At 45.5% G+C, this 143,169-nt stretch overlaps 3 protein-coding genes and 2 non-coding genes across 9 annotated transcripts; 3 read left to right on the top strand and 2 right to left on the bottom strand.

Annotated features, from left to right (window-relative positions):
* Window positions 1-42,446: 42,446 nt before the first annotated feature.
* LOC128065734 (small nucleolar RNA SNORA3/SNORA45 family) lies at window positions 42,447-42,572 on the bottom strand. Its single transcript, XR_008201111.1, has one exon. It is a non-coding gene; the product is annotated as a small nucleolar RNA SNORA3/SNORA45 family (small nucleolar RNA).
* Window positions 42,573-46,087: 3,515 nt separating this feature from the next.
* B4GALNT2 (beta-1,4-N-acetyl-galactosaminyltransferase 2) lies at window positions 46,088-95,373 on the top strand. The gene is made up of 12 exons (XM_052658618.1): window positions 46,088-46,094; window positions 46,813-46,864; window positions 56,673-56,873; window positions 58,222-58,359; window positions 76,931-77,037; window positions 78,187-78,224; window positions 82,444-82,624; window positions 83,595-83,681; window positions 91,567-91,754; window positions 92,505-92,645; window positions 94,406-94,625; window positions 95,168-95,373. Exons 1-12 carry the CDS (start codon window positions 46,088-46,090, stop codon window positions 95,371-95,373), a joined length of 1,566 nt encoding a protein of 521 aa, XP_052514578.1.
* A 14,645-nt stretch (window positions 95,374-110,018) lies between these two features.
* Window positions 110,019-110,090, top strand: TRNAQ-UUG (transfer RNA glutamine (anticodon UUG)). The gene has a single exon. It is a non-coding gene; the product is annotated as a tRNA-Gln (tRNA).
* Window positions 110,091-126,177: 16,087 nt separating this feature from the next.
* On the top strand, window positions 126,178-135,497 carry ABI3 (ABI family member 3). Its single transcript, XM_052658394.1, has 8 exons — window positions 126,178-126,494; window positions 130,580-130,747; window positions 131,824-132,000; window positions 133,439-133,524; window positions 133,713-133,808; window positions 133,967-134,094; window positions 134,625-134,762; window positions 135,047-135,497. Exons 1-8 carry the CDS (start codon window positions 126,378-126,380, stop codon window positions 135,208-135,210), a joined length of 1,074 nt encoding a protein of 357 aa, XP_052514354.1. The 5' UTR covers window positions 126,178-126,377; the 3' UTR covers window positions 135,211-135,497.
* A 357-nt stretch (window positions 135,498-135,854) lies between these two features.
* PHOSPHO1 (phosphoethanolamine/phosphocholine phosphatase 1) lies at window positions 135,855-142,594 on the bottom strand. 5 transcript variants are annotated; one of them, XM_052658141.1, is made up of 5 exons: window positions 142,298-142,594; window positions 141,103-141,190; window positions 139,240-139,350; window positions 138,315-138,436; window positions 135,855-137,610 (listed from the first exon to the last, which is right to left on the bottom strand). In XM_052658141.1, exons 3-5 carry the CDS (start codon window positions 139,282-139,284, stop codon window positions 136,731-136,733), a joined length of 1,047 nt encoding a protein of 348 aa, XP_052514101.1. In that variant the 5' UTR covers window positions 139,285-139,350; window positions 141,103-141,190; window positions 142,298-142,594; the 3' UTR covers window positions 135,855-136,730. The 5 variants fall into 5 exon arrangements, with proteins under 5 accessions (XP_052514101.1, XP_052514102.1, XP_052514100.1 ...); XM_052658142.1 differs by having other exon boundaries at window positions 142,410-142,594; XM_052658140.1 differs by having other exon boundaries at window positions 142,277-142,592.
* Window positions 142,595-143,169: the final 575 nt, after the last annotated feature.

Below are 143,169 nucleotides of genomic sequence, written 5' to 3'. Positions count from 1 at the left end.
ATTGATGCACTTGGCTGCATTGGGTCTTAGTTGCAGCACTTGAGATCTTTAGTTATGGCTTGCAGGATCTTTTAGTTGCAGTGTGCGAATTCTTAGTTGTGGCATGTGGAATCTAGTTCCCTGACTAGGGATCAAACCCAAGCCCCTTGCATTGGGAGTGCAGAGTCTTAGTCACTGGACCACCATGGAGTCCCTAGCTGCAGGTTATTTACTTATTTCCTTCTCATGTCCAGTAATTTTTTATTATGTAGTATAACATATGGTTTTGGCAAGCAGTTAAATTACCAATAGGTAACCTTAATAGGGCTTCTCTGGTAGCTCAACTGGTAAAGAATCTGCCTGCAATGTAGGAGACCCGGTTTGATTCCTGAGTTGGGAAGATCCCCTGGAGAAGAGAACAGCTACCCACTCCAGTATTCTGGCCTGGAGAATCCCATGGACAGAGGAGCCTGGTAGGCTACGGTCCATGGGGTCTCAAAAGGGTCTGACATGACTGAGCAACTTTCACTTTTACCCCTGTCTGGTTGATGTTTGGTTTTAGGCTTTATTAGAGTGAGTTTGGGCTTGCCGGGTGGCGCTAGTGGTAAAGAACCCACTTGCAAATGCAGGAGATACAAAAGACATGGGTTCGATCCCTGGGTGGGATGATCCCCTGGAGGAGGGCAAGGCAACCCAATCCAGTATTATTGCCTAGAGAATCCCATGGACATGAATAGGACAAAGGGGCCTGGTGGTCTACCATCTATATTGTTTCAAAGAGTCGGACACAACTGAAGCGACTTAGCATGCATGCAGAGTGAGTTTATTTTTTTACTTTATCCCTAGAATGTGTGTAGGTTTACTTCTAGGACATGGTTTGTCTCAAATTGTTCTCAGAACAGCTAAGATTGTTTGGCAAGCTTTTTTCATTCTGGATGGGGAAATTTTGGCTGACCACAAGAAACCATATCTAAGAAGCATAAGGTTAAAATTAGATTTTATGGGAAATTTTACTGCCTTCAACTGGCCCTTCTAGAGAGAAATTTTATTTTCCAATTATATATTTCACTTATCATTTCTCAGGATTGGGTTTTCTTCCTCAAACTTTGGGCAAGAATAGAAACAGCAGACAGAGCAGGCAGAGTTTGGGAGTTTAGTGTGTTAAAATTTCTGGAAGAAAGTGGGCCAGGACGTAGTCTTCAGTAGAAGTTTTGAACTGTTTATATTTGAAAAAGCAGATGTTAGGAGAATGGAGGAAGAAATGAAATAAGTAGAATTTGATAGGACAACAAAAGCTGTTTTCCCCTTTACTTCCTTTTTAATAAGAAAATTGGATTAGTTGGTAAATTGTTCTAGGTATAAAGCATGTGCATCAGGTGTCCTGAGATCTATTCTCACTGCCTGGCTCTCATTAGGGACATTTATTTCAGCCAAGTCTCTGAAGTATTTATGTTATTAGGGAAGGCCTATACATAATAAGAGTTTTAAACCTTTATCCTAAGCAATATCTTTATCTGCTTCCTCTTTCTTTTAAATTTTTTATCAGAAACACTTGCATGTAAGGAATACTGTGATTTGCAAAATCATGATTTGGAAGTCTCACTCATCCTCCTCCTGTTTTGTGATGCAGATGCTGTGAGAAAGCAGTGGACTGGTTAATCCGTGAGCAGAGAGCCTCACACTCTTGAATCCCTGGGAACCAGCTGCGTGCCTCACTCTCAGGGAGTTCCATCTAGTCTCTCTGGGGGCTTTAAAAAGGCCATCAAAGGGCCTTGGCAGAGTGCTTGTCAGTGCTGGGGATCCTGGAAGCCACCGTTCTCCCTCCTGGGGAGGTGGTCAGCTGAGCAGACACCTTCTGGGGCCCATGGCTGCTTCCTACCTGAGGACAGTGATGAACAGGAGCACTTGGGCAGCTGAGGATTCTGGGCTGTAAACTCAGTTTGGACACAGATGAGGTGGAAGGGTGTTCTGGCCTTGCCTTGTCTCTAGCTGCTAGAGCCATCCCTGGCCTCTTCCTCCAGTCGCCATGGGGGCTCTGCAGCAGCGCTGTGGAAGCAATTACAATGCCTCATCTCACTCTCACTCTCTCCATTTAGAGGCATCTGACCTTCGGGAAGTTCACAGAAGTGGTGGAAGCCAAATAGGGGGCTCAGAAGGAAGAACATGCAGCAATTACGCACAATCAGATGATTAAAAGGCTCATGAGACTTAGCAAAATATACTTGAAACAACAAAGGGTACAATACTGTAGAAGAAAGAGAACCCAAGCAAACATCAAAGAGGTCGAAGACACAGCTCTTTTTGCAGTCACCTAGGACAGGCTTTCGGAGAAGGCAATGGCACGCCACTCCAGCACTCTTGCCTGGAAAATCCCATGGATGGAGGAGCCTGGTGGGCTGCAGTCCATGGGGTCGCTAAAGAGTTGGACGCAACTGAACGACTTCAGTTTTACTTTTCACTTTCATGCATTGGAGAAGGAAATGGCAACCCACTCCAGTGTTCTTGCCTGGAGAATCCCAGGGACAGGGGAGCCTGGTGGGCTGCTGTCTATGGGGTCGCACAGAGTCGGACACGACTGAAGCGACTTAGCAGCAGCAGCAGGACAAGCTTTAGGGGGGATTCACAAACAAAAAAAATAAGATAACAGAAAAACTGCAGTGCTATGAACTGCTTCAATATCCTTGCCTCGAGAACCCCATGAATAGTATGAAAAGGCAAAATGGCATGACACAGGAAGATGAGCCCCCCAGGTTGGCAGGTATCCAATATACTACTGGGGAAGAGTGGAAAAATAGCTCCAGAGAGAATGAAGTGGCTGGGCCAAAGAAGAAACGACACTCAGTTGTGCATGTGGCTTTTGGTGAAAGTAAAGTTCTGAATATTCATTGGAAGGACTACTGCTGAAGATGAAGCTCCAATCTTGTTGGTCACCTGATGTGAAGAGCTGACTCATTGGAAAGGACCCTGATGCTGGGAAAGATTGAAGGCAGCAGGAGAAGCGAGCGACACAGGATGAGATGGTTAGATGGCATCACTGACTCAGTGGACATGAGTTAGAGCAAACTCTGGGAGATAGTGAATGACAGGGAAGCCTGAGTCAAAGAAACTTAGTGGCTGAACAATAAGAACAATGGAAGAATTGTGTCCTCTCAAAATTCATGCACTGAACCCATAGTGTAATGGTATTAGAGATGAGTCCTTTGGGAGGTAATTAGATGAGTTCATGAGGATGGGGACCCTAAAGAATGAATTAGTGCTCTTACAAGAAGATACACAAGACTCCCCTGGCAGTCCAGGGAAATGGTTAAGAATCGGAGCTTCCACTGCAGAAGAGATGGGTTCTATCCCTGGTTGGGAAACTAGGATCACACATCACATGCCATGGGATGAGTCAAAAAAAAAAAAAAGATACATAAGAGAACTTCTAGTCTCTCTCTCCTCCATATGAGCACATAGCAAGGATGTGGCAGTCTTCAGGCCAGGCAGAGAGCTCTCACCAGAGCCTGACCATGCTGGTACCCTGATCCCAGACTTCCAGCCTCTGGAACTATGAGAAAAGAACTTCCTTTTGGTTAAGCCACCCATTTTATGGTATTTTGTCACAGTGGCCCCAGCTGACTAACATATACAATCAAGTTGTTCCAGAACCAGGAAATGCAGGGCAAACTAGCTCAGCCTTCAGCTGAGTGAGAATAGCTCATCTAATTTCATTCCAAAACCTTTCACTATGTATCTCTCCATGTGGTTGGTCCTGATTTATATCCTTTATAATAAAACTGTATAGTAAGTATAAAGTTTCCTGAGTTCTATGAGTCATTCCAGCAAATTATTGAATGTGAGGGGGATGACACCCCTAAACTTGGCATGTGAAGTAAGGGCAGTTGGGGGAGATTGTGCCCTTAAACCTGTAATGTCTGTGCTAACTCTGAGTAGTTAGTGTCAGAACTGGATTGCAGTATTGTAGCGAGTCTGGATTTAAGAAAATGATAGATATACAGATTTAATGGTCATTGGCATGGGGTTGGTATCTAATGTCAGGGTCTGAGTGAAATTTCTTAGGGATTTTGTATAGTTGGAGAAAGGACTCTCAGAAACGACCTTGGATTACTCCAACATTTTGAGTTTGAGCAGAGAGAGAGCCAGTACAAGAGACTGGAAAGCAGCTGTCAGGATGTAGGAGGGAAACCTGAAAGATGTAGTAGGGTGGAAACCAAAAAAAGAATGGGTACCCAGAAAGAGGGAGTGGCCAACTGTGCTCACAGTTCCCAAGAAGACAAATAGTGTGAGTGTAGAGATGGGACCATCATGGCACCATGACATTCTCAGCAGGGTGTTTACCACCTTAGCAACCTTCCTGTTAAGATCTACCTCAGTATTCACAAGATCCTTCCTTTCTGATTCTCCTCCTTGGTCACTTTGGAAGCAGGCATTAAATATATGCCCTCTGTGTTGGTGGAGAAGATTTGTTAGCCTTCTTCTTGTCCGCAGTGTCAACTAAAATAATAACAATAATGCAGGAGCTGCAAATGAGCAAAGAATTTATTTATTTATTTGGGATCTTAAGAATTGCAACTGGAGAGGCACAGATTTGAGTAACTCCAAAAGAAAGTTCCAAGCCCCTGGGTTGTTAAAAGTTACCTGGCAAGAATTGTGGTGGACTCTGATGCAAATATTTGATGAAAATACTTGTCCTCAAGGAATCAGAAGTTATTTCAGGGTAAGGGTCTGATAATTATCTTGAGCTTCTGGCACATGTTCAGCATGACTTCATCAGGTCAAAAGGCTAGATTCCATCCAGGCTGAGATGTGCACGTCACACTTCCCTAGTGGCTTCCTGGCTCAGTTGTGGAGAGTGCTCTCAGTAGTACACGGTACATTTTGATTTTCCTTTCACAGTAGAAACGTGGGGGCATCAGAATCCTTTTACATCTCCTGTCTCTTTCAGTCCAAGTTGGGGGCACCTTGCCAACAATTCTACCACAAATGAATGTTTCCTATGTATTTTATTTCCAACAACTTTATGGGCTAAAAGCCATGCAAACATTTCTTTTATGCTCTGTCTTATTATCAAATATTTAAGAACAGACATATCAGGCTTCTGTTGGTTTGTAGTTAATCATTCCAGGAACACTTTTGTCTAGCTGAAAGAATTTGTAGGCACTGCCTTTATCCCCTCAAAGTTCTTTTAAAAAGGGTGTGATAGCCACACCCTTGATTTTTCTTTGTCCTAAAGCCCTGTGGTAGATTGCAATTGTGGCCACAAATTGCCATATTCACACCCCTTTCATTGTGACTGCCAATCTTTCCATGAAAAAACAAATCCTGTGTTTCACCCTTTAATCTAGGTTGGGCCAGGTGGTTTGCTTTGTGCAATGGTACATTAGCAAAAGTGACGAAACCAGAGGCTTGGGAAGGGTCTGCCCTCTCACTGAACATCCAGATGATAAAGAATAGCTTGGGTGGATGGTCTGGAAGGAGAAAAATTGAAAGACTAGAGAGAGGAGGTCTAGAGATATGTGTGAACGGATATGGGAGTGGGCATCTGTGTGCATATATTTATGTTTTCCATCAGTAACCTTAAAAGGGCATCCATTTCAGAGGTGCTCAACAGCCAGCTGGATATGCTAACTCATTCAGTGGATATCAGCCAGCCTCTCCTTCCCCACCCTCCAGCCCTGCCCAGTGCATGCCAATATGCCCATGAGCAGTATAGCTATAACAGCAGAGGTGCAGCTAAGCATGGCCCTGTGCATGGGCTCCCAACTTTAAGGCTCATCTACTTTTTGCTGCTGTCTTTGAGTGTCTGACTGGTCAGCAGCAGAAACAATGGCTAAGCTGTCTCCCATTTCTAGGAGACCAACTTGCCACTCAGAGGCAGGTTGATTACAGCAGACCCTTTCTGCTCTGGAAGGTCCTAACTAGGATCAATGTAAATAGCCGGCATGAGGTTGTTTTCCCTGCCTAGCCACCTTAGTGCTTGCTCAGTGGGCCCAGGTACAAAGCAGCCATAATGGAGACATATTCCTCCCTTCCCAAGGGTGAATTGGCTTCTGCCACTGCTGAGTGCCCAACCTGCCAAAGCAGACTATACTAACCTCCCCAAATTCCCTGGGAATCAGCTGGCTACCTAGAGGCAAGGTGGATGGACTTCACTCAACCCTTCCCCATAATGGAGGGCAGTGCTTTGTCCACATGGGGGTAAGATACTTTTGGGTACAAATTTGCCTGCCTGCCTGCCCTCAGCACTCCTGCCAGAACCCCCTGCATAGAATGCATCATCCATTACCATGATGCCTCTCATAAAATGTGGAATGGCAATCAGGGGACACTTTTTGTGGTGAAGTAAGTATGACTATATGTGTGTGTGTGTGTATATATATATATATATATATATATATATATATATATTTTTTTTTTTTTTTTTTTTTTTTTTTTGGTGGGATCCACATTCTCCGGTTGATGGTTATTCAGCAGTGAGTTGCAATGTTGGAGTTCTTGCAGGAGAAGATGAGTGCACGTCCTTCTACTCCGTCATCTTGTATGTCAGGAAATTGGGAAAGGAGTACGTCAAGGCTGTATATTATCACCCTGCTTATTTCACTTATATGCAGAGTAAATCAAGAGAAATGCCAGGCTGGATGAAGCACAACCTGGAATCAAGACTGCTGGGAGAAATAGCAATAAACTCAGATACACAGATAACACCATCCTTATAGCAGAAAGTGAAGAGAACTGAAGAGCCTCTTGATGAAAGTGAAAGAGGAGAGTAAAAAAGTTGGCTTAAAACTCAACATTCAGAAAATTCAGATCGTAGCATCTAGTCCCATCACTTCATGGTGGATAGGTGGGGAAACAATGGAAACAGTGACAGAGTTTATTTTTCTGGGCTCCAAAATCACTGCAGATGGTGATTGCAGCCATGAAATTAAAAGATGCTTGCTCCTTGGAAGAAAAGCTATGACCAAACTACACAGCATATTAAAAAGCAAAGACATTATTTTGCCAACAAAGGTCTGTCTAGTCAAAGCTATGGTTTTTCCATAGTCATGTATGGATATGAGAGTTGGACTATAAAGAAAGCTGAATGCCGAAGGATTGATGCTTTTGAACTGTGGTGTTGGAGAAGACTCTTCAGAGTCCCTTGGAGTGCAAGGAGATCCTACCAGTCCATCCTAAAGGAGCTCAGTCCTGGATTTTCATTGATAGGACTGATGTTGAAGCTGCAACTCTAATACTTTGGCCACCTGATGCGAAGAGTTGACTCATTGGAAAAGACCCTGATGCTGGGAAAGACTGAAGGCAGGAGGAGAAAGGGACAACAGAGGATGAGATGGTTGGATGGCATCACTGACTCAATGGACATGAGTTCGAGTAAGCTCTGGGAGTTGGTGATGGACAGGGAAGCCTGGTGTGCTGCAGTCCATGGGGTCACAAAGAGTTGGACATGACTGAGCGACTGAATTGACTGACTAGGTATGACAATGAGCTCATGCTCACAGAATTCCTGGTCATAACAAGTGGCCCTGTCACAGAAGCAATGGCTTAACAGAACAGTAGGAAGGTTTGCTGAAGACACAGTCACACACTAGCTGTGAGACAACACCTGTGCCTTTGGGGTTCTGTCTCGCACACAGTACATGGGCCCAATTGTGAGGCTGAGGCAAGAATATAAGTAGAGGCAGATGTATTTTAAGTTACAAATGAGGTTAATAGTCAAATATAATATGTTCTGCCTCCCTACCTTAACAAACACACCTTCATAATGAATTAGAAACTCAATTTTTTAGTGCATTGATTCTCTTTTCTCTATTTAGTACTATTTTTATTGAAATATGGTTAACATATAGCATTATATTAGCTTAAGGTGTATAACATGGCAACTTAATATAAAGTTATTGGAAAGTATCGACTATATTGCTTGTGCTGTACATTACGACACTAATATACTGTTGGTGGGAATGTAAACTGGTACAGCTACTATGGGAAAACAGTATAGAAGTTCCTCAAAAAGGTTAAAAATAAGACAATCATGATACAACAGTTTCACATCTGGGAAGTGGAAGAAGAAAGTGAAAGCATCTCCGCTCAAAGAAAGCAGAAACATTAATTCAAAAAGATATATGCATCCATATGTTAATTGCAGCATTATTTACAGCAGCCTAAAGATGAAAGCAACCTAAGTACCTATCAACAGATGAATAGATAAAGAAGATTTGTTATATACATACAGTGGAATTGTTGTTCAGTTGCTAAGTCCTGTCTGACTCTTTGGGTCCCCATGGACTGTAGCACACAAGGCTCCTCTGTCCTCCACTGTCTCATGGAGTTTGTTCAAATCATGTCTTTTGAGTCCATGATGCTATCCAATCATCTCATCCTCTGCCACTCCCTTCTCCTCCTCCTTTTGCCTTCATCTTTCCCATCTTTCCAAGGAGCGGTGGCTCCTCCTGGCTGCCGCCCCTGAGGCGAAAAACAAAGGAGAAAAGGAAAGATATAAGCATCTGAATGCAGAGTTTCAAAGAATAGCAAGAAGCGATAAGAAAGCCTTCCTCAGCGATCAGTGCAAAGAAATAGAGGAAAAGAACAGAATGGGAAAGACTAGAGATCTCTTCAAGAAAATTAGAGACATCAAGGGAACATTTCATGGAAAGATGGGCTCGATAAAGGACAGACATGGTATGGACCTAACAGAAGCAGAAGATATTAAGAAGAGATGGCAAGAATACACAGAAGAACTATACAAAAAATATCTTAATGACCCAGATAACCACAATGGTGTGATCGCTCACCTAGAGCCAGACATCTTGAGAGTGTAAAGTCAAGTGGGCCTTAGGAAGCATCACTATAAACAAAGCTAGTGGAGGTGATGGAATTCCAGTTGAGCTATTTCAAATCCTGAAAGATGATGCTGTGAAAGTGCTGCACTCAATATGCCAGCAAATTTGGAAAACTCAGCAGTGTCCACAGGACTGGAAAAGGTCCGTTTTCATTCCAATCCCAAAGAAAGGCAATGCCAAAGAATGCTCAAACTACCGCACAATTGCACTCATCTCACACGCTAGTAAAGTAATGCTCAAAATTCTCCAAGCCAGGCTTCAGCATTATGTGAACCGTGAACTTCCAGATGTTCAAGCTGGTTTTAGAAAAGGCAGAGGAACCAGAAATCAAATTGCCAGTATCCACTGGATCATGGAAAAAGCAAGACAGTTCCAGAAAAACATCTACTTCTGCTTTATTGACTATGCCAAAGCCTTTGACTGTGTGGATCACAATAAACTGTGTAAAATTCTGAAAGAGATGGAAATACCAGACCACCTGACCTGCCTCTTGAGAAATCTGTATGCAGGTCAGGAAGCAACAGTTAGAACTGGACATGGAACAACAGACTGGTTCCAAATAGGAAAAGGAGTACGTCAAGGCTGTATATTGTCACCCTGCTTATTTAACTTCTATGCAGAGTACATCATGAGAGACGCTGGACTGGAAGAAACACAAGCTGGAATCAAGATTGCTGGGAGAAATATCAATAACCTCAGATATGCAGATGACACCACCCTTATGGCAGAAAGTGAAGAGGAGCTAAAAAGCCTCTTGATGAAAGTGAAAGAGGAGAGTGAAAAAGTTGGCTTAAAGCTCAACATTCAGAAAACGAAGATCATGGCATCCGGTCCCATCACTTCATGGGAAATAGATGGAGAAACAGTGGAAACAGTGTCAGACTTTATTTTGGGGGGCTCCAAAATCACTGCAGATGGTGATTGCAGCCATGAAATTAAAAGACACTTACTCCTTGGAAGAAAAGTTATGACCAACCTAGATAGCATATTCAAAAGCAGAGACATTACTTTGCCGACTAAGGTCCATCTAGTCAAGGCTATGGTTTTTCCAGTGGTCATGTATGGATGTGAGAGGTGGACTGTGAAGAAGGCTGAGGGCTGAAGAATTGATGCTTTTGAACTGTGGTGTTGGAGAGGACTCTTGAGAGTCCCTTGGACTGCAAGGAGATCCAACCAATCCATTCTGAAGGAGATCAGCCCTGGGATTTCTTGGGAAGGAATGATGCTAAAGCTGAAACTCCAGTACTTTGGCCACCTCATGCGAAGAGTTGACTCATTGGAAAAGACTCTGATGCAAGGGATTAGGGTCAGGAGGAGAAGGGGACGACAGAGGATGAGATGGCTGGATGGCCTCACTGACTCGATGAATGTGAGTCTGAGTGAACTCCGGGAGTTGGTGATGGACAGGGAGGCCTGGCGTGCTGCGATTCATGGGATCACAAAGAGTCAAACAGGACTGAGTGACTGAAATGAACTGAACTGAATAAGAAATCCAGAGAAAGGTAATCCAGAACTGGAATAATGGCTTTACATCACCAGGAACCCAGATTCCTCTGGTGCCCAGTCTGCTATTCCTAGGGTGAGTTTTCATCCTTCTGCTCACATAATGGCTGCTAAGGTTGGAGCCATCAATTCCACATTCCTGGGATTGGGGAAGGAAGGACCAAGTATACAAAGAGGAAACTACCAGTGGAGTTTGCCCCCCTTAATAAGCCAGAGTCTTCCACTGACATCTTATTGGCCAAAATTGTGTCACATGACCACCCCAACTTTAAGATAGGCTGGAAAATGTGGAGGTTTTTTTTCAGCCGAACTTATTGACATCCTGAATACAACTGAGGTTCTACTATGAAGAAAAAAGGGGTGGAATGGATATTGGAAAGCACCCCGCAGTTCCTATCACACCCAGAGAAGGCTGCCATTTGAACTTGGATATGCATGCAACACCCAAGAGGAACCTACCCTAATTCCCCTAATGGAAGATGTCTATTTTTAGTTCAAGGCAGGGCTTGAATTTGAGCCATTTATTGAACCTCATCCTTTTTCTATAAAGCCAACTAAGTAAATTTATTTGATTAATAGCTGTCACTGACTGTTTGTACTGCTTACCTGTGGAAACTCCCAGGTGACAAATTAATGTAAACCTGATTCAGAACAAGTGTTTGTTTCTCTATTTTTACTGGAGTATAGTTGATTTACAATGTTGTGTTAGTTTCTGCTGAACATCAAAGTAGATCAGTTATGTTGTTGTTCAGTTGCTAAGTCGTGTCTGACTCTTTGGATCCACATGGACTGTAGCACACAAGGCTCCTCTGTCCTCCACTGTCTCATGGAGTTTGTTCAGATCATGTCCTTTGAGTCCATGATGCTATCCAATCATCTCATCCTCTGCCACTCCCTTCTCCTCCTCCTTTTGCCTTCATCTTTCCCAGCATCAGAGTGTTTTCCAGTGAGTCGGCTCTTCACATCAGGTGGTCAAAGTATTGGAGCTTCAGCTGCAGCAACAGTCCTTCCAAGGAATATTCAGGACTGATTTCCTTTAGGATTGACTGGTTGGATCTCCTTGCAGTCCAAGGACTCTCATGAGTTTTCTCCAGCACCACAACTCAAAAGCATCAATTTTTCAGCACTCAGCCTTCTTTATGGTCCAACTCTTACATCCATACATGACTACTGGAAAAACCATAGCTCTGACTATACAGTCCTTCGTCAACAAAGTGATGTCTCTGCTTTTAATATGCTGTCTAGGTTTGTCATAGCTTTCCTTCCAAGGAACAAGCATCTTTTAATTTCATGGCTGCAGTCACCACCTGCAGTGATTTTGGAGCCCAGGAAAATAAAATCTGTCACTGCTTCCACTTTTCCCCTTCTATTTGCCATAGAGTGATGGGATGAGATGCCATGATCTTAGTTTTCTGAATGTTGAGTTTTAAGCCAGCTTTTCACCCTCCTTTTTCACCCTCATCAAGAGGCTCTTTAGGTCCTCTTCAGGTCCTCTTCACTTTCTGCCATTAGGGTGTTATCATCTGCATATCTGAGGTTGTTGATATTTCTCCTGGCAGTCTTGATTCCAGCTTCTGATTCATCCAGTCTATCATTTCACATGATGTACTCTGCATATAAGTTAAATAAGCAGGGTGACAATATACAGCCTTGTCATACTCTTTTCCCAATTTTGAACCAGTCAGTTGTTCCATGTATGCTTATGTATATGGACATATATGCACATACACATATACTTATATAACCAAAAGGTAGAGATTACACGTTCTTTTTTTTTAATGTCACACACACACACACACACACACTTACAAAATGGATGCTTTATTGTGCCTTCAAAAATCTCCAAAATGTCAGTATCTTATAGACCACATTCTCTAATCACAGTTAGAATTACACACACACATACACAGGCCAGGAAACCTTATTAATTTGGAAACTGACACATACTTCTAAATAGTGTGTGCCTTAAAGAGGAAATCTCAATGGGAATCTCTAAATATTTAGACATGAACTATGGTGCGGTTCTGGTTTTTACCAATAAGCTGAACTAAATGTGGAGGGAAAATACCATAAAATGGAAAGATTGTGAAAGAATCTAGGGGTTGGGGAGTGGGTGGAAGGTATAAGATAGTAGTTTAGCTCAAGGCTCGCTACTGTGGGTGTATAAACTCACACCTATGGTGACTCAGAGCTTGTCCAGATTTCCTCAGGATAAAATCAGGGCAGCATAGGCACATGAAAGGCTCAGGAAAACAGGTCAACCAACCCGGATAGTCACTTCTCTCCCTAAGCCTCCAGGAGACTGGTTCAGCTTGTAATTCAGTGAAGTCATGACGGTGCATTTCAGTGTCAGCATTCCTCCTTGTTCACTAGGACCTTCACATACCAAACCCAAGGTCATGGGGGATGGGAAAAAGATCATTCAAGCAAATTATTATGTGTAATAGTAAGAGGGCTGCTTCATCCATGAAGCATGCTTCTCCAATCCACGCTTCCAGGCTGAGGGGAAGAAAGGTTGGCCACAGGTTTAAAGCATATGCTCATTTAGTTCAGTTCAGTTCAGTCGCTCAGTTGTGTCCAACTCTTTGCGACCCCATGAATTGCAGCATGCCAGGCCTCGCTGTCCATCACCAACTCTTGGAGTTCACTCAGACTCATGTCCATCGAGTTGGTGATGCCATCCAGCCATCTCATCCTCTGTCATCCCCTTCTTGTTAGATAGAGGCAAAAAGAGCCCTGACTTGAGCCAAGCATTGCAGAAGCCCTGCTCTGTGTCTGCTGTGAGGGGTGTGGGGTCCTCATGATAGGAGGAGTCTGGGCCAAGGGGATGTATCAACCCAGAGCCCACACATACCCAAGCCACTCTCTAGGTGCCTGGGACCCTGGAATTCCATGCCCACTTCCTGAATCTGCACAGGCCTCTCCTCCAGCCCTGTGTCACCACCGTCAGCATATACATCCCTAGGCTTACGAAGTGGCCAAGGGTTAGCTCCTTGCAGAATGAGCAGATAGCACGTGAGATATGAAGGCTTGGTTCATGCAGATTTATGAAAATCTATGGAAAGATGAAGGAAGTGGTTGGAAGGGGAAGGGGCTAGACCCTGGGATGCAAGACCATGCTAGACCACGGGAGTTGGCTTGCCTTGCAATACAGAGATCGCAAAACTCTTAAGTTCAAAGTTGAGTTTCCTCTGCTAGTTTGTACCCCTTAATCCTCTTTACCTATTTTCCCCCTCCCTCACCCCTCTCCCTGTAGTAACCACTAATTTGTCTCAGTATCTGTGTCTGTTTTTCTTATATTAATATTTGTTTGTTTTGCTTTTTAGATTCAACATATAAGTGAAAACATACAGTATTTCTCTTGCTCTGTCTGACTTAGTTCATAATACCCACCAGGTCCATCCATGTTGTTGCAAATGGAAAGATTTCATTCATTTTTATCATTAGTATTTCAGTGTATTAACCATACAACTGGGCTCATTTCACATGCTAGTAAGGTTATACTCCAAATTCTTCAAGCTAGGCTTTAGCAATATGTGAACTGAGAACGTCCAGATGTACAACCTGGGTTTAGAAAAGGCATAGGAACCAGAGATCAAATTGTCAACATTTGTTAGATCATGGAGAAAGCAAGGGAATTCCAGAAAAATATCTACTTCTGCTTCATTGATTATGCTAAATCCGTTGACTGCATGGATCACAACAAACTGTGGAAAATTCATAAAGAGATGGGAATACCAGACCACCTTACCTGTCTCCTGAGAAACCTGTATGTAGGTCAAGAAGCAACAGTTAGCACCAGAAATGGAACAACTGACTGGTTCAAATAGGGAAAGGAGTACAACAAGGCTGTATATTGTCACCCTGCTTATTTAACTTATATGCAGAGTACATCATGTGAAATGATAGACTGGATGAATCAGAAGCTGGAATCAAGACTGCCAGGAGAAATATCAACAACCTCAGATATGCAGATGATAACACCCTAATGGCAGAAAGTGAAGAGGACCTGAAGAAGACCTAAAGAGCCTCTTGATGAGGGTGAAAAAGGAGGGTGAAAAGCTGGCTTAAAACTCAACATTCAGAAAACTAAGATCATGGCATCTCATCCCATCACTCTATGGCAAATAGAAGGGGAAAAGTGGAAGCAGTGACAGATTTTATTTTCCTGGGCTCCAAAATCACTGCAGGTGGTGACTGCAGCCATGAAATTAAAAGATGCTTGTTCCTTGGAAGGAAAGCTATGACAAACCTAGACAGCATATTAAAAGCAGAGACATCACTTTGTTGACGAAGGACTGTATAGTCAGAGCTATGGTTTTTCCAGTAGTCATGTATGGATGTAAGAGTTGGACCATAAAGAAGGCTGAGTGCTGAAAAATTGATGCTTTTGAGTTGTGGTGCTGGAGAAAACTCATGAGAGTCCTTGGACTGCAAGGAGATCCAACCAGTCAATCCTAAAGGAAATCAGTCCTGAATATTCCTTGGAAGGACTGTTGCTGCAGCTGAAGCTCCAATACTTTGACCACCTGATGTGAAGAGCCGACTCACTGGAAAACACTCTGATGCTGGGAAAGATGAAGGCAAAAGGAGGAGGAGAAGGGAGTGGCAGAGGATGAGATGATTGGATAGCATCATGGACTCAAAGGACATGATCTGAACAAACTCCATGAGACAGTGGAGGACAGAGGAGCCTTGTGTGCTACAGTCCATGTGGATCCAAAGAGTCAGACACGACTTAGCAACTGAACAACAACATAACTGATCTACTTTGATGTTCAGCAGAAACTAACACAACATTGTAAATCAACTATACTCCAGTAAAAATAGAGAAACAAACACTTGTTCTGAATCAGGTTTACATTAATTTGTCACCTGGGAGTTTCCACAGGTAAGCAGTACAAACAGTCAGTGACAGCTATTAATCAAATAAATTTACTTAGTTGGCTTTATAGAAAAAGGATGAGGTTCAATAAATGGCTCAAATTCAAGCCCTGCCTTGAACTAAAAATAGACATCTTCCATTAGGGGAATTAGGGTAGGTTCCTCTTGGGTGTTGCATGCATATCCAAGTTCAAATGGCAGCCTTCTCTGGGTGTGATAGGAACTGCGGGGTGCTTTCCAATATCCATTCCACCCCTTTTTTCTTCATAGTAGAACCTCAGTTGTATTCAGGATGTCAATAAGTTCGGCTGAAAAAAAACCTCCACATTTTCCAGCCTATCTTAAAGTTGGGGTGGTCATGTGACACAATTTTGGCCAATAAGATGTCAGTGGAAGACTCTGGCTTATTAAGCTATTTGTAAGGCTTCCCCAGACAGCCATTTTGCTTTTTTGCATTTCTTTTCCATGGGGATGGTCTTGATCCCTGTCTCCTGTACAATGTCACGAACCTCATTCCATAGATCATCAGGCACTCTATCTATCAGATCTAGGCCCTTAAATCTATTTCTCACTTCCACTGTATAATCGTAAGGGATTTGATTTAAGTCATACCTGAATGGTCTAGCGGTTTTCCCTACTTTCTTCAATTTAAGTCTGAATTTGGCAATAAGGAGTTCATGATCTGAGCCACAGTCAGCTCCTGGTCTTGTTTTTGTTGACTGTATAGAGCTTCTCCATCTTTGGCTGCACAGAACATAATCAATCTGATTTCAGTGTTGACCATCTGGTGATGTCCATGTGTAGAGTCTTCTGTTTTGTTGTTGGAAGAGGGTATTTTCTATGACCAGTGCATTTTCTTGGCAAAACTCTATTAGTCTTTGCCCTGCTTCATTCCATATTCCAAGGCCAAATTTGCCTGCTACTCCAGGTGTGTCTTGACTTCATACTTTTGCATTCCAGTCCCAGCCTTGTCTCACTCAATGAAACTAAGCCATGCCCGCGGGGCAACCCAAGACAGGTGGGTCATGGTCTGACAGAATGTGGTCCACTGGAGAAGGGAATGGCAAACCACTTCAGTATTCTTGCCTTGAGAACCCCATGAACAGTATGAAAAGGCAAAATGATAGGATACTGAAAGAGGAACTCCCCAGGTCAGTAGGTGCCCAACACGCTATTGGCGATCAGTGGAGAAATAACTCCAGAAAGAATGAAGGGATGGAGACAAAGCAAAAACATTACCCAGCTGTGGATGTAACTGCTGATAGAAGCAAGGTCCGATGCTGTAAAGAGCAATATTGCATAGGAACCTGGAATGTCAGGTCCATGAATCAAGGCAAATAGGAAGTGGTCAAACAAGAGATGGCAAGCGTGAACGTCGACCTTCTAGGAACCAGTGAACTAAAATGGACTGGAATGGGTGAATTTAACTCAGATGACCATTATATCTACTACTGCGGGCAGGAATCCCTCAGAAGAAATGGAGTAGCCATCATGGTCAACAAAAGAGTCTGAAATGCAGTACTTGGATGCAATCTCAAAAACGACAGAATGATCTCTGTTCATTTCCAAGGCCAACCATTCAATATCACAGTAATCCAAGTCTATGCCCCAACCAGTAATGCTGAAGAAGCTGAAGTTGAACGGTTCTATGAAGACCTATAAGACCTTTTAGAATTAACCCAAAAAAGATGTCCTTTTCATTATAGGAGACTGGAATGCAAAAGTAGGAAGCCAAGAAACACCTGGAGTAACAGGCAAATTCGGCCTTGGAATGCGGAATGAAGCAGAGTAAAGACTAATAGAGTTTTGCCAAGAAAATGCACTGATCATAGCAAACACCCTCTTCCAACAACACAAGAGAAGACTCTACACATGGACATCACCAGGTGGTCAACACCGAAATCAGATTGATTATGTTCTCTGCAGCCAAAGATGGAGAAGCTCTATACAGTCAACAAAAACAAGACCAGGAGCTGACTGTGGCTCAGATCATGAACTCCTTATTGCCAAATTCAGACTTAAATTGAAGAAAGTAGGGAAAACCACTAGACCATTCAGGTATGACCTAAATCAAATCCCTTATGATTATACAGTGGAAGTGAGAAATAGATTTAAGGGCCTAGATCTGATAGATAGAGTGCCTGATGATCTATGGAATGAGGTTTGTGACATTGTACAGGAGACAGGGATCAAGACCATCCCCATGGAAAAGAAATGCAAAAAAGCAAAATGGCTGTCTGAGGAGGCCTTACAAATAGCTGTGAAAAGAAGTGAGGTGAAAAACAAAGGAGAAAAAGATTTCTTATTATATAAGGTAAATAAAACTTTTATTTTGTTCAAGCCACACTTTTGAGAGTCTCTATTTCTTGCAGAAGATTTCAATTCCGAACAGATTCAATGTATTTCCTGCCTGCTGCCTGGTATATGGACAGATTGACTGGGGCTCCAGCAGTTTTCTTGTAAGTGACTGAATGCCAGAAGGGGCTTAAGATCTGGAGGATATGTGTGTAAGCTAAGAGAAAGTATATAAAATACTGAATAATTGGATAGCTGAGCCCTGGTTTGGTAATCACTTACAGATAAAGGGGTATGGTCAGAAGTGCCCAGAACTCTTCCTATGCTTAGATTGGAAGACTAAGGCAAATCTCCCCCCTGGCTTACTACCCCTGTTTGGTATTTCCACTGCTCCCTTAAAGAATCTGCCTGCAATGCGGGAGACCTGGGTTCAATCCCTGGGTTAGGAAGATCCCCTGGAAAAGGGCTTGGCAACCCACTCCAGTGTTCTTGCCTGGAGAATCCCATGAACAGAGGTGCCTGGCAGGCTACAGTCCATGGGGTTGTGAAGAGTTGGACATGACTGAGCAACTAAGCACACACACACACACACACACACACACACACACACACACACACACTGCTCCCAGGCCTGGGACTGCCTCAAGGTACCCAACTAAACTCTATGGTAACCTGAGGCTTACATGATGCCATCTGGTTGAGTGAGGCAACTTTGTAAAGTGCTCATAAAAAACTGCAAACAATCTCCACCCACTCCTCACCTGGCCATTTGGGTCTCCGAGGGCCTTCTGAGTTGACTCAGGATGATGCAAATAAGCAGCTTTCCCCAGGGTTACAGGTGGAAAATGTCATCAGTTGTCTTTTGGAGTGGGAAATCATCCTGCTCGCACAACTCTGGACAAGTTGAGAGCCTGTGGGGATACACAGAGCAATGAGTGCATGGTTCCAACCACGAACAAGAGCCTCCTATGAAGCTTTGGTGGTAACTGTGACTGGTTCACCTCGTGCCATGTTCTCTGTATTTGCTCTAGAAAGAGAATGCTGGTTCCAGGTGATACAAAGCAGTATGCCTAAAATATCTCTGCCCTTGCTTTCTGTCCGAGCTTGTGCACAGGGCAGAACAGAGAACCTAAGTGAATCTCAGCTCTAAGAAACCAAGATATTTCCTTAACGTGTGTGGGTGATACAAGCAGAACCTGGAGTCATTGATATGTGGAGAGTTAAGGATTTATGAATAATGTGGGTATTTAATGGACTTTCCAAATCTAGGCAATGGCCTGGAATTTGTGGGCATGATGGCATAAAGACTCTGTGGTCCCGTAATACACCTGGAGGTGGGAGGGAGCTGTGGGCACTTGCTGAAGCATCAGTTACAGTGGGTAATAGAGCCAAACAGAAGAGTTCACGGGGGTAACCCCATCATAAAATGTGCGCAGCTTCTTACTACAGCTGGGACATTATTATTGAGTTGTGTGTCAGGAAGAAGAGGAAAACACTGATATTGATGTGCACTCATGATCTCTGACACAAGGATTATAACCCAGGTTGGTTTTTAAATTCATCCAGCCCCCTTCAGAGCTGGACACTTCAAGTTCATGCCTAGAAAGAGTACCTATTAATATTTGTGGAGCCAACTCAATTCTCCTTCACGGTTTTTCATGGATGTGCCACAGAGATTAGAGAAAGATCATTAAGAAACTACACTAGCTTGGCATTACAAATATAGAATAATATAGAAATAACAAATTATAGATGACTTAGCTATGAAATATGACCAAAACTACTGCTGCTGATGTACCTTTAGGGACAGTGTCAAAGAGATACATAACTCAGAAAATAATAGAAATTGTTGGAAGGCATTTTAGAATTTAATAAAGAGCATTTTACTGTTTTTGGAGGTATAGGAAACTCTGTTAATATTTACGGCCATAAGCATTGAACATTAGGAATCTAAAATCATAAATAGAAACCAAAAAAATAAATGGATACCCATTCATACAATGGCACCCCACTCCAGTACTCTTGCCTGGAAAATCCCATGGACAGAGGAGCCTGGAAGGCTGCAGCCCATGGGGTCGCTGAGGGTTGGACATGACTAAGCGACTTCACTTTCACTTTTCCCTTTCATGCATTGGAGAGGGAAATGGCAACCCACTCCAGTGTTCTTGCCTGGAGAATCCCAGGGATGGGGGAGCCTGGTGGGCTGCTGTCTAGGGTCACACAGAGTCGGACACGACTGAAGTGACTTAGCAGCAGCATTCATACAAAATTGAAACAAAATTTTGTTATTTTAAGTTCCACATAGCAGTTCCTAGACCAAATTCCTTTGATAATATTTGAAGAGCTCCCACAAGGTCCAAACTAACAGATCCCATTCCAAATTCTGACATGGAAATATGAGATCCTCATAAAAATTCCAAGAGCTGACATGTCTTCTTCCTAGAACCTTTCATTCTTCTTTCACTTCAAAGAAAGAAGAGAAATGGAAGAAGAGTCTTAAGACAGACTCTGGTGAACAGCTTTGATTTCTAGATTGACCAATTTTGAGGCCCATGACTTTTTTGTGGGGAAGGCACAGCATTATTAAGCTGCAACTGCTACAGCAGTGCTGTGTAACAAACAGTCCCAAACCCAGTGGCATGCAGTTCAGTTCAGTCACTCAGTCGTGTCCGACTCTTTGCGACCCCATGAATCACAGCACGCCAGGCCTCCTTGTCCATCACCAAATCCTGGACTTCACTCAGACTCACGTCCATCGAGTCAGTGAGGCCATCCAGCCATCTCATCCTCTGTCATCCCCTTCTCCTCCTGCCCCCAATCCCTCCCAGCATCAGAGTCTTTTCCAATGAGTCAACTCTTTGCATGAGGTGGCCAGAGTACTGGAGTTTCAGCTTTAGCATCATTCCCTCCAAAGAAATCCCAGGGCTGATCTCCTTCAGAATGGATCTCCTTGCAGTAAAGGGACTCTCAAGAGTCTTCTCCAACACCACAGTTCAAAAGCATCAATTCTTTGGTGCTCAGCTTTCTTCACAGTCCAACTCTCACATCCATACATGACCACTGGAAAAACCATAGCCTTGACTAGATGGACCTTTGTTGGCAAAGTAATGTCTCTGCTTTTGAATATGCTATCTAGGTTGGTCATAACTTTTCTTCCAAGGAGTAAGCGTCTTTTAATTTCATGGCTGCAATCACCATCTGCAGTGATTCTGGAGCCCCAAAAAATTAAAGTCTGACACTGTTTCCACTGTTTCCCCATCTATTTCCCATGAAGTGATGGGACCGGATGCCATGATCTTCGTTTTCTGAATGTTGAGCTTTAAGCCAACTTTTTCACTCTCCTCTTTCACTTTCATCAAGAGGCTTTTTAGTTCCTCTTCACTTTCTGCCATAAGGGTGGTGTCATCTGCATATCTGAGGTTATTGATATTTCTCCCAGCAATCTTGATTCCAGCTTGTGTTTCTTCCAGCCCAGTGTTTCTCAAGATGTACTCTGCATATAAGTTAAATAAGCAGGGTGACAATATACAGCCTTGACGTACTCCTTTTCCTATTTGGAACCAGTCTGTTGTTCCATGTCCAGTTCTAACTGTTGCTTCCTGACCTGCATATAGGTTTCTCAAGAGGCAGGTCAGGTGGTCTGGTATTCCCATCTCTTTCAGAATTTTCCACAGTTTTTTGTGATCCACACAGTCAAAGGCTTTGGCATAGTCAGTAAAGCAGAAATAGGTGTTTTTCTGGAACTCTCTTGCTTTTTCCATGATCCAGCGGATGTTGGCAATTTGATCTCTGGTTCCTCTGCCTTTTCTAAAACCAGCTTGAACATCTGGAAGTTCATGGTTCACGTGTTGCTGAAGCTTGGCTTGGAGAATTTTGAGCATTACTTTACTAGCGTGTGAGATGAGTGCAATTGTGCGGTAGTTTGAGCATTCTTTGGCATTGCCTTTCTTTGGGATTGGAATGAAAACGGACCTTTTCCAGTCCTGTGGTCACTGCTGAGTTGTCCAAATTTGCTGGCATATGGAGTGCACCACTTTCACAGCATCATTTTTCAGGATTTGAAATAGCTCAACTGGAATTCCATCACCTCCGCTAGCTTTGTTCGTAGTGATGCTTTCTAAGGCCCACTTGACTTCACATTCCAGGATGTCTGGCTCTAGGTGAGTGATCACACCATTGTGATTATCTGGGTCATGAAGCTCTTTTTTGTATAGTTCTTCTGTGTATTCTTGCCATCTCTTCTTAATATCTTCTGCTTCTGTTAGGTCCATGCCATGTCTGTCCTTTATCAAGCCCATCTTTGCATGAAATTTTCCCTTGATGTCTCTAATTTTCTTGAAGAGATCTCTAGTCTTTCCCATTCTGTTCTTTTCCTCTATTTCTTTGCATTGATCGCTGAAGAAGGCTTTCTTATCTCTTCTTGCTATTCTTTGGAACTCTGCATTCAGATGCTTGTATCTTTCCTTTTCTCCTTGGCTTTTCGCTTCTCTTCTTTTCACAGCTATTTGTAAGGCCTCCCCAGACAGCCATTTTGCTTTTCTGCATTTTTTTCCATGGGGATGGTCTTGATCTCTGTCTCCTGTACAATGTCACGAACCTCATTCCATAGATCATCAGGCACTCTATCAGATCTAGTCCCTTAAATCTATTTCTCACTTCCACTGTATAATCATAAGGGATTTGGTTTAGGTCATACCTGAATGGTCTAGTGGTTTTCCCTACTTTCTTCAATTTAAGTCTGAATTTGGCAATAAGGAGTTCATGATCTGAGCCACAGTCAGCTCCTGGTCTTGTTTTTGTTGACTGTATAGAGCTTCTCCATCTTTGGCTGCAGAGAACATAATCAATCTGATTTTGGTGTTGACCATCTGGTGATGTGCATGTGTAGAGTCTTCTCTTGTGTTGTTGGAAGAGGGTGTTTATTATGATCAGTGCATTTTCTTGGCAAAACTCTATTAGTCTTTGCTCTGCTTCATTCTGCATTCCAAGGCCGAATTTGCTTGCTACTCCAGGTGTTTCTTGACTTCCTACTTTTGCATTCCAGTCCCCTATAATGAAAAGGACATCTTTTTGGGGTGTTAATTCTAAAAGGTCTTGTAGGTCTTCATAGAACCATTCAACTTCAGCTTCTTCAGCATTACTGGTTGGGGCCTAGACTTGGATTACTGTGATATTGAATGGTTTGCCTTGGAAACGAACAGAGATCATGCTGTCGTTTTTGAGATTGCATCCAGTGGCACGCAGCAGTGCATATTAGCCATCACACTCATGCTTATGGGTCGGTGGGTCATCTGGAAATGCTCTTCTCATGTATGTTTCATTTTTCTGGAACCAGGGCATTTTTTCTCCCATAGTGATGGCAGCGGCACAGAGGAAATGCAAAGTCACAATACAAAAGGCATAAGGAAGGGTGAACAATTGAGAACAATAATGCATCTACTATATATGGTATATTCATCAGCAGTTGAAAAAAGGAGGTGTAAATAACCCAATTCTCTAGACTTAGAATTGTGAGGACACTGCTGGGAGATCAAGAAAGATGAAACATGAAAAGCATACATTAGGCTTAGCAATGTGAAGGCCACTGGTGATATTAACAAAAGCTAATTTTGTGATATTGTGGAGTGGAATCCACAACGGGGAGATTGAGGCATGTGTGGCAGGTGGAAGAATGGTGGTAGTGAGTATATACAACATTTCAGAGATCTAGCTGAGAAGGGAGGAAGGAGACTAGTAGCTGAAGACCAGTCTGAGGAGGATTCTTCTTTTTTAATGAAAGAGGCACACATATGTTAAATGTTGCCTATAAGGGTCCAGTAGAGAGGGAGAAGTTGGAGATATAAGAGGTAGAGGAGGTGACCGATAGGGCAAGGCCTGGAAAAGCGGGCATGGAGGGACCCAGGAAACAGGGGAGACTTGCATTATAGGGAGGAGGAGGGACACCACCAGGTCCCACTCTTGACTCATAATAAACTTAGAGAAGAAACTGACTCCCCCATCTTTTCCACAGCAGGTGTAGTATGCTCCTCTGAGTTCCTTTTCCTGCCATGGAGCATCAGTATTTTGGATCTGTGTGCCCCTTGGATATTTAGTCCCACACATTTCACCAGAATCAACTCAGTCGTCACTAGATTCCCTCAACATTGTTGCTGTGAAAGCAAGTACCACCAGTTCTAGTCTTCGATCAGAAGGTCCGGAATTGTTTAGAGACTGTACTGGTTGACTTTTTTGCATCAGCATGACTAAGCCATGGGTTGCCCAGATATTTGGTTAAAGTATTATTTTGCATGTGTCTGTGGAGGTGTTTCTGTACAAGATTAACATCTGAATCAGTAGGTAAAAAAAACAGATTGCCCTCCCCAATGTATGTGGGGCCCCATCTGATCTGTTCAAATCCAGAATAGAACAAAAAGGCTGAGTGAGAGATAATTCTCTCTCTGACTGTCTTCACACTTGGGAAATCCTTCTTCTTGGTCTTTCAGACTCAGTCACTGACCTGAACTATTCCATCAGCCCTCTTGAATCTCCAGCTTTCTGATTACAGATCTTGGGACATCTTAGTCTCCATAATCACATGAGCCAATCCCTCATAATAAATCTGTCTATTTAGATAAAGATATGTAGATACCCTAGGGGTCTTTTTGTTTTGTTTCTCTGGAGAACTCTGACTAATACAAAATCCTTGGAACATCCCCTCTTAGGAAAAAGGCTTGGCATGGGGCTGGGAAGAAGCTTACGGGGAGGACGCTGGGGCCTCTGGTGTGAGAGTAATGTAAGTGGGGGGCACCTGCTCCACTCTCCCCATTAGAGGAGCTGCTGCTTTAGTCTTTACACCATGAAGACAGTACTCGTAGGAACAGTGGAGGAGCATGCGTTTGGGACTTCTGTGACATTGGTGAGTCACTGAAAATTCTGAGAAGCAGGCTCTCCTGGCTTCTGGCAAAGAGATGACCAATGGCCTTGCTTCTTAAGCCCTTTTAGCCAGGTGTTACCTGAGGCTGAAAAAAAAGTCACAATCTTAATCTTGATAGGACCCTGGAGTTTGCCCAGCTATTAGATTCACACCCATAGGTGACACACTGGATGTGGAATAAGGGACAAAGAGGCACTTATAAGACTCCACAGTGATCACTGGGGCTATCAGCATCAGCAGCGTGGAGGTGACAGAAACCTAATCCAAGATGCAAGAGATCCAGTTCTGACTAAAGCTCCCTGTGTGTCCTTGAGAAGGTCAGGTCACCTTTCTGGGTCTTAATTTCTTTTGCCCCATCTTGTCCCTGTGATATGCAGAGACTCTTAAATTCTCCACCTTCTTCTACCAATAGCCAGAATCAGGCTCAGGGAAGAATATTATTTTACAGGTGATTCAAAGAAAAGTGTGTTCAGTCACTCAGTTGTGTCAGACTCTTTGCTACCTCATGGACTGTAGCCCGCCAGGCTCCTCTGTCTAGGGGGATTCTCCAGGGAAGAATACTGAAGTGGGTTGCCATGCCCTCCTCCAGGGGATCTTCCCAACCCAGGGGTTGAACGCAGGTCTCCCACACTGCAGGTGGATTCTTTACCAACTGAGCCACCAGGGAAGCCCTCAGAGATGACAGTGTAACTCATATGTTGGTGGTGGTGGTGGTGGTGGTGGTGGTTGTGGTGGTGGTGTAGCTGGTCTACCAGATGACAGGCCCAGTTCACCACTTCGTTTGGTGCGTATGCTGCTCCCATGCCTGGGTTTGCTATCAGGTACCCAATAAACCCTGTGATATTACAGGTAACCAGAGGCTTATGCAGTTTCACCTGGTTGAGTGAAGCACCTTTGTAAAGTGTTCATAAAAAACTGCAAACAAGCTCTACCCACTCTGGCCTGGCCATTTGGGTCTCCATGGGGGCCTCTGAGTTAACTACAGGACTGATACAAATAAGCAGTTTTTCCAGGGGAGTCCAATTACAGGTGGACAATGCCATCAGATATCCTTTGGAGTGGGAGGTACTTCAGATATCCCTATTCCCACCTCGTGCCCTTCAGCCTAAGATGGTAACAACTTCTCGCTGCTGCTAACTGCCCAAGGGTTTTACCATCTCATTTTGATTTCTTAACACTACCCACATCTCTGTAAATAATTCTCCAGTGAAACCCTTTGGACTGAGTCAACAGTGAAGCTGACATGGATCGATGCATATGATTGTTTAAGGAAGTTTAAATAATTTTTATTTATTTATTTTTGACTGAGGAGCAGATTCCCCTGGCTTCTGGCAAAGAGATGACCAATGGCCTTACTTCTTCTGGTCTTACTGCTGCACGGGTGGGGTGGGGTGGCTTTCTCTAATTGTGGCAAGCAAGGGCTACTCTCTAGTTGCACTGCATGCGCTTCTCGTTGTGGTGGCTTTTCTTGTTGCAGAGTACAGGATCTAGAGCATGCAAGCTTCCGTAGCTGAGGCACCTGGGCTCTGGAGCGTGGGCTCGTGGTTGCTGCCCACGGGCTTAGTTGTCCCTCAGCATAAGGAGTTTAAATATTAATCAGAGTTTCTCTTAAAGCTTAGGATTCAAATATACTGGATTTATTAATAAAAAATATGTCTTAGTTGACTTTTGTTGCAATACTGCTGTGTAAAAGCCATCCCAGCAATGCTTACAAGCATTTATTCTCATGCTTGTGGGTCCAAAGATAAACTAGATTTCAGCAGACCTAGACTGGGCTCAGCAAGCTTTAGACTGCTTGTCAGCCATGGGTTCAGTTTGAATCCCCTTCCTGGAGTTTCTTCTGGAGTCAAGGCTGAAAGGCCATCTGCTACCTGGGGCATGTTCTTCTAAGGAGAGTTTGCTGGAACTAGGGAGAAAAAGGCAATCCATGCATATTTCAGCTTCTGTTAATATCCCCCAGGGTAAAGCGAATGTTTTGGCTGAACCCAAGTTTCAGCTTGGCTCACCTGTGGCCATGGCAAGCATGTGATGTAAAACTCTAGTACAGGGGAGTAAAGTATTGGAACTCATAATTCATTCCACCCCCCAAAAATAAGATTTGTTCCTTGAATATGGAGCTTGCACTTGTGAGTCCACTAAATTCAATATTTACTTGGTCAGAAAGAGAAAGGCAAATACCATATGATATCACTTACCTGTGGAAGCTAAAATATGACACAAATGAATATATCTATGAAACAGAAATAGAATCAGAGAATAGACAGGTAGTTGCCAAGGGGGAAGAGGGTGGGAGAGGGTTGGATTGGGAGTCTGAGATTAGCAGATGCAAACTGGTATATATGGATATGTCAAGTTGCCTTCCCCTATGACTCAAAAACAATTGTGAGCTTTCCTGGGGCTAACCAGGTTTGTAGAATCTGGGTACCCAACTACGGCCTAATCACCCAGCCATTACATGAAAGCTTTAAGAGATGGGATGATTCAATCCCACTGATGTGAGGATCTCCTCAAAAGGAGACAGAGACTACACTAAAACAATCCTTAACCCAAGCACTTGCCTTAAGGTTGCCAGACCCAGAAAACGCATTCCAACTATATGTCCATGAAAAGGAAGGAATAGTCTTGGGAGTGTTAACTCAAAGGTTGAGACCTGTGCCCCAGTCAGTAGGTTACTTACCCAAGAAGCTTGATCCAACCGCCCAAGGCTAGCCTCCCTGCCTTCGAAAAGTTGCAGCTGTTGCAGTCCTGATAGAAGATGCTTTACGACTTTCTCTTGAGGACAGACTATTTTTACCAGTCACCAAGCGAAACAACTCCTGAATGGGAGAGGCCATTTATGGATGTCTGATCAAAGAAGCCTCAGATATCAAGTCTGATCAAAGAATCCTCAAAAAAATCCAGGCTTGACTGTATCCCCTTGTGAGCTTCTTAACCCAGCTACCCTCCTGCCTACCCCAGAGGGCTCTCTCTTCTTCATTCTTGCTTAGAAACTTTGGACCATTGGACAAAACCCCAAGAGGGATTGTCAGAAGATCCTCTGACCAATCCTGAGGAAATCTGGTACACTGATGGGAGCAGCTTTGTCTTAGATGGAAAAAGGAGAGCAGAAGATGCAGTAGTCTCTAATTTCAAGACCATAGAGGCTAAACCTTTACCACCAGGTACTTCAGCCCAATTAGCTGAGCTCATAGCCCTGACTCGAGCTTTAGAGCTGGGAAAAGGAAAAAGAGTAGCCATTTATACTGACTCCAAGTCTGCCTTTCTGGTGCTACATGGCACATGCTGCTATTTGGAAAGAAAGAGGCCACTTGACCACCTGAGAGTTCCCAATTAAGTATGGTGATCAAATCCTTAGGCTCTTGGAGGCAGTCCATTTGCCTGCTGAGGTTTCAGTCTCCCACTGTAAAGGACAGCAAGAAGGGAGCACAGAAGTGGCATGAGGGAACCAGACAACCGATCAGGCAACTAAGAGGGCAACATTACAGAACAATGACCTAATAGGGGTTACCACCCTAGTTCTGCAGACTAATTTCCCAGAAACTCCGTCATGTACTGAAGGTGAGACTCTTAAAGCTAAGAGTGAGGGCTTCAAGAAGATCATATGGGGAGGTTCCAAAAGGAGGGAGTCCTTTTTCTGCCTGGGAACCTCCAATGGAAGTTGGTTAACTCCTTATATGCCACCACTCATTTGGGTGACAAGGACCTCCAAAGATTACTAGAAAGGTCCTTCAGAGGAACAGGCCTCCCAATGACTATAAGGCAAGTGGTCTCCTCTTCTCTCACTTGCCAATTAAACAACCCCAAGGAGCTTGGAGACCCCAGCTGGCCCAGCCCATCCAATCGAATGGGACCTATCCAGGAGAGGACTGGCAGATGGACTTCACCCAGATGCCAGTTTCTCAAGGGTATAAATACCTACCAGTCATGATAGATACCTTCACAGGATGGACTGAAGGTTTTCCCACCAGGACTGAGAAAGGTCAAGGAGGTGGTAAAAACACTGCTCCATGAAATCATTCCAAGATTCGGCCTGCCCAGGTCACTACAAAGTGATAATGGGACATCATTTACTTCTAAAGTCCCCCGCAGGGTCTCTAAAGCGTTGGGCATTACTTATTAGCTCCATTGTGCCTGGAGGCCTCAGTCTTCAGAAAAAGTAGAAAGAACCAACCAAATCTTAAAATCAGAGATAAAAAAGATAATCAAGGAGATCTCCCTCTGGTGCAAGGAAGCTTCAACAATAGCTCTCCTCCACACCCGTAGTGCCCCTAAGGAACAGGTCAGTCTTAGCCATTATGAGATGCTATATGGGAGACCTTTTGTTTATATCAATGACCTCTTCCTAGATCCAGAGGCTCAGAACCTCCAATCTTACACCATGGCCATTGGGCAATTCCAAGAAGAAATATGCTTATGGGGTGTCAACAAGGATCCAAAAGAGTCTAAAGGGCCACCACTATATGCTCCAGGGACTCAAGTCCTAATTAAGGTCTGGAAAGATGGGTCCCCAAAGGCTCAACTCCAGCCCACATGGAAGCGCCTCTACTCTGTAATACTTTCTACCCCCACAGCCGTCAAGGTACCAGGGCCTGACTCCTGGATTCCCTACTAATGAGTCAAGTTGTGAAAGAAAGCAGATGAGGACACTCAACATACCTGTGAGCCCCTGGGAGATCTCAGATACCTACTCAGGACTACAGATAACTACATACACCATATGATCTCACTAATATCTAGAATCTAAAAAATAAAACAAACAGGCAAGGAAAACAAAAACAGTCCTAGATACAGAGAACAAATGGGTGATTGCCAGAGGGGAGGATTTCAGGGGTGTGTGTGAAATAGGTGAACAGAGAATCTCCAGTTATAAATAAATAAGCCAGGGAATGTAATATACAGTAAAAGGAATGTGGCCAATAACACTGTAATATCCTTGTATGCGGGACAGATAATTTCTACACTTACTGCGGTGAGCATTTCATAATGTATGCAGATATCAAATCACTCTGAAGTGGTGCATCTGAAACTAACATAATACTGTACATCAACTATATTTCAACTGGGAAAAAGAAATCATTTGACTTCTCCCCTGAGCACCCCTCCTCTTGGCTGACTCACTGGACCAGGATGCAGAGTTGGTTTAATCAACCTTCCAAGAACACTTTTCAGGAGGCTTGGATATGGCACCAGGATCTTCTGGATGCATCTCAGACCCAAACAGATAAGAGCTCAATTGTCAAAGAGAAAGAGTTTGTGTATATAACTGTGCCAATTTTCTGTACAACAGTGATTATCACAAGATTATAAATCACCCACATTTCACTAAAAAAAGAAAAAAAAAAAAGTTTGGCTTTTGGCCCAGTGTCACCAGTGATGGTGGTGCATAGATTGGGCACTGGAAGTGGCTGGAATAACCAAGCACAGAGGAGGTCCAAATGACTTAAGAACTTGCTAATTTATCAAGGTGACTGCCAGAAATGGGCCTACAGATATGGAGAAGTGGAGGTCTTGTCATGGTGGTAAAATAGCAACCCCTGCCACCATGAGAAAGCCTCATGTCATCCTGGGAGAGGCTACTCTCAGGCTAGCCCAGACAGCGTGGAGTAAAATGTGCTCAGACCTGGTCACCTGTCAGGGCTCCAGGTAGACTGGAGGAGCTCTTTCTTCACCTCTCAGGGAAGCAGCAAACACTGCTTGGCTCTGGGTCTAGACACCCAAGGGACCACAGCCAGACTTTGCCATGGGGAACTGGTGTTTAAGCCTCTGGCTAAATTAAGCTGAAAAAGACCAAACATCCTTACTTAGGTAACTTTCCCTTCCTGCCAACCACAGAGAATGTACGCTGGAACCAAAATCACAGGTCGCAATGTTACTGAACAGAAGTTCTTGTGTCCAATGCACAATGAGGCCAAACTGAGACTTTGGAGTTTGGAGAAAAGAAACATTTATTTCAGGGCCAAGCAAGGAGAAAGAGCAGCTCGTGCTCAAAAACCCTGAACTTCCCAAAGGCGTTCAGGGAAAAATATTTTTAGGCAAAATTTGGAGTGAAGGCTGCAGAGTTTGTGACTTACTTCTGATTGGCTGGTGGTGAAGGAACAGGTTGGTGTTATAGGAATTGAGAGGCTGGGACTTGGGACCTGGGACCCTTTGCTGCAGGGCTTACACCTGGGCAAATGTCTCAAGCAACAAAATACAAAGAAACTAAATTATAAGAGAATAAAACTAACAGCATGCATGCTTGGGGGAGGTTATGGACAACACATAAAAAGACAAAAAAAAAAAAAAAAAGCAAACCAAAACACCCAACTGCCACTTCTGAAGAACTGGAAGCAAAAGTAGGGTAAAGTGCATGCCTTGCACTCAACATTGCCAAAGAAGTGGGCAAACCACCTCCGCCATCCCTCAGGCTTGCGCCTACACACACCCCTACCCTCACCCCAAATAAGGAACCAGGTCGTTCCTTATGTGGAGGGAACAAGGTAATTTGTTATTTGTTTTCGATTCTCCCCTACTGCAGCAGGGACCCCAATAAAGCCTTGCCTGAATTTCTTGTCTGATCTTTTATCAATTTCTATTGATAGGAGAAGGTCAAGAACCCTGGAGGACATCAGAATCTTGGGTTCACTCTGAAGTTACCACCTTCACTGATCAGTTCAGTTCAGTTCAGTCACAGTCGTGTCCGACTCTTTGCGACCCCATGGGCTGCAGCACGCCAGGCTTCCCTGTCCATCACCAACTCCCGGAGTTTACTCAAACTCATGTCCATTGAGTCAGTGGTGCCATCCAACCATCTCATCCTCTGTCATCCCCTTCTCCTCCTGCCTTCAATCTTTCCCAGCATCAGGGTCTTTTCCAATGAGTCAGTTCTTTGCATCAGGTGGCCAAAGTACTGGAGTTTCAGCTTCAGCATCAGTCCTTCCAATGAACATTCAGAACTAATCTCCTTGAGGAAGGACTGGTTGGATTTCCTTGCAGTTCAAGGGACTCTCAAGAGTCTTCTCCAACACCACAGTTCAAAAGCGTCGACTCTTCGGTGCTCAGCTTTCTTTACAGTCCAACTCTCACATCCATACATAACCACAGGAAAAATCATAGCCTTGACTAGATGGACTTTTGTTGGCAAAGTAATGTCTCTGCTGTTTAATATGCCCTCTAGGTTGGTCAGAACTTCTCTTCCAAGGAGTAAGCGTCTTTTTATTTCACGGCTGCAGTCACCATTTGCACCTTCACTTGGGTGGGGCCTTAGTTCCGGAGGAACTGAAAGGTGATTGTTGAGTATATTCCCTGAGGAGGAACCAGGACCTTGCTCATCAGCACTATAGTTTCCTGATTGTTCCTCCTTTGTTTTTGCATTCACTATTTCCTTGTTGAATGTGTCTTTTGGCACTGAGGGAAGATCAAGAGGCTGAAGACTTTATCCTGCAAATCAGAAAAAAGGGACCTGATGAACTATACTCCAATAAAATAAAATAATTACAAATTAAAAAGAAAAGTCAGAAATGGGGGACCCAAAAAGGCTTTTGTGCCCAGGAGGATTCCACAGGGTCCTGCTCAGTTTCCATAATATTTCTGTGAGGCAAGAGTCATGGCTAAATAAACCTGGTCCAATCTCCAAGTCGGGCTTCCCTGGTGGCTTAGGTGGTAAAGAATCTGCCTGCAATGCAGGAGACCTGGATTCGATCCCTAGGTTAGGAAGATCCCCTGGAGAAGGAAATGGCAACCCACTCCAGTATTCTTGCCTGGATAATTTTATGGACAGAGGAGCCCGGCAGACTACAGTCCATGGGCTCGCAAAAAGTCGGACATGACTGAGCAACTAACACTTTCACTTTCATGTCTAAGTCAGAAGAGCTCCCCTCTTAGACACAACCAGGGGGCAGGTGCGGTACGGTGCACTGACCTTAGAGATACAACGCCAGGGTGCAAGTCTTCACTCAGATGCTGGCAACGAAAGTTTGAACAAGTCGTGATATCTCTCCCAGGCTGGGTCTTCACAACCGCAAAGCGGTACATTATGAGAGTTGAGTAGAATTAAGGAGTACAATGCATGTGAAAGCCCTTGGTAAACAATGGGGTGTTTTTACTTCATGTACCTGCGAGTGCTACGATGTCTTGCTGATTACTCTTGTCTCCGGTTTACAGCTATTTCTTCTAACTGAAGCAAACTGACTGAAACCGCCCACCAAGGCCGGGCACCATAGTAACAATATGCATGAGGTATTTTAAGATAGGAGGTTCTAGAAAGGAACGAGGAACTAATAAGCCACCACCAACCAGAAGAGTTCCACAAAGGTAAAAGGAGACACTATGTGCCCTACCACCTCCCAGAAGCCTTCTTTCTGGCACCCATCTTGGCTGAGCAATGCCTGAGCCAATAGGAACGATTCTGAGTCAGAATGATTGGCCAAAGACAACCCGGAAACTAACCCCCTTACCAAAAACCAAGACTGCAAGCTGAGCGACTGCGAGTTGAGCTGCCAGGCAGAGCAGTTCTTCTGTGTTCCCTTACCCTACTGCTCTCCGCCTGGGCGCCCCTTCCCAATAAAGTCGCTTGCTTTGTCAGTATGTACTGTCTCCTCTGACAATTCACTTCCAAGTGTTAGACAAGAGCCCATTTTCCGGCCCTGGAAGGAGCCCCCTTCCTGCAACGCTGGTGGGAAAGTTATCTGCAAGAGCCATTCCAGAACTCCCTCCAGCAGGGTTTCTCTTTTTTGCTGGCTGCTGAGAAGCTTTGAGCTGACTTTGGGACTCAGCTACACCAAGGCTGTAGACCTCTCTGGTTGTAGATCTCTTCCCAGACTTTTTGGGTTTCACTGATTGTCTGTGTGTGTTTGATTTTATGTCTGTCTTAAATTCCTTTTGGGAACTTACATGGACAGAAAATCGATCATTTTGCAATGGCATTATTAATGCCATTGTTTTGTCTAGTTTAAAACAAGGTTACGTTCGTGATTTAAATACTGGATCATACTAAAAGACAATCACACATGAGGTGAACTACAAGGAGCCGCCCAGCACCGCACCTGTCTGAAAAGGGATGGGCAAATGCTAATTTCACCTGAAATCCACCAGACTCTTCCAGACACAGGCATTACGTGGCTGTACAAGAGTGTTAAAGGGACTTGACCAACTGCAGTTTTCCTCCCGCGACCTTTCTCCAGAACAGTTCAGGTGGGGCGGGGGTGTGGAGTGCGGAGCGCGGTGGAGGCGGGGCAAGACGGATCTCCGCGAACTCAAATGTGAGCTGCACGGGAGGTTGTGAGGCTCGCGGACGAGTGGATGGATACCGTTTCAACAAGGCGGAAAGTGAGAGGCCGCGGTCGTAGGGAGGCTAGAGGTGGGCGCGGGGATTTTATTCTTTCTGGTGGAGACGGAGCTCCGTTTACCCAACGAGAAGTGTCACAGAGATCGGGAGTGAGAGATTGGGAGGGACGCGGTGCAAGGACGGGCTCCGACAGCCCGGAGCAGGTGACCTTGGCAGGAGAAGGGAAGTGCGGGTGCCACGGGCAAAAATCGTTGAGTCCACGCGGTTCTCCATGGAGAGCCCCCCACCCCCCCGCTTTTTTTTTTTTTATCAACTCGGGCCAACAAGATGAAGTCTGGCCGGCTTGGGGGCTCCGCGTCCAAGGGACAGAAACTGCACCACTCGTCAGGGGCTTCCGAGTCACCCAGACTCCGTTCAAATCCCAGCTCTTCCATTCAACTGATCGCCCTACTTCGCCCCAGCTTCCCCGTCCTAAAAGTGGGGCTAATAACTGCACTGGTCTCTTAGGGCTGTTGTGACGAATAAATGGTACCACGTAAATAAAGTGTTTGTGCCTAATATCTATCATAGGCAGGGACTATGTCATTACTGTCACCTCGGAAATTCCTTGGTGGTCCAGTGGTTAGGCAGAGAAGGCAATGGCATCCACTCCAGTACTCTTTTGCCTGGAAAATCGCATGGACAGAGCAGCCTGGTAGGCTTCAGTCCACGGGGTCGCTAAGAGTTGGACACGACTGAGCGACTTCACTTTCACTTCTCACTTTCGTGCATTGGAGAAGGAAATGGCAGCCCACTCCAGTGTTCTTGCCTGGAGAATCCCCAGGGATGGGGGAGCCTGGTGGGCAGCGGTCTAGGGGGTCGCACAGAGTCGGACACGACTGAAGCGACTTAGCAGCAGCAGCACAGCAGCCAGTGTTTGGGACTTTGGAGCTTGCTTTGTAAGGGACATTGAGTTCCATCCCTGATCAGGGATCTAAGATCCTAAAAGGTTCAGTTGTCCCCCAAAGACCACAAAGATGCTGGCGCCAAGCTGTGCTCAGGACAAGACCTAGGAGATGGGCGGGGGTTGGTGGTGAAGTGGGCGGGTTCGACCCAAGCTCTTGCGGCTTTCTCTACCCCGGGTTGGTGCCTAGGGCTGGACAATCGGCTGGGAGGCTGCCCGGCTCCACCAGCCCAGGGCGTCCGAGGCGGCGGGATTCGTGATGACTTCGTTCGGGTGAGTGTCTCCGGAGCAGAGGTCAGTCTTGGCCAGCCAGACGCGCCTTCGGAGAGCGGCCAAGTGCTGGATCCGCGGATGCCAGGGTCAAGGGAGGGGGCAGCCGGTCTCTAAATTAAGTCCAGTCCGCCCCCTACCTAGGCGGGACAGCTAGGAGACAGTGCCTGGGGACGCTGATGAGAACCCTTGCTTGTTCTCGACCGCTGCGCTCTGGGGAACACTGGTTTTAGAGGTGGAAATGGAAAATTTGACGTGGAGGTTGCTACTCGAGCCTGGAGTGCGTAGCGCGGCGTTGGCCAGCATGCGGGAGCGGCCTGGAACCCGAAGACTCTGATCAGGGCTTGAAGGTGTGGGTCCCAGGCGCGGAAAGCGCCAGCCCTGTGCTGTCGGAAACTGCAGCTGCGTCCCTTACGCAGCTTCAGAAAACAGCCTGGGGTTTAGGAGTCAGAGATTTTGAAAAGTCGGTTCTCAGATCCAGGCGACAGTCTCGAGGCAGAGTGTTTGTTTTGTGGCTCCGGGTGCTAAATCCTCTAAGGAATAGCCTAATAATTAACAGGGGAAAAAATAGACTTGGAGGGCTCCTTTAGTTTTTATAAACCAGGAAGAAGGATCAGAAATACAATTTGTGCCTTTTTATCCCCGAAGTTTACTTTCTTTGTATATTTCAAAACGAAAACGATCATTTAATGCTAACAAGGAAGGCGTCTCCCGGCAATGCAAAAACGTGTTGGTGGGATGATGTTCTACGGGCATTAACATGAAGCACAGTTTGTAAGGGTTTCCCTGGTGGCTCAGATGGTAAAGTATCCGCTTTCAATGCTGGAGACCCAGGTTCGATCTCTGGGTCAGGAAAACCCCCTGGAGAAAGGAATATCTACCCACTCCGATATTCTTGCCTGGGGAATCCCACGGACAGAGGAGCCTCGTCCATGGGGGTCGCAAGAAATCGGACACAACTGAATGACTAACAATTTTACGTTCACTTTTGTGGCTGACCGAGGGGAGGAGGTAGCCCTTTCATCGCAGAAAGACCTCTCCCCTTCCTTAGCCAGAGGCTTCCCTCATCCCACATTCCTTGATGAGTGAGAAGGAGCCCTGGCACCAGGCTCCCAACTGGTGCCAAGGAATTTAAAGCTGGCAAGTCCTCAACAAACTTGACTTTCCCTTCACATATGGACCGCTGGAATTGTGAACAAAAGGTCTGGGTTTTGCCTGATATTTTTGCTATGTTTATATCTCTGTAATCGTAAGGCTGCTGACTCGTGTGGCCTTGGGGAACTAAGTTTCTTCCTCAGAAGAAACTTTCTTTTAACCTTTTCTTTGCCTTTTTTTCTTTTTTACTTAAAAAAGACCTGATTCTGAAATAGATATTTCTGATTTTTGTCCCTCTGTGATAGGATAGTTCACTCCAACACACCCTACCTACCCAAGAAACAATTGCTATAGCAGCATGCGGTAAAACTCAGGAAATGTGGGTCGGTAAATTCCTTTCATCCACTGTGGAGCACTTATTTGTTATCAATAGGCCCTGTTCTAGATTGTACCACTAGCGTTCACCTCAGCTCTCTTTGAAGTGTCATGTCCAAACTACAGTTGTGGAAATGGAGACTAAAGGTTGTCCAAGGGCTACATTGAAAGGAGCAGGTTGGACTCTAACTCTGAGGATAGTCAGTACTTTTTTGATTTATTCATAGCATTTCATTCCACAAAAGTTTGATAATCTTACCATGTGAGAGGCATTATACCAGGTACGGGGAATACAACTGTCCTGACCTCTTGGAGAAGTTATGACTCTAGCATATTTGACATCATCAGTTGATCATTTTTTAATACCCTTCTCTACAGAATTATCTTCAGTAATAATATATAATACCAATGATAATTACTATTGTCTTGCTTTCTTTTCATTTGCAGACAATTAAAAACAAACAACAATTTTTTAAGATATTCAAATTGAGTAAAATAATTTATATATGAATTAATTCAGTTCAGTTCAGTCGCTCAGTCCTGTCCGACTCTGTGACCCCATGAATTGCAGCACACCAGGCCTCCCTGTCCATCACCAACTCCCGGAGTTCACCCAAACTCATGTCCATCGAGTCGGTGATGCCATCCAGCCATCTCATCCTCTGTCGTCCCCTTCTCCTCCTGCCCCCAATCCCTCCCAGCATCAGAGTCTTTTCCAATGAGTCAACTCTTTGCATGAGGTGGCCAAAGTACTGGAGTTTCAGCTTTAGCACCCAAAAAACACCCAGGACTGATCTCCTTCAGAATGGACTGGTTGGATCTCCTTGCAGTCCAAGGGACTCTCAAGAGTCTTCTCCAACACCACAGTTCAAAAGCATCAATTCTTCGGCACTCAGCTTTCTTCACAGTCCAACTCTCACATCCATACATGACCACAGGAAAAACCATAGCCTTGACTAGATGGACCTTGGTTGGCAAAGTAATGTCTCTGCTTTTTGGTATGCTACTTAGGTTGGTCATAATTTTCCTTCCAAGGAGTAAGCATCTTTTAATTTCATGGCTGCAATCACCATCTGCAGTGATTTTGGAGCCCCCAAAATAAAATCTGACACTGTTGCCACTGTTTCCCCATCTATTTCCTATGAAGTGATGGGACTGGATGCCATGATCTTAGTTTTGGTAAATTCATACCAAACAAGATATACTTGGCAGTTTGCACTGTTTTTGCTATTTCAAATTTTAAACAGAAATGAAAAACTCAAGTGGTCACCACTAAAGATAGAAGTAACCAGACGCTTGGCTGTGTCTTTAAAATCATTGTGCTATTAGTGTCTATTTTACGTCTGTTGCTTAAATGAAGAAATGGGCTTGAGCAATTCTGAATACTTATTCTGATTGCACGTTTACTCCTGTGAATCTATGTAGCTGAGCCAGGTATGTGTTGGAAACCAGCTGTGCCTGTGCCTGTGAGTTCTTCAGATTAACTTGCACATAGAACATAACTTTTATTAAGGGATAAGTAATGTGCTAATTTGAAGCTCATCTGTATTATTATTGTCTTACTAAAATTTTTATTGAGGTATAGTTGATGTACAGTAAGTTTCAAGTGTGCAACATTTTGTTGTTCAGTTCCTCAGTGGTGTCTGACTCTTTCGCACCCCAGGGACTGAAGCATGGCAGGCTTTCCTGTCCTTCACTACCTCCCAGAGCTTGCTGGACTCATGTCCATTGAGTTGGTGATGCCACCCAACCATCTTGTCCTTTGTCATCCGCTTCTCCAATCTTTCCCAGCATCAGGGGTCTTTTCTATAGTGACTGACGAATTTTAAAGATTATATTCCATTTATATTTATTATAAAATATTGGCTATATTCCCTGTATTGTATTATAAGTCCTTGTAAAAGCTCATCTATATTATCAAGAACCATAGTAATTGCTTAGAACTTAGATCAGCAGTTCTTGATCTTTTTGGTCTCAGGACCCTTTCAATGCTTAGAAATTATTGAGGACCCCAGAGAACTTTTGTTTAGGTGGGTTGTATCTATTCCTATCATCATATTAAAAATTAAAGCTGTGAAAAATCTAAAAATACGTAAAGCCAGTAAAAATAATAATCATAAACCTATCCAATGGAAACATAACAGATTTTAATGAAATAACTATGATGAGTTGAAGACTCTACTGGGGCTGATGGCTGGATCTACTTCCTAGCTCACTCAAGTGCCTGTTGGCTGGGGACTTTAGTTCCTCTCCACGTGGTTCTGCATGGGCAACTCACAGCATAGCAGTGGGCTTTTCCAGAGCAGATCCTCTGAGAATGTGTCACCAAGGTGATAGTCAAATTAGCAGTCTCAGAAGTGATCTATGTTGTTTTCATATTGGCCACCCAGACTCGTGTGAGAAGGGGCTTCTTCCACTCTGTGCTGTTACTGGCCAGGGTGGAAAGGGCTACACAAAGGTGTGACTGCTTGGAAGCTGAGACCATCCAAAGGCCACCCAGGAGACTGGCTACCAGGGGACTTTGGTGTTTATTTTCATGAATGAGACTGGCTGTGATTTTTTTCTTTAAAAATTGTTTTAAATATTTGTTTTTATTTATTTGGCTGCTCTGGGCCTTAGTTGTGACATTAGAGCTGTTAGTTGTGGCGTGTGGAATCTCATTCCCCCACCAGGGGTCAAACTTGGGTCTCCTGCATCGGGAGCTTAAAGTCTTAGCCACAGGACCACCAGGAAAGTCCCTCTTTCTTTCTTATACCTTTGTAAGGTTTTGGTGAAATGTTTATGCTGTTTCCTAAGTTGTAGTTTTTTCCCTAGTCTTTGGAAGAATAGGAAGTCAACTGAAAATGAAAATTTGGCTGATAGAATTATTCAGAATTTTCTATTTTTCCCTGTGTCGGTTTTTAAAAGCTGTATTCTTCTCTAAGAACTTGCTTATTTTCTCTAAATTTTCAAGTTTAGTGTCATAAAATTACTCATTTATATTCTTATTACTTCCTTAGTAGTCTTAAGTTTCAAGTGATGCTCCCGACATTCCTGACTTTGGTGATTTGCGCCTGCTCTTGTTTTTATCTCAATTCCTTCCAATGAGCTTATTATTCCTTTTATAAGGGCTTCCCTGGTGGCTAGATGGTAAAGAATCCACCTGCAATGTAGGAGACCCAGGTTCGATCCAGGGGAGATCCCCTGGAGAAGGGAATGGCAACCCACTCCAGTATTCCTGCCTGGAGAATCCCATGGACAGAGGAGTCTGGTGGGCTACAGTCCATGGGGGTCACAAAGAGTCAAACTAACACTTTAACTTTTAAAGTAAAACAGCTTTTGGCTTCACTGATACTTTAAAGTATATATTCCCTATTACATTATTTTCTGCTCTCATATTTATTATTTTCTTCTTCCTACTTTATTTAGAGCCTAATTTACTGATATTTTTCTAATTTTAAGCCTAATTTAACTGATTTTTTTCTAATTTCTGAGGTAGATGCTTGACTTCCTGACTCTCAGATTTTCTTCTTTTCTAATAGAGATATTCAAAGGCATAAATTTCTTTGTGAGTATTGCTTTTTAGCTGCTTTCCAGTGGTGTTGATTTGTGGTATTTTCACTGTCATGTAATTCAAATGAAAGTTAATTTCCATCGTGATGTTTTCTTTGATCCATGGTTATTTAGAAGGGCATTTCTGAATTTTTAAAAGCAAGGATTTTCTAGTTATCTTTTTATTGTTCACTGCCAACTTAATTGCACCAGGGTTAGAAAATATACTCTACATTACTGAAATTCTTTGAAATTTTGGACACTTGTTTTATGACCCAGCATATGTTCAGTTTTTGTAAATGTTCTGTGTATGTTTGGAAGAAATTCATATTCTGCAGTCATTATATGTAGGGTTTTATATAGTCCATTTATATCAAGTTTGCTGATTGTCTGCTTCAAATCATCTAAATGCTTATTAATTTTTTGATTGCTTTGTTGATCAGGTTAAAATCTCTCTCACCATGATTGTGAATATGTCTGTTTCTCCTTGTAATTCTTTTAGTATTTTGCCTTAAATATTTTAAGGGTATGTTATTAGAATAAAGAATTGTTATCTCTTTCTGTGAGCTGAGTATTTTATAACTTGAGGTATTCCTCTATCTGTGGTTTTGCTTTATATCTCTATATTAATGTCACATGAAGTAGGCTTCACTTGATATTAATAAGTCAACTTCCTTTAATATTATTAATATAGAGAGCAACTTTATCTTGGTTACACTTAGTGTATTTATCTTCCTTTTTACTCTCAACATTTCTATATTGTTTCGATGTATCTCTTGCAAATCACATATATTTGGATTTCTTTTTTCCATCTAGTTTGATTACCTTAGGTTTTAATTGGAGCATTTAATCAATTTATGTAATTATTGGATGAGATGGCTGGATAGCATCACTGACTCAATGAACATGAATTTGAGCAAACTTGGGGAGTAGTGGAGGACAGAGAAACCTGGCGTGCTGCAGTCCATGGGGGTCACAAAGAGTTGGACACGACTTAGTGACTGAATAGCAACAATTATTGATATAGTTGGTTTAAATCTAACATCTCGGTGAGTGCTTTCTGTTTGTTCTGCCTGGTCTATATTCTTTCCTCTCTTCTTGCACTTCTGGAATTTTTTTTTTATTATCCCATTTTCCTGTCTATTAGCTTTATAATTTGTATTTTATTTCTGCAATAGTTACACTATAGATTATAAGATTCTTGACCTATCAAAGTCTAAAATGTTGTTTTTAAAAATTATTTAATTCTTATTTTATTTATTTTCATTTTTCGGCTGTGGTGTCTGGCATGTGGGATATTAGTTCCCCAACCAGTGATCAAACTTATGCTGCCTACATTTTAAGAGCAGAGTCTTAACCGCTGGACCACCAGGGAAGTCCTCACTTGGTTTTTTTAATCTTCTTCCCAGGGAAATGTAAAGACCTTGGAACACTTTTAGTCTGCTTACTCCTTTCCTGACTTACGTGTCATTACTTTACCCTTTTTTGGTTCTGTTGTGTTTTATTATTTTCTTATTGTTTTGTACTAAACAAAACAGTATTATTTTATATAGTCAGTAGCATCTAGACTTACCCACTTTTCAGTTTTATTTCTCTTCCTTATGTCTTTATGATCTTCCTTCTGGAGAAATCTACCTTTAGTAGTTATTTTAGTACAAGTATGCTGGTGATCAGTTCCCTCAAATGTTGCTTGTCTAGAAACACCTTTATGGGCACCTTCATTTTTGAATAGTCCTGGTGATATCAAAGATATTTCATATCTCTGGCTTCCCATATATTCTGTTGGAAAATTAACTAGCAACTTCTTTTATAGGTAATCTTTTATGGCTGCTTTTAAGATTATCTTCTTGTATTTTATTTGTTTTTTGAAAAGCACTTGTTTAACTTTATGCCTCTCCCACCATATGGCTTCAAGCTACCAGGACAAAAGCCCCACCCACATCTTAAATCTCCTCGGCTCTCCTGCTAAAGAATTTGGCCGTCATGACAAGCTGCTTTGGGAACTTCCCCTTCCCCAGAAGGGGGAAGTAGCCCAGTTGCACCGCATCCATGCTAGGACTCACCCCAGTCTTGTTCTTGGCAGCATTTACCTGTGTCTGCTCACTGACTGAGATCCACGTTTTATCAAGGTTGACAGTTGGGCAGAAGCTCTGGTTCCTCTTTAAGTAATAATGCCTCACCAATTTTGCGTGACTGGGGAGAGAAGGCAACCATTGTCATTACTTCACTACGATTAAAAAGCTATGTTAATCATCTTCACAGCCCATCTCCCCCATTACAGTGCAAGTTGCTCACTCATGCAAAAGAGTGACATAGCAATTACTCCACTTTTCAAATAAAACAAATCTCTAAAAAGCCACCGAAGCTATCGAGTGGAAAAGACTAGTTTTTTCATGGAACCAGAGTAAGTCACTGAGAAGGTCAGAGGCAGTGCCAAGACTAGAAATCAGGTCCCTTGATAGCTTCTACAGCTGTTACTCTGTAACAGAGGTCTCCTAAACCTCCCCCCAGTTTGCAGACATGCATGGATCTAATAGTTGTGTAGGTCAGTCTGATGCACGTCACTAACCTGGTGACTGTGTCATGAGGGCCACAGCCAGTGACTAAGGTCAGCAGTTACTTTTGGAGGACTCCACTGCACTCAGGCAGTAACTGACACCCAAGCGTGACTCTAGCCCTGATTCTCCTTGTGTTTTAATTTTTACTATAATGCTTTTTGATGTGTATTTATGTTTAATTTTCTTCCTTGTGGCTTAAATAGAACTTCACAAAAGCTCCTTCATTAATTCTGAAAATTTTCAGTCATCTTTCTTCAAGTATTCCTCTGTCCCGGTCTCTCTTCTCCAGTACTCGAATACTTACTGTTTCCTCTGTGTCTTTGATTCTTTTAGTAATTTGAGATCTTTTGTTCCTATATTATCCATTTTGGCAGTTATTTTATTTTATTTTTTTATTGAAGTATAGTTGATTTACAATGTTTCAGGTATACAGCAAAATGGACATTACTTTGCTGACTAAGGTCCATCTAGTCAAGGCTATGGTTTTTCCTGTGGTCATGTATGGATGTGAGAGTTGGACCGTGAAGAAGGCTGAGCACTGAAGAATTGATGCTTTTGAACTGTGGTGTTGGAGAAGACTCTTGAGAGTCCCTTGGACTGCAAGGAGATCCAACCAGTCCATTCTGAAGGAGATCAGCCCTGGGATTTCTTTGGAAGAAATGATGCTAAAGCTGAAACTCCATTACTTTGGCCACCTCATGCAAAGAGTTGACTCATGGGAAAAGACTCTGATGCTGGGAGGGATTGGGGGCAGGAGGAGAAGGGGACGACGGAGGATGAGATGGCTGGATGGCACCACGGACTCGATGGACGTGAGTCTGAGTCAACTCTGGGAGTTGGTGATGGACAGGGAGGCCTGGCGTGCTGCAATTCATGGGGTCGCAAAGAGTCGGACACGACTGTGCGACTGAACTGAACTGAATACATATACATACATAAAAAAGTAGAGCTGGAAAACCAATAAGGTAGATAAGTGGAGTGAAGTGAAAGTCACTCAGTCATGACCGACTCTTTGCAACCCCATGGACTATACAGTTCATGGAATTCTCCAGGTCAGAATACTGGAGTTGGGTAGCCTTTCCTTTCTCCAGGGGATCTTTCCAACCCAGAGATTGAACCCAGGTCTCCTGTTTTACAGGCAGATTCTTTACAGGCTGAGCCACAAGGGAAGCCCAAGAATATTGGAGTGGGCAGCCTATCCCTTTTCCAGCAGATCTTCCTGACCCAGAAATCAAACTGGGATCTCCTGCACTGCAGGCAGATTCTTTACCAACTGAGCTATCAGAGAAATCCCAAGGTAGATAAACTGGTATCCTAAGAATGTCATAGCAAGCTCTGTGAGAATGTTTGGAGGTAGTAGATGCAGATTAGCTTAGAAAATGGTAGCTTGGATATTAGGTTATGAAGGGCCTGTAATGGGCCTCCCAGTTGACCCTAGTGGTAAAGAACCCAGCTGCTAATGCAGAAGACACAGGAGATGCAGTTCAATCCCTGGGTTGGGAAGATCCCCTGGAGTAAGAAATGACAATCACTCCAGTATTCTTGCCTGGAGAATCCCATGGACAGAGGAGCCTGGCGGGCTATAGTCCATGGGGCTGCAAAGAGTCAGACAGGACTGAAGCAGCTTAGTACTAGCACTAGCATGCATATGTATCTATTCTTTTGCAGATTCTTTTCCACTATAGGCTATTACAAGATACTGAATATAGTTCCTTGTGCTATACAGTAAATCCTTGCTGTTTACCTATTTTATATATAACAGTGTTTATCTATTAATCCCAGTTCCTAATTTATCTGTCCCCTTCCTTGGTAGTTATAGTCTGACCTATCTTCCAGTCTTGTCAAATTCTCTGTTAAATTCATCTACTTAAGTTTTCAGTACTGTTATTTTTTTATTTCTAAACTTTCTGTCTCTTTTTATATTCTCCAATTTTTTGTTTGGGAAGCAAAAGGCAAAGGAGAAAGGGAAGGATATACCCAAGTGAATGCAGAGTTCCAGAGAATAGCAAAGAGATAAGAAAACCTTCTTAAGTGAACAGTGCAAAGAAATAGAGGAAAACAATAGAATGGAAAAGACTGGAGATCTCTTTGAGAAAACTGGGAGATAACAAGGGAATATTTCATGCAAAGATGGGCACAATAAAGGACAGAAACAACAAGGACCTAACAGAAGCAGAAGCGATTAAGAGGAGGAGGTAAGGATACACAGAAGAACTATACAAAAAGGTCTTAATGACCTGGATAATCATGATGGTCTGGTCACTCCCTAGAGCCAGACATCCTGGAGTGTGAAGTCAAGTGGGCCTTAGAGAGCATTACTATAAACAAAGCTAGTGGAGGTGATGGAATTCCAGCTGAGCTCTTTCAAATCCTAAAAGATGATGCTGTGAAAGTGCTGTACTCAATATGTCAGAAAATTTGGAAAACTCAGCAATGGCCACAGGACTGGAAAAGGTCAGTTTTAATTCCAATCTCAAAGAAAGGCAATACCAAAGAATGTTCAGACTACCACACAGTTGCACTCATTTTACATGCTAGCAAGGTAATGCTCAAAATCCTTCAAGCTAGGCTTTAGCAGTACGTGAACTGAGAACTTCCAGATGTACAAGCTGGGGTTAGAAAAGGCAAAGGAGGGACTTCCCTGGTGGTCCAGTGGCTAAGACTCTGTGCTCCCAATGCAGGAGGTCAGGGTTCAATCCCATGTCAGGGAACTTGATCCCACATGCTGCAGCTAAGGCTGGAACAGCCAAATAAATAAAATAAATAAATATTGAAAAAAAAGAAAAGGCAAAGGAACCAGAGACCAAATTGAGAACATCTGTTGGATCATAGAAAAAAAAGGAATTCCAAAAAAAAATACTTCCGCTTTATTGACTACCCTAAATCCCTTTGACTGTGTGAATCACAACAAACTGTGAAAAGTTCTTAAAGAGATGGGAATACCAGGCCACATTACCTGCCTCCTGAGAAACCTGTATGCTGGTCAAGGAAGTAACAGTTAGAACCGTCCATGGAACAGCAGACTGGTTCAAAATTAGGAAAGCTCTCAGTAACTTTGGGGATCTTAGGGCATGAGCCACTCATCTCCTTCTACGAATCTGTAATAAACCTTTCTCTATTCCAAACTCTAATGTTGGATGTTGATGGGCCTCAAGACTGTATATTGTCACTCTGCTTATTTAACTTATATGTAGAAGTACATCATGCAAAATGCTGGGCTGGGTGAAGCACAAGCTGGAATCAAGATTCCTGGGGGAAATATCAAAATGTCAGCTATGCAGATGATACCACTCTAACGGCAGAAAGTGAAGAGGAACTAAAGAGCCCCTTATGAGGGTGAAAGAGAAAAGTGAAAAAGTTGGCTTAAAATTCAACATTCAGAAAACTAATATGGCATCTGGTCCCATCACTTCATGCAAATAGATGAGGGGGAAAAGTGGAAGCAGTGACAGATTTTATTTTCTTGGGCTCCAGAATCACTTCGGACTGTGACTGCAGTCATGAATCTAAAAGACACTTACTCATTGGAAGAAAAGCTGTTTCCAACCTAGATAGCGTTTTAAAAAGAGACATCACTTTACCGACCAAGGTCCATATAGTCAAAGCTATTGTTACTGAAATTGCAAGTCCATATGCCCGATGCGCAGTGAGGCCCATCAATATCCAACATTAGAGTTTGGAATAGAGAAAGGTTTATTACAGATTCGTAGGAGATGAGTGGCTCATGCCCTAAGATCCTCAAAGTTACTGAAAGCTTTCAGCAAGTCCCTTTAAAAGCAAAAGGTGAGGGATGGGCGTGGTTAGTTGTTGCAGACTTCTCCTTGTCAGATCCTTTGTTCTTGAGGTCCGGTCATGGTCAGATAACTATGTTCCTGTAAATCTCTACCAGATAAATGTTATTGTCTGTCCTGACAAGAAAGGACAAAGTCCCAAGGCACAACTTTCACCCCAAAGCCCCAGTCCCTGCTAAGAGGAGGGCAGATCTCAGTTGGCAGCTCTTTCAGGGCCAGGTTCCCACATCCTGCCCAGCTGTCACCCCTGAGGGAGCCAGGCATCCAACCCAACTGGCCCTCAGTTTGCTCAGGCCACCCAAATGGGGAGACCAGGTCTCTCAGACTGCAACTCACACAGATGGCCACTGCTATTAGGTTGCAGAGACAGAGATGGGGGAGAGGTTCACTGCTGCCTCAAGGGCTGAGCCAAGGCTAGTGGAAGGGGCCTTAGTGAGAGCTCTGGAGCCCTATAGGACATAGTCCCCAGTCTGTTCCCTGGACTGTCCAACTCACCTTCTGGCCCAAGTCTGGGTAAGCTGGAGGGCCTCCAGGAGAAGGCCTGAATCTGCCTCTTATGTCACTCTCCACCAGACGACCACCACACCATCGCTGTTGACCCAGTCACCTCCACAGTGATTGACAGGTACCAGTGGGCGGGGCACACTGCAGCCCTGACCAATAGCTGAGCAAGATAACTAATGGTCACTCACTGATGGTTGGTTGCTGTGGGCAGGGCCCCCCGAGGCACAGAGCAATGGCTGAGCAAGACCTGATGCCTAGTAACGGGGGGGGGGGGGGGGGGGGGGGGGGGGGGGGGGGGGGGGGGGGGGGGGGCAGAGTAATAAGGCACAGCAATGGCTACCTGCTAAGGGCTGTGCTCTTCCTGCTCTGTTACAGGAACCATCAAGAGCTTCTAAAATCAGGGAGAGAACCCTGACATCCCTGTAGAAGAAAAGGCTAGAGCAGGGCTTCTTCAGTTGTGGGGCCAGAGACTCTTGAGGGCCCCAATGACCTCCTCAGGGAGTCTGTAAGGTCAGGACTGTTTCATGATAGTATTAAGATGCTAGTTGCCTTTTTCACTATGCTGACTTGGACACTGATGATGCAGGGGCAATGATGGAAAACTGCTGCTGGTACCTTCGCTTGAACTGTTGGGAGTTGCATTCTTCCCACCACACCCAGGGGAAACTTCAGAATATCCTTGATGAAATGGTTAAATCAATTGATTTTTTTTAAAAATACCAATTTGGACTTACCTGGCAGTCCAGTGGTTAAGGCTTTGTAGTTCCATTGCAGGGGGTGAGGGTTCAATCCCTGGTGGGGGAATGAAGATCCTGCATGCGGCATGAAGAAAAAACAAACAATTTAAGATATATTTTTTGATGAACAGTAAAACATTCCTACTACAGACTGAAGTGCAGTTGTTGCCTCAAGAAAAAGTGCTTGTGCAATTTGAGCAGGGAGCTGAACTAACTGCCTTTTTTTTTATAACCGTTTTTTAAAATTTTATTTTTTAACTGAAGGATAATTTCTTTACAGAATTTTGTTGTTTTCTGCCACATATCAATATGAATCAGCCACAGGTATACGTATGTCCCCTCTCTGTTGAGCCTCCCTCCCCACCCCGCCCTCTAAGTTGTTACAGAGCCCCTGTTTGAGTTCTGAGTCATATAGCAAATTCCCATTGCTTATCCATTTTGCATATGGTAATGTAAGTTTCCATGTTACCCTCTCTATATATCTCACCCACTCCCTCCTCCCCATCCCCGCCATGTCCATAAGTCTGTTCTCTCTGTCCTGTTCCTCGATTGCTGCCCTTCTAATAAATTCATCAGTACTATTTTTCTAGATTCCACATATATGTGTTAGTATACAATATTTATCTTTCTTTCTGATGTACTTCACTTTGTATAAATAGGCTGTAGGTTCATCCACCTCATTAGAACTGACTAATGCATTCCTTTTTATGGCTGAGGAATATTCCATTGCATATATGTACCACAGCTTCTTTATCTATTCATTTGTTGATGGACATCTAGGTTGTTTCCATGTTCTAGCTATTGTAAATAACGTTGCAATGAACACTGGGGTACATTGTCTTTTTCAGTTTTGGTGTCCTCAGGGTATATGTCTAGTGGTGGGATTGCTGGGTCAAATGGTGGTTTTAGTCCTAGATTTTTAAAGTAATCTCCATACCGTCTTCCATAGTGGCTGTATCAGTTTATATTCCCACCAACAGTGCAAGAGAATTCCCTTTTCTCCACACCCTCTCCCTCATTTATTGTTTGTAGACTTTTTGATTATAACAGTTCTGACTGGTGTGAGGTGCTATCTCATTGTAGTTTTGATTTGCATTTCTCTAATAATGAGCAGCGTTTGAACATCTTTGCATGTGTTTGTGAGCCATCTGTATGTCTTTGGAGAAATGTCTGTTTGATCTTTTTCCCACTTTTTGATTGGGTTGTTTGTTTTTCTGGTATTGACTTACATGGGCTGCTTGTATATTTTGGAAATTAATCCTTTGTCAGTTGTTTCATTTGCTGTTATTTTCTCCTATTCTGAGAGTTGTCTTCACCTTGTTTATAGTTTCCTTTGCTGTTCAAAAGCTTTTAAGTTTAATTAGGTCCCACTTGTTTATTTTTGTATTTACTTCCATTACTCTAGGAGGTGGATCATAGAGGATCTTGCTTTGATTTATGCCATCAAGTTGAACTAGCTGCTTTTTAATTGAAATATTTTTTGTTTAAAGAATGAATGAAAATGAAGAATAAGCTGGTTATTCAGACTTCTGTTTTTGGTAGGTATCTTTTAAAAAAATGAACCAAGTGATCTTGTCCATTTGAAGAAAACAACTGGTAGTATTTGTTACCAATCATAAAATTCAAGCTTTCCAAAAAATTAGAACTTTGTAAAACTTATTTCTACTGCAATGAGTTTGAAAGTCGTATTATTTAGAGACCTTTCTGATGAGACTGGTGTCGATATTAATGAATGAATTCTCTGTATTGCATTAAAAATGCATTTGGGGGCTCAGCATAGCTCAATGAACCAATATTTTCCATATGAATGATGCATGGTGTTATAAAATCAAGTGTAGGTAAAAGACCCATTCAAAGTCCAAATCATACCAATGAAAAAAGTTCATTGATATGGTTTCAGATTCCACGTTGCTGATAACCTTTAAACTGCTACTATTTGGTTTTTTGCATGGTATCAAAGATGAATATACACAATTATCTTTGTTCCACTTGTATATCTGTGTGGGGCTGTATTTTCCTCATATGTTTCAACCAAACAGCGTAACAGATTGAACACAGAAACGATATAAGAATTCATTTTATCTATTAAGCTAAATATTACAGAGATAGGCAAAAATGTAAAATGAAGCCATTTTCCTCACTACTTTTTGTTTGGAAAAATGTAATTATTTTTCATAAAAATATGTTATTTGTGTTAGCTTTTAATGGGCTTATTATGTTATTTCTAAATTAATACATACTTTTAAAAACTTCTCAAATTCAATTTCCAAAATGGTAAACATTGACAGATATAACCCACAAAAACAAAAGCTCTTTGGGAGTCCTCAGTAATTTTTAAGATTATGAAGAGGTCCAGGGACTTCCCTGATGGTCCAGTGGTTAAGATTTCGCCTTTCTGTGCAGGGCGTGTGATCCCTGGTGGAGGCTTTAAGATCCCACATGCTTCATGGCTTTAAAAACCCAAAACATAAAGCAGAAGAAATATTGTAACAAATTAAATAAAAACTTTAAAAATGGTCTACATCAAAAACAATTTTTTTTAAAGAATACAGATCCTGAGCCCCAGAATACTCAGAACCAGTGATCTGGGCAGTCATCAAATGCCTACTAATATTCCGCAAAAGAAATGCTGTGCCTAGCCTCTCTGATGGAGGGGCGCACACCATCACCTATGAAGGGATTTTCTCAGAAATCAAACCTGGATCTGATCAAGCCTCTTGATCTAACTACAGATTTATCGATATTTCAGGGAACAAAGGAACATGGCTCGGGGGGTGGGGGGGTGGGGGGGTGGGGGGTGGGGGGTGGGGTGTGGCGGGGGCTGAAATCAGCCCAGTCCAGATGTGGAAAATCCAAATTATGTAGGATAAACAACGTGGTTTCTTAAACAAGTATGTTGCTAGGAAGAGATACAGAGGAATGTATGTATTAAAAGGTACTGATGAAACATATCAACCATTGTGTGGCTCTTATTTAGATTCTGCTTTGATTCTATTTTTAAGTGGAGTATAATTGATTTACAATGTTTTGTCAGTTTCTGTGTACAGCCACGTGAATCAGCTCTATGTATATATATATATCCCCTCCTTCTTCAGCCTGCCTCCCACCCCACCACACCCACTCCACCCCTCTAGGTTGTCACAGAGCACCAGGCTGAACTCTCTGTGCTATACAGCAGCTTCCCACTAGCTATTTATTTTATGCATGGTTCTCTATATATGCCAAATGCTACTCTCTCAGTTTGTCCCATCCTCTTCTTCCACTCTGTGTCCGCAAGTCTGTTTTCTATGTCTGAGTCTCTTCCTCTCCTGCAAATAAGTTCATCAGTATCATTTTTCTAGGTTCCATATATATGCCTTAATATACGGTATTTGTTTTTCTCCTTCCGACTTATTTCAGTCTGTACAAAAATAAAAAATAAAAAAAGACAGAAGGGAACTCTGTGCACATTTGATGGTAATAAAGACTGATTGTTAAATTTTTAGCTAATAATGGTATTGGGTCTCTCTGTGTGTGTAAGAACCTTTATCTGAATCCCCCAAGCTTTAAGCAAAGAAGCAGAACTTCAATGAGGATTGCACAATAAGAAATTTATTATAGGAATTAACACAGTCTGGGGATGAATTCCAAAAAAAAAAAAAATTAGAGAAAAGTCACCAGTCAGGTGACTCATCATAGGTGAATGAGCTGGAACTGGGAAGAATTCAGAAACATCTGTTTTCTGGAGTACAGCCACAAAGAGAGTTGCTGGGGAAGTCTATGAAAGGTTGTTTGTTCCTCATGGTTACCACGACTGTGAGTTCTCAGAGAAAGTTCTTATAGTGAACCTGAGGTAGTTGGTCAGCAGGGCCAGTTGTTGGGAAGGAGGGCTGGACACAGGATTTAGGGAAAGAGGACCAGGTGGCTAGAACTTGCCAGCGTCTGCACTGCCTCTGAATCTCATGCAAATTTCTCTGTGGCCATCCCTAACCTGGCATTACACAGGGAAGGGAATCAGCTTGGTTCCTCTGAGTACAAAACTGCCACATTACCCTTCAAAGATAGAATATTTACTGATGAAATGATAAGATGTCAAGATTTTCTTCAAAATGATGTGAGAAGTGAGGGAATAGGTGAAGAAACAGATAAATCCATTTTGTCCAGGAGTAGAAGATAGGTAATGGGTATAATAAAATTCATTTTATTGTTCTTTTTATTTTTTGTATGTACTTTGGATTTTTCTCTATAATTAAAAAGTTTTTTTTAAGTACCCTGATCACCCCTTGCATTTTTCCCTTGGAGTATCATTAACTTTATGGGTTTTATTTTATTTAATATGTTATAATTATAGTCATTGTTCTTGTTGATGTATCAACTATCTCAAATATGACTGGTAGAAGACCCTTTAAACTGGCTCCTCTTTCATGGATATAACTGTGGTCTTCTTAGATAGCCCCCTTCCCTTCTGGCATCACAGGATATTCTAGACTTGCTTTGAATTTTCCTTACCCAAAGCCAGAATCAGTCATTTCAGCAAGGGGCTCTGATTTTCTTTAGAGGGGAATGCTGTATGTAAACCAAGAACCAGATGTTAGATGTGGCTCATAATTATTAGTGTGATATCATTTCTTCCAGGTTCTTCCCTTTTAAAAAAAATTTGTTGGAGCATGGTTGATTTACTGTGTGTCAGTTTCTGCTGTGCAGCAACGTGATTCAGTTATACATATTTATATATATATACTTTTCCCTATTTTTTCCATTATGGTTTGTCACAAGATATGGAATATAGTTCCCAGTGCTATAGGGTAGGACCTTGTTGTTTATCCATTCTAATGGTGTATGTCTGCTAATCCCAAACTCCCAGTTCTTCCCTCTCTCACCCTCCCTCCCTTGGCAACCATGTTTATTCTCTGTGCCTTTTTCTGTTTTGTAGATATGTTCATTTGTTGTATTTTAGATTATACATATAAGTGATATAATACAGTATTTGTCTTTCTCTTTTTGACTTTGCTTAGTATAATCATTTCTGCTGCTGCTGCTGCTGCTGCTGCTGCTGCTAAGTCGCTTCAGTCGTGTCCGACTCTGTGCGACCCCATAGACAGCAGCCCACCAGGCTCCCCTGTCCCTGGGATTCTCCAGGCAGGAACACTGGAATGGGTTGCCATTTCCTTCTCCAATGCATGAAAGTGAAAAGTGAAAGTGAAGTCGCTCAGTCTTATCTGACTCTTAGCAACCCCATGGACTGTAGCCCACCAGGCTCCTCCGTCCATGGGATTTTCCAGGCAAGAGTACTGGAGTGGGTTGCCATTGCCTTATCCAATGATAATTTCTAGGTCCATCCAATTTGCTGCAAAAGGCATTATTTTCTTTTCATGGCTGAGTAATATTCCACTGTATAAAGGTGTACCAGACCTTTTTCCATTCATGGACAGTTAGGTTGCTTCCATGTCTTGGGTATTGTAAACAATGCTACTGTGAACATGGTGCATATATATTTTTGAATTATAGTTTTGTGTGGATAAATGCCCAGGAGTGGGACTGCTGGATCGTATGGTAGCTATATTTCTAGTTTCTTTTTCTTTTTTTTCTTTTGACTGTGCTGGGCCTTTGTTGCAGCGTGTGGGCTTTCTCTAGTTGTGTCTTGCAGGCTCAGTAGTTGTGGTGCATGGGCTTAGTTGCCCAGCACTATGTGTGATCTTAATTCCCCGACCAGGGATCAAACTGAGTCTCCTGCACTGGCTGATTCATGTTGATGTTTGGCAGAAACCAACAAAATTCTGATCACTTATCAATTATCCTTCAATTAAAAAGTAAATAAAATTTTAAAAAAGAATGGATAATTTTATTAAATGATTTAAAAATCATCTGTCAATATAATCATATTGGGTGTTCTCCTGACCTGAATTTCCACGTGGTGAAATTTATTAATAAATTGTATAATTATCGGAAGGCAGAGATATGGAATAATATCCTCCTAACTGAGAAGGAACTTTGAGACCCAAAAACAAAACAGGCAACTGCATGAAGAACAATTCTGAAGTTTATTGTGGGTGACTTGCACATGGGCAGGAGCTGGGAGATGATCCAGAGGCATTCAAAGCTGCAGAAAAGGGTACAGAAGATTTAAAGGACCAAAGCTGGAAATAAAATCTGACTACTAGGGAGAATCACGTCCATATCAATGGGAAATGGGTGTTTTTCACTCCCTTTGTGTATGTTAGGGGGAGGTTCTCATGACCATTAACCATTCACATCAGCAAAAGGCATTCTTCCAGTTTTCATGTCAGATGAAGGCCAGGGGAAAACTTAATAGGAAACTCCCCTGGCTTAGGCACATTTCTTGTGAGTAGGCTAAAGCTCCGTCTTGCAGAAAGGGGAGCAGGTAACAGTTTAAGGAGAAAAAATTATATGGAATACAAGGAAAGTCATTTACCCAGAGAATTTTTTTCTCCTGATTTTATTTTGTTTTCATTCAATGACACACAGTTTCATTTCCTGCTGCTGCTGCTAAGTCGCTTCAGTCGTGTCCCACTCTGTGCGACCCCATAGATGGCAGCCCACCAGGTTCCCCTGTCCCTGGGATTCTCCACGCAAGAACACTGGAGTGTGTTGCCATTTCCTTCTCCAGTGCATGCAAGTGAAAAGTGAAAGTGAAGTCGCTCAGTCGTGTCCGACTCCTAGCCACCCCACGGACTGCAGCCTACCAGGCTCCTCCGTCCATGGGATTTTCCAGGCAGTGGGTTGCCATTGCCTTCTCCAGCTAGCAGAAGGAAAAGAACCAAACCCTCAAAAAGACCAAGACCACATCCCTCTGTTGTTCCTGATTTGTTTCTGTTAGGTTGAAAATTGTGTAATGAACTTGATGACATTGTTATTCTTAAAAAAAAAAAAGAAAAGAGGTGGATTGTGGGCCTAGGATAAAGTCAGAGTGGTTCAGCCACACCATAGGACTGAGTCATCCTTGCTCTCCTAGAAGAACTTCATTTGTTAGTGATGAATCTTTCACTTAGCATACCATTATACTCTATTTGCTAATATTTGTTCAGCATACTTACAGCATTATTCTTCAGTACTTGGCATCACTGTAAAACTGGTTTTTGTAAATTGGCGTGGAATTGTTTACTTATGAAATAGGGATTTCGGATTTTGTGAGGCCTTTGACAACTTCCTTGTTTTTTTTCCACTCAAGTGGACCTGTGTATATCATCTCTTTCATCTAGGTATTTAAGATCTAGGCTTCTCCTTGTGTCTCTTACATTATTCTATCTTCTCTTCCTTCTCTCCTTTCCTCTATTCTCAGTTCAAGGGGCCAGATTTAGCTGATCTCTGCTTACCAATTCCAGGGAAAGAAATTCTGGCTGATTGGCCCACCTCAGAGGTGTTCGCCTTTGGTCCAATCAGCCAATGATCAGGGGAGAATCATGTGATACAACCAGCTCATAGGTGTGACCTCTGGGTCAGGGAGGAGAAGAGTCTTAGAGCAGGAAGGTTATTAAGTAGGCAGATATCTCAAAAGTTGTCTCCTCCATGCTTGGGTTTAATAATTATTCCATTTTAGATGTTTTCTAATTTGCCACTTTCCATTTGCATTGTTATTAGGTTCTTGTTTCTACTTTTCTTAGATTCATTTTGCTATCCATTTTCAAACTTATTTGATTGTTTAATCTATTAATTTTATGTCTTGTGATCTGAAATTTGTAAATTTCCACTCAGTATAATTTTAGTGTTTCCCATAGTTTTGTATGTAGTATCTTCATTATCTTTATAATTTTGTTCTGATGTTGTCCTTGACTCAAACCGTTGCTTTGGAAAACTTAAAATCGTTTTTTCCAAGTTGTGGAAGAGGGGGCTTACTATTCTTATAGGTTATATTTAAATTATTTATGTATTTATATTTGGCTGTGCTGAGTCTTGTTCGATATGCTTTTCTCTAGCTGCAGTGAGTAGGGGCCACTGTTCCTTGCAGGGCGACGGCTTCTCATTGTGGCGGCTTCTCTTGTTGCAGGGCAAAGGCTCTAGGGCACGCGGGCTTCACTAGTTGTGGCTCTTGGATTCTAGAGCGCAGACTCACTAGTTGTGGTGCACGGGCTTAATTGCTCCACAGCATGTGGAATCTTCCCTGACCAGGGATCGAACCCGTGTCTCCTACATTAGCAGGCAGATTCTTTACCGCTGAGCCACCAGGGAAGCCCCTATCAGTTACATTTTGATTGCACTTGTCAGTGTGTGGAGTGTATAACCTGAATGACTTCTACTTTATTATGGTTTTCTTTGTGTTCAAATAAGTGGCCAACTTTTGTAAATGTCCTAAAAGCTCTTTAACAGAATATGAGATCTAAAATTTGGCTGCAGACTCCCCTGGTGGTACAGTGGATAGGAATCTGCCTGCCGATGCAGGGAATGTGGTTTCAACCCCTGGTCCAGGAAGATTCCACATGCCATGGAGCGGCTAAGCCCGTGCACCAAAACTGTTGAGACTGTGCTGTAGAGTCCAGGACCCGCAACTACTGAGCCGAAGCTCTAGAGCCCACACCCTGAAACAAGAGAAGCCCCCGCAATGAGAAACTCACACACTGCGATGAAGAGTAGCCCTCACTCGCTGCAACTAGAGAAAGCCTTCCTGCAGCAATGAAGGCCTAGTGCAACCCAAAATAAATAAAATACATCGATTTAAAAAAAATTAGTTGCTTTCTTGCTTTATATATTTCTGAGACTTGATTTGTTAGGGAATGAGATGTTAGAATCCATGACCACCTTTGGATTTGTAATCTTTCTCCTCCCATATTCTGCCATTCTTTGCTTAAATAATGCTGTTTTCTAGTGGATACCATTCATGACCACTACATGATCTACATCTGTTTTGTAGATCACTCATGTGATCACAGTAAGTGATTCTTTTAGCCCCATTTAATTTTTTTTTTTTTTTTTGGCCTCAAATTCAACTATGTTGACATTAATACTGCAAGCCTTACTCTTCCACTCTCCCTCCTTGGGCTTTAGCACATTCTTTTATTTGTGATTTTTCTGAGTGTCTGTTGCAACTTAATTCTTTTCTCTTTTGTTTATCAGAAATCAGTCTTGGTAAGTAGTAGAAGATATAGGTTTAATTGACCTTTCCCTGCAGTTACTGTTCCCATCTATATTATACAATCAGGTCCTATGTGATCAAGGAAAAAAGATTTACACAGCATTTGCTCTTTTGTGTCCTAACAGCTCTAGATATCTGTGGATCCTCAAGATGTCCGTCTTATTCTTGGCCCTGGGCATTGTATTATTTATGTTCAGAAGTGTGTCCCTGTATTCAGAGTTCAGCATCTACAAACCACCACTCCTTCAGCCTAGTGTGGCTGCCGGAATGCTGAAGCTTCTCCCTGAGAAACACGTCAAGAGCCTCTTTACCCACGATGGAATCTGGTGAGACAGCCAGTTATTCCCCCTTGGTCTGACCTCTCCCCCTCCCTCCTCCTGTGGCTGAGTGTCCTATTGTGCCCACCTTACAGCCAGTTCCGTACCTTCCTGCACCTGTGCTGATTGTGAATGTGATTCCCAACTACAGGACCAGAAAAGCTCTTGGTCTGCAGGGCAGAGACTCTGTTCCCTACAACACCCAGCAAAGTCCCTGGTGATTTTGGAGGGCCCGTTTAACCCAAACTACAGGAAAGATGTTGCCTTTCTGTCCCTTTGGCCTCCTCTTCAGGGGGGTGGGACTGAGATGCCATTGTGACTCTCAAGTTTAAAGAAGTTTGGAGAGGGCTTCCCTGGTGGCTCAGCAGTAAAGAATCTGCTTGCCAATGCAGGAGACAAGGGTTTGATCCCTCGTTCTAGGAAGATCCCACATGCCGCTGAGCAACTAAGCCTGTGCCACAATTACTGAGCCAGTGCTCTAGAGCCTGTGAGCCACAACCAGTGAGCGCATGCGCCTAGAGCGTGTGCCCTGCAACGAGAAGCCACCGCAATGAGAAGCCCCTGCTCCACAACTACAGTTACGTCCCGCTCGCCGCAACTAGAGAAAGCCTGCACAGCGATGAAGACCCAGCAACAACCAAAAATAAATAAATGAAAATTATTAAAAACACACACACACACATAAAGAAGTTTAGGTAATTCCCTGGCAGCCCAGTGGTTAGGACTTGGAGCTTTCACTGCTGAGCCTGGGTTCAATCCCTGATCAGAGAACTAAGATCGCACGAGCCACATGGCTTGTGGGATCTTAAGTAGAAGTTTGGTGCAGGAGATGATTTAAGAGAGGGGTGGGTTTTTTTTTTTTATTACAAAATTTATTGTTTATTATTTAAAACAATTTATTGGAGTATAATGATCTTCAATGATGGGTTAGTTTCAGGTGTACAGCAAAGCGATTCAGTTATGCATGTACATATATTCATTCTTTTTCAGATTCTTTGCCCATGTGGGTTATTACATATTATTGTGTAGATTTCCCTATGCCATACAGTAGGTCTTCGTTGGTTATCTGTTTTATATACAGTAGTGTGTGTATGTTAATCCCAAGTTCCTATCCCTCCTCCTGCCACATGTCTGCTTTGATCACTATAAGTTGGTTTTGAGAGGGGGCCTTCTTATCCCTTCCCCTCTCTGTGTCTTTGGGAATGGCTACTGCTGGGATTCTAGAGTCTCAACCCAACCTGGATGGTGGCTGTGAGAAACGAGAGTCTGGGGGGAACAGCACAGTGGGTCAGACTTCAAGTGCCTGCCTCACCCGCCAGCCCACCCAGTCTGTGATCTAGTCCTCATTTTGTTTTAGGCTCTTCCCGAAAAACCAGTGCAAATGTGAAGCCTGGAAACTTCAGCAAAGCTATTACTTTGAAAATGCTTATGGCCAGACTGAACTCCCTGCGGTGAAAATGAGGAGACAAGCTGAATTTGAACACTTTCAGAGAAGGTAATGCAGATCACGGGGGCTCTTGGGCCCTGAGGTGGTGTGGAAGCTCTCTCTGCTCTCTCCTGAGGGTGTAGGGCCAGGGAGAGAAGAAAGGCACTCCCACTCTTGCAGGGTCCCTGGAAGGAACTCCTAAGAATAAGCCAAGTAAAGAGAACTGGGGAAATAGTCCTTCAGTGAATATTTATAAAACTTGGAAATTCCCTGGCAGTCTAGTGGGGACTTTCATTGCTGGGGCCTGGGTTTGATCCCTGGCTGGGGAGCGAAGAGGCTACAAGCTACATTGTGAGGCCAATAACAAGCACACAAACCAAAAAAACCCCGACACTTGACATGTCTCAAGCATTTCATAATAAAGAAAGAGCAAAGGAAGGAAAAGCCTGAAACATCAGTGCGATGTTGGTGGCACAGCCTCCATGCACCCAGGCCATCAGAGCCTTTAGTCTTGCCACGTTGCACTATCTGATTCATTTATATGTTGAGAATGTACTGTTCCTCTGCTGTGTGCAAAGCCCAGAGTGAAACTTTTGGGATGTGTTGACCAGGATTGTTGGTTGAAAACAGGAGAAATGGATTCTGGCTGGGTTATGTTAAGAGGGAATCTGTAGGAAAGATATTGGTACTTTCCCATATCCATAGGTGGTAGGATGACCAGGTTGGGAAATCAAGACCCAGGGGAGCACAGAATGGCTGGGCAGGTTTTCTCTTTCTTCCCCTAGGAATCATTTGTGAGTCACAGTGGCAAGCGTACTGTAATAAATAATACCATTTAAGGACTTGAACTCTGGAACAGGCTGGATGGCAAGTTGCTTAATGTCACAGACTTCTGTATCTTCATATGAAAAACTGTAACAGTTTATTGCAGTAATAACAGAGTTTATTACAGTAATAACAGTTTATTACTGTAATAGATTATTCGTCAGAAAAACTGTTCACATGCAACTAGCAACTCATACAGGGCCTGACGTATAGAAGCTCTACAAAAATATTACCTGTTTTGCTTGGTTTATTATTAACATTATTATTCTTACAGTTCTTCATGGGCAGTACAGGATACAGTAAGAGGGACTTCCTTGATGCTCCAGTGATTAAAACTTCACACTTCCACTTTAGGGGGCACATGTGTGACCCCTGGTTTGGGAACTAAGACCACATCCTACATGTCGTGCAGTATAGCCAAAAAGAAACAAAACACATAAATAACCTAAATAGTAGATTGTTATCAGTGCTATGGGAGGTAAATTAAAATATCATGGTCGATGGCATAAAGTTTAATGGGACAATGAAAGAAGGTTACTTTGAACTCTGATTTGTGTTATCTTTTATTGTCTATCACGATCCCCCATAAAAGAGCATTCCAAAAGGAAGAATTAACAATGTCCAAAGCCAGAGTGAGTTACATGACAGGAAAACAGTCCTTTCCTGATGGCTGCATGACAGGAAAGCAGGCCAGGACCGTTATGGCCTAGCATGTCAAGGGGAGGCTTGAGGTTTGAGCCCAGAGAGGCCATTGGTGGCAGCCATGGTAAGCCAGCAGGTGGAGTGTGCATTTTGCTTTCTGGGTAATGCAAAGAATTGAACAGTTTTTCTTTATTTGCTTATAATTTATGTGGGTTGCACTGGGTCTTCCTTGCTGCGTGTAGGCACTCTCTGTTTCCGGTGAGCAGGTGCTATTCGTTGCTCTGACTTCTCCTTGTGGTGCCTTCTCGTTGTGGGGCGCGGGCTCCAGAGTGCATGGGCTCCAGTAGCTGCAGTTCGCAGGCTCAACAGTTGTACACAGGGTTAGTTGCACTGCTGCCTGTGGAATCTTCCTGGACCAGACATCCAACCCATGTCCCCTGCATTGGCAGGTGGATTCCTAACCACTGTACCACCAGGGAAATCCTTAAACAGTTTTTAAAACTGGCAACTTATTCTATGAGACAGGGGCATGCTAAGTTGCTTCAGTTGTGTCTGACTCTTTGTGACCCCATGGACTGTAGCCTGCCAGGCCCCACTGTCCATGGGATTCTCGAGGCAAGGATACTGGAGTGGGTTGCCATGGCCTCCTCCAGGGGATCTTCCAGACTCAGGGATTGAACCTGTGTCTCTTACATCTCCTGTGTTGGTAGGTTCTTTACCACCACCAGCCCATTCTATGAGATACTTTCATATGTAAAATACCACTGTGGCTTTTCTGTGGAGGATAAGCTGGAGGGAAGGTAAAGGGAAGGCAGGGACATCAGTTGAGGTGCTGGGAAGAAGCTAAACATTTTCTACTGCTGCGACAATTATATGTGCTGCTTTAATGACCAGTCCCCAGGCTTTACTGCTCAGTTGACTGAGCCTAAGTCTTGAATGAAGGAAGGGAAAAGGGGACTCTCGCCCTTGCAGGTTTGATTTCTAGAATGAGCTGCTACCCCAGACTCCATACAAACGGAAGACTCCCCAGAAGACGGAAGAGCAGCAGAAGGAAGTGTTGGAGGTCAGGAAGCCAGTGCAGTGTGCAGGTGATCGTGGCTGGGGTTTGAGCCCGGGGCCCCCACGGCTATGCAAGGAGCGTGGGGCTCAGTGGTTAACAGTGCTGCCAAGGGAGGCAGACCAGCTGCGTCCTCCATGTCTCAGATCGGCGACCATGGGCAAGCAGTTTAACTTCCTCTGTCGGGGGGCCAGAGGTACGGGGTAGAATGGTGATAGCGCCTCAGGTTGACATTTAGTAAGGTGATCCATGAAAGGCCTGAACAACCTCAGTGAAATTATAGGGTAGTAAGGGAGTGTCACTGTCTGTGAGGTCCCTGTGCTCAGGGACTGTTAGCTCCTGGCACAGAGCAAGGCTATCAGGCATCTGTAGAATTAGTGGATGGTGGGAGGGGAAACACGTAAGACAGCTCCATCTTTGGGACGGCACAGGACTGCAGAGAGAGAAAGAGAGAGAAGTCACAGAGCCCTCAGGAGAGGGCTCCAGGTGCGCACAGTGCATAGTGGGGGAAGGGAGAGCAGGAAGGGAACTTTGAAGAGATCAGAGCCGGTAAGATGGGGACAGGAAGGGATAAGAGGAGGTACTAGTGGGGAGTGTGGGCTCGTCTGGAGGAATCAGCGCAGAAGGAATCACAGAAGGAACAGATTCCAAACAGGAAAGGCCAAGGACTGGCTGTGTTCTCACCTTCCCCTCCTTTGCCTGTTTGAAATGCCCAGCTCTCTTGGGATTATACCTGGCAATCCAGGTATGAACAAAAATGGTCCGATAATGATAACTGACGTGAACTGGGTCTCAGGCCAGGAAGGAAGTAGCTGGGTGGGGAGATTCAGCGCAGGGCAAGGCACTGAGTCATGTACAAAGATCAGTTCAGTTCAGTTCAGGTCAGTCACTCAGTCGTGTCCAACTCTTTGCAACCCCATGAATCGCAGCACGCCAGGCCTCCCTGTCCATTACCAACTCCCGGAGTTCACTCAGACTCGCGTTCATCGAGTCAGTGATGTCATCAGCCATCTCATCCTCTGTCGTCCCCTTCTCCTCCTGCCCCCAATCCCTCCCAGCATCAAAGTCTTTTCCAGTGAGTCAACTCTTCGCATGAGGTGGCCAAAGTACTGGAGTTTCAGCTTCAGCATCATTCCTTCCAAAGAAATCCCAGGGCTGATCTTCAGAATGGACTGGTTGGATCTCCTTGCAGTCCAAGGGACTCTCACCACAGTTCAAAAGCATCAGTTCTTCAGTGCTCAGCCTTCTTCACAGTCCAACTCTCACATCCATACATGACTACTGGAAAAACCATAGCCTTGACTAGACGGACCTTAGTCGGCAAAGTAATGTCTCTGCTTTAACATCTCTCACTGAACTTATAGGATTATAGAGGATTATAGAATGTGTCCTCCCCTGGGGTCAAGTGGCTACTCTCTGAGTTACAGCCTCCCTGCACCACCATTATCTGGGTGCGAAGAACACAGCATTGAGTGCACATGGGCAGTCTGTGGCCTGGGGAGTGTTTTCAGCAAATTGCATGGAACTCAAGAGTTCCATCCCAGCTCAATGATAATAGCAGTCAAAGGGAGGGAGGTCTGAGAATTAAAAAAAGAACATTCAGGAAGAAGGTGACATTCAAGCTGGCCTGCCCTCTTTTACTGAACCGAGAACATTGTGTTCTAGTTATTGGACTTTGGCTCTGGGTTCTCACCCTTCCCAGAAAGGGACTTTACTGATATCTTTGTCCTGGGTTTAGCACAAGGCTGGGCAAGTCAAGGAAGAAATGAATAAGAGGCAAGGGGTGATGTGTGACTCTAGACCGAGCTTTGGGTGTGGCTCACTCCTTGAGGGAAGAAAAGCAATTTGGAGGATGAAGCTTCAGGCATTAAATGAGAAAGGGGAAAGAGCTCCCTTCATTTATTTAGTCAAAAAAGCAAGATGCAGACGGTTTGTACAGTGTGTTACATTTGTGTTTAAAGGAGGAGGGAGTGTTTCTGTGATTGTATGTGTGCGGAGACATGTTTATATATGTTGAAGGGAGAAGGGTGAACAGTGATGGTGTGTAACAGTGGGCTTTTGATAGTAGCTTGTAGTGTTTGCTAATTTCTGTGGTTCAACAGTCACACTGTGGCTGATTTCAAGCTATGGACAAGATATCACTGGATTCCGGTTATAAAATATCTCCACCATTTAGATACGATAGATGAAAATAACCTGCAGAGCAGAGATAATAGGAAGATGTAGTAAAATAATTAGGAAGTGGTGAGTTTTGACTGCTTTTCAGCTGTGTTCCCATAATTTAATTTTTGTTAATGACTGCGTTTAAAAGCTGGCTTGCAAAATTCCTGAAAATTCAACAGTTGACTGCACTGTGTGGGTATAGGCCGGCTCTCCCACACCACTGTTACACATGAATATCAATGGCTCGGTGTCCCTTTGTGGTAGGCAGGTGATTTTGCCTCACAAGCCCTTTTCACACACAGTTTCCAAGCTTCCTGATGGACAGTGGACTGGGCCAAGTCACTGAGGCACTCGTATTCAGTGGCCGGTATGCTGGCTACCAATTTAGGGGTATCCAAGAGGCCCAACTCTGGGAAGAGTTTTCTGCTTTTCAATCCCCTCAGAAAGAAAGATCCTGCCTGAGGCTAACAGTGTCCTTCTCCTCGCCCAAGTCCTTCAAGGGCTCGTTTCCCCCTCCAGTCTGAGGGATTCCCACCCCCCCAGCCTCAGTTGTAATTACACTCTGGATAAACTACTGGCAGAGGCACTTGCTGTCTCACTGTTCCTTTCCACACTGCTGACAGTCCAGTGGCTTCTTGCTGGAATGAGGCAGGTCTGGAGCTTGTGGGATGGATAGGACTCAGCCCCGGGTTTTTAATGTATCAATACGGGCGTAAGCCAAGCTATCAGAACTTGGGTACTGCATTCCAGTAGATATCAGCTGAGTGGGACCAGTCGACTCTCAGGCCAGGAGCCTGGACAAAGACACTCTAAGGGCCTACCCAGATCCTCCTAGCCCTGTTCGTAGCAAAACACATCAGTTAGCAAACATTGCTTTCACATTCTCTGTTTCACACACTCTCTTCCTCTGAGTTTCATTTGTCATCTTCAGGCTAGAAACCTGTCTCTCTCAACGCAGCAAGTACAAACTTGTCTGCCCAAGGTCAGGTTCCCCAAAGACTTTCTGTCCCAGCGCACCGACGGAAATAGGGGACTCTACAGCTCTTTGGTAACAGCATGTAGAGATTTTTCTGGGGGTGCTGTGGGGGAGCTGGGTAATAGAAAAGATGTTATTCCATATAATTTTTATATCGTTACACAGATAAGCACACATAATCACATATTTATGTGTGTGTATACATATATAAATATATACTACTGGGGTTTTGTGACTTCCCTGGTGGCTCAGACCAACTCTGTCTGTCTACAATGCAGGAGACCTGGGTTCGATCCCTGGGTTGGGAAGATCCCCTGGAGAAGGAAATGGCAATCCACTCCAGTACTCTTGCCTGGAAAATCCCATGGACAGAGGAGCCTGGTAGGCTACAGGTTTTGTATATATATATATTTATTTACTTTTAGTTGCACTGGATCTTTGTTGCTTTGTGCAGGCTTTCTCTAGTTGCAGTTCAGTTGCACAGTCCTGTCTGACTCTGCAACCACATGGACTGCAGCATGCCAGGCTTCCCTGTCCATCACCAGCTCCCAGAGCTTACTCAAACTCAGGTCCATTGAATTGGTGATGCCATCCAACTATCTCATCCTCTGTCATCCCCTTCTCCTTCTGCCTTCAACCTTTCCCAGCATTAAGGTCTTTTCCAGTGAGTCAGTTCTTCGCATTAGGTAGCCAAAGTATTGGAGCTTCAGCTTCAGCATCAGTCCTTCCAATGAATATTCAGGACTGATTTCCTTTAGGATGGATTGGTTGGATCTCCTTGCAATTCAAGGGACTCTCAAGAGTCTTCTCCAACACCACAGTTCAAAAGCATCAATTTTTCAGTGCTGAGCTTTCTTTATGGTCCAACTCTTAACGTGCATACATGACTGCTGGAAAAACCATAGCTTTGACTAGATGGACCTTTGTCGGCAAAGTAATGTCTCTGCTTTTTAATATGCTGTCTAGCTAGGAGTCGGACACGACTGAGTGACTTCACTTTCACTTTTCACTTGCATGCATTGGAGAAGGAAATGGCAACCCACTCCAGTGTTCTTGCGTGGAGAATCCCAGGGACAGGTGAGCCTGGTGGGCTGCCATCTATGGCGTCGCACAGAGTCGGACACGACTGAAGCGACTTAGCAGCAGCAGGTTAATCATAACTTTTCTTCCAAGAAGCAAGCATCTTTTAATTTAATGGCTGCAGTCACTATCTGCAGTGATTTTGGAGCCCAAGAAAAGAAAGTCTGTCACTGTTTCCATTGTTTCCCCATCTATTTGCCATGAAATGATGGGACCACATGCCATAATCTTCGTTTCTTGAATGTAGAATTGTAAGCCAATTTTTTCACTCTCCTCTTTTACTTTCATCAAAAAGCTCTTTAGTTCTTCACTTTCTGCCATAAGGGTGGTATCATCTGTGTATCTGAGGTTATTGATATTTCTCCCAGCAATCTTGGTTCCGGCTTGTGCTTCCAGCCCAGTGTTTCTCATGATGTACTCTGCATAGAAGTTAAATAAGCAGGGTGACAATATACATCCTTGACGTATTCCTTTTCCAATTTGGAACCAGTCCATTCCATGTCTGGTTCTAGCTATTGCTGCTTGACCTGCATACAGATTTCTCAGGAGGCAGGTAAGGTGGTCTAATATTCCCATCTCTTGAAGAATTTTCAGTTTGTTGTGATCCACACAGTCAAAGGCTTTGGCATAGTCAATAAAGCAGAAGTAGATGTTTTTCTGGAACTCCCTTGCTTTTTCTATGATCCAACGGATGTTGGCAATTTAATCTCTGGTTCCTCTGCCTTTTCTAAATCCAGCCTGAACATCTGGTAGTTCTCCGTTCATGTACTGTTGAAGCCTGGCTTGGAGAATTTTGAGCATTACTCTGTTCACGTGTGAGATGAGTGCAACTGTGCTGTAGTTTGAACTGTCTTTGGCATTGCCTTTGGGATTGGAATGAAGACTGACTTTGCCAGCCCTGTGGCCACTGCTGAGTCTTCCAGGTTTGCTAGCAGCAGTGAGTGGGGGCTACTCCTGGCTGCGGTGGGCAGGCTTCTCACTGCAGTGGCTTCTCTGTTGCAGAGCACAGGCTCTAGGTGCCCAGACTTCATCAGTTGCAGCTCTAGGGCTCAGTTGTATATTTTTAATGTAATTAGTACCGTAAGAACAAATCACTCTGAAATTTGCTTTTTCCTTTAATGATTTTTTTTTCCATTTTAAACAGGAAGTTTATTTAAATGATAAGATTTCCAGACTTCCCTGATGGTCCAGTGGTTAAAAAGCTGTCTGCCAATGCAGGAGGCATGCATTCGATCCCTGGTCTAGGTAGATTCCACATACCATGGGGCAACTAAGCCCAGGCGCCATAATGCAGCAAAGACCCAGCACAACCATAAATAAATAAAAAGAAACAAAAAGATGTTTGACTTGGTGGAAAACTATCCAAGATTCATTTCTTTTCTAGTGATTCATCCTTCCTTAAATACAGATTGCTCTACCTGTAACAGCTATGTATAAAAGAATCATAAAATTATCCTTGATTTTATGATGATAAATGAAAACATTAAAATTCTCCAATAGAGGGACTTCCCTGGTAGTCCAGCAGTTAAAAATCCACCTTGCAATGCAGGGGACATGAGTTTAATCCCTGGTCAGGGAACTAAGATCCTACATGCTGCAGAGAAGCTAAGCTCGCTTGCCGCAATTACTGAGCCTGTGCACCACAACTAGCGAGTCCGTGTCCATGTGCCACAACAAAGATCCTGCATGACACCAGTAAGACCCAATGCAGCCAAATCAATGAAAATTAAAAAATAAAATTCTCCAATAGGTCAAAGTATGCAACGACTTCTATCTTGTGTTAAACTTCGAAAGCAAAATAACTTACTGAATATAAAGACAAGAGCTGAGTGAGCCTGCTGCTAATGGAGAAAGGGATATTTTCTCATAACCAGTATTCCCCCATCCCATCTCCATTTGATGTTGATCAAAACATGCTATTGGCTATTTAGTTTTAAAAAATTCAACACGGGGGAATTCCTTGGGTGGTCCAGTAGTTAGGGCTTCATACTTCCACTAAAGTGGCCTAGGTGCCATCTCTGGTAAGGGAACTAAGATCCCACAATCCCCTCATTTCAACAATACACAAACAAGCAAACAAATAAATAAGTATGCATGTGCACACACACCAGAAATGGGGAAGGGGAAAATGAAAGAATAAAGAAAACAGTACTGTAGCGATCAGGAGGTGGTAGAACCAAATTGCAGTGTCTCTGATTTCTGCAATGGCTCCTTGGTCTGGAGGAACAAAGCAGCAGGTTTCCTTTCTAGTGGACAGTCCCTGTCTGCTACTGGGACGCTTCAGTGGTATCTCCAGCCTCTATATCCAGCAGTGTGTGTCTTTCTCATTGATTGGCTGCCCATCAAATCAGAGTCTGATCTGCCTTGTGGACAAACCCTGCCAGTCACATAAACTTCCACTGGTTTGCTGAGTGGTGTGTGCCTCTTCATCTCAAACGGCCCGCCTCCTTCAAACCACATGATTGCCAGTTCTCCGCTTTGGCTCCTTCCTTGGGATTTTTGTGGGTCAGCTCTGAGTCTCCTGTTGCTGCTTCACAAAAGAGGAAGTAAGAAGCACCAGGAGAGTCTGATATATTTTTAATTGTTATCTATACATCTAGTTTGTTCTTTTTAATTGCTATATAGCTATGAGTATGAATGCATTGAATTTTATTAAGCCATTCCCCTGTTGAAAGAGACTCCGATTTTTATAAAATTTTCATGATTACAATTTCATAATTTTTGATATTACATTGTACTTACATTCTTTCCTTCATTTATTAAGATGTGTATAAGGATGTTCATTTAAGACAGTGCTGAAACAAACCTCCTTTTATGCATGTCCTGCTGTTGACAACTGCAGGTTTCTCCCGCTACCTATAGCATCTGAATTGCTCAACCACAGGATATGCTTATTTCTGCTTTTAGTAAATATGGCCAGATTGCCCTCAAGAGGACCTATATTAATTGACACTTTCATGAAGAGTTGGTAAATGTAGTGCCTTGTTTATATACATGCTTGCGGGCTAAATCGCTTCAGTCGTGTCTGACTCTTTGCGACCCTATGGACTGTAGCCCGCTAGGCACTTCTGTCCATGGGATTCTCTAGGCAAGAATACTGGAGTGGGTTGCCATGCCCTCCTTCAGGGGATCTTCCCAGCTCAGGGATGGAACACACGTCTCTTAAGTCTCATGCATTGGCAGGCGGGTTCTTTACCACTAGCGCCACCTGTGAAGCCCTGTTTATATATATGCTGCTGCTGCTACTGCTGCTAAGTCGCTTCAGTCGTGTCCGACTCTGTGCGACCCCATATACGGCAGCCCACCAGGCTCCCCGTCCCTGGGATTCTCAAGGCAAGAACACTGGAGTGGGTTGCCATTTCCTTCTCCAATGCATGAAAGTGAAGTCTCTCAGTCATGTCCGACCCTCAGTGACCCCATGGACTGCAGCCTTCCAGGCTCCTCCTTCCATGGGATTTTCCAGGCAAGAGTACTGGAGTAGGGTGCCATTGCCTTCTCCGGTTTATATATATACCTTCTACCTAATCAACACTTGTTATTATCAAATTTTAAAACTTCAAGGAAAAGGTACTGGTTTTTATTTATTCATTTGACTCACCATCTCCATAATGTGCCTGCTCAGTAGTTGCTGCTTTCGAGTTTAGTTACCCCATGGCATGGGTTCTTAGTTCCCTGACTAGGGATTGAACCCATATCCTCTGCAGATTCTTAACCACTGGACCATCAGGGAAGTCCTCTTTTTGAAAAATTATTTATTTATTTAGGGCTGTGCCGGGACTTTGTTGCTTTGTGTGGGGCTTTCTCTACTTATGGCTAGTGCGGGCTATTCTTTGTTGCAGTGCACGGGTGTTGTTGTGTAGTTGTGACGTACAGGTTCAGACAGGTTCAGCAGTTGCGGCTCACAGGTTCAGTTGCCCCGCAGCATGTGAAATCTTCCCGGACCGGGGATGGACCTTCTGTTCCCTGTGTTGGTCGGCAGATTCTTATCTACTGCGCCACCAGGGGAGCCTGCCTTGTTGTTTTCTTAAAGTTTCATTTCCGTGACTAATATTAAAGCTGAATGTGTTCCATATATTTACTGGCCATTTGTATTTCTTCTTCTGTTAATTACCTATTTCTGTCTCTTTCACCTTTTAAATTCTGGCTTTTGCACGTTCTCGTAAATACTTAAGTAGTCTAATCTTTCTTCCAGATAATCTCGATGATTTCCATGTTTAAGCGGATCCCTGAAGCCTCCATTTCAACTGTATTACCTTAGTCCCTCAAATAGTCAATATCACTGGGCTGCCTATATCCTTGACTGAAGGTTGTGTTATGTCCTTGACAACAAAACCATCTGAAAATTGTCACTGTGTTTGCTCTGAACATATTTAGACATCATCAACTCTGAGATAAAGTTTGTGACATATTTCATTTTTTAGTTCAGTGCCAGGAAGTTTGACTCCATTCAGTTGGTCTGCTTTGTCCTTTTGATAATAAATCCAGCACATTGATTGTCAATTACTCTGTACCCTGGCTACCATGAAATTCGATGTGACTTTGGTATTTCCCAAAAAAACTGGCTTGACTCATATGACCTAATCGTTTTTTTCTTTTTCATTGGTTGTGATTTTTTTTAATTAAAAAAAATTTTATTTATTTTGGCTGTGCTGGGTCTTTGTGGCTACACGTGGGCTTTCTCTGGTTGTGGAGGGCGGGGCATATGCTCTCTAGTTGCAGTGCACAGGCTTCTCATTGTGGTGGTTTCTCTTGTGAAGTGCAGGCTCTAGGCACGTGGCCTCAGTAGTTGCGGCACAGGGGCTTAGTTGCTCCAAGGCATGTGGGAAATTCCCAGATCAGGGATGGAAAATGTGTCCCCCTGCATTGGCAGCTGGTTTTTTTGGGGACCCTGTGGACTGTAGCCAACCAGGCTCCTCTGTTCATGAAGTTCTCCAGGCCTGGAGCAGGTTGCCATTTCCTCCTCCAAGGGATCTTCCCCACCTTGGATCGAAAGGATAAATAAACATTCTTACTCTGGGTGTTGTTGTTGGAATTTATGCCTGGAACTGCTGTACTTGCCTCGTGGCCGTGACAGAAGAAAGTCTTCAGGCAAAGCTGACACCATCAAGGGGTAACTAGCAGGTATTCAACCTAGAAATTTGGCTATCTCACCAGAAGACTAACCAAACAGAAAACTAACCAAACTGATCACACGGATCACAGCCTTGTCTGACTCAGTGAAACTATGAGCCACGCCGTGCAGGGTCACCCAAAATGGATGGGTCATGGTGGAGAGTTCTGACAAAATGTGGTCCACTGGAGAAGCCATTTTAGCATTTGTGCCTTGAGAACCCCATGAACAGTATGAAAAGGCAAAAAGATACGACACTGAAAGATGAACCCCCCAGGTTGGTAGGTGTCCAATATGCTACTGGAAAAGAGCAGAGAAATAGCTCCAGAAGGAATGAATAGGCTGAGCCAAAGCAGAAACAGTCCCAGTTGTGGATGTAACTACTGGTGAAAGTAAAGTCCAATGCTATAAAGAACAATATTGCATAGGAACCTGGAATATTATGTCCATGAATCAAGGTAAACTGGATGTGGTCAAACAGGAGATAGCAAGAGTGAACATCGACATTTTAGCAATCAGTGATCTAAAATGGACAGGAATGGGCGAATTTAATTCAGATGACCATCTACTACCATGGGGAAGAATCCCTTAGAAGAAATGGAGTAGCCCTCAGAGTCAACAAAAGAGAAATGTAGTACTTGGTTGCCATCTCAAAAATGACAGAATGATCTCTGTTTGTTTCCAAGGCAAACCATTCAATATCACAGCAATCCAAGTCTATGCCCCAACCATTAATGCTGAAGAAGCTGAAGTTAAACAGTTCTGTGAAAACCTACAAGACCTTCTAGAGTTAACACCCCCCAAAAATGTCCTTTTCATCATAGGGGACTGGAATTTGAAAGTAGGATACCTGGATAACAGGCAAAGTCAACAGATATCTAGAGTAACAGGCAGGTTTGGCTTTGGAGTACAAAATGAACCAGGGCAAAGGCTAACAGAGTTGAAGATGTAGCTCAGATCATGAACTCCTTATTGCAAAATTCAGACTTCAATAGAAGAAAGTAGGGAAAACCACTAGACCGTTCAGATATGACCTAAATCAAATCCCTTACAATTATGCAGTGGAAGTGACAGATTCAAGGGATTAGATCTGACAGGGTGCCTGAAGAACTATGGATGAAGTTTCACAACACTGTACAGGAGGCAATGATCAAAACCATCTCCAAGAAAAAAGAAATGCAAAAAGGCAAAGTGGTTGTCTGAGGAGGCCTTACAAATAGCTAAGAAAAGATGAAAAGTGAAAGGCAAAGGAGAAAAGAAAAGATACACCCATCTGAATGCACAGTTCTAAAGAACAGCAAGGAGAGATAAGAAAGCCTTCTTAAGTGAACAATGCAAAGAAATAGAGGAAAACAATAGAACGGGAAAAGACTAGAGATCTCTTCAAGAAAATTAGAGATACCAAGGGAACATTTCATGCAAAGATGGGCTCAATAAAAGACAGAAATGGGTATGGACCTAACAGAAGCAGAAGATATTAAGAAGAGGTGGCAAGAACACACAGAAGAACTATACAAAAAAGATCTTAATGACCCAGATAACCACAATGGTGTGATCGCTCACCTAGAGCCAGACATCTTGGGAGTGTAAAGTCAAGTGGGCCTTAGGAAGCATCACTACAAACAAACCTAGTGGAGGTGATGGAATTCCAGTTGAGCTATTTCAAATCCTGAAAGATGATGCTGTGAAAGTGCTGCACTCAGTATGCCAGCAAATTTGGAAAACTCAGCAGTGGCCACAGGGCTGGAAAAGGTCCGTTTTCATTCCAGTCTCAAGGAAGGGCAATGTCAAAGAATGTTTAAATTAACACACAACTGTACTCATTTCACATGCTAGCAAAGTAATGCTCAAAATTCTTCAAGCTAGGCTTCAACAGTATGTGAACAAACTGAATTTAGAAAAAGCAGGAGAACCAGACGTCAAATTGCCATCGGTTGGATCATAGAAAAAGCAAGAGAATTCCAGAAAAACATCTACTTCTGCTTCATTGAGTATACTAAAGCCTTTGACTGTGTGGATCACAATAAACTGTGGAAAATTCTGAAAGAGATGGGAATACCAGACCACCTTGCCTGCCTCCCAGGAAACTTGTATGCAGGCCAAGAAGCAACAATTAGAACCGGACATGGAACAACAGACTGGTTCCAAATTGGGAAAGGAGTATGTCAAGGCTGTATATTATCACCCTGCTCATTTAACTTATAGGCAGAGTACATCATGCAAAATGAAGCACAAGCTGGAATCAAGATTGCTGAGAGAAATACCAATAACCTCAGATAGGCATATGACACCACCCTAATGGCAGAAAGCCAGGAGGAATTAAAGAGCCTCTTGATGAAGGTGAAAGAGAAGAGAGAAAAAGTTGCTTTAAAACTTAACATTCAAAAAGCTAAGATCATGGCATCTGGTCCCATCACTTAATCGCAAATAGATGGGGAAACAATGGAAACAGTGACAGACTTTCTTTTCTTGGACTCCAAAATCACTGCAGGTAGTGACTGCAGCCATTAAATTAAAAGATGCTTGCTCCTTGGAAGAAAAGTTATGACCAACCTAGACAGCATATTAAAAAGCAGAGACATCACTTTGCCAGCAAAGGTCTGTTTAGTCAAAGCTATGGTTTTTCCTTTGGTCATGTATGGATGTGAGAGTCGGACTGTAAAGAAAGCTGAGTGCTGAAGAACTGATGCTTTTGAACTGTGGTGTTGGAGAAGACTCTTGAGAGTCCCTTGGACTGCAAGGAGATCCAACCAGTCCATCCTAAAGGAAATCAGTCCTGAATAGTCATTGGAAGGACTGATGCTGAAGCTGAAGCTCCAATACTTTGGCCACCTGATGAGAAGAGCTGACTAATTGGAAAAGACCTTGATGCTGGGAGAGATTGAAGGCAGGAGGAGAAGGGCATGACAGAGGGTGGGATGGTTGGATGGCATCACCGACTCAGGGGACATGAGTTTGAGCAAGCTCCGGGAAATGAGGGAGCTCAGGGAAGCCTGGCCTGCTGCAGTCCATGGGGCTGCAAAGAGTCAGACACAACTGAGTGACTGAAAACAAGAGCAACAGAAGACCCCTGTCTGCTGATGGTCCTGTCTTCCCTTCACGAAACACACGCCAGACCACAATGAAGAAAGGACCTTGAAAGAGCAGCCGAGTGGGAAAAAGCACGCAGTAATCCTGTCTTGTGTGTTCCCTCAGACCATACAAGGGAAGGGTGTTCCCGACCTGGGCCTTAGACGGGAGGGTGTTTAACGTGGACGGTCCCTCTCACTCAGCTTCCTCTGCCCCCTCAGTTCTCTCCCCTTTTCCCTCTTGGAGGACACACAGTACAGGGCATCCCAGCCCCTTCTTGAGAAACCAGCCCTGGACAAAGAAAAGGCAGGTTCTGCTCCTTTCAGTCCTGAGGCAGAGAGCGTCAGCACTCCCCTGTATCCCCTGCACATCCACTCTGCCCTCATGGACCTTCCCTTCCACACCGGCAGTTCTCTACCTCACACACCTGCACCCTCCCACTGAGACCCGCTCTGCTGTGGAAGCATGCTGGCCTCCTTGGGGTGGGCCAAAAACGGGCAGCGGTTGGGAATGAACAGCTCTGGGGGTGGCCCTCAGTTGATGGTGGGTGGGAGTTAGTGGATAAATACCCCAGCTGTCTCATTCGTGGTTAAGAGAACTCTGAGACGGGTTCTGTTCAGGACTGAATCCAACTGCCCACAGCAGCCCCAGCAGCTCATAACTCACCTTTGTTGGCTTCCTCCCCTCACCCTGCCTCTGCCCATGCTTCTTAGAACTGTCACCCAATAACACTATGTCCTCAAAAGCTGCTCGGCGTCTGCTTCCTGGAGAACCCAACTTAAGTTCTTGTTCTGCTTTATTTTTATTTTATTTTAAATATATTTATTTATTTGGCTGCGTGGAGTCTTAGTTGCCACATGTGGGATTCTCTTTTTTTTTTTAGTTGCAGCATTCCCTGACCAGGGATCAAACCCAGACGCCTTGCCTGCATTGGGAATGAGGAGTCTTAGCCACTGGACCACCAGCTAAGACCTTGTTCTGTTTTTTTTAAAAAACCAAGACATTTCAGGATGTGGTCAAATAATTGCCAGTAATATTCCCCTCTGTGCAGTCTTTGATGAAATTAGGGCCATAGAATGTGGTTTGACAAAGTGAGAACAGAAGGGGGTTCCCCAATTTTCTTCACACTCTGCTAGCTTTTGCTGCTAGTATGGAGTCTCCTTTTCTTTTCCTTTTTTTTTTTTTTAAATTAAAAAGCATTTTTTAAAAGTCAAATAATATGTGTATACTGTTTCAAGGCAAATGATACTAAAAGGCCCAACCCTGCTCCCTACTTCCCAGCCCTACTCCTCAGAGGCCACTATTCTCATCTAACATTTTGAGCTGTTTCCTCTGGAATTACCACCATATTTCTAAGTAAAAAGCTTATACCGTTAACTCCAAATTTCTCAACATTAGACATTATCCATTTTACTTGTTATAGTAGATGAACAGAGAGCCCCCTTCAGTTCTTGATTTCTCCTCTTGTACACTCTCACGCTCCACATAATTTTTGGTTAATTCAACATTTAATATTTCCATTTTATGACTGAATGACTATGACTCCCAGTTAAGCCACATGTTGTTGCTGTTTGCTGTTCAGTCCTAAGTCATGTCAGACTCTTAGTGACCCCATGGAATGCTCTCCTAGCCTTCACTATCTCCTAGAGTTTGCTTAGATTTGTGTCCGTTGAGTCGGTGATGCTGTCTAACCATCTCATCCTCTGCCGTCCCCTTCTCCTCCTGCCTTCAATCTTTCCCAGCATCAAGGTCTTTTCCAGTGAGTCAGCTCCTCACATCAGATGACCAAAGTATTGGAGCTTCAGCATCAGTCCTTGCAGTGAATATTCAGGGTTGATTTCCTTTAGGATGGACTGGTCTGATTTCATCCTTGAAGTTTAAGAGATTCTCAACAGTCTTCTCTGGCACCACAGTTTGAAAGAATCAATTCTTCAGCTCTCAGCCTTCTTTATGATCAAACTCTCACATCTGTATATGACTACAGGAAAAAGTGTGTGTGTGTGTGTGTGCGTGCATGCACGCTTAGTCACTCAGTCGTGTCTGACTCTTTGTGACCCCATGGACTGTAGCCCACCCAGCTCCTCTGTCCATGGGGATTCTCTAGGCAAGAATACTGGAGTGAGTTGCCATGCCCTCCTTCAAGGGATTGAATGTTAAGCTTTAAGCCAGCTTTTTCACTCTTCTGATCTTTCACCTTCATCAGGAGACTATGTAGTTTCTCCTCACTTTCTGCCATTAGAGTGGTATCATCTGCTTATCTGAGGTTGTTGTACTATAATTGCATTTCCTTTCTTACATTTCCTTTTGTATGTAATGTTTCGGTTTGCCTGGAATTAACTGTCTCATTCTTTCATTTGTTTAGTTTTCTTTCTATCAACTCCTAATTCTCCCCTCCTTTCTTAATCTTATCTGTGGTTGAGAATATTTCTTTTATACCAAAGGTACCATTCTCTATGGGCTGCCCTGGCTTCTCAGGAGTCTTCCCTGGTGGCTCAGACGGTAAAGAATCAGCCTGCAATGTAGGAGATCTGGGTTGGATCCTTGGGTTGGGAAGATCCCCTGGAGAAGGAAATGTCAGCCCTCTCCAGTATTCTTGCCTGGAGAATCCCATGGAGAGAGGAGCCTGGTGGGCTACAGTCCATGAAGTCACAGAGTCAGACATGACTTACAGGCTAAACAACAACAATATCCTTCTATACATATACAAGTTTCCCTTGCTATCTGAATGTAGACAGTTTCTATGAAATTTTTCATAAAATGAAATGGTGTAAAGCGAAGAAACAATTACCTCTGGACGCATCTTGCTAATGGAATGCCCGAAATAAGTTGAGATAAAGCACAGATGCCAAAGCTACAGTAGCTTGATGCGGAGATGCTGTGTGTAGTTCCCGGGAAAGGAGCCTGGTGGTGCCACTGATACTGCCTGGGATGCCTGCTGCCTCAGGAATTTTTGTTGTTCAGTCACATAGCCGTGTCCGACTCTTTGCGACCCCATAGACTGCAGCACGCCAGGCCTCCCTGTCCCTCACTATCTCCTGAAGTTTGCCCAAGTTCGTGTTCATTGCATCGGTGATGATACCTCAATAATAGCTGCAAATGCTGAGTGCCCATATTATTATTATGCCATTCTTGGTGGCGTGTGGAATTTATTTCCCCAACTAGGGGTTGAACCTGGACCATCGGCAGTTTGAGAGCGCTAACCAGTGGACCGCCAAGGAATTCCCTTTCACCTTTCTTTGTTTTGTTTTGCTTTGGCTGTGTTGGTTCTTCGTTTCTACATGGGGTTTTCTCTAGTTGTGGTGTGCGGGGCTACTCTCTACATGCGGTGTGTGGGGTTCTTATTGTGGTGGCATGGGCTCTAGGGAGTGTGAAATCAGTAGTTGGGGCACATGGGCTTTGTTGCCCTGTGGCATGTGGACCAGGTGTTAAATCCGAGTCCCCTGCACTGACAGGCAGATTCTTTACCCCCAGGAAAGTCCTGCTAGTTGTGGTTTTGATTTTGAAGGTGCTTTGTTTTAATCTGCTTCAATTCTTTGTGGAGTTAGAGGTTGGAGAGAGGAGCAGGAAAAAAGGAGGCGAGAGAATGGAGGGCAGATTGGGAGCATCTATGAATGATTCCTCCCCATTGGCAGCACAAAGCTCTGGGTACAGACATCACTTTAAGAACTAACCAGGGACAGGTGTCAAGGCAGCTGCTAATGGTTTTGTTTCCCTACAGAGAAGGGCTGCCTCGCCCACCGCCCCTGCTGGCTCAGGCCAACCTCCCCTTTGTGTACCCCATCCACGGGGTGGAAGTGATGCCCCTGCACACAATTCCCATCCCAGGTAGGTGCCTCTCCATTCAGAAGACTGAAACAACTTTCTTCTTCTTCTCAAGCAAAAAGTGGGAGCAGAAGGCAACAGTCATCCATGCTGTGTATCTGGCACAATGCACCAAGCTTGACATGATTTCATTTAATGTTGGTCTCACTCTTTCCATCACCGGCCATCACCGTTAGTAGCTGTGACCTCCATGGGGATCTGAGATAACACAGAAGAGGACAGAAACCTAGGTGCCTTGAGGAACCTTAGGGCGTAATGGACTGCTTGGTGTCCTCCAGCATCAAAGCATGAGCCCGTCTCCACGGAGTGCATAGGAAAAGGATGTCTATGCCAGTTAAAACTCCCCTCCACGAGTGGTTTTTACACACTCTTCTAGTTAGCTCAGCATCACTTCTCTGTGAGGCAAATATTATTTTGCCAACTTCACAGATGAGTTTAGCAAGTTATCTAAGAGCGCATAGGGAGGATATGTTTGAATTAGAACTTGAATTAGTCCTATTATAAGAATAGAGGTAGATGCTAAAGTGAAAAACATTTGGGATAAATTGCTAGTGTGTCTGAATAGTCACTTTAAAATGATTTGCCATTTCGTATAGTTCTTTTTCTTTTATTGTGGGTAAATACACATAACATAAAATTTACCATTTTACCCATTTTTAAGTGTCCAGTTCTGTGGCGTTAAGTATATTTACATTGTTCTCCAACCAGCCTCAATCTCTAGAATGTTTCACCTTCCCAACTGAAACTCTGTATCCATTTAACATTAACTCCCTTTTCCCCCTCAGCCCCTGGCAACCACCATTCTATTTTCTGTCTCTCTAAATTTGACTATTTAGGAAAACTCATATATGGATGATTCATTATTCATCTATCGCTTTCTTCCCTTCAGTATCAGAGATATCTGGAAGGGACTGGATTAATTCACAGCACCCATCCAAAACTGATGGTGGGCAGCAGAGGCTTTAGCACCATCAGAGTTTGAGGAGGACCATGGGACACCATCTAATGGAGCCCTGGGAAGGGGGGGTGGCCAGCAAACACTCTGGGTAGGTGACACTTGAGATGACTCTGGAGGGACATGTAGGAGTCGGACAGGAAGGTGAGGGCATCCTCTCAAATGGTGTTGATTGTCCTTTTCATTGTGTCCTCCAGGTCTCCAGTTTGAAGGACCAGACGCTCCCATCTATAAGGCAAGAGTCCCCTTCCCAGCTTCCTTTAGCTCTTGGCATCCTGTCCTCGGCTCACTACCTATGCTTTCTTCCCCCAGTGGTGGCTGGTCTCAGATTTTGACAGAACCTCTATCCTGATTAAGTATAAGACATGAGTCTGTGGTGGGGAGTGGGGGAAGGGTGCCTATAGAAGTCATGAGTTTTCCAGCCATGGGGTGGTTGAAGTTCCAGGGGGGACTTCCAAAGAAGTCACCACCAAGGCTCCTGCTGGCTTCAGCTCAAGGGGAAGCTGCTGCCACAGCTGGGCTGTGTTGCCTCTGTTTGGGTCAGCACCAGCAAGGTGGATGCTCTGTGGCCTGTCCTTCTTTCGCTGCTTAACATAGCTCCAAATTAAGGTCTCTGCAAGTATGTCTGAGGGGTGGGATGCAAATTGCATCCAGAACCCTAACTGAAAAGGAGTCTGGGAAGTGTAGTTTTAGTTTTCCCAGGCCGAGGCCGGAATGGGCGGTGATGGAGCTGCTCTGTTCTCCACAGGGCACCTCTGCCCACCTTGCTCCCAAGTACCCTCACCTCCCTCCTCCCTCCCCCACCTTCGTCGCTTTCTGCTGTGTCACTTTCTCCATGGCTCTTATCATACCTGAAGTACTTTATGTGTCATGATGTGCTTATTGCCACTCTTCCCCCCTAGAACGTGAGCTTTTTGAAGGCAGGAAGTCAGTCTGCTCTTTTCCCAGCACCTGTAGTTTGGATCTCAGAGTATCTGTTGATTGACTAAAGCATTTTCACCAGGAATGACATTATCCAGGTTGCTGTTGAGCAGTGGCTCAGTCATGTCCCACTCTTTGTGACCCCGTGGACCGCAGCACGCCAGGCTTCCCTGTTCTTCACTATCTCCCAGAGTTTGCTCGAATTCATGTCTATTGAGTCGATGATGCAATCCAACCATCTCTTCCTCTGTCATCCCCTTCTCCTCCTGCCTTCAATCTTTCCCAGCATCAGGGTCTTTTCCAATGACTTGGCGCTTCGCATCAGGTGGCCAAAGTATTGGAGCGTCATCTTCAGCATCAGTCCTTCCAATGAATATTCAGGACTGATTTCCTTTAGGATGGACTGGTTGGATCTCCTTGCAGTCCAAGGAACTCTCAAGAGTCTTCTCCAACACCACAGTTCAAAAGCATCAATTCTTCAGTGCTCAGCTTTCTTTATAGTCCAACTCTCACATCCATACACGACTATGGAAAAACCATAGCTTTGAAAATACAGACCTTTGTAGGTAAAGTGATGTCTCTGCCTTTTCATATGCTGTCTAGATCTGTCATAACTTTTCTTCCAAGGAGCAAGCGTCTTTTAATTTAATGGCTGCAGTCACCATCTGCAGTGATTTTGGAGCACAAGAAAATAAAACCTGTCACTGTTTCCATTATTTCCCCTTTTATTTGCCATGAAGGGATGGGATCGGATGCCATTATCTTCATCTTTTGAATGTTGAGTTTTAAGCCAGCTTTTTCACTCTCCTCTTTCACTTTCATCAAGAGGCTCTTTAATTCCTCTTCACTTTCTGCCATTAGGGTGGTGTCATCTGCATATCAGAGGCTGTTGATATTTCTTCTGGCAATCTTGATACCAGCTTGAGCTTCATCCAGCTTGGCATTTCACATAATGTACTCTGCATATAAGTTGTCTAGGTTACTTTTCCTAAAGATAACTGGCTGTTGCAGAAAACAAGGAGGCAAAGGAAGAGAATAGCAGTGGGGATGAAGAGAAGCAAATGGATTTTAGCTACATGTTGAAAGTGGACTCGACAGGACTCACTCATAGATTGCAGGTGTCAGGGAAACTGCAGGTGTCGGGGAAACAGCAGGACAGGAGTGACTTCTGTTGGGGACTTGAACAGCTGAGTGGGTAAAGGTACTATTCACAAGGTAGGGAAAACCATGGATGGGGTGGAAAACAGGTTTATTGAAAACAATCAGTAGTTCAAGTTTTGAAGATCATGAAACTTCCTAGCAGAGCAATCAGCCAGGCAGCTGGATCTCAGAGAGATAGGAACTAAAATGTGCATCTTCAAAGTATCAGCATATGAATGGCATTAAAGCCAACGCCTCTGGTGAGAAAGGGTCAGTTCAGTTCAGTTCAGTCGCTCAGTCATGTCCAACTCTCTGTGACCCCACGGACTGCAGCACCCAGGCCTCCCATCACCAAATCCCAGAGTTTACTCACACTCACGTCTATTGAGTCAGTGATGCCATCCAACCATCTCATCCTCTGTCATCCCCTTTTCCTCCTTGCCCTCAATCTTTTCCAGTATCAGGGTCTTTTCAAATGTCAGTTCTTCACATCAGGTGCCCAAAGTATTGGAGTTTCAGCTTCAACATCAGTCCTTCCAATGAACACCCAGGACTGATCTCCTTTAGGATGGACTCGTTGGATCTCCTTGCAGTCCAAGGGACTCTCAAGAGTCTTCTCCAACACCTCAGTTCAAAAGCATCAATTCTTTGGCACTCAGCTTTCTTCACAGTCCAACTCTCACACCCATACATGACCACTGGAAAAACCATAGCCTTGACTAGATGGACCTTTGTTGGCAAAGTAATGCCTCTGCTTTTTAATATGCTGTCTAGGTTGGTCATAACTTTTCTTCCAAGGAGTAAGCGTCTTTTAATTTCATGGCTGCGGTCACCATCTGCAGTGATTTTGGAGCCCCCACCAAAGAAGTCAGCCATTGTTTTCACTGTCTCCCCATCTATTTGCCATGAAGTGATGAGACCAGAGGCCATGATCTTAGTTTTCTGAATGTTGAGCCTTAAGCCAACTTTTTCACTCTTCTCTTTCACCTTCATCAAGAGGCTCTTTAGCTCCTCTTCACTTTCTGCCATAAGGGTGGTGTCAGCTGCATATCTGAGGTTATTGATATTTCTCTCGGCAATCTTGATTCAAGCTTGTGCTTCTTCCAGTCCAGCGTTTCTCATGATGTACTCTGCATAGAAGTTAAATAAGCAGGGTGACAATATACAGCCTTGACGTACTCCTTTTCCTATTTGGAACCAGTCTGTTGTTCCATGTCTAATTCTAACTGTTGTTTCCTGAGCTGCAAACAGGTTTCTCAAGAGGCAGGTCAGATGGTCTGATATTCCCATCTCTTTCATAATTTTCCACAGGTTATTGTGATCCACACAGTCAAAGGCTTTGGCATTGTCAATAAAGCAGAAATAGATGTTTTTCTGGAACTCTCTTGCTTTTTCCATGATCCAGTGGATGTTGGCAATTTGATTTCTGGTTTCTCTGCCTTTTCTAAAACCAGCTTGAACATCTGGAAGTTCACAGTTCACATACTATTGAAGCCTGGCTTGGAGAATTTTGAGCAGTACTTTACTAGTGTGTGAGATGAGTGCAATTGTGCGGTAGTTTGAGCATTCTTTGGCATTGCCTTTCTTTGGGATTGGAATGAAAACTGACCTTTTCCAGTCCTGTGGCCACTGCTGAGTTTTCCAAATTTGCTGGCATATTGAGTGCAGCACTTTCACAGCATCATCTTTTAGAATTTGGAATAGCCCAACTGAAATGAGAAAAGTTAAGAAGGGAAAAGATAAAGAAGGGAAAAGGACTCAGAACCAAGCCCTGAAAAACTCTCTTTGGAGGTCTGATGGATGAGGAGGAATTAGCAAGCGGAATTCAAGGAGCTGTCAGCAGGGGTAGGACGAAATCTTTAAGGATGGTATCCTGAGGCTTCCCTGGTGGCCCAGTAGTTAAGAATCTGCCTTGCAATACAGGGGACACTGGTTTGATCCTGGTCTGGGAAGACCCCACATGCCTCGGGGCAGCTAAGCCCTGTGCACCACTGAGCCCGTGCTCCACAACAAGAGAAGCCACTGCAGTGAGAAGCCCACCCACAGCGTCGAAGAGTAGCCCCCACTTGCTGTACCTGGAGAAAGCCCACGCCCAGCAACAAAGACCCAGCGCAGGCAAAAATACTTAATTACAATAAAAATAAACTAGTTAAAAAAAAACATGGTATCCTGCATGGCAAGAGTTAAGAATGTTTCAGAAGTGTCCGTTGAACACACCAAGTCTTAGGTCTAGATTCTTCCTTACTGAAGCTGAGGCAGTAACTCCTGCAGAGACAGACCCTAAATTTCAGGGGCACTATCTATCCTCTCTACCTTATGTGCTCTGCCCCCTGCTGGCCATCCTGGGTATGTGCTATTCTTTGCATTTAGTCTTGGTGTCTCATCCACCCTAGGTCACCCTGAAAGCTTCTCTGGGGACACTGAACACCCTCGCTGACACCCCAGACACTGTGGTGCAGGGCAGAGGCCAGAAGGAGCTGACCATTTTGACCAGTAGCCGGATGGTTTTGAATTTCATCCTCCAGCACGTGACATACACCAGCACAGAGTACCAGCACCCCAGGGTGGATGTGGGTGAGAGCCTCTCCTTGGATGACAAAATGCTCAACACCACCAGCCCTCAAAGTCTTCCTCCTCCCAGAAGCCTGCCTCCTTGGCTTCTATTTCTAACTCTAAACACTGAACTTTCCAGTTACTGTATCCAGTAATATCCGCCCATTGCCATTGACCCCACAGGACAGGCAAACGCCCGCTCGTCTCTCCATGAAGGCAGATCGTTCGTGCTGTGTGCCCAGCTCTGTTCCTCATTCTCAGCAGCGAGCAGGCTGAAGATTTCAGCTGCAGTAGAGAGGGTGCAGTCTGTGCCCCAGCGTCTTGTCCTGGGCACTAACTGGAAAGTGGGGTGTGAGGAAACCTGCAGTGGGAAGGGCAGAAGCTTTGTCTTCCTCCTCCCATCCCAGCCCCAGAATTCCTGAGAGAATAATTGCTGACACTAAGTGCAGCCCCAATTTCTTTCTGGATGAATTAAAGGCACTGTTTCCCATTTTGAGCAGCTCCACAGGATGCATTCTCAGGACACCCACACACACACAAAATGAACTGTGGGACAGATTTCCCAGGAACACAGACTAGGGAGAGAGTTCCCTCCATCTTCAGGTGTTCAAATGTTTCTTATCACAGAATGACCCTGAGAGGTCAAATGAGGCAGGTAGAGTTTTCCTGGTTTTGTAGATGGTGAAGGAGATGAATGATTTACGCAAGGTATTTCAGATAATAAATAACAAAGTCAAACTTAACCCACCCCTCTGATTCCAAGCCCTCTTCACCCTACAGAGCCGCACGGGGAAGAAATGTGAGTTTCAGAGGCAGTCAGTGGGTTGCCCCAGGGACACACAGTGATTTCAGAAGCTCAAATGCCATAGCCTCTATGCTGTCCTCAATCTCCTCCCACCAATCTCTCAATCCCCCATCTCGTTGGCTTCCTGGGCAGCATAGGGAGTGACCCACACGCAGTACACAACTCTGACCTTATTTCTCCCGCCAGTGAGTCTGGAGTCCAACTCCTCAGTGGCCAAGTTTCCAGTGACCATCCGCTTTCCTGTTATGCCTAAGTTATATGACCCTGGACCAGGTAAGGCCCTTGTTCCTGGGGCTCTGTAGTGGGTCCTATAGACTACTGATGAAATTCAGAAGGGATCCTCTCTGAGACAGCGTAGGAGAATAATTATAAAAACAGAGTGGTACTGGAGGAGGAATAGATATATCAAAGCATCAAATTAGAAATCTAGAAATAGACAAGTTGAAATTTTACCATATGATAAAGGTAATTTTTCAAATTAAAGGGGGGAAAAGATGGATTATTCAAGAAATCATGTGGGATAACTGTGTAGCTATATGGAGAATGACAAGTTGAATATATCTCACAGCTCACATCAAGATAAATTCCCAATAGAGAAAATCCTAATTTTTTTTATAAGTATTCAAAAAAAGGGCTCCCCTGGTGGCTCAGAATCACCTGCCAAGCGGGAGACCCTGGTTTGATCTCTGGGTTGTGCAGATCACCGGGAGAAGGAAATGGCAACCCACTCCAGTATTCTTGTCTGGGAAATCCCATGGACAGAGGAGCCTTGCAGGCTATAGTTCATGGGGTCCCAAAGAGTTAGCAACGAAACAATAGCTAGAGAAAAAAAAAGGAATTTAAAAATAACTTTGGATTATAAGATTTTTCTAAATGTTACACAAAACCCAAAGGACATAACAGACTGGAAACATACATAACAATTTTTAATTGTTTTCCTTCTTTGTGGCCTCTGACACGGCTTGCGGGATTTCAGTTCTCTGATCAGGGATCGAGTCTGGTCCCTCAGCAGTGACAGCGTGGAGTCCTAACCACTGGACTGCCAGGGTATTCCCAATTTTTAATACTTTTTTTCTGGACAGAAATCTACCATATGCAAAGTCAAAGGACAAACTGGGGGGAAAATACCTTCAACACAAAGTCAAAGATCTAATTTTACTTAAGAGCACTTGTGAGGACTTTCCTGGCTGTCCAGGGGTTAAGCCTCCATGCTCACAGTGCAGGGGGTACTGGTTTGACCGCTGGTCAGGGAACTAAGATCCCACATGCTGCACAGTGTGGCCAAATACATAAAGAAATTCTCACTGTAGTCCTATCAAGTAGGTTGTTTTTTAGTCGCTGTGTCATGTCTGACTGTTTGTGACCCCATGGACTGCAGCATGCCAGGCTTTTCTGTTCTTCACTATCTCCCGGAGTTTGCTCACTCGTGTTCACTGAATCGGTGATGCTGTGAATCAACAAGAAAAGAACAAATAAGAGAAGAATAAGCCAGTTCACAAAAAGTTAAATTTAAGAATACTTTCAGTCATTAAAATATATGTTCAGTCTCACACTAAGTGCAAATGGAAACTACATCCATATCAAAAAGCACTGGAGGAGGAGTGAGGAAACATTCTTTTAAAGTGCCAGTAGGAATATAAATTGGCACAACCCTTCTGGAGCAACTTAGCAACGTCTGACAACGTTTTAAACGTATACGCACGTTGGGTCAGCGATTCCACTTGTATGAGTTATCCTATAGATGCTTACATCTGTGTGAAAAGACATTTGTTTGTTTATTGCAGCATTATTTGCAATGACAAAAACCTTAAAAAATGGTTGTGTGTGTTAGTTGCTCAGACATGTCTGACCCTTTGCGACCTCATGGGATTCTCCAGGCAAGAGTGCTGGAGTGAGTTGCCATTCCCTTCTCCAGGGGATCTTCTCGACCCAGGGATCGAACCTGAGTCTCCCTTACTGCAAGCAGATTCTTTACCGTTTGAGTCACCAGGGCTTAAACCAAGTGTGGTCCATGGGTATAATGAAATCCCACGCAATGACATTCAGAAGGACAGAGGAGGAAAACATGAGCCGCAAGTGTTTTTTATATTGATACAAAATGCTTTCCAAGATGTAAGCAAGGTACAGAAAAGAGTGAAAAGTAAGCTACTATTTCTGTGAAAAGAAAGGGGTAAAGAAGACATAACTGCTTGATTACAGAAAAATAAACAAGAAGTTAGTAATACCTGGTAATCTCCTGGGGAGGAACCAAAATGTTGAGGACAGAGATGGGAAGAAGTATTTTCATGGTATAACTTTCAGTATATTTTGAATTTTGAGCTCATTGGCATTTTTGATGATATTTCCTATATATTCAAAATGTAATGTATTCAGATAGATTATATTAAAAATATAACTTATTTAAAAGCAATAGGATTAAATATCTACAGAGAGGAATTTACAGTATGTGCTTCATATCATCATTACTATCTCAAAAATAAATCAGCACAAGAAGTTCACAAAAAAAGCTTTTTTGGCTTCAGATTTGTCTTAAAGGTGAAGTATTATGCATGAAATGGAAATCTCCATAGTCCTATTTCCCTCTCTCCTTCCAACAGTCATGGTCTTTCTTTTCCTGGTTTCTGTACATTTTAATATGTAGATTTCTATTCCTACACACATGTGCACACACAGAGCATACAGTGTGGTACCATGCATTTTTGAACTTTTCATAAAATTTATCACATTGTATGGCATAAAATTCTAGTTTCTGGCCTTTCCTTAGTCCATGGCTTGTCTCTTGGTTTTGCTTCTGGGGTCTTTTGTGTTATAAAACTTTATCCTTTAATAAAATGGATTCATTGTTTTTTTCTAGCTTTTGCTCTTTTGCCTTAATTCAAGAAATTCTTCCCTATACTGAAGCCGTAAAGATATTCTCCTATATTTTTTTTCAAAAGTTACGTATGCTTTTTTCTCACATTTAGATACTTAATCCACCTAGAAGTTATGTTTATGCGTGGCATGTGATAGGGACCTAATATTTTACACATGAAGAGCCTACTGTCCCGCCACCATGGACCAAGTGGTCCAGCCTTGTCCCGCTTGAACAGCCAGCCCCTCACACACACAGCTTCTTGCATGTAGGAGTTTGAACCAGCCTTTGTTGAGGCACATTGATCTGTATCCTGGGGCTCATTTTACATTTCCATATGCTTTATAACAGGTTTTCTATCTAGTGCAGATAAATTCTGTGTTGCAGGATGACTGTACTTCATTTAGTGAAATTTTCTTAGCTCTTCTTGGTCATTTATTTTTCATTAGAGTTTTAGCATCAGCTCATCAAGATCCTCCAAAATGCCTTGAGATTTTGATTAGAATTTTCTAAAATTTGTTGATTAATTAGAGATGAACTGACAGTTTTATGAGGTTGAATATTCACAACCATGAATCTGCTATATCTCTCCATGTCATAGTCTCTTCACAGGTTCTTCAGTAATTTATTTTGTAGTCCTATTTGTAAAGGAATTGTACATTTTATTGGATTTGGTCTTAGGTAGTTTATATTTTATTTTACTTTTATAAATTGGATTTTGTTCTACATTGTAACTGATGTTAGTATATAAGACATTAGTGATTTTTGAATGTTGGACTTAATAGGCATCCTTCTTGCACACATATTAGTGATTTTTTTTAACACATAGAGTCTGTTAAACAAATAATGATTTTTATCTCTTCCTTTATAATTCTCATCATTTGTTTCTTTTTATTGTCTTAATGCGTTTTGGTAAAATCTTCAGTACAGTGTTGAATAGTAGCAGTGGTAGCACACACTTTCGCTTGTTCCTGACTCTAAGACCATTCCAATGTTATGCCACTATTCTCGTTTGCTGGGCAGGAGTGTGGTGTCAGGGTAAGAAAGTTTCCTTCTTTCCTTCTGTTCTAAGAATTTTTCTATTTCTACTTTCTATTTCCTCGCTGAGAGTTTTCATTTTTATATGAATAAGTATTGAATTTTATCAAAGAAATTGTCTGCACCCACTGAAATAATTTTTCTCCTTTAACTCGGTTCACGAAGTGACTTACATTGATTTTCTTTTTATTTACTTATTTATTTATTTATTTTTAATTTTTATTTTTACTTTATTTTACTTTACAATACTGTATTGGTTTTGCCATACATTGACATGAATCCACCACATTGATTTTCTGCTGTTGAAATTGTTCTTGCATTTTGGGGATTAACCCATCTTGATTGCAGTGGGTTATTTGATTAAATGCTGAATTAAATTTGTTGCTCTTTTTATAGATGATTCTTATATCTGTATTCAAAACTGAGACTGTCTTTTTCTGTAATGTCTTTGCTCAGTTTTGTTATCAATATTATACAAGTCTCATAAGACAAGTTAGATACCTTTCTTTTGTTCACTGTTGGTTGAAATGAATTGAATTGTAATAAAATAGGAATGTCTCTTTGGAGAAGGCAATGGCACCCCACTCCAGTACTCTTGCCTGGAAAATCCCATGGATGGAGGAGCCTGGTAGGCTGCAGTCCATGAGGTCGCTAAGAGTCGGGCACGACTGAGCGACTTCAGTTTCACTTTTCACTTTCATGCATTGGAGAAGGAAATGGCAACCCACTCCAGTGTTCTTGCCTGGAGAATCCCAGGGACGGGGGAGCCTGGTGGGCTGCTGTCTATGGGGTCACACAGAGTCAGACACGACTGAAGTGACTTAGCAGCAGCAGCAGCAATGTCTCTTGGGGTTTTATTAAAACTTGTCTGTCCTTTTGTCTTTTTTTTTTTTTTTTTTTGGTCCAAGTTTTGGGGAAGGTGGTTGGGGCAGGAATGTGAATGGGAAAGAGTGAGAGAAAGGGAAGAAATTTAAAACTAACAGTTCTACCACTTCAGTGGTTATTGATCTATATGTACATTGAGTCAATTTTTTAAATGTTTCTATAAAGTTGTCTTAAAGTTAATGTAAATTGTCTATCTTTTTGTCATAAAGTTGTTCATAGAATTCTCTTATGCTTGTTAAAAATTTTTTAAATATCTTAAGTCATGTCTCCCTTTTGATTTTTTGTATATATCTTAAATAATTTTAAGTTGGTTTCATATCTAAATATTCTCATTTCTTTTATGCCTGTTTTGTTTCATGTTTTCTTTTTCATATATGTGATTCTGTGATTTATCACCTTAAAGATTTTAAATTCTCACTTTAAGTCCCTTTCAGATTCGTCTGTTGTTTATCTGTCTAGAGTGGATACTTCTAGCACAGGGTGGATTTGCCGGCTGTTCTTTCAAACTAGTTTTCTCTGAATGTCTTGGGATTTTTGCTGGTGGCTCATCTTGAATACGAGGCTTTACAAGCTTGTTTTATTTTCTCCTCTCTCCCTCTTTTTCTCTCCTGATTCCTTCCCATCTCACAGCTTTACAGTTGCCACAGATTCTCAGCCCATCATTATATACAACAGTCTTGGGGTCCCTGTCCCCTAGTGATATGGGCATCACCAAAGAGCCAGTTGCTGGGCCTGAGGGTGGCTTGGCACAGGACATGGCTGTGTGAGATGGTGTCATCTCTGAACCCAGAGATGTGTTTGGGGATGATGGCTCTTTGAGGTTCCTTGCCCAGTGGGTTATATGTCATGAGAGCTGGAGGGAGTGCAGCCTGGCTCCAGTCCATGGTTTCTAGCAAAAAGCCTGGTTGTGGACCCACATACTACGAGAGACACTTTTATTCCATTAACAATCAAACTCTGCCTCCTAGCCTCTGCTGTTCTGACCCCAGATAGCAGCAGACCCAGCTCCAGCTCTGCTCACTGCTTTTGATTCCTGTTCCTTGGAAGAAATGTCATTTGTTTTTGAACATGGCTCTGTCTTTGCATATTTCTTCATCATTGCTCTGTGTTTGGAACAATAAAGAATATCAAAGTAGAATGCTATACCACCCACCTGGCCAGGAGTCTCCCACCTTGACTACCTCCTATGGTAACTCAGGCTCCTGATTCTGTCTTTACTGTAATGAAAGAACCAAACTTGTCACGTGGCCTGAGAAGAGAAAAGGTAGAGCTTTCATTCGACACGCTCTTGAACCTGATTTACATGACTCTTTCTGTTACTGAGCCCTTTCCAGATTCTCAGACCATACCATACCATCCCACAGAAATGAATATCACTTCCACAACTCTTCAGCATGCAAAGCCTTTTATTCACAGAGATAGTTTGTGCATAAGAGAGAAGGCAGGGAAAATGCCAGCTCCCTGGGTAAAATGGGTGAGTTGCTTTTATAGCAAAAGGGATGGTTTGTCTCATGATCACTGATAATTTCCAGAAATCATCAAATTTCTTGGATCAGCAGCAGGTAGCTGCATGATGGCTGTCAGGAATAGAGAGTGTTTCTGTGCAGGGGAAGAAATGCATGAGAATTTTCTGCAAGAAAGCCCAGGAACAGATACGGTTAAAATTTACAGTTGAGCTTCTTGTCTTGCGGCAACTAGGTATACTCAGTAGTGGACCAGAAGTAATGTTAATCTTTTATTTCTGTGATCCTGGTTTCTCCCCACGGGACTTGGACCCCAAGGGCCTTTGTTCTTTAGTTTGCAAGGCTTGTCCTGCCCAAGGCCAGTCTTTTTCTGAAGTGACTGTACTATTGTCTTCTTGTCTTACTTCCACTCACTCCCAAAGACTCAGGAGGAGCTGGGTAATGGTGCAACAGAATGACCTCTGACTTCTGTCATTCTGAGAAAATGGCTCTGCAGTGGGGTTCTGTTGCACTCATGCACAAACAGTTGGTGGGGTGTGAAGGTCAGCATGTGTTTACTCCAGCTGATCCCACCCCACCAGACGACCCACCTGCCTATCAGCTGGCATGGCTCCATTCTGTGGCTAGATCTCCTAAACACACCAGCAGCTACTGTTGTTTGACCCAAGGGTCATTTCCATAGAAAGGCTGTCCTTTCTCTGTTTCTATAAATCATACAACCTGGTCTAACCCTCTTCCGATCTCCAAGTGGACCTGTTTCCTCTTACATCTTCCAGAGGATAAAGATCAGGCAAGTTTCTCCGTAGGAGTGCAGCTGATGACAGAGCAGGTCTCAAGTCCTTTAGAGCTTTTCTCCTCTTCCTGGGACCTGTGACTCTAACATAGTGAATCCCATGATGGGCAAGGCTCTATGCATCTCAGCTCCTAGCATGAAAGCAGGATACAAGCCCAGTACAGACAGGCAAGCATAAAATGAAACGTCCAGGTAGATTGTAGGAAACACCAGAACGGAACCAACAGAACCAGGGAAGAGACTTTAGAATAGAACACAGACAAAATTTAAACAAATCATTATCGTTGTTTTTCAGTTGCTAAGTTATGTTTGACATTTTGCAACCCCATGAACTGCAACACGCCAGGCTTTCCTGTCCTTTACCATCTCCTGGAGCTTGCTCAAACTCACGTCCATCGAGTTGGTGATGCCATCCAACCATCTCATCCTCTGTCATTCCCTTCTCCTCCTGCCCTCAATCTTTCCCAGCATCAGGGTCTTTTCCAATGACTTGGCTCTTAGCATCATGTTGCCAAAGTATTGGAGCTTCAGCATCAGTCCTTCCAATGAATATTCAGAGTTGATTTCTTTTAGGATTGACTGGTTTGATCTCCTTACAGTCGAAGGGAGGACTCTCAAGAGTCTTCTCCAACACCACAATTTGAAAGCATCAGTTCTTTGGTGCTCAACCTTCTTTATGGTCCAACTCGCACATCTGTATATGACTACTGGAAAAACCACAGCTGTGACTATACAGATCTTTGTTGGCAAAGTGAAGTCTCTGCTTTTTAGTACACTGTCTAGATTTGTCATAGCTTTTCTTCCAGGGAGCAAGTGTCTTTTACTTTCATGCAGTCACTATCTGCAGTGATTTTGGAGCCCAAGACTGTTTGCACTTTTCCCCCATCTATTTGCCCCCATCTATTTGAGGTGATGGAACCAGATACCATGAAAAACAAATAGGGTATGTTTAAATATATTTTTCTAAACCAACTAACGAACTCTTATTAAGCACTAACTGTATACAAGAGGCCTGAGGTCCACAGACACTTGAGAAGTCATGATATAGAGAAACCCTCAGAACGACGCAAGTTAAGACAGTGAGGCTTCCCAAAGACAGAACTCTGATGTCTACCCTTTCTTGCTCAGAGAGGAAGCTCAGAAACCTGGTGTCCATTGCCACCAAAACTTTCCTCCGTCCCCACAAGCTCAAGACCATGCTCCGGAGCATTCGTGAGTATTACCCAGACTTGACCGTGATCGTGGCTGATGACAGCAAGGAGCCCCTGGAAATTAATGACAGCCATGTGGAGTATTACACCATGCCCTACGGCAAGGTATGTCCCTCCTGGGTGGGGAGACACCTGAATCCTGGGACAAGAGGGCCTCAGTCAGAGTCAGGTCCTTACCCCGGAGGGGCCAGCTTCAGTAGACTTCACAAGGCAGCAAGATCTTGGCATGGGAGGGTGTGGGATTCTCCTCTGAATCCTTTTGCTGACTTCAAATTCACAGAGAAATCAGGTCACTTTCCCTTTTCTGCATTAACAGGGTGGTTAATCCACCTTTTCTCATGCGTGGTTTAGAAATTGATTGGGATCCTTCTAAGTGACTTGCAGTGTCTGACAGTCTAGTTTCCTGGCTTGCAGGTCCAAGAGCAGAGAAACCGCTCATCCCTATCATTTCACCCTCTCTGACGCATCTCCTCCATTCACCTTCCTTCAAACAAAGGAGGAGGTGGACGTGACACTCACCAGAGTGCCCCTTCCCCTGCAATAGCTTCCAGGCTCCATGAGGGGACAGGGCTTGAGAGCCCCAGAGACTCTGTCAGGTGAAAAGAGACTTCCATCAGTCCATATTGACCACAGGGCCAGGGAGGGACTCTCTCACCTTTCTTGGTCTCAGTCTGACCCAGAGAGCCCCTGGCCTTCTCCCAGTGTCTCTGAGGCATGGACTCCCTTTAACGTAGAGGTTCCCGAGCACTGTTTGGGGTGCAGTGCAGTGTGGCTCTTGGCAACTGAGAAAGCTGCCAAGCGACGCTGATAGGTAGCAGGGCAGGCCACCACCATCTAACCTCACTCTACTCACAGGGTTGGTTTGCTGGTAGGAACCTGGCCATATCTCAGGTCACCACCAAATACGTTCTCTGGGTGGACGATGACTTTCTCTTCAATGACAAGACCAAGATTGAGGTGCTGGTGGATGTCCTAGAGAAGACCGAACTGGATGTGGTAAGGGAGAGCTGCTGGTTCTATCCCCTCTGTGTGACAAGCCAGAGGGGAAGGGAAGGAGAAGGGCAGAGAGGCAAGTGTTCAGGGGAGGCGGGGGTGGGGGGCAGTGCAGGAGGAGATGAGGGGCCGCTGGGGCTGACACCTTCACATGGGAGTCAGATGTGCAAGTTCTGCTTCTGCCTCCATTCTTACTCTTCTTTGAGCAAATTACACCAACCCGCATCCCCAAACGCACCATTGTTCCGTCTTTGAAATGTCGTGTTTATGCATCCCTTCTGACTTCCTCCCTGCAGTGATGGGAGAAGGCAAGCGGGGCTCTGGTTCTGTCGCACACCCTTACAAACATGCAAATGGGACAAAGCTGTGAAAGCACGTGTAGCCTTAATGAGAGTTAGAAAAAATAACAAAAACATCAAAAATCCATTCACATGCAGGAAAGAGAGGAAAAATGTTGACAGTAAATAATACTGCGTTGTATCTTGAAATTTGCAGAGATAACCATACTGTGTAGAGATGATGGATCTGTTAATTAGCTTGAGTGCGGTGATCTTTTCGCAATGTATACATCCATCAAAACATCAAGATGTATAACCTCAAAATATACAATTTTAATATGTCAAAGAAAAAGCTGTTAAAAAGAAAGAAAATGGATAAAAAGTAGCACAGTGACCATGGTTATCTCTTACTCCAAGTGGACAGTCCCCAAAGCATCTGGCTTGACTAAGATGTCTCTAGAGACCCAATCACAGTAGCGTAAATGACATAGAAGGTGCAGTTCCCTAATGAGAGCTGGTGCTGGACTCTCCTTCCGGAGGCATCCTGGACCAGCTCCATTCCCCGTTGTTCATGCAATTTTGTTGTCCACAGCTGTATGGTCCGAAGAAATGGGGAAAGAAGGGAATTGAAAGACAAGCAGTTTTCTTTTAAGAGTGTGACATTTATAAAAGTAGCAAGCATCTGTTCTAAATCACATCCTTTCAGCCAGGACTTAGACACATGGTCAAAACTTGCAAGGGAAGTGGGAAATTTTCACCTTTGGTGGGATAGTAGCTAGATCTTAATTTAGTCCATCAAAACTCAGTCCATTTACTAAGAGGAGGAGAGAAAGAACAGGGGACAGCAGACTGCTGTGTCCTTCTGGGTGATTATGATGTTTCAGGAACAGATATACTTGCTTGTCCTGTTTCGCCCAGGCTCCAACATAGAGATGCACTCATCTCCCATGAGTGCAGGGACAGGCAGCGCAGAGAGGTGAGCCAAGAACAGAGAATGGGAGGAAGGAGCTTGAGACAGACGGCTGGCTGCAGGAAGTCCATATAGGGACGCTTGCATATGCAGGCTGCCTCTCACCTGCACCCAAACACTGCTTCTCATACCAGAAGGGAGTGAGCCATGTGGAAAGAGTGAGCTTGCAGGAGGGTAAGCACAGCAGAGTTGTCTGCCCTTTTGACTTGGGGTAGGCCTAGTATGAAGGGTAGATAGAGAAAGGGTGTTATTCTTGTCATGAGCCTTCCAGGCTCCTCCGTCCATGGGATTTTCCAGGCAATAGTACTGGAGTGGATTGCCATTTCCTTCTCCAGGGGATCTTCCCAATCCAGGGATTGAACCCGGGTCTCCCGCATTGTAGACAGATGCTTTACCATCTGAGCCACCAGGGAAGTCGTTCTTGTCATAACAGGTTCAATTCAGTAAGGCTTCCTGGCAGGGGCTACATGGATATCGTCTGTTCTCTAATGCAGGTTTCTCTGTCCATTGGCTAGGTAGGTGGCAGTGTGCTTGGAAATATGTTCCAGTTTAAGCTGTTCCTGGAGCAGAGTAAGAATGGGGACTGTCTCCATCGGCGGACAGGATCTTTCGGGCCCCTGGACGGCTTCCCCAACTGCGTGGTGACCAGCGGCGTCGTTAACTTCTTCCTGGCCCACACAGAGCGGCTCCAAAGAGTTGGCTTTGACCCCCGCCTGCAGCGAGTGGCTCACTCAGGTGAGGAGGCTGGGAGAGTGAAGAGGGAGCTGGGCTGTGGACTGACCTCAGAAGTCTGCTCTCCCCCGAGGGGGTTGGGAGGAAGGGCCGTGTGCCACGGATCAGGCAGCTTGCCCATTCTCCCCAAATTGGGGAGCCCCCAGTTTCCCCTGCCTCCTTCCACTCTCTCTGCCTTCTTGCCTCCGTCAGGCTGTTCCTACTTTTCTGAGATACCCTTCCCCTTCCTCTCCCCACAGCTCTGGCCCCTACCTGCTGCTGCACCTGCATTTCCAGACTTCCTTTCCTCTGTAACTGCAGCTGGTGAACTTCCTGTCTTAAACTGCCCTCAGTCCTGGAGTCCACAGTTCCGTTTAGTTGGAAGCTAATCTGTGTCTGTCTGTCCTTCCAACTCATTAGCCTGGGCAGGTGGCTCCACGTGGGTGGAACCACCGCAAGGATGTAAACCGTGTCCCTTCCCCCTGACTCTCCTGGACCTGCAATAGGGCCCTAGGTCTGTGGCTTGAAGGTCACATTTCCTTCTCATGCTTCCCCTCTCTTGGCAGAGTTCTTTATTGATGGGCTCGGGAGTCTGCTCGTGGGGTCCTGCTCAGATGTGATTATAGGTCACCAGCCCCATTCTTCAGTGGCGGACCCAGAGCTGGCAGCCCTGGAGAAGACCTACCACAGATACCGGGCCAACACCAATGATAAGGTCCAGTTCAAGCTAGCTCTCCACTACTTCAAGAACCATCTCCAATGTACCACATAAAGATGCTTGGACTTTGGCAGAGTGCTAGGTCTGGCTCAGTTACTGTAGGTCATTAGAAATGGACCAATCACTGATCAGGGCAATGGCGATTGTATTAATAATAATTATTGTTTGGTGTCTTACCATTTGTGAATCACTGTACATGCCTGATGTGAAGAGCTGACCCATTGGAAAAGACCCTAATGCTGGGAAAGATGGAGGGCAGGAGGAGAAGGGGACGACAGAGGATGAGATGGCTGGATGGCATCACCGACTCGATGGACATGAGTTTGGGTGAACTCTGGGAGTTGGTGATGGACAGGGAGGCCTGGCGTGCTGCGGTTCATGGGGTCGCAAAGAGCTGGACACGACTGAGCGACTGAACTGTACATATAACGGTGGTGGTGGTGGTTTAGGCAATAAGTCGTGTCCAACTTTCGTCTCACATCATCTCATGCAAAAGAGCACATGATGGACTGGTATCCTTGATCAAAAGGATCAAGAGGATTGGTATCCTCTGGGTCCTTGAGGATTATTTGGTGGGTGTTACATCACAGATCATCTCTAGCATCAACTATCATCCACAAATTTCGATTTGGTCCTACTTTGTGGACTCAAATAATGTGAATAACCCAGAGTCCTTTCCTTGAGGAAGTGGCAGTCTGGTTCAGTTCATTCCACTAGTAGCACTGGGCAGCCAGGCTTAGAGGATCAGAGCGTGGGGAGAACTCACAAGGGCCCATGCAGATGAGGAGGGCTCTGTGGCGTCAGCTCACCTGGAGTCCAGCACATGGATGGGATGCAGGAAGGTGGAGGGCAGAGATCACTGGGGTAGTCCACTCAGTGCTGGGATAAAGCTTTCCCCGGCATCAGATACCTACCATAAAGACACATTCCAGAATGCCTGGGATTGAACTTGGACCTTGTACTTTGTAAGCGCAGTGGCCAAGCCACTAAATTCCAGGGCCTTAAGATCAGTTGCTTACTACTCAAGACTGCCGTCATCTGCAGAATGGAGCCATCATGATGACGGGGGTTTTCTCTGTCACCTTGGGAGCCAGTGGATTCTCCCACTGCTGCGCTGCCTTTTTGCTTCTACTCTTTCCTACTAAAGACAGCCATGGTAGGTCAAAGTCTCTGAAAAATGTGTGAGATGTTAATTCATGAAAAGTGTTTTGGTAGTCAAATAAATTTAAAAAGTACTGCGTGCTCTGTCTCCCTCTTTGACAGTCACAATTCATATTAGTATATTCAAGGCTCTGAGAAGTCCTGCTGTGAAGAAATTGACTTAACGTCAATTCAGCATTTCTCAGATACAGATACAGACTGGCCATCATTTTTTTGTTCTCCCAAACACGAATATAAAGCACATACCTCATTCCATTGTATATATCATAATGCCTCTGTTGCAAAAGTTTTTTATAACTTTCATTAACGTGCATAACCATTTAGTACAATAGTATATTTATTTTGTGTTTAACATCATAGCTATAAAGGGAGGCAATGTTGGCTTGGTCTATTCAGTACTGTCCTTAGACCCAGGCAAGATGAGCCCCTGCCTGTGCTTCAGAGAACTCTGCATATCACAGACACATGTATTGATTTTAAAAACCAAACAAACTCACAGAAGAGATCAGATTTGTAGTTACCAGAGGCAGGTGGTGGAAGGGAAAACTGGATGAAGGTAGTCAGCAGATATAGATTTCCAGTTATAAAATAAATCAGTACGAGGGCTGTAGTGTACAGCATGATAAATATAAGTAACGCTGCTGCTGCTGCTAAGTCACTTCAGTCGTGTCCGACTCTGTGCGACCCCATAGACAGCAGCCCACCAGGCTCCCCCGTCCCTGGGATTCTCCAGGCAAGAACCCTGGAGTGGGTTTCCATTTCCTTCTACTGTGTGTTATATATGAAAATAGTTAAGAGAGTAAATCCTAAGAGTTCTCATCACAAGAAAAAATATTATTTTTCTATTTCTTTAATTTTGTATCTATATGAGATGATAGATATTCACTAAACTTACGTGATAATCATTTCATGATATATGGGAGTCCAGTCATTATGTTCTACGTTTTAAACTTTAACAGTTGTAGCGGATGTTTTTGTTCAGTCACTCAGTTGTGTCCAACTCCTTGCCACCCCATAAATTGCAGCACACCAGGCTTCCCAGCCCTTTACCATCTCCCAGAGTTTGCACAAATTCATGTCCATTGAGTTGGTGATGCCATCCAATCATCTAGCCCTCTGTTGTCCCCTTCTTCTCCTGCCTACAGTCTTTCCAAGAATCAGGGTCTTTTCCAATGACTTGGCTCTTTGCATCAGGTGGGCAAAGTATTGGAGCTTTGGCTTCAGCATCAGTCCTTCAATGAATTTTCAAGGTCGATTTCCTTTAGGATTGATTGTTTTGGTCTCCTTGCAGTCCAAGGGACTCTCAAGAGTCTTCTCCAGCACTACAATTCAAAAGCATTAATTCTTCGGCACTCAGCCTTCTTTATGGTCCAACTCTCACATCCATACATGACTAGAAGAAAAACCATAGCTTTGACTATGTGGATTTTTGTCAGCAAAGTAATGTCTCTGCTTTTTAATATGCCTGTCTATGTTTGTCATAGCTTTACTTCCAAGGAGCAAGTGTCTAATTTCATGACTGCAGTCACCGTCTGCAGTGATTTTGGAGCCCAAGAAAATAAAGTCTGTCGTTGTTTCCGTTGTTTCCCCTTCTGTTTGCCATGAAGTGATGGGACCAGATGCCATGATCTTAGTTTTTTGAATGTTGAGTTTTAAGCCAGCTTTCTCACTCTCCTCTCACTTTCATCAGGAGGCTCTTTAGTTCCTCTTTACTTTCTGCCGTAAGGGTGGTGTCATCTGCCTATCTGAGGTTATTGATATTTCTCTTGGCAATCTGGATTTCAGCTTATGCTTCATCCAGCCCAGCATTTTGCATGATGTACTCTGCATGTAAGTTAAGTATGCAAGGTGATAATATACAGCCTTCACATACTCCTTTCCCAATTTGGAACCAGTACGTTGTTCCATGTCCAGTTCTAACTGTCCTGCATACAGGTTTCTCAGGAGGCAGGTAAGTTGGTCTGGTATTCCTATCTCTATAAGAATCTTCCACAGTTTGCTGTGATCCACACAGTCAAAGGCTTTAGTGTAGTCAATGAAACAGAAGTAGATATTTTGCTGGAGTTCTATTGCTTTTTCTGTGATTCAACGGATTGTGGTAATTTGATCTCTGGTTCCTTTGCCTTTTCTAAAACCAGCTTGTACATCTGGAAATTCTGGGTTCACAGACTACTGAAGCCTAGCTTGAAGGATTTTGAGCAATACCTTATTAACATGTGAAATGAATGCAATTGTGAGGTAGTTTGCACATTCTTTGACATTGTCCTTCTTTGAGATTGGAATGAAAACTGACCTTTTCCAATCCTGTAGCCACTGCTGAGTTTTCCAAATTTGCTGGCATGTTGAGCGCAGCACTTTAACAGCATCATCTTTTAGGATCTGAGATAGCTCAGGTAGAATTCCATCACCTCCACTAGCTTTGATCATAGCGATGCTTCCTAAGGCCCACTTGACTTAACACTCCAAGATGTCTGGTTCTAGGTGCGTGATCATTCTATCGTAGTTATCCGGGTCATTAAGAGATCTTAATGAACTTGTATAGTTCCTCTGTGTATTCTTGCCACCTCTTTTTATTATCTTCTGGTTCTGTTAGGTCCATATCGTTCTGTCCTTTATTGTGCTCATCTGTGCATGAAATGTTCTCTTGGTATCTCTAATTTTCTTGAAGAGATCTCTAGTCTTTCCCATTCTATTGTTTCCCTCTATTTCTTTACGTTGTTCACCGAGGAAGGCTTTCTTATCTCTCTTTGCTATACCTTGGAACTCTGCATTCAGATGGATATCTTTTTCTCCTTTGTCTTTTATTTCTCTTCTTTTCTCAGCTATTTGTAAGGCCTCCTCAGACAACCATTTTGCCCTTTTGTGTTTCTTTTTCTTGGGGATGGTTTTGATCACCACTTCTGCGTGATGTTATGAACCTCCGTCCTTAGTTCTTCATGCACTCTGTCTATCAGGTCTAATTCCTTGAATCTATTTGTCACTTCCACTGTATAATTGTACAGGATTTGATTTAGGTCATACCTGAATGGCCTAGTGGTTTTCCCTACTTTCCTCAACTATTACAGTGCTGTTGGTCAGTTATATCTCAATAAAGCTGAAGGAAAAGAACAAACACACGTGTTTACTCAGGATCTAGTGCTCAGCACCAGGACAGCATAACCTGTTTCCCTAAATATCTCCTCTGAGACTAGACGCTGTCCAGGCCCCAGAGAAATGCTTCTCTATTCCTCTTGCCCTGTGTTCTCAAAACAAAAGACAGTTGCATCCAAATGCGCTGAAAGTCTGTGGACAGTACTTTGAAATGTAGGTACAATTTGAGCAGCAAAGTGCTTAGGTAAAAGAAAAAGACACATTTTAAAATTTGTCAAATTCTTCCTCTCAAAATAAATAACAATAAAGTCTTGCTCACCACCTAGTGTGTATTTTCTTGCCTTTCAATGCATGGTTACAAAAGTACTAGAAAATTAGTGTGCTGTTCACAACTGCATGTGTGGCTTAAGAACATTTAAAGTGAAGTGAAGTGAAGTTGCTCAGTCGTGTCCGACTCTTTGCAACCCCATGGACTGTAGCCTACCAGGCTCCTCCCTCCATGGGATTCTCCAGGCAAGAGTACTGGAGTGGGTTGCCATTTCCTTCTCCAGGGGATCTTCCCGACCAAGGGATCGAACCCAGGTCTCCTGCATTCCAGGCAGAACGCTTTAACCTCTGAGCCACCAGGGAAGCCCAGAACATTTGAAAATAGTAAGCAATTTTTATTACTCTTCAATTTTTATACATGTGGTTCTAGCTGTATCATGGTTAAGTTTTCAAAACTTAAATCTAAATATAAAAACCACAGCTTTACAATATTTTGGATTTTGCCTTTTAAAGATAAATTTATCAAAGTAAGAGGATAGTGAAAGTCACTCAGTCATGTCTGACTCTTTGCAACGTCATGGACTATACAGTCCATGAAATTCTCCAGGCCAGAATACTGGAGTTATACTTTGCCCTTCTCAAGGAGATCTTCCCAACCCAGGGCTCAAACTCAAGTCTCCCACATTGCAGGCAGATTCTCTACCAGCTGAGCCACAAGGGAAGACAAGAATACTGGAGTGGGTAGCCTATCCCTTCTCCAGCATATCTTCTGGACCCAGGAATTGAGCCAGGGTCTCCTGCACTGCAGGCAGATTCTTTACCAGCTGAGCTATCTGGGAAACATTTACTTTAACAGTTTGCTAGCTTTAGTTATTATAGCTTTTACATATATAAAAATAATTAAAATATACTTAATATTTAAATATTGGGACATATTTAATTTGTCCCAGGCCTGGTTCCCCACCCCCCTGCAAAAAGTCTGTCTTTCTCATGAATTGCTTGCAGCATGCCATGTGGAGTCTTAGTTCCCTGATCAGGGATCAAAACTTTGTCCCCTGCAGTGGAAGCATGGAGTCTTAACCAGCGGACCACCAGGTAGGTCTCTTGCATTCTTGATACAGGGAGATAGAGGTCATGGCAACTGTAGCATCTTTCAGCATCCTCCAGCAGGGACTGTTGTGATGTGCTACAGTTACCATCAGTAGGTTCCAGGAAAATCTTCCCTGTTCCCAAGATCTGGAACCATCTACTCCAGCCAAGACTCCAAGAGGAGTTCTTAAAATGGAGGATGTTTGCTTAAACCATGAGCCAGTTCTCCAAGAAAATTTCTCTAGGAATAGATCAACTTCCCAGAGAGTGTGTGACTCCACATCATGGTCTTACCATATTGGACCAAGAGAAGCTGAACCGCTACCCAAGGCAATTTTCTCTCTTGGAATGTGAATCGGACCTGAAACCATCAGGTGGGTGACTGGACAGCAGAGTGCTCCCATATGCTATATGGACTGGGGAGCAGAAAAGGCTAGTCTGCAGTGAGAAAAAGAATTCAACATAAGCACAAAGAGAAGCTGAAATGAGAGACTTCTGGCAGCCTCTGGTTCTTTCCTGAGGTCTGGCGATGGTCCTGCCCTGGGGTTTTGTGAAACACTATATCCTTATAATTTTCCTTTTTTCTTAACTTGAGTTGGTTCCTGTGACTTACAAGCAAAGTGTCCTAAATAATACAACTATCCTGTGTATCTGTGTGTTTTCAAAACAGGCATAAATAAAATGTTTTCTCTTTGGGTAGTTTGGAAGCAAAAATCAGGTCATAGGGAATAACCCCTGCATGGGCCTCCCTCCAGTCTTAAATTTCAGACACAATTTGATCCAAGAGCAGCCTGGATCAAACCAATAACAAAGGTATCCTTTCAGGACAGTGAAGGGCCTCTGCTACTTCCTGCTAAACTACAAATTCCTGGACTGATGGACATGCTTGCGTGCTAAGTTGCTTCAGTCGTATCTGATGCTTTGTGACCCTGTGGACTGTAGCTCCTCTGTCCATGGGATTCTCCAGTCAAGAATACTAGAGTGTACATTTGAATCAGTTCTAATGAGGTGGATGAAACTGGAGCCTATTATACAGAGTGAAGTAAGCCAGAAAGAAAAACATCAATACGGTATACTAACACATATATATGGAATTTAGAAAGATGGTAACAATAACCCTGTATGCGAGACAGCAAAAGAGACACAGATGCATAGAACAGTCTTTTGGACTCTGTGGGAGAGGGCGAGGGTGGGATGATTTGGGAGAATGGCATTGAAATATGTATAATATCATATATGAAACGAATCGCCAGTCCAGGTTCAATGCATGATACTGGATGCTTGGGGCTGGTGAACTGAGACGACCCAGAGGGATGGTATGGGGAGGGAGGAGGGAGGGGGGTTCAGGATGGGGAACACGTGTATACCTGTGGCGGATTCATGTTGATGTATGGCAAAACCAATACAATATTGTAAAGTAATTAACCTCCAATTAAAATAAATAAATTTATATTAAAAGAAAAAAGAATACTAGAGTGGGTTGCCATAACCTCCTCCAGGGGATCTTCCTGACCCAGGGATTGAACCTGTGTCTGTTAGGTCTCATTCATTGGCAGGTGGGTTCTTTACCACTAACCCACCTGCAAAGCCCGGGGACAAATTTGTGCAAATAATTGTGTGGGCCTCCAGGGGGAGCTCAGGTCCAGTCCATTTCCCAGCACTGGAAAGGAAAATTTCTCTGAGCTTCAGAAAGAGGAATCCTGCTGGCTACTGGGTTAGTGGCCTTTTTCTTGCATACATGAGGTGTGTCCATTTCATGGGACTGGGGTTTGCCTCCTTTTGGATACTCTCCCTGACTCAAGAAGGTATCTCCCCAACTGTTTTTTGATTATCGATTGACCAACAATATATACAAGCCACTATGCTGCTGCTGCTGCTGCTGCTAAGTTGCTTCAGTCGTGTCCGACTCTGTGCGACCCCATAGACGGCAGCCCACCAGGCTCTACCGTCCCTGGGATTCTCCAGGCAAGAACACTGGAGTGGGTTGCCATTTCCTTCTCCAATGCATGAAAGTGAAAAGTGAAAGTGAAGTCGCTCAGTCGTGTCCGACTCTTCGAGACCCCATGGATGGCAGCCCACCAGGCTCCTCTGTCCATGGGATTTTCCAGGCAAGAGTACTGGAGTGGGGTGCCATTGCCTTCTCCGACTTCCACCTTAATGTCCTCTTAAAAAACCTAGAAGTGTTATTCGCCTCTTGTCACAAATGCTAAAGAATAATTCACCTTGAAAACATAACAGAGACAAATGACTTAGAGAGAACACAACTGAATTTAAAATCTTATGCTGCACTAAACTGTATATTTAAAACTGATTAAAAATGGTAAGTTTTATGTTATGTATATCACACCACAATTAAACTCTGCTCTCAATCCTGTTGGTTTTTGTTGGGGAAAAAATAAATCTATCAGATTACATTAAAGGACGAGAAGCCATTAAATTGAATGTTTTTAAATTATGTATGGTTGAAAACTTCTAGTGATTTGTACTAATAGAACAAGCCACTATAAAGGGTATCTATGGGAATGCATTTGTCTGCATGTACCAGAAACTTGACCCAAACTGTCTTAAACTGTCTCATATACAGTTTGAAGCCCAGAGGTGGAGCAGACCACAGGTTTCCTGTCACTGATAGGAATAGGTGTTAGGGATTCCAAGCCCTGGCAGTGGAGGGGGCGCCTTGCTTAGCCCATCTAGCACCACCCAGGACAATCCAGATTCTCCTAAGAGGAGCCACCTTGTCCATTACCTTCCTGTTCCCCATCTGATTGAGCATTGGGCAGGGTGACCTTTCTGAGGCCTCCACAACCATAACTGCCTACTTCCTGCTAGTGCTGTTCACAAGCCCAGGATTGGCCACAGGAGTTAAAACACACTAGCTGTTATCCGTCAGATTTTAAAGGAAACTTGATTGCCAATGAGATCTCACTGGCAATTCCTTTCTTTTATTTCAGTCCAGACATCTTGTCTAGACATAGTCTTGGAGACTAGGAAACCCATTCTGGTAACCACAGGTCTCCACACCTGGCCTTTGCCGTGATGCTGTCATCTAAGTTGCAGTCATCTAATTGACTATGCCAAAGCCTTTGACTGTGTGGATCACAAGAAACTGTGGAAAATTCTGAAAGAGATGGGAATACCAGACCACCTTGCCTGCCTCTTGGGAAATCTGTATGCAGGTCAGGAAGCAACAGTTAGAACTGGACATGGAACAACAGACTGGTTCCAAATAGGAAAAGGAGTATGGCAAGGCTGTATATTGTCACCCTGCTTATTTAACTTCTATGCAGAGTACATCATGAGAAACGCTGGATTGGAAGAAGCACAAGCTGGAATCAAGATTGCCTGGAGAAATATCAATAACCTCGGATATGCAGATGACACCACCCTTATGGCAGAAAGTGAAGAGGAGCTAAGAAGCCTCTTGATGAAAGTGAAAGAGGAGAATGAAAAAGTTGGCTTAAAGCTCAACATTCAGAAAACGAAGACCATGGCATCTGGTCCTATCACTTCATGGGAAATAGATGGGGAAACAGTGTCAGACTTTATTTTTGGGGGCTCCAAAGTCACTGCAGATGGTGATTGCAGCCATGAAATTAAAAGACGCTTACTCCATGAAATGAAAGTTATGACCAACCTGGATAGCATATTCAAAAGCAAAGACATTACTTTGCCAACAAAGGTCTGTCTAGTCAAGGCTATGGTTTTTCCTGTGGTCATGTATGGATGTGAGAGTTGGAGTGTGAAGAAAGCTGAGCGCCAAAGAATGGATGCTTTTGAACTGTGGTGTTGGAGAAGACTCTTGAGAGTCCCTTGGACTGCAAGGAGATCCAACCAGTCCATTCTGAAGGAGATCAGTCCTGGGTGTTCTTTGGAAGGAATGATGCTAAAGCTGAAACTCCAGTACTTTGGCCACCTCATGCGAAGAGTTGGCTCATTGGAAAAGACTCTGATGCTGGGAGGGATTGGGGACAGGAGGAGAAGGGGACGACAGAGGATGAGATGGCTGGATGGCATCACCAACTCGATGGACGTGAGTTTGACTGAACTCCGGGAGTTGTGAACTCCAGGAGGCCTGGCGTGCTGCAATTCATGGGGTCACAAAAAGTCGGGCAGAACTGAGAGACTGAACTGAACTGAACTGAAAGGTACAGAGGGACCGTCTAGAATCTCTTTGCCCCCAGGTTTTTCCTCTTCATGGGTAGAAAATGTTTAAAGCATTGCAGTGTAATAGGCTAGGCTTTTGCTCCAGTTGGTCTGCTGCTAAGTCCTCTGTCTCTGCTGGTGCTTTCTCTTGGGTGGGAGAGTTCAGTTTTTCTAGTCCTGAAGGCTCCACATTATAGGACATCCAGTAAACTTGGATTGCAAGCCACTCTTAGCAAAGCCATAGTACACCTGCTTTAAAACAGGCTGCCTCAGCCTAAAACTCCTCTGTCTCATAGGACCATCATGAAGACGGCATGAAAATCACAAACACATGCCAACATCCTGTTTTTTTCCTACCATTTGCCATTATTGATATCCTACAGTCTCGCTAGGCCCATAGTCTGTGTTCCAGACCCCAGCAACAATTTCAGGATCAGCTTCCAAGGAAGTCACTGCTATCTACCCCAGTTTTTCTGCTCAAACCTACACCTAATGACCTTCACAGTGTTCTTGTCTATATACAGCTCTTTTTCTTAATCCTTTGCTTGGATGCTTCAGCCACCTTTCTGTCCTTCAGCCTCCCTGTTCCAGCTTCAGACAAGTCTGCTATATAAAACCTATATCCCTCAAACCTCTTTAAATTTTACCAAGATATTATCAAAGTTTTCATTATGTAATTGAGTAGTCTGTATAACTGCACAAGCCCCTCTATGCCATGTGCTTGGAAATATCCCTGATCTCTGCATGCAAGAACACAGGTACTAATAAAAAGAATAATTTTGACTTGATTGAAATTAAAACCTTCTGCTAAACAAAAGACACTATTTTTTCCTTGGTTGTGTGGCTTGTGGGATCTTAATTCCTCGATCAGGGATCAAACCCAGGCATTCAGCAGTGAAAAGGTAGAGTCCTAACCACTGGACCACCAGGGAATTCCCAAAAAGACACTATTAAGAATGTAGAAAGACAAGCCATAGACTAGAAGAAAATATCTTCAGTATAAATATTTGACAAAGGATCCAGATACGTTAGGTTCAAACTGGTAACAACCCAACTGTCCGTCAACTGAAAAACGAATGAACAAACTGTGGTCCACTCATAGAATGGAATACTCAGCACTGAAAAACATACTGCTAGTATATAAAATGACATGCATGAATCTTGAAAAAATCTTTAACAACAGTGAAGTGAAGTGGTAATTGCACAGTCGTCTCTGACTCTTTGTGACCCCATGGACTGTAGCCTGCCAGGCTCCTCTGTCCATAGGATTCTCCAGGCAAGAATACTGGAGTGCGCTGCCATTTCCTTCTCCAGAGTCTTCCCAACCCACGGATTGAACCCTGGTCTCCTGCGTTGCAGGCAGATTCTTTACTGTCTGAGCCACCAGGGAAGCCAGACACAAAAGATACTGCAAAACAGTATATGTATGCTATAATAATAGGCACAACTAATTTCTGGCAATAGAAACCAGAGTAGTGATTTCAGTAAAGACTGGAAAAAAGGATCAGAGAACTTTCTGGAGTGGTGGAAATGCCCTATATCTTGATCTAGTCGGCGATCATACAAATGTATACGTTTGTAAACAATAATTGATTTCTTCAGTTAAGGTATGTGCATTATTCTTAATATAAATAATATCTCAATAAAATGATTTTTTAAAAGTGAGATGGAGGGCTTCCCTGGTGGCTCAGTGGTGAAGAATCCACCTGCCAAAGCAGGATACACGTATTCGATCCCTGATCTGGGAAGATCCCACACGCCACAGAGTGACTAAACCCACATACCACAACTATTGCGCTTGTACTCTGGAGCCAGGGAACCACAACTACTGAAGTCCACGTGCCCTAAAGCAACAAAAGCCACCACAAAAAGAAGTCCGCACACCACAACTAGAGCAGCCCCCACTTGCTGCAACTAGAGAAAGCAAACATGCAGCAATGAAGACCCAGGGCAGCCAAAACGAATGAAATAGCTCAGATTTCCTCATCAGAGCCTGGGGAATGCCAGGCTCAGAGCAGGAGGCTGGACAGGACGGGTTGGGATGTGGCTAGTGGAGACTCAGGGCATGTCACCCTGCACAAGTCGACACTGGTGGCTTCCCTGGCATAATCAGGGTTCACAAGGCAAGACAGTGACTTGTGGCAGATCTCACCTATCCTGGGTGGCCAGAGAAAAGAGCCAGGCTCATTCTATCCCAGTTAACTGTGAGCATCCTGGTTACAGGAAATGGACTGAACATAGCCTTGAGTGAATATGAATACTTTCCACCTTGACTACTCAAAGCATTATCGTCCCTACTCCATGGTCTGTTCATTTACAGGCTCATAAGAAATGGGAGAACATCTTTAAAGTTCCTAATCCTGGACTTCACCCCTGTTTTCTTAAACCCTGGCCTCATTGTACTTTCTGGGGTACAGTCTGCCCTCAGTCACAGGTGCCACAGCTGAAGCTATGCTAACCCCACCTCCGACAGAGCCCTGAACTCCCCTAGCTCAGGAGCCACCTTGTGGAGGCTTGAGAGTCCATCCTCAAAGATGACATGAATTATACTGGGGCAGGGAGATTACATGTTGTCTCTGTTATCATACATATATATTTTTTAAGTGTATAATAGATATATTAAATATATCTATATATAGTGTGTATTTATGTGTGATGCTAAAGGGTCTCTGAACACAAAACTCGATCGTCGTTTCTTCCTCCTAAGTTCCCCTGTGCCCTCTAATGGGGTTCAGGGAACATGTCTGTTAAGGCACTAGCCACACTCAAAGATAAGCAAGTCCCAAGGAATTCATAGCCCGACCGAGGAGGAGAGGGAGGGAAGATGGGAGAGACCGAGACACAGAACAAAATTTCTTATGATTCCAATGAGTCGTGACAAAAGTTGTAAGCGAGATGATCCTTTTACATCTCTTGGGGAATGAGGAAGTAAGGTTTTGTTCAAGCTGAGAAAGACGGTGGGGGGAATTGCAAAGGAAGAACTAGGGAGTAGAGCAGGGAGAAGTGGGAATAGGAAGGCAGTCAATCCTTCACACTGGAGAGAGGAACTATGCGTATATTTTCCAAGGATATAATCATCACCCTTTAGTAGTTTCTGCAGTAGCTTTTGAAAAATTACTTGCAATACACTTTAGCCTGTATGAACCCTTTCAAGAAGAAACTAGAAAGGGAAGGCTGAGGTCCAGAGCTGCCCAAGTCATTTGATGTTAAGTCAAGTTGATATTTTTATGTCATTCCAGCCTCAAGAGAGGGATATCCTTATCTCACCATCGAAACTCAACGGGAATTTGGTTATTTCTTCAAAAAGGAAAATCGTTAATGTTTCTTCTAACAATATACAAGAGTTATATACCAAAACAAAGAAAAGAAAAGGCCTTCATAAATTTATTCCCAGGAGATAACTGTCATCAACAGACCTTTTTGGATCTGGACTAAGCAGGTTCTTCACTATATGTAACAGAAAAGGACGCTAGGTACCTTACATAGAAAAGGGGCTTATTAGGAGGATCTTACATAGTTCATAACAGCAGAAGGAAAGAAAACTCAGAAAGATGGGCAAGAATGAAGGGAAACTAGGCAACGAGGAACCTACCAAGATCAGGATCCCAGACCATCTACTAAGGATGCCGCTTCTGCTGCCAGTGGACACGGCATGGCTGCCATCACTGCCTCTGGGACTCGGCGTCACAGCCACCACCAGCAGCCAGCTAAGTTCTAAAATGTTGCTGCTTCTGGATTCTAAGTCCAATTGGCTAGGGTAAGGACACATACTGTCACTCTGGCAGCCAAGAGCCTGGAGAGAGAGTATGTTGCATAGCTCTGCAGTCACCCAGTCCCATACAGTGTTGAATCCCTCAAGAAATCGTAGGGCCCAGGGAGAATACTCACTGTATCTGTATGCATTCAGCTCTTCTGTTTGCGTGGAAGTGAGATTTTATTATACACACTAATTGGTAAGTAGATTTTTGTTTTGGTTTGTTTAGGACAGTGTATCTTTCCATGCCAATACAATAATTTTTCCCCTAAATTCTTGCACAGTATGTATTGTATAGATATTGTCAATATTTATTTAATCAATTTTCACACGATGGACATTTATTTTTTATTCTTTACTATTATAAACCACACAGCTGAGAACATTCTTGACCAACTGGCACTCATCCTAGTAGTCCCTAAGGATAAAGTGCCAAAAGTGAAACTGCTAAGCAACTGGCCTATAAAATTATCTGTCGCCGGATCGACCTTAAGAGACATTATCCATTTACACCTTAACTAAAACTTAGGAGAAAGTCCAAATCGACAGTCTTTCACTGATCTGCTTCTAATTTTGTTAGAAGGAACCATCCACCAAGTAGCAGGAGAGGGAAATGGGAGTGAGACGTTCTCGGCTAATTTCTTGGCGCTCTAGCCACGTGGAACGCCAAGGAATCAGGTGGGGCGCACTTCCTGGCGGCGATTCGCGCTCGGGGCACCAGGGCCTTGAACCGCATTCGCCCCACGTGCCAGTCGGCTTCCCTCCCGGCTCCGCCAAGATAACCTATCCAGAGCACCCTTTGTGTAAATAAATAAACAATAAGAAGCCCAGGGTGGGAGCGCCGAGCCTCCTGCTCGTGAGCTGGAGGTCAGGGCCAGCCCTCTCTGGTCCAGCATTGCTAAGACCGATCCCGCCAGCCTGCCGCACTCCGTGCTTCCCCAAACCCGGTGAGGACCCCTGGGGGACAGCAGAGAGAGAGGCGACAAGAAATGACACCCCGGGACCGGGAATGTATGGGACGCCGGGGATGCAGAAGCCCTCGCCGCTCCGCTTCGGCCCGCTCCTGCGGCTCGGGGCCGAGAGCCCACAGTTCAGCGCCGGCGGACACTAGGCATCTACTGCTGCTTTCTAAAGGCAGCCTCACGCGCCCGCTATGTGGCTTGAGAAGACTCCCGGCCGCCTAAAGCAGCCAGCAGGTCCCATGGTGTAATGGTTAGCACTCTGGACTTTGAATCCAGCGATCCGAGTTCAAATCTCGGTGGGACCTCTCCAAGCCTTTTGGTTCTATAATTCCTATTTTGGAGGCCTCCGGCGGTAGTGCCTATCTCGTGCTGTGGCTTCTCCCCAGTGACCTGTCGGAGCGTGGTTTAGGCTCCCTCGGTCTTTCTCAAGATCCTTCCATTTCAGGGTCGGCCTGAAGGTTGCCGCACGCATGCGCAACAGCCCGGGCGGAAAAGTAAGCGTGTCTGTGGGACTCGGAGCGGGACTTTAGCTCACAGGGACTGCCAGAGGCGCCCGGAGGGTCTCCAGCATCCTGCTTCCGGCGGGGAGCCGCAGCAGGCTTCGGGTCTGGGAGACGCCCCCTGCCCGCGCAAGCTGCCTGGAATCCTTCTTCCCATTGGCTAACGTGCCAAACATTCTGCTCTGGTAGCTGGGAACTAAGTGGCCCGAGCGAGCCGAGGGTGAGGGAATAACCGGCGTTTGGGGATCGCTCCGCCCGGAAGCCGGTCTGATACGGAAATCTGTCTGTCTGGATTGTCCGCCACACGGGGAGCAGACTTCGAGGTTGCTTGTGTCTTTCAGTCGAAAAAAAAAAAATCCCTAAGTCAAGGAATCCGTTCTTCAGTCCGTTTCGGCCGGTCAGGCTATCTGCTAGCGCTTTCTCGTCGTATCGATGGGCTGTTTCTCCCAAGCAGACGATAGGGATCACCGTGGGATTCACCCACAAGGCTGAGCGAATCTTTTTCGGCGAATTTGCCCAGGGTCGGTATTTGGGTGCCGAGCACGCGCACGTGATTTGCAGGAAAGGTTGTACCTCTGAGATAGCCGCGAAGAGAAGGGAATGGAGTGTTGTCTTCTGGCTTGGTATCTGGGTTTTAAGAGCTGTCTGTCTCTCGGGAATAAGTGACGAGGGAGCCCGCTGACGCATTTGTGATCTCCCTACGGGGTGGCTGGCACTGTGATTATGTGGTCGCGCGCCTTGGGAGAATGCCATGGAAACAGAATACTTGCTCTGCTCTTCCCTTCTCTCATCCTGAGCACCCTTCCTCCCCAACCCACCGCACACACTGCTTAAACATTGGAATGGATTCGTGTGTATGGGCGATCCCAGCTTCAAAAATACCTAGGCATGAGATGTGGGAGGACCTGCACTATCAAATATTAAAGTTTATTATCAACTCTTAAGCTGTAGGAATTAAGACAGTGTGGTACTAGGATAGAGAAAGACAAGCATACGAGTAGAACAAAATAGAGAGGCCGGATTCAGGTGCACACATACTTGGACAGTGACTTATGATAAATATAGTACAACAGAGCAGTGGGAAAGGGGCCTTTTTTTCAATAAATTATTCTGGGATCATTGAGTGTCCATATGGAAAAATATGAAATCAAATTCCTCCCAGTTTACAATAACACAGCAATACATTCTAGATGAATTATAGACTTTAATGTGAAAAAGCGATAAAGTTTTGGAATACAACGCAGGGGAATACCTTCATGACCTCAGGGTAGAGAAAGTCTTCTTAAGACACAGAAGATTCTAATAGCTTGATATGTATCACCATAGTAATATGATATTCTGTGTTCTTATCAAAAGACCCCAATATGGAAGTGAAAAATTAAGCCATAGAAAAGGAAAATACATTTGTAATGCATCACTGACAATTTGTATCTAGAGTATATTAAAAACTCCTAAAACTCAATAAGAAAAAAAAAAACCCTAATGGAAAATTACAAAAGACTTGAACTGGCACTTCATTAAAAAAAAAGAAAAAAAAGGAAATCCAAAATAACCAATACACATGAGAAGATGCAACACATCAATCATCAAGAAAATGCAAATTAAAAGCCCAGTGAGATACTATTACACACTTACCAGATTGGCAGTGCTGAATGTTGGGTTTCCCTGGTGGCTCAGATGGCAAAGAATCCGCTGCCTGCAATGGGGGAGACCAGAGTTCGATCACTGGGTTGGGAAGATGCCCTGGAGGAGGGCTATGGCAACCCACTCCAGTATTCTTGCCTGAAGTCGAACTTGACTGAGCGACTAAGCATACAGCACATGCTGAATGTTACCGAGATTATAGAATACTGTGAATTCTCAGAGGAGTGTAACTTGGTGAGAAGTTGAAGGTATCCTACCCTATAATCTTGCAATTTTACTCGTGTGTGTGTGTTAAGTCGCTTCAGTCGTGTCTGGTTGTTTGTGACCCTATGGACTGTAGCCACCTCAGGGGGCTCCTCAGTCTGTGGGATTCTTCAGGTAAGGATGCTGGTGTGTGTTACTCCAGGGGATCTTCCCAACCCAGGAATCAAACCTGAGTCTCTTACATCTCCTGCATTGGCAGGCAAGTTCTTTATCATTAGTGCCACCTGGGAAGCCCAATTCTACTCCTGAAAGAAGTGAAGATCTCTCAGTCGTGTCCAGCTCTTTGTGACCCCATGGACTCTAGCCTTGCAGGGTCTCCTGTTCATGGAATTCTCCAGGCAAGAACACTAGAATGGGGAGCCATTCCCTTCTGCAGGGGATCTTTCCAACCCAGGCATTGAGCCCAGGTCTCCCAAATTGCAGGTGGATTCTTTACCATCTCTGCCACCAGGGAAGCCCTAGACAGTGTATTTACTCCAAGACAGCATATTAAAATGCAGACATCACTTTGCCTCCAAAGGTCTGTATAGTCAAAGCTATGGTTTTTCCTGTAGTCATGTGTGGATGTGAGAGTTGGACTGTAAAGAAGGCTGAACATGGAAGAATTGATGCTTTCAAATCGTGGTGCTGGAGAAGACTCTTGAGAGTCCCTTGGATAGCAGAGAAATCAAACCAGTCAATCCTAAAGGAAATCAACCCTTCAGGGGTTCATTGGAAGGACTGATGCTGGAGCTGAAGCTCCAATACTTTGGCCACCTGATGTGAAGAGCCAAATCACTGGAAAAGACCCTGATGCCAGGAAAGATTGAGGACAGGAGGAGAAGGGGTCGGGACAACAAAGGATGAGATGGTTGGATGGTATCATCAACTCAGTGGACATGAGTTTGAGCAAACTCCAGGATAATAGTGAAGGACATGGAAGTCTAGCGTGCTGCAGTCCATGGGGTAACAAAGAGTCATACACCACTTAGTGACTGAACAACAGCAACATATAGCCACAGAAATGGTTGCTTCTGTGCACTAAGAGACGTGTAAGAGTGTTTTTGTCAACATAATAGCCAAAATTGGAACTCAAATGTCCACCTACAGTAGGATGGATGAATACTTTGCAGTAAGGCCACACAATGGGATATCACATAGAAACAAAACAAATGGCCAACTCCATGCAACAAAATGGATGAATAATTTTTTCAAAATATGTTGAACAAAAGATAGGTAGGAAAATCAAATTATTCCATTTGTTTACAATTTCTAAACAGGAAAAACTTTTTCATTGTCTAGAGCTGCAAACTTAAATAGTAAAATTATCCACCAAAGCAAAGACGTAATTCACATGTAAGTGAGGGTATGGAATATTTTGGGGAAGAGAGAGGGCAGTGGTTGGAAGGGGGCCACCAGCAGTCTTCCAGGGGTACTAATACTATTGTATTTTTTGTCCTTGGGTGGAAGTTACATAAATTGTTCACTTACAGATTTTTGTTAAAATGGACATTACGTTGTATGCACTATTCTGAACCTGTGGTATATTTCTCAATTTAGAAAGCCAAAAAGTGATAAACAGCAAGGTCCTACTGTATAGCACAGGGACCTAGATTCATATTCCTGTGGTAGGGGCTTCCCTGGTGGCTCAGTGGTAAAGAATCCTCCTGCCAATGCAGGAGATATGGGTTTGATCCCTGGTCTGGGAAGATCCCACATGCCGTGGAGCAACTAAGCCCATGTGGCACAGCTGTTGAGCCTTTAACCCTAGAGCTCCAGAACAGCAACTGTTGAGACCACAGGCCACCTCAACAAGAGAAGCCGCCACAATGAGAAGCCCACACAGTGCAACTAGAGAGTAGCCCTCACTTGCAGCAGCTAGAGAAAAGCCTGGGCAGCAATGAAGACCAGGCACAGCCAAAGATCAACAAAAGCATTTAAAAAATGTATCCTGTGATAAACCATAGTGGAAAAGAATATGAAAAAAAAATGTATTCGTATATATGTGCGTAACTAAATCACTTCGCTATACAGCAGAAATTAACATTGTAAATCAACTATACTTCAACGAAATAAATCAAAAAACAAGACAATAAACAAAAAAGTCAAAAAGTCCCTGCCTAGAGACATGTTTCTGCCCTGGTCATAGATAAGAAATCTGAGATCAAAGTTTGTCCACAGAGAGGGAGTCAGGAGAAAGCTACTGTCTCTGTTCTGAGCCATCTGAACCATATTCAGAGGATCGGTTTCGATTCTAGGGATCACACAAAAGCACTGATAAATTTCATCCTGCTGCTACCTGGGTGACTGCATCTGGGTAAGAAGTTGAAATGCTCTGAAGGTGTAACTATGTGAGGTGATAAATGTGTTAACTAAAATTATTGTGATAATCATCTGGCAGTATATAATAGATAAAATCATTACTGTTGTACACCTAAAACTTACACATTGTTATATTTCAATTATATCTCAATAAAGCTGGAAACAACATTCTGTGCCTCATCTGTAAAAGGATAGTAACAGTGCCTTTTACCTAGCAGTGCTGTGAGAGTTAGTAAAACTGTAAGCAAAAAGTCCTTTTCTCTGTGTCCCATCCATGATAGATTTAGTAACGATAACTGCTAGAAAGATAACCAGAATAATAAAAACTCAGACTCTTGAGAAAAGAATAAATGCTCATATGGGAAGGAAAATAAAATTTAGAGGACACTTGTTGGTTGCCAGTTCATTTGCCTAGTTATTCCTAGTCTTGGTTGTACAGAGGCAGAGAGAAGGAGCACTCACGGGTGGAAGTTAAAGGGGCAAATGGGAAGAACTTTCTAACAATCTGAGCTGTCCATCAATGGAACAGGCTTGAGAAATTTTGAGCTTTTGGTGCCTGGAAACTCAGGGGTGTAGGAAGACGCTGCACTGAAGTAGAGGTGCCCTGCCTTCCACCCTAAGGTCTGATTCTGCTGTGAATCCTTGCACCCACTCAGAACTTACTCACCAGGACCTATCTCGTCATTTCTCTGGTGACTTTCACCATTTTTTTGTTTCTACCAAGATCCTCAGTAAGGTGTTTTATATTGCCAACCAGTTCACCCATACACGAAGCGGAAATAGAAGTTTGAGAAACAATATTTACCTTTATTTCATGTAAAAGTACACTCTGATATTTTCTATGGTTTTTATTTATTTTTTAAAGCTTATCACAATCTACTAAGTTGATGTCACAGCTACTCACTAATGGTTCTGAACCCACCACCATCCCCTCTTCCTTCCCCTACTAGCTCAGCTTTGCTGAGACAACCCCACCCCCTGCCCCACATTTCCTTCCCTTTCCAGTCCCAGTATCTGAGAGGAGAACTCTCTCCGCCTCTCCAACAGTCTAAGGAGCCCTTCCCCTTGGTTTTAGTCCAGTGAAGGGCCCCTAAGGATAGCATTGTCTGGAACATATTGCCTATAGGGTGTCCTTGCCTGGAGTGACCAGCAGAGGGACCAGCAGAGCCTCAGGACCTCCAGGGAAGGCAGGTCTGTGCCTAGGCCGGCCTGCTCCTGTTAGATGCCCAGGGCTGTCCATTCATTATCTGGTTTATTCATTTGTACATGACAGAGTGTGCAGTCAACACACAATGCCTGGCCCATAATAAGCCTATAAAGTAGAGCCACACAGTTATTCCACGCCCATTCGTTGAGCACCTACTATGTTCTAGGTGCTGGAAAACAAAAAAGTGAAAGACTTGATACCTGCCCTCAAGGAGCTTAAAACTTGACTAATAAATGGAAGATTAAAAGCATGAAATGAGGGACTTCACTGTTGGTCCAGTGGCTAAGACTCCCTGCTCCCAATGCATGGGGCCTGGGTTCGATCCCTGGTCAGGGAACTAGATCCCACATGCCACAACTAAAGATCAAAGATCCTGCATGCCACAGCTGAGACCTAGCACAGCCAAATAAATAAAATGTAAAAAATAAATATGTAAAATACATGAGAGTAAAATGAAAGATTATAGGCTCGGGGGTACATGTGGACACAAAGGTAAATGAAATCCATCCAGGTAAGGTTAAAAACAGAGAAATCCAGACCAAAGCTGAGAACAGTATATAAGTGCTACCATTTGTGTGAAAAAGGGGAGAATGTTTATATGTGTTGGCTTGCATATGCATAAAAGATCTCGAAGGGCACACCTGATACGTGGGTGACATTGGTTCTCCAGGAAGGAGTCTAGGAGAAAAGGAGGGAGGGATTGTTCATAGCATGCCTTTTACACCTCTCAAATCCTACACTACCTAATTCTCTTGTCTTCTTTGGTTGTGCTGCATGGCACGTGGGATCTTAGTTCCCCTACCAGGGAGGGAACTCATGCCCCTGCAATGGGAGCACAAAGTCCTAACTGAAACCATTTACCTCAGGTTGGGGCTTAACCCATGTGCCAGCACTTGAGCCCGGCCAAAACCTAGTCTGACACTCAAACGGAGGAGGCCAGGACTCAAATCCAGCCGAAACCCTGCTTGGGATTTGAACCTGTGATTTTTTCATTAGAATCACTCACTTGGTGTCTGGACTTACTGAGGTCCAGGTTCTTTGTATCTCATCGCAGAAAGAATTCAATGAGAGACCAAGTGATAGGTAAGAAGTGGATTTTATGCAGAGAGAAACACACTCCACAGAGTGTGGGCCATCGCAGAGGGTGAGTGCAGTAGCCCTGAAATGTGGTGTGGTTAGCTTTTATGAGCTGGGTAATTTCATAGGCTAATGAGTGGAAGAACTGTTCCAGTTACTTGGGGAAGGGGCAGGGATTTCCAGGGGTCCGGCCACTGCCCGCTTTTTGGTCTTTGATGGTCGACCTTGGAACTGTCATGGTGCCTCTGGATGTGTCTTTTAGCTTGCTGCTGTGTTAAAATGAGCGTACACTGAGGATCAAGATCTAGTCAAGTTGACTTGTCTGCCATCTTGCACCCATTTGGTTCTAATTAATTTATGTTGTGCCCCTAGGCTATGTCATTCTTTCAAAGGTTGAACCCTGACCCCTCCCTTCCTGTTTCATAACTGCTGGAGGGGATTCCATGAACTACCTAATTTTGAATGACTTATTCATTCGGCCATAAAGGAGAGATTATGGGAAAGCAGTGTGACTCTACCTGAATTAGCTGGATACAGACAGTATCTCAAGCACAGCATGAGCTGGTGGAGAAATTAAGAAAAGCTCCACTGATGGAGCCCTGGGGACAGGTGGGGGGAGCAGTGGGGAGAGCTGAGGCCTCAAGGGTAAGCAGGGCCCTCCTCCCCAACCCTAGGGTGTGGGACGACGGGCCTTGGTGCTAAAACCGCAAGTCTTGGCTTGGTTTTACAGGAGGTAAGCAAGGCAGCCACAGAGAAACACAGCAGCCAAGGGGTGGGGGTGGAGGGGACAGGGTGAGGGGAGCTCTGTGCAAGGCTGTTGGAGCAAAGGGATAAACAGAGGAACGTGTGAAGGAGGTAGAAGGTAGACTCTAGGAATTTGCATCTGATTACACAGCACGGGGGAGTGGGCAGAGTCTGCAGCTCTTCTAGGCCTTTCTGTCCTCTCTCGGCCTCTCTGGTTTGTTTCCTCAGCTCTGATGCTGCAGGTGATGTCATCCACTTCACCCATTTCCGTGGTCTGATAGAGAAAATTCAGAGGGGCCAAGGGGATGCTGAGACACTACTGCAGAGTCGCCTCCACTACCGGACCGCCCCCCGGCTTCTAACCCTCTGAACTGGTGGAGGAGGACCAGGAGTATCAGCATTTTGACACTATTTTAAACCCCACTTTAAACCTTGCTCCTGGATAAGCGTCCTGCCTTCTCCACTAGGCGGAGGCCTCTGTCTCCCCACACAGAACCGGACACGTAATCTGTGGATCCAAGATCTGCAATGAAAGCGTAGGACCTGCAGTCAAAAATTAAGAATTTCGAGATGGAGGCAGCAGAGTGTTAAACCAAGCAAGGGCCTTCCTAAGCAGGAGGCCCTGTGTGACGGCTCAGGTGGAATAATACACCCACAAAGCTGGTCTAGTCTCCAGGTCTTAGGTTCAGGTGGGGAACTGGTAGGAGGCAGCAGGGACTTTGACTAACTTTCCCAGAGGCCCTGAGGTCCAGATTGGGTAATTGCTCTCTGTCTGAGGCCCCAACATGCCAAGCAGATAGACCCCACCCCCACTCCATTCCCTACGGGTGCAGGAGTGACATCCAGAAGAGAGCATGGGGGGATAGGGAGTGGGGGAATGGGGGTGCGGGGGGTGGGGGGGGGGGTGCGAGGTGAAGCTGCCTGATCCACTAGGCAGGATTTCAAGCTGCAGGCAGTCCTAGGAGCTGAGTCCGGAATGAACTAGTCATCTGTCCCCACTTCCCCTCTCCTCCTTCTGATGCCTGGGAATCCCATTCTGGGAGCCCCTGGTGAATGTGCAGTGTGGAAGAAAGGTGATAGAGAATTTGAAACTTGGGAATCACTCAGCTTGATGTTAGCTGACCCGGAAATCAGGAGTTCAAGGGCATCCCTCCTGCCCCTTTTCCTGGCATCATTTTACTCCTCAGGGTCATCAGAATTTCAGTGATTCCATCTCTGTTTGGAGTCCTTACACCTCTGGCCCACCCTGCTTGGCTTTTTCACTGCCCTCTTCCTCCATTTCAGTGAAGCAAATGTCCCTAGGGTTTTGCTGGTCTCATCATGTGTCCATCATCGGGACGCTGGTGGGCCCATAGAGTAAGGGCTGGTCTGGTAAAGGCCCAGTTTGGTGTCATCGTGTTCCAAAGACAGGCTGTGAAGAGGGCTCCTGGGTGTGCTCTGACCTGAACTGGTAACAACATCCATCAGGGGCTTCCTTTCAGCCAAAAGGCTCAGGAATCTGTGGGATGGAACTGGAGAGGGGTGGCTCAGATTACTTCAATGACCCACCCTCAGAACACCAAACTCTCCTCTGCTGAATTTCCTAATATGAAGGAAGGAATGCTGCCACCAGGGCACAAAATACTGATTCCTTCCAAGTGAAAGCTGGGATTGCCCTCAGCCACTGAAGGCTCCTCTGGCTCTAGGAAAACGAAAGGGGGTCAGGGGGTTGGGCCTATCACTGACCTTGAGGGCCTATGATTGTCATCATATCTTAGGGGGTCAGAAGGGTATAGGTGGAATCAAGAGAACCCCTGGGGCACTGAGCCCTGAGTAAGGTATAAGATAGTTAGGGAGTCTCCAGAGAAAGAGAACCAGGGATGGCTGTCTTGACATGAGAAGCAGTTTTTGGCCTGAGCTATTTTGTGATCTAAACCTGGTCACAATGCTTGCCTTTGGACAGGTCTCCTGAATTAAATATCTTAAGGGAACAGAAGAATGCAATAACAAATGACTATTATCAGGCTAGAGAAGTTACCATAGTAAAGATAGTATATCAGTTGTAAAGATTTCCAAGTCTGTTTCACTGGTAAAGGTTAGCCTGAAGCGCTCAAACCACCAGATCAACTGGAACCTAAGAGGTGATGATGTTGACATTTTCTGACCCTTGTGACTTCAGTTAACTCAGGTTTGGATTTTTGTGGATACTTCATAAATGTGCATGTATCCTTAGTTTAAAAATTCTCCAATTTCTGTTTTGGGAAAGATCCCTGGTGTTCTCTTTTACTGTGCTGTAAGTAATAAATCCTTCTCCTGCTCTTTGGCTTAGTTACGTCTTTTAGCTTGACCAAGAGGTGGACTGGGTTTTTTGGGTAACACAGGCTAGCAGAAGAGACCACTGCTCTACCTGGATCCTCAATAAGGGTTCAGCGTCCTGAGGAATGAAGGTTGGAGTCAGCCCCTTGAACCAAGGACTCCAACCAAGAAGGAGGCTATATCAACGATCTACACCCGTGTGACTGTAGCCCCCATCTGTTTTTCCCTTCTTACTGGAATATTAACACTTCTTCATTTTAAAAAATTAGAAGATGTATTTAAATATTTTCTCTTTCTCGCCTCTCTTCTTTTCCTGCTCTTGGGGAGTGTATTGGAGTGGCTGCATTTATTATTGAGATTGCAGAATGGTGAAGCAGGGTTACTGTGGAATTGGGAAAGAAGTGGACAGTCCCTGGGAGACCCTGAATTCTGACCAGTGGCCCATGAACTTACCAGTAGGAGCAGGACAGCCCCAGGGCTATGGCCCACTGGGGAGGGGCTGAGGGAGTTTGCAGCTCTGAATCAGATGACTGTATTATATTAGGTTTGTTTGCAAATACTTGCTTTCAATCCTTCTCTCTCACCCCGGAAGTGGTATCCTTGACCACTTCCTGTCCCTCTCCCATCACTTAATGAGATGTCAAGATCTGAAAACTTAATTTCCCAAAGAACCCTCCATCCCACCTTCCCCTCTAGACTTACAGCCTCTGCCCTAGCCCACTTCTCCCAATCATCTCCTTAATTCTCTGATTCTACTCTTTGCCCTTTCAATCTTGTCAAAAGCCTTGTCAAAACCCTTCTAAATGCAAACATTACCAATTCACTCCCAGCAGATATGGTGGTTTAGTATCACAAACAAGATCCTCTGATCACCTGCAACTCCACCTCTCTAGCAGCAGATCCTGAATATCTAGGCCTTTCCCTTGACATTCCAACAACTCTGACCTGAAGAGCGTTTGCATTCAAACCTTTGTTCTTTTCATCTTTTCTTCTGTTAATACTGTCCCTTCAGCCAGATTTATATCACCTATTTACAACTTAATCCTGTAGGACTCAGCTGCAAATATCACCTCCTTTTTGAGGCCTTTCCTGTCCTCTCGATCTCAGGTGGCCTTGGCCTACAGCGGCCTGAAGCAGGGTTTCAGCTCCCAGCCAGAGACAGGTCAGGCAGTGGCAGTGAGCGCTAAATCCTGGCCACTAGACCACCAGAAACCAGCAGCCAGTGACAAGGCCCTGGCCCATCAGCTGTGTAGAAATGAATTTCCACATAGAGATGGAAAGTAGTGAAACAATTAGTGTTTATTAGGAGGGAAAAAGAGTCCAGTACATGTGGATAGACACATGGTGGGCTCAGAGAGAGAGTCACACCTCCGTGGGAGCTTCAATCACTTATGAGGGATTTCTTCCGGGTTTCCTTTGGTCGGTCATATTGTTTTGCTGGGTTCTGAGTCTGTATTTGGGATATCTCAGCGTCCTCCCGTGTGTGTATGGACATCTTTTAGCCAAGGTAGATTTTGGTGAAGAGGCCTATGGGTAGTTGCATCACTTACTATGAGGTGATGCCCCTTCTCTTTCGACCTCCAAGGAGCCTTTCTATGCATGTGCAGGCTGGGAGGTCTCCTTAATTTCAAGAATGAGGGATATGTGGTTTTTTATCTCCTATCTGGGCAGGGCCCGGCCTCCTCTATCATCCTGCATTTATGGAGTTTCTGGTATTATGGAATTCCTGTCCACAGGGGAGAAACTGTTCAGCCTGGGGCCCATCTATCTCACTCTCTCTCAGGATGCAATGCAGCCACTCAGCTGGATTCTGTAGTCTTCCTATGTCCCCTTCATACTCCACACAGACTTCTCTGACATTGCACTGAACACATTGTATCATGAATGTCTGTCTGTGGCTTCTTTAGACAGTAATCTTCTTGCTAACAAGGCCTAGGAATTAGTCTTTCAGCTCTAAGCAGGATCCAACCTCCCTTATGCTAATCAAAGCCTGGCCTTCTGCTGCTTAAATACCTTCATCAGCTCTCTGTTGCAATGAGAATGAAAAAGGAAGTTCTTACCTGAGCTCATAGCAAAGTCCTTTAGACTGGACTTCATCTTCCTCTCCAGCCCCATGTTTTACCCCTGCTGGCTTTGTCCTCACCATCCCCTCCCAACTGTCTGCAACAGTTCACTTTGACCTTGTTCATTGCCCTGAATGTCCCTCTGCTGTGTGTTCCTACACCAGCCTCGACTCCCTCTTTGCCACTGTAGCACTTACTGATTTAACTGTAACTCTGTTTCATGTCTTCTCTGCTAGATTCCATGACAATAAGAGCTACTTGAATTTTCCTTGCTCTTCTATTCTAGCCCAACATGGAACAGACATTCAGTAATATTCAATAAATCATGACATCATGACTTTACAAGCTCTTTTTGTCACCAGGCCAATCTCAGGTTATCTAAATGACTGAGAGGAGTTCCATAGGACCAGACATGAGGTGGGGGCAAAAGACCGCCCACCCCCCACTGGCCCCCGCCAACTCCAATCCTTAACCCAGAAGCTCTTGATGGAAATGCTGGTTCCCAGGCAGACAGTGGAGGGGGAAATAGGAGTTTTAAGGAGGAGTAACTGTTTCCCAAGGACTGTCCAGGCTCTCAGGGAATTGCGTCCTGAGCCAGGGAGGCTCTCCTGGGAGCAGTTCCAGGTGGGGTCAGCAGTGAGCCAGCAGGTGATGGAGGTAATGGGAGAAAAAGAGTTCACAGTGGAACTGGGGAATGGATTCACAATGAGTACAGCCAGTCCTCTTTACTCATCCTGTGACTAAGAGAGAGTGAACATCCAGTGCTTCCCTGCACATCCCAGGGTACTTGGTTCTGGGAGGGAGAGGGCTGAGGAGGGGCAGGCGTTCAAGGTGAGGGGCTCCAGCACCATCAGCTTATCATACAACCGCCTTTTTCCTTGAAGGGATTCTTGTCCTCAGGGATGCCTTTAAGAAGAGGGTCATTTCCTGCTTCAGCCGCCACATAATCCTTGATTTCCTTTCCTGTTTTGGAAATCTGGGAGAAAGCAGAGTGTGGTTCTAGCCCTTTTCTGTTGCTCAGGATTCATGATTTGCTCAGACCCCAAAAACAGGCTTCTGGGCAGGGTGGGGATAGAGGCCGGAGAGGAGAAAGACGAGAGGCACAGGCAGCTGTGAGAGGGGTATGAGTTCCTTGACCAGAACCAGAAAGCCTGACTTACCTGTGAGGGATTTTTGGCCAGGCCCAGTCCAGGGACCGAATTAGACACACCAAGCCCTCCAGGCTCTGAGGTTATCTTTTGTGCACTTTTGTGGGATCGAACCCTGCCTCCTCCCACCTCCCAGCCCATTCCAGAGGCACCTCTTACTCTTTCTACTGCCCTGGAAAGGTCCCACCACCCTGCTGTTCATCACACCTTCCTTTGCATCCCGCCTCCATGAGGACCAGAAAGGGATAGAGGAGAGGCAGCAGGGAGTGAAAGAGGAGGCTCACCGGAGCTCTCGGGTTCTTCACTTCCTTCTTCAGCTGCTCTACCTCCAACTTTAAGAGCTCCTTCTCGCTGAGCTCCTGGGCCATCCTGTCCTGGAGAGAACAGGCCCTGGAAAGCATCCACAGCCAGGACTTTAAATCCCTTGGTCACCCCCAGCTCCTCTTCTGTACTTTCCATACCTCAACTTCTAACTTCGTCCCTGCTCACCATATATTCTCATCACTCACCACGGATTCACTGCAGCCCCTGGCCCTACCCCACTGTGAGCTAGGCTCAGGAGGAGACGATGGGGCAGGCACACACAGTCTTTGCCCTTAGATAAGATCTGTCTATGGAGAAAATGGGGATCAGAGTGTTAGGTAGGTAGAGTAGGGAAAAGGAGCCCAAAGTGGCGGTGGCTAAAAGACAAAGAAGGGAAAAGCCCGTGAAAATAGAACAAAGGAAGGTCTGAGGACCGGAGTGAAGACCTCAGGTAAAACAAACAACACTCCTGGCTGGCCCAATTTACATAGGACAGGCCCAGGGAGAGAAAAACATAAAAAGAGGAGCCAAAACTAGCTCTCTCTCTCCCGCACGCTGGGGCGCTCTTCTCTTCGCGTCTGTGGATCGACGTGCCCTCACGCCTTGAAGATCGATTTTCTTGCTATCTTCTAAATAAAATAGAGCTGTAGCACTGATTTGTCTAAGAGCTCTAACACGGTCCTTTCGCGACCTGAGAGCTATAAAGCGGTCTATCCAAGACTCCAAATCATTGTTGTGACGAGACACAGAGCCAAGGAACATACACTCACGGGGGAAGAGCATGGAGAAGCGAGAGGAGAGCAGTTTCTTTCAGTGAGACAGATTTGGGAAGCAAAGTCATTGTTGCACAAACACACGTAGCTCATTAGGCAGTTTTCAGGAAAATTCAGGTCCTGCCAGAAGAAAGACTACCCTAGTGATTAAGGGAAAGGCTCTGGAGTCTGCCAGACTCCAGTTCCGATTGTGACTTGGCAGCTTCCAAGCTGGTGCTCATCCTCTTTCAACCTTCGTCTCCCCATCTGCAAAATGGTATAATAATGGTACCTACCTCATATGATTATTGTGAGGATTAAGAAAATAATGTCTGTAAAATATTTTAGCTCACTGCCTGGCATGTAATAAGCACAATGTGTGTATCATCATTATCACTGCCACAGGGTTATCCGGAAGGCCTGCCTGGTCCCTAACCTCAATAATTCTAAGACTAGACCCCAGTCCAGTGCAGCCTCAGCCCCTCTCACCTGCTAAGCAAGAGCGTGCACCTCAAGACCCGGACGAAGGCGTTTGAGCCTCCTAGCTCCTCGTCAGCTGAAAGTCTTTAGACAAAGCAGGTGGTCTGGAAGCCCAAATCTCTGATGCCTAAGCTGATCATAGGCTCAAGGTGCTAAGCCCATCCAGCAGCTTGAGCCTTCCAGACTACCACCACTGCAGGCAACCTGCCCCGCCCCCCGCAATCAGCCCCTCTCCTATAGTGACCCCTCTGGCTTAGAGCTCATTTCCCCGTTCTTACCCTCCAGCCCTGCCTGCTCCCCTTCCCCAGTCTTCTCCCTCAAGCCCTCTCCTCCCCTACATCTGAGCCTGCTCTGAGGCTGTTTCCAATGAGGCAAGTCCTGCACCACCTCCTACCTTCCCTCATCCGAGAAGCCTTTGTGTCCCTCACTCAAGCCCCACCATTTCACCTTACAAGGTTCTCCGAGCTCAAATTTCATCACCCGTTCCATGAAAATGTACTCAGGATGCTATGCCCATCAGCTAGGGGCCACGGCCACTGCCAACACCCGTGTCCATGCTTCTTTGTCTCCATGCCTCCCTCCGAGCCCGGCACACGTGTCTCCCTCAGCAGTCCCTGAGCACAGGGCTCACATCCTGATCTCTCTCTTGGTCTCCTCCCAGGAACACCCAAGGGCTATGTCATTTAACAGTCACTGAGCTTCTGCTCAGCCTGACGCCTGTCCAGTGACAAGAGACCCTCTCAAGGAGCAGATATTAAGGGACCAATGTGGTCAGTGAGGGATTCTTTTTTTTTCTTGACTTCAGAATGACAGACTCCCCAGTAAGAGGGGCAGCGAGGAGGCCCAGAGTCCCTCCTAACTTCCCTTACTCCAGGAATCAAGTCCCATTGACAGCTCTGGGCTCTAAGAGTTTGAGATCAGGACAGGACCCCGGACATCATCCAGTCTGAGTCTCTTGTGAATTCAGGAAATGGAGCACATACCTCCTGAAGCAGGCTCGGTGCTCTGGCCACTGCCGCTTCCTATGACTGTTGATCTGGAATTTAAAGTTGGCGCTCCTCAAAGCCAAGTCCTTCCTGTTGTCTAGTCTGAGTCCCTTACGCTCCACCTGGTCACTTTCATCTTGTCCTGCCTCCACCAGGCCCACAGCATGTACATACACCAGATCTTCATTGCAGGTAACCCTTCGGAGACTTGATAACACTTCTCAGGGGACCTCTGGTTGTATCTTCTCAGTGTCCTGCCTGGTTCCTTTGGCTGCTGCACCGGCTGTTTTCCATTGTTGTGGCACCACCGCCCTATGGGCCCCCAGCCTGACCCGTCTCCATATCCTCTCCACCCTCCAGTCCCCTGTCTCTTGGTGACTCATCCCGAGCTTCCCAAGGAAACCCCCACCCTCTGCCCTTTCCTCCCCTTCCATGAGTGGAAAATCCATCTCCACCTACCAGAGCAGGCCAGCCCCCTTCCTCCTGTCTCCCACCCCAGCCCCCGCCGCAGCTTCCTCTCCAGGCCCAGGGAGCAATCACAGCCGCCCCAACCTTGGCTTCCTCTGCTAGGAGGGATTGGGGGGCTGGGCCCCCCCCATTTTCTCCCTTCCTCTGGGCAGGGGACAGAGTGGCACAGGCTCAGGGAGTGGGGACTAACTTCCTCTTGTCCCCGTATGAGCATGCCTGCCCCTTGCTAGCAGGTTTGGGTCTTTCACGAAGAGGAAACCAAAAGCAGTGAGAGGGAGGGAAGGCAGAGCAACCAATCAAGGGCAGAGTGAGGTGCAAAACCGGCAGGCTCCCCGGGGAGCCGGGCAGAGGCCAGGGGCCATGGCGGAGCTACAGCAACTGCAGGAGTTTGAGATCCCCACGGGCCGGGAGGCCCTGAGGGGCAACCACAGCGCCCTGCTTCGAGTCGCGGACTACTGCGAGGACAACTACGTGCAGGTAAGTGGAGCGGGTGCAGGCCTGGCACCGCAGCCCCCCAGAGGCCCAGAGCCCACCCTGACAGGTGCTGGGCCTGGACACTGGCTGAGCTATCCTCCCACTCCAGGTCGGCTTCATCCCAGGCCCTTAAATTCTCATGCTGACGCGTGTTCCCAGGGCCTCCTGTACTCCTCTTTACCAGAGCCTCAGAGATGCCCAGGGAAGGCAGTGCTACCACATCCTGCTATAGGCTTCACCCCAGGCTCCTCTCCTTCCGAATCTCCCGCTCAGATCCAGAGGCCTAAAGACTTGTCCTCACACACCTGTTGGTGCCATCATTCCATGTTCATGCTGGCTCTAGGTGAGACTTCAGAAGAACTTCCCAAACATTGTCTTGAACTTGAGATGGACAAGAGAAAACTGTCCCTGATATCTGAGGGAGAGCTGAGAGATGTCCCACTATGTTGGGTTAAAGAGATGGAGTTTGACTCAGAGGCAGGGGCATGGACAATATGACGGCATGTAGCAGACTACCAGCAAAATGCAAGGAGAGTGGCATTTTAGAACAGTTTTCTAAATTGTGGGGTTGTCCCAGGACGGAGAGTAGGTGCTTGGATAAACCCAAGAGGACAGCCTTTATAACAGCCTTGTGAGACAGTATCATTATTCCTGTTTCATAGATGAAGAGACAGCAGTTCAGGGAGGCAAGGTGACTTGTCCAAGGTCACATTGCTTGGCAATGGCAGAGCTGGGCATCAGCCTAGCCTTCCTGACTTCTGAAGCTGAACCCTCTCCTCTCTGCCTTTCCCTCTCTGACATGCTGTATGATTTTAAGACAGTTTATTTGCACTGGGACCTCCCAGCTCCGTAGGAGTGAGTGTTGAAAAAAAGTAAATAAATAAAAGGAGAAAATGCTTATGAGAAAATGGCAGCTTAAAGAGAGATAATGGTAACAGCAGTTAAAGTGCTTTGCACCTGAACTGGCTTCATTGCTCCCTTCAGTCCTCACCCAAGTCTCTGAGGTGAGGACCACTCCCACTTCACAGTCAGGAGGCTGAGCTTCAGAAAGGTTAACTTACTTTCCCAGGGTCTCCAAGCTAATGGTAGAACCCGGATTTGAACAAGCAACTTTGACTCCAGAGCATTCCCCCCCAAACCTCTAGTTGAAAATGCTACTCCCGCTGTAGATATTGAGTGACTGTGGGTACTGAAACTGAGCTGGAATGTGGCTTGTGAACTAGCTGCATTTCCCCAGCACTGGAAGGCAAGCTCCTCCTATGGACTAGGATGGAGGCCCTCCTTCCCATTCCTTCAATAACTTGCGCACATCTCAAAGCACTTCTGGGTGTGTTCTCATTTGCACACATGGTGTGCACACAGAATTTGAGGTCAGAAAGACCTGAGTCCAATTTCCAGCTCCTGGACATGGGGCAAGTTTCCCTTGTGATTCTTATACCTTTCATCACAGTGTTCACATGGGTTAAACGTAATAATGTATTAGCACATTTAGCCCAGTGTTTCTCCCTCAAGAAGGGCAGGATAAATGGCAGCTGTTAGCATCATCAGCATCTTTCATCAGATGGATGAAAGACAAATATAGATATTCAAAGTTAATTCTAGTGAGGTGAAGCAGCCCTTGCAAAAACCCTCAGAGCATCAGAAGCCCTGACCCAGGTCAGAATCCTTGGATTTCAGCTTCCTTCATGCAGAACACTAACTACTAGACTACAGAGCCAGTTACCTTCCCTGACTTCTCCGAGGATTTTCTGAGGAGCAAATGCCTAGGAAGGATTTAGATGACTTCTCAAAATTGGTCTTAAATAAGACCTGGTTCCCACGATCTCCCCCTCTTCCTCACACCGCCCCCTCCATCTCAAGCAGGTGTCAGGAAACCCTTGGGGAATCTGGGGGGGGGACAGGCTGGGGTCAATTGCAGAGTTCTCTGTCAGGGTCCATTGAGTTTGTAGACAGGGTAATTTGCATGATGAATAAATAGTCAGCCATGAAGATGGATCCCAGACCTTTGTTTCTCTAGACCTGACTTTGGGTTAAGACCAAAGCCAGGGGTCGGTAGGTATCCAGGCTCTGTCCCCCCAGAGCTGGGCCCAAGCAGACATATTTCCTGTTTGGACCGACAGGAAAAATCCAGTGATGAATTCCACATGCCAGTCCAGGGAGGGGTGAGTACAAGAGAGGCCAGCTAATACAGAGTAGTCACTGCTCCATTCTGGGCCTTCATTTCCTCATCTACTGAAGGACAGTCTTGAACTAGAATTAGACCTGTTATTCTTTCTGGGTTGATTTCTTTGCCTTTTCAAGGCACTCAGTTATGTATGTTGATGAGATGTAAATTGGATGCAAATAAGCAGTTCTTAGCCTCTCTGGAACAGAAAGGCATGGAGAAGCACCTGAGGGTCTGGTTCTGGGCCCACCCTTTGGTTCAAGTTTCATTGGGGCTACACTGGATGCTTCCAGGTCTCTTTGAGCACCCTGCTTAGATAGATTCTAGGTCTGTTCTCCACTACGGGCCCTGAGGAGCAACTGAAGGCCCTTAACAAGGAGACCTCAGGGTACAGCCTTACAGATCAGTCTGCTGGCCTCTCCCCAGACTTGCCCTGGATTGGCCCCTACCCTCGTGTCCCAACCTGAGATGAGGAAGCTGCCTGGGGAACCAAATGACTAGAGAAACAAACTCCCTTCAGTCTTCAGACACTCCCTGTCCACCCCACCACCACTGCCTGGAAGTGTGACCCTAGCCAGCACTGGGCACAGTGCCTGGCAGGCAGTAGGAAGATGGCCAGCCAGTGTTTGGGTTTGCATTCAACCCACTGATTAATTCACAAATGCATATTCATCAAGTTTCATCTGTATGTTGGGCACTAACTATTCCAAGATAGGATACAGAATAAAACAGATGAGCTCCCTTCGTTCTTAGGGCTTACATTCTAGTGTGTCTGGATGTGTGTGTGTGTGTGTGTGTATGGGGGGATAGATAATAATGTACATAGATAAAAAATTTCAGATGGTACCAAGTGCTATGAAGAAAACAGTAAATCTAATACAAAGTCAATACAGAGGGGGGCTAGGGGAGATCTTAGGGTGATGAGGGCAAGTGTCTCTGAAGACCTGAGTATAACAAGCGCAAAGGCCCTGAGGTACAAGCAATCTCAGCTTGATCAGGAACTGAGACCCAATAGCCAATGTGGCTGGAGGACCATGAGTGAGAGGGAGAGAGGAAGGGGATGAGGGTGAGGAGAAAAACAGGAGCCAGCCTTGTGGGACCCTATATAGGCCCCGGTTATACAGGCTACACTTCCCTGGTGGCTCAGACAGTAAAGAATCTGCCTGCAATGCAAGAGGCCTGGGTTTGATCCCTGGGTCAGGAAGATTCCCTGGAGAAGGGAATGGCAACCCACTCCAGTATTCTTGCCTGGAAAATTCCACAGACAGAGAAGCCTGGTGGGCTACAGGCCATGGGGTCACAAAGAGTTGGACACAACTGAGCAACTAACACTTTCACTATATAAGCTACAGTTAGAAGTTGCTTTATTCTACCCCTCTGGGCTTCAGTTTCTTATCTATAAAATGGACCAAATTACTGGTTCCCAAACACCACCTTGCAGACCAGAGCTAAGCCAGGAGCTCAGGAGTCACGTAAGGAGCTTTCCAAGGTACAGATTCACTGGCTGCATGCCCAGGGGATTCTGGTTAGAAGGTCTGGGATGAGGGCCTGAGGTTGGTTGTTTGGTTTTCAAGTCCAATAATATCTTTTCCAGCCAGTGTTGACTTCCTCTTTCCTTTCTACTGTTCACCATTTATGATCCTCCTAAACAAAATATCTTCAGGAGGGTGGTAGGGCTAATCCTCAGTGTGACTATCTGAGAAGGGTATCTTTACCTCCCCTTGGACCCGGTTCCCAGGGCTGCAGATTCACTTTCCTAATACCCCTTGAGTCCTTCTTACTGCGTCGTTCTTATAGAAACCTCCTCAAACATCTGACGGTAATCGCCTTCTCCCAACTCAGCCCCCAACTTCTTCACACCCTATCCCATCCCAGCCCACAGCCAAGGACCCAGTGGAACATGCGAGGGCTGTGTGTATTTCAGGCCACCGACAAACGGAAAGCACTGGAGGAGACCATGGCTTTCACCACCCAGGCCCTGGCCAGCGTGGCCTACCAGGTGGGCAACCTGGCTGGACACACCCTGCGTATGCTGGATCTTCAGGCGGCTGCCCTGCGGCAGGTGGAAGCCCGCGTGAGCACACTGGGCCAGGTAAGAGCTGGGGAAATTCTGCTCGCCTCAGCCCCTAACTCTTCAGCCCCACCCGGACATCTGTAGCAAAATTTCTTTCCTGCCTTCCTCTACATCCAAATACCCACCTCTATCCCAGACAGTTGGCACTTGTCAAGCTTTTTGAGCTTCCTTGTGTCTCAGGGGTGGGCCTTGCTGCCCCTTTGGACCAGGAACTCCCTGATGGCAGAAATCTTTCTGAATTCCTTCCTACATGATAGAAAGTAGGCTCTCCCCATCACAGTGGCTACATAGCACAGAAAAGAGGCAAATGGACCCTGTTTTCATCTAAACACAGGCGGTGACTTTATAAATATCCCAAAGTCAGACTGCTTGCTTGGCAAGGTCATTCTCAGCCCTGGAAGCACTGCCATACCGCACAGCGCCCCACCCCATCTCGCATATACACCCTCCTCCTTCCTTCCTGAATCCTTGGCCGAGGAATTACCCCATAAACCACATGCATGAAGCTACACATCAGCCTGGCCTGTGCATCACTCACATGTTCAGTGTGAGTGTGTCTTTTTCTCTCACCCCAGCAGACTGAAGTTCCCACCCTCTCAGAGATGTAGGTTTCTCCAAAGAACATTACAAGAGGAAGTTGATTCGCTTGTATTGTCCCCCAAGGCAACCCATTCCAGCATTCTTGCCTGGAGACTCTCAGGGACAGAAGCCTGGTGGGCTGCCGTCTATGGGGTCGCACAGAGTCGGATGCAACTGATGTGACTTAGCAGCAAGAGGGAGAGCTGGTTCAGCCATGATTCTCCACGTTATCTCCCTCTGCTCCCAAACTGGCCCAGTCTCTTCCCAGCACCCCTTAAGGATGCTGTGTTTTCTCTTTTCCTCTGGTTCCTGCTCAGCTAATAATAGCTCTTGTTCTCTTCCACTGGAAGTTGCTCCAAAGTGGCTCTATCCTCTCCTGGCAACTCATCCCAAATGCTATGCGACCTTAGGGACAAAACTCACTCTTTCTCCGCACCTCGCTGCCTCCCATGGCCTCCCCCCGTCCCCAAAGTCTTAAGGGAAAGAGTGCTGTCACCTCCAACTCTGTCACACAGATGGTGAACATGCATATGGAGAAAGTGGCCCGAAGGGAGATCGGCACCTTAGCCACTGTCCAGCGGCTGCCTCCCGGCCAGAAAATCATCGCCCCTGAGAACCTGCCTCACCTTACGCCCTACTACCGGAGACCCCTCAACTTCAGTTGCCTGGATGACATTGGCCATGGGATCAAGGTAGAGAGAGGGGCCCTCCTCTTTCTCCACAGCACAGCCTCTGTTTTTTTAAGGCCACACCTCATGGGGATTTTGTTTCCCCAGTCCATGCCCCAGGTAGTGGAAGCACAGGGCCCTAACCACTGGGCAACCAGGGAAGTCCCCCACCCTCTTCTGCCTCATGACTCCCTTCTCTCTAGAGCCTCAGTTCTCTTCCAGGACCGTGTTCTCGTCCCACCCTGCAGCCCCTTTCCTTCCTCATTCCCTGAAGCCATCGCCCTAAGAGGCTCTGCTGCTCCCCATGGGGCCCCCTTATAGGAGAGGGGGCCCCATCTTCTTCCTTTAAAATTCATCACGACCTTTCTTTTAATAACTGACCTTTCCCCTTATCACATGACCTGCTGACAATGCCACCTGGGCTCACACATACACACTTGTGGGTACAGGATGGGGGTGTGTGTGTGAAGGGGAAGAGCGGAGAGGGAAATGTCAGGGTGCATGAGAATGGTTCCCCAGCCACAGCAACTTCCTCTGTCTGGAGGTTTGAGGTCACTGTGCTGAACAGTCACCCAGAGTTGCTGTGGGGTGGGGAGGGTGGGGGATGTAGGCACTCAAATGAGGACATGCTGAAGACTGGCATTTTCTTCACAGCCCACCTTCTTCTGTGAGGTGGGAGAGGACACACCCTTAATCCCATTTTATCCATTCCTTGTCCCCACACTTCAACATTCCAGATTAGACTGGCTGCTCTCCTGTATCTAAACGGCCCCTTGATTTCCTTAACACATCTCCCTCCAAAACAGAAAGCACACTCCCTCCTTCAGTCGCCAGGCCCTCTTACCAGTAAGTTCTTCCTTTTATCCAACCTAAATTCTTTATGCCTGAGTTCAAGTCCCTTTTGTCTTGTCCCTAGGGGAGGATAGCAGAGGACATCATTCCTCAGGTACCTATTCTTGGGGAAACTCCATCACCATCTGAAGTGCTCTCTTGCACACGAGTTCACAGCTTGTCACTTGTACACTGTACATTCTGCTCCTCTCTGTCCTGAACTCCCCAAAGCCAGTTCCCACGAAAATGACAGGTGGGAGGCTTCTACCTCAACCTCTACCCCCTCAGCCGTGGGCTGGAGTTGGGGTTTCTCAGAGTTAAGGCCCACAAAGCCGAGCGCTCAGCGTCTTTGGGTGAGAGTGGGGCTCAGCTGCTGAGGCCCTGCAAGAGGAAGTGGCCTTCAGATCCTGTCTGCCTGAGCCTATGGCAGATTTAAGGCCCGGTCTGCCAAGAGCAAGACTGAGAGGGGTGGGGTGGGAGAGCCGGCTGGGAAGTGGAAGTCGGCACTTGCTCTCCCTCCTCCCCACTCTCCCAGTTCTCGTCTGCCCCTCCCCCATTTCCTCTCTGGGATGGAGGGGCGCCGTTGCAGGCCCCTGTGGGTGTCAGCCCCCGCCCCCTGCTCCCCCTGCAGGATCTGAGCACGCAGCTGTCGCGGACCGGGACCTTGTCTCGTAAGAGCATCAAGGCACCTGCTACTCCCGCCTCCGCCACCCTAGGGTGAGGTCTCCCCACAGTCGTAACCTGCCCCGCCTCCTCTCCCTCCCCTCAACCAGAAACTACTCCCCGCCACCCGCCCCTTCAAGCCAGGCGCCAAACTTCCTCCTCCGACAGCCCGCCTGCCCGAACCCCTGCTCGCCTGATGCCTTCTCCCTCGACGTCACTTCGCCCCTATCTCCCCACCCCAGGAGAGCGCCCCGGATCCCCGAACCCGTGCAGCCCCCCGTGGTGCCCGACGGCAGACTCTCCGCAGCCTCCTCTGCCTCCTCACTGGCCTCGGCCTGGTGAGCCCCACAGGGTTTAGGTTGGGGCGGTCGTGAAGGTGGATAAAGACCGCGGGCCACAAGGGCGGAGCTTGTGATTGAAGGGGCGGGGTCAGCTTGGGTACTGAGTAGGAAGTTGTCCCCCAACCTAGCAAAGCCCCTCTCTCTCTGGTCTTCAGCAGCGCCGAAGGTGTCGGTGGGGTCTCCATGGCCAAGGGGCAGGCAGCCCCCCCACCCCCTCCCCCTGTTGCCCCTGACTTCTTCCTGCTACCCCCTTCGTTGGAGAAACTGTCTTTGCCCCCACCGGGTAAGGAGCCCCGCCTCCTCCTATCTCAACGTTTGGGGTTGTTTTCTCACCTCTCGAGACTTCCCACCCCACCTCACCCTAGTTGGATCCAGCTGGGCCTATGTCAGTGAATACTTTGTCCAAGGTAGGACAGGAAGAAAGCAGAGGAAGCAAGCTAACATAATTGAGCCCCTGCTTTTTACCAAGTCAAAGCTTCTCATCCATTTTCTTGCGTAAATTTGACCGCTTAGGATCTTCACACTCCCATTCAACAGATGAAGAAACTGAGCCTGTGAAGTTAAATTAAGTGACTTGCTCAAGGCTTGCCCAGCCAAGTGGCAGAGTCTGATCACCCTACACTGTTCAACACTGCTGTTTACTGAGCACCTACCACCCGCTAGAGGCACTGTGGGAGGAGCAGGATGAACAAGGGCTGCAGGCAGAGTGCATTGAATGGGTAGATCCCCGGGCCCTGCTCTCCAACAGTGAAGTTTCTTGGAGTGGATGGGGTTGCCTGTGTCACGCTTGCAGCCTTTCTGCTTCTCTCCCAGCCCCAGAGCTGCCCATGCCCCTCGACCTGCCCCCTCCTCCACCCCTGGACGTAGATGATCTGGAGCTGCCACCTCCACCCCCACCAGGCTTTGGGTCCGAAGAGCCCAGCTGGGTCCCTGATGCATACTTGGAGAAAGGTACTTGAGTCCTGGGACTGAAGGGCAACAGATCGTGGGGTCAGGTTTCCCCCCACTCTTCTAGCCCAGAGCCATTCTCCCTTCCATTTGCAAAGGTGTGACCCTGTTATTCCTCACACACACCCACACAGAAAAGCAGCTGGCCTGATACTGAGTATTAGCTCAGCTGGGGAGGAGCCCAGGGCTTGGTAGAAGGCATCTCCTGCCCCAGTCCCCATGGTGCTCTCTAGAGTTCAGGGTGTAGGCCCCAGCATCCCACGGCACCCTCTCCTCTCTCCCTCCAGTGGTGACACTGTACCCATACACCCGCCAGAAGGACAACGAGCTCTCCTTCTCTGAGGGCACAGTTATCTGCATCACCCGCCGCTACTCTGATGGATGGTGTGAGGGTGTCTGCTCCGAGGGGTCTGGATTCTTCCCTGGGAACTATGTGGAGCCCATCAGCTGACAGCCTGGTCTCTGCGATGCTGATTCAAAGCACTGCCTTGAGTGAGCCTGAGTCCCACACCAAAGCCAGCTTCACTCAAGACTGGACCAGGCTTGCACACCTCTGGGCTGTTAACTGTTGTCTATCCCTTCCCCCCATTGCAGTGGGAGGGGGTCCTGGGAGAGGTACCCAGAAGCCTGCTAGAGACAGGAAAGAACTGGAAGCCAAGGTGTTTGGTGATCTTATCCACAGGAGACCCTTCGACCATGCAAGACAGGGTCTCCAGCTGCAAGTGCCAACTTGGAATAAAACTGGTGACCTCTTGATGATTGCCCGGCAGGGTGGGGTGCGAGGTGTGCCGAAAGATTGAAAGGTAACCCGGTTTTTAGGCTCCCGGGGACTGAGTCCCTTTGCCTGCCCTAAGCAGGAATATCTCCCGTCTCCTCCCTGCTTGAGCCCTCTCCCTGAGACCCTTGTGCCACTCTGTGAAGACAGGCTGCACCCTACTCTTTTGCCTGTTCCTTGCTTTATGAATTCAGTCTTGGTTCCCCAAACTGGACACTCCTCCAAGAGTGGAGCCCAGCTCCCTCACTTAAGTGGGGCTTTCTGAGAGATCATCTCACCCTCATCCCTCAGACTGCGGCGCGAGAGATCTCAGTCACCTCTGCCCCTTTTCCTCCTTTATAGCTCTGAAACACCGGAAGGGGAGGGGGTTGGGTTTCAGTGGCTCTGCTTTAAAACATCATGGCTTTCTGTTCCATACGGGAGGGGAGGGGTTCAGAGGGTCCAGTTGGCGGGGCGACTTTGGTTAAGTCCCTGGTTTCTTGCTGCATAGAAGAGGCTGGGGTGCGAGGAGGAGACGTCGTCGCGTTCTCTGAGGTCCCTGGCTGGCCGGACCCGAGCCCTGGACAGTGTACTACCTCATTCCACCACCAGGAGGCGACTGTTCCCTCTGGCATTTCTTCCTGTGGGAACGCTGACAGCGTGCGTGGGGGGAGGCAGGAGTGTAGTGTAGGGTCACAGACGGTAAAGCAAGACCTAGGCCTGAGACTGGCGTCCGTGGAGAGCACCATCTCTCCGCGGGGATTCCGGGGCTGAAGGGACGGGGAGAGGAATTTCAGGACCTGGGTCCCCCTGACAGAAGTCTAGGGGAAGGAAGTCATGTGGCCCAAGGCAACAGTTAATGAAACACAGTGGGAGATGTTCCTTCTCTACTCTGCCAGGCAACCTTTTCCCCCCAGTTGGGAGGGGACAAGGTTTTTGGAAAACACTGCTGCCTGCTTGGGTCTGCGCACCACCCTAGCGGGACCAAACCAGAATTCGCTGGCAGTGGAACTGGGGGAGACAGCCAAGCTGGGTTAACTGCATAGATGGGGACAGCTCCGAACTCTCTCCTCCAGCCCCCAAATGGACGAGCTCCGGATTCCGGAAATTCCCGGAGGGACCCACCAAAACGAAAGGGAAAGGGAATAATAAAACTAGGTTTGTCTTTCCCTGTCCCCAGCCCCCTTCCCGCCGGGCGCCCCCTGCAGGCCGCGTCCTCAGCACGTCTTCAGCACCTGTTGCAGATGGAGGCGCACTTCGGTGGCATTTTCCCAGGGTACCACGCTGGCGCGGAAGGAGCTGGGGTCAGCCTTCTGTGCCTCCTGGATAAGGCGGTGCATGGGGTAGCCGCGGCGAGGGAAGGCCACATCGCCACCGGCCAGCAGCCCCATGGGACAGAAGTCGTTGGCTCCGTCGCCCACGTAGAAAAGGCGCTCGAAGTGCACGCCGTCGTGGGCCCGCTCGCGCAGGTAGTCGCTGAGCACCTTGTGCTTGCACATGTTGGCGGGGCAGCGTGCGCAGCTGTGTGAGTGGAAGGGCCGCAGCGCCAGCAGCCCCCTAGCGTCGGGCCCGGAAGGGTTGCTGAAGATGCGGCGGAACAGGCCTTGGTGGCCGGCGGCGCGCAGCGCGCTCTCCACGCCAAAGGTGTTGGCGTCTGAGATGAGAATAACCTCAAAGCAGGAACCCTGCTTGGCCACAAACTGCAGCAGTTCGCCCATGCCGGGCGATAGCGGGATGGACTCGTAGACAGCGCGCAGGTCTCGCGGCCGCACGCCCTGGTCGCCCAGGTACTGGAAGACGCGCTGCATGTACTCGTTGTAGAAGCCCTCGCGGTAGGTGGCACGCAGGCTCTCCGGGAGCCGCTGGCCCGGCGCCACGCGCACGATCGAGTCGTCGCTGTTTTCGTCCACGATAGTCTCATCAAAGTCGAAGGTCAGGAGGAAGCGCGGCGAGCCCTGCGCAGCCATCCCGCCGTCCTGGGAGCAGGGGAGAGAGGAGCAGGAGGAGGAGGGAGCAAGCGAGAGGGGGCGCGGCAGGAGCCGGCCCGGGAGAGGCAGGTTAGCGGGCCACGGCCAGAGATGCTGGCACATCGAAGACCTGAGGAGGACCCAAGGCTGGTTAGGCTGGTTAAGCAACGCCGGCGTCCCCACCCCTGCCTTCCCTGTCCACCCTCTTGCACTTCTGTGTTAACTGCTCTGGGGTTTATCCTCAGGGGACCATCCTCCTGAACCCTGAAGGGCTTCTTTGGCACCTTTCTTCTACTCTCATCTGGGGCCATGGGGGCTTAACCAAGGTTCAGGAGAGTGGAAGAGTGGAAGAGCAGCTTCCAAGGAGTCACTCCGTTGGGAAGGTTTCTGGACTAGACCATTCTAGAGACTTCCAGTGACCCCTTGTTGGTGGTGGACACAGGGAAGGTGGGAGGGACTCTCCACTCCTCTTCCCTATTCATTCATTCATTCAACTGGAGCAGATCTGTCACTCCACTTTTCAGCCATGTAGAGCCGATGGCTTGTAGGACTGTGATGGACAGTAGAAACCAGGGAAGACTTGTTGGCACTACCCAAGGCATGTGGGCAATCAGTGCCAGACCTGGAGAGTGAGGTGCCTGGGCTTCCGCATTGGCCAGAGAACTGGATTTTAGCTCTTGGAGGAACCAGTTAGGTGGACTGACCACCCAAAATCCAGGCAGGGTCTGTGAGCTGCTTCCAGCCAGGTGGCCCTGGGCAGGGGTCCAAGGATGGAACACAACTTCTCTGGGGAGTTTCAGGGCCCTGTCTGACAGCTCATCACTAATCACTTGCCAGTTCCCTGGGAGGAACTTGTCAGCAGATGGGGTTTCTGCCCGAGTCCGAAGCAAGCAGGCAGCAGGAGAAGCAGTGGGACTTGGGGAAGTAGAAGTCTCCCGCACCAGGCCACGACATACCTGGGAGATGGGTAAGGAAGAGGAAAGAGAGCGGCAGTGGCTGAGAAGGCAGAAGGAGAGGGAGTGGGGGCATGGCTGCGGTGGAGGGGATGAGGAAGGGCTGGGGAAGAAGAGGGCCAGGAGGACGTCATGCTAGGGGAGCACAGGGCAGAAGAGACAGGAAGAGTAGGGGTGGGGAGCTCCAGGAAGTCAAGACCATGGGATGGTCATGTTAATGGGGGATAAGGGAGAGGATGCGGGGCAACATGGCAAGGGTGAGGGCATGAAGGCAAGCATGTGGAGAGCAGAAGCCCTCTGCAGCTTGCCCCTGCCCCAGAGGGACAGCAAGCAGACTGCACAGCTTCCGAGTATCACTGTGCTGTCTTCTCCCTCTCAACATTCCACCCCAATTAGTTGAGACAAAACCACTCCTCTTTCTAGTTTCTTCCTAACTCCCTTTCCAATATTCCTGTGATGTTTACAGCCTGGCACATCCTGTAAAATGGAAGTCCAAGGCTCCTAACTTCTGAGTTGAGATTTGAACCTGGCTATCTGCCTCCCTAACAGAACTGTCCCTTCAATTTCATGCAGTCACTCTCTGGTCTCACCAACATCTATCTGAGTTTCAGTGGCCCAGGATTCCTGGAGTTGAGGATATAGAGCATCAGGGACCCATGCTTGGGATGGAAGCTTTCAGGGATTAGTGGAGGCTCAACAGAGGTGAGAGCAGGCTTAAAAGAGGCTGGATAGGGCTCCTCCCACCCCATGATGGGAACATGGAGCTGAGGCCTCATCCTAAGAGACCCCTGGAGGGACCCACTTACCCGAGACAGGCATCGGAGGCCAGCAACTGGAAAACACCCGCTCATTGTCAGTACATCACCCTGAGCACCACCTGTAGGGATTGTTGGCCTCCAGCCGTCGGTCCAGAGCTCCTGACAACCATACAAGATCCGTGTGAGGGTGCCCGGTCAGGTGGTGTTGTTTCTACCACCAACATCCACCTGATCCTATCCCCTCTCCTGAGCCTCAGGAACCACTCGGTAAAAATAGCCCATCAAATAAGCTAAGGACCACAAGGCCCTTGCTAGGCATCCTCTTAACAATCCCTCATGATGCTGGAAAGGTTACAGATATTATTGAAGACCTAGAAAGGGTAACCAACTTGTACAAACATCACCCACTATATATGGCAGAGACAGATCTCAAAACCAGATCTCAGAGTCTGAGACCAGTGTTTTTTTTCTCTATATGTTCATTGCCCCTTTCTTGTGTATGGTTCATCATGGTTTACAAATCAGCTTCACTTATATTCTGTCCTTGCTCATCACAATTCCATGGATTCAGCAGATGAAAAGGACTCAGAGATTAAATAACTTGCCCAAGGCTACGATGTTTCCTTGGGGCAAAGCCTGGTTTGTGAACTCCTGGCCACAGCCTTGCCTGCCCTCTGTCCTCAAAAAGGAAGAGGCAGATGCCCAGGGATGGGCATCCACTGCAGCTGGAGGGCTAGGACCCCTGGGTACCACAGGTGATCTAGGACTGTCTCACTCCCTGGTGCTTCTAGAGACTGGCAGTCCGCCAGGAGTCAGGTTGATATTTCTGCCAGATTTTGCTATGTGACTTTGGGGACAGGATTCGGCTTCATGGGGGCTTCACCAATGCTGCTTCAAACCTACAAGTCCCAGTTGCTGCCCTCCACCCTGGGTTTAAATGAGAGACTAGATGCAGCTGGGACACAGCTGGACGGCGACTGTGAGCCAGGAGACTAGACAGGGGAAGGAGCAAAGGTCTGGCTGGCTGCTGCCCTCTGGTGGTGAGAGTGGGTGACACTGGGTACCCCTCTGACTTTGTCAAGGTGACTCTCCCCAGACCATCCCAGGACAGCAAGGAGAAGCAACAGCTTCTCAAGAAAGAGACGGGGACTTCGCAGGAGCAGGGCACCAGTTAGAGGAAGGGCTCCCTCCATCTTGAGGTACCCCATCTGTCCCCACTCCCTGGCTACACATGCAATGTGGATTTCAGCCTTTTCCCTAAGAATTTGTAGTCTAGGAATCTAGTTGTGGACAAAGCTGAATGGGACAGTGGGCAAAAAGAGGGAAGGGATTGGGAGAGGAGACACAGGTCAAAAATATGGGAGAGAAGGGGAGGGAGGCATGTGAGGTAAAAGAAGGGCATGTTTGGGGGGTTAGAGGTGGAAGGGCTGTCCCAGGTCCCATCTAGATGGACTTTCAGCCTTCCAGAATCCTGGCTGATATCACATGTCCCCCAGGGGACAGGTGAGTCCAAAGAGGAAAGGTCAAAGGATGCCACACCCCTTGTAAAAACAAACACGGACAGACACATGCCAGAATGATATGAAGATAAAAGGATCTCCAGGAATCACCCAGAGACCAGCTTTCATTTCTTTGCCCTTGATTCTTTTTTTTTTTTTAAATTTGGTGGAATAGTCTACTTGTTTTTAATCATGTTCAAAACTTCTCAGCAAAAGTTAGGTTCTTTTCATCTAATACTAGTATTCAGGGAAACCAGATTGTTGGTGAGTTGCCCTTGTTTTAGTCCCTAGAGGTCTTCCCGTCAAAATTGAGAAGGCCATGCTGCAACACCCACCCCTAGCCCACAGTAGTCAGAGGCACCCCAGGCCCCGCTGAAATCTGGCTCTTGGGACATTCAGAGAGGTCACTCACCTCTGGAAGCTTTCTCCTGAGTGATTGAATCCTCTTGTGGTCACCGAATAGGAAAAGGGGGACAGGACCTCTGAGCTTTTCCAGCAGGCTAGAGCAAACGACAGAAGGGTTTCATTGGGCTGGCAGGGAGTCCATATTCTAGTTCTACCTAAAACCAGTGTTTCCCCCACCCCCACACTGGCCCCTCGCACCCCTGCACCTTTTTACACAAGCGCTGTTACATTATATCCATGGGAATAGGATGGGAGGACACCTTTGGGATGGGGAAACAGAGTTTAAAAATTCCCATTAATGGATGGTTGGAGGCCACAGGGCAGTGTTCCACAAGAAACTGCAGGATAAGGATGTGGCAAAGGCAAGGATCCCAGAAATACTACAGTAACAAGTCCTCTGCTTAAGACTAGGTCTCCTAGCATCAATCACTAGAAATCACTTTCCACCACTAAGGTGGAATTCTCCCCCTCCCCCAGACAGCACTCCCAACTTCACCATGGTTTCTTCCTTGGTCTCTTCCTTCACCACTAGCAGTGAATAAGAAAAACAAAAGCCCAGAGAGGTCAAGCTAACATCCTGGGTCACACAGCATCAGAATCAGGATTAGAACTAGAACTCAAGGGTCTCTGCTGCCTCTTGGGAAAACTGCAGCCAGAACTTCCTCTATTGCCTTGGAGACTCCCCTGGGTTGTGAGCTTGTTGTCCTGACAGCTGGGTTGACGTCCTGGAGCTCTGGTGCCAGTGAGAAAGATAGGACCAGGAGTCACCTCTGTGTTTCCCTGCCTGGGGAGACAAGCTAGGAGGGGATCTTCAGTGGGCAAGGAGGTGGCAGCTGCCGGTGGAGTCTGGGGAGAGATATTTTTAGAGGTGGCTGGAGAGCAGGCACTCTGGCACACCCCCAGCTGGCCGGTGCTTCGCTCCAGTGCGGGGCGGCGGGGGGTGGTGGAGGGGGGACAGTTCGGGAGCCCAGGGGACTCGTGGGTGGCAGGGAGCAAGGAAGCACGGATTCCTTCGCCTTGTCTGTGTCGGGAATGGAGCGATAGCCAGACACCTAGTCCCTTGGGTAGGAGAGGAACTCATTCCTCTGCTCCAGCGACTCCCCTACGGACACGCGCGTGAAGGAGCGCTCTCAGACCCAGCGCAGCCCCCACCCCACGCTGGGACCCCAGCCTTCCCCTACCTCGGCGAGTCCAGGACTCACGTGGGGAGCGGCGGCGGCAGAGGTCTGTCCCGGCTGAGTTTGGAGTGTGAAGAGTAGGGGGACACGGGCTAGCTGAGGTATTTGGGCTCAGGATGGAGCAAGGGGTGCTTACAGGAATTGGAGGGGATGCGGTGTCTTATCCACCCCCGGATTTCTGGGCTTCGGCTATCACGAGTCCCTCCAGTCCGGAGGGGCCGTGGATGATATGCGTCTGGGCCGTCCCCTCCACTTGCCCCCCATCCCCCCGGGCCGCCGCCGCGTCCCCTTTAAATACCCGGGAGCCGGAGCCGGAGCCGCGGCTGGCGCTGCGGCTGCCGCAGCACCGGAGCCCCCCGCAGTCTCCGCACGTCACAAGCGGTTGTCCAATCACAGCGGCGTCGGAGCACATCAAAGGGGCGGGCCGCCGGTAGGCCACGCCTCCCCGCTGCTCCACAGGCTCCCGGAGCGCGAGCGAAGGTGGGATTGGGCGCCGCCGGGAAGGGTAGGAGGGTGAAGATGTAGTGCATCCCTTCAGAGGAGCGTGGGTGGGGGGCACCCTCATTAGAGCGGCTGCTGGGCTCTAGGTAAGTCCCGCCCACACACCTGGAGGTGCCAGGGCAATGGACTTTCTCCACCCCCGCCTCCAGAGCTCAGATCCCCCGGACTTGCAAAAATGCACTCCCACCTCCAGCCCTCATTCTGTTCTGCGCTCCTAAGCCCGAGGGCAGGCTTCGGCTGACCCCGCCCAGGGAAAAGCAGTTCCTCTCCCGTGTGCGCAAAGCTGGACTGGCTGGGTGCCCTCTGCCCTCCGGGCGCAGTCGCTTCGCCCCGCTACTTGGGACCCTGGCCCCGGTTACAGGTTACAGAGGCCTGCGGACTTGCCCGCTCTCCTA

This window comes from Budorcas taxicolor, chromosome 19 (genome assembly GCF_023091745.1).
Source record: "Budorcas taxicolor isolate Tak-1 chromosome 19, Takin1.1, whole genome shotgun sequence".
Lineage (NCBI taxonomy): Eukaryota > Metazoa > Chordata > Mammalia > Artiodactyla > Bovidae > Budorcas > Budorcas taxicolor.
Note: the sequence above shows the minus strand (reverse complement) of the source record. Positions and strands in the feature narration are given on the sequence as shown.

Coding starts and splice junctions, on each gene's coding strand:
- B4GALNT2 (XM_052658618.1), top strand. Junction 82,625..83,594: donor GCACCCCAGGGTGGATGTGG/GTGAGAGCCTCT, acceptor TTCTCCCGCCAG/TGAGTCTGGAGTCCAACTCC. Junction 83,682..91,566: donor GTTATATGACCCTGGACCAG/GTAAGGCCCTTG, acceptor TTTCTTGCTCAG/AGAGGAAGCTCAGAAACCTG.
- ABI3 (XM_052658394.1), top strand. CDS start 126,378: ATGGCGGAGCTACAGCAACTGCAGGAGTTTGAGATCCCCACGGGCCGG. Junction 132,001..133,438: donor ACATTGGCCATGGGATCAAG/GTAGAGAGAGGG, acceptor CTCCCCCTGCAG/GATCTGAGCACGCAGCTGTC. Junction 133,525..133,712: donor CCCGCCTCCGCCACCCTAGG/GTGAGGTCTCCC, acceptor TCCCCACCCCAG/GAGAGCGCCCCGGATCCCCG.
- PHOSPHO1 (XM_052658141.1), bottom strand. CDS start 139,284: ATGAGCGGGTGTTTTCCAGTTGCTGGCCTCCGATGCCTGTCTCGG. Junction 138,437..139,239: donor GCCTCCGATGCCTGTCTCGG/GTAAGTGGGTCC, acceptor CCCATCTCCCAG/GTATGTCGTGGCCTGGTGCG. Junction 137,611..138,314: donor AAGTTCCTCCCAGGGAACTG/GCAAGTGATTAG, acceptor GGTCCTCCTCAG/GTCTTCGATGTGCCAGCATC.